The sequence below is a fragment of the Corticium candelabrum genome, chromosome 4 (genome assembly GCF_963422355.1).
Source record: "Corticium candelabrum chromosome 4, ooCorCand1.1, whole genome shotgun sequence".
Lineage (NCBI taxonomy): Eukaryota > Metazoa > Porifera > Homoscleromorpha > Homosclerophorida > Plakinidae > Corticium > Corticium candelabrum.
This window is the reverse complement of record NC_085088.1, coordinates 6,659,155-6,803,333: the sequence shown is the minus strand read 5'-3', so window position 1 is coordinate 6,803,333 and position 144,179 is coordinate 6,659,155. Positions and strand designations below refer to the sequence as shown.

Below are 144,179 nucleotides of genomic sequence, written 5' to 3'. Positions count from 1 at the left end.
CGTGGAAGTCGAAGAAGAGACGTCTTCTTCTGGAGGACAGTGATGCCGATGACACTTCTTCCTCGCCTGCGGATGCACAACCGACAAGGAGATCGGCTCGTACCAGACATCCTGCGAGTCGATTATGTGTTGACGACTATCAACTAGATGATGATGACGATGATTGATGTCAATGCATCCTGAGTCTGGGGAGAGCAGCCGGTCGCGATACCACTGCTGCCTGGAGAATGCTGTACATTGAGCTCATGACTTGCTCATGGGGAGGTCTGCAGCACTATCCACTCTCTTTACAGACTTTTCGTAGATTGTGCTAACTCCTTTGTATTTTCTTGAAGAAACGATGATTGTTAGATGAAAATATTATTGTTAGATGATGATTATTGTTCAGTATATTTGAAATGAAGTGATAAACGTGTCAGAAACATGTACAATGTATGAAGTATGTTTTGTTGTGTCGCAACGGTTGCCCAGAAACATGTGCGCAGCGACATGTTCTTGCAGATTTCTCAACAACGCGCTCGCAAACAGCCACGAAACTAAGCACGGAACTACATCTCTATAAAAGTAACAAAGTTTAGGGCTCATTTTCACGTCTCAGACCGTTCCCTTCGAACAATCACCGCGTAAGTGTAGTCAGAGTCATTTAGATTTGTCTAAAAAATTCATTTTGCGTCCGTTTGGCAATCGGAGGCGTAAAAATGTCTTCAAATACAACGTGCTCGTCTTCAAATACAACCCACGAGTAGAAAGGGGATACGTAGACATGTTCACAGCCGAGTTTCAGCTCGAAAAGAGCGCGCAGTTCAAAAAAACATTCCGGTAATGGGAGGTGTGAGATGCGAAGGTGGGCCAGAGCGGCACCTTCAACCACGATCGTCATATGGCTTCCAATCGATGGCCGGAGTATAACGATTATAATGAGTAATAATTTATATCAACTGAAATTCACAACTCGATATTAAGACCAGTTCAAACCGGTCACAAGGGTGGTCCTAGCAGGGAGGTTCCACATACACTTGTCTTCCTGGATTACGATACAAACATACGCTAAAATGAGAGAACAAAGCTGTATATTGCTGATGTGCTGTCTAGGGCGTCATCAGTACATCACCAGGCTCTCATGGTTCAAGGAAACTCTCACAAACTTCAAAGAGTATAAAAAGATTGTTTAGAGCATTTCTCAGACAAGGCGTTTAAGATTTTGCTAAAAGCAGAGATGATGTTTCGCAGTCTTTCTGAAAGTAGCTTATTGTCAGCAAAGAATGTTAGGGAAGTATTGACGCATAAGGCTGAAGATATTACACCTGAAAAAGTCTTGCTCCTTTGTCACTCTGTGAAAAGAAAGCTACTAGCCAAGTACTTTAGTGTCCAACTTACAAATATTCTGCAAGAATTTGAAACTCAACAGAAAGCAAAAGATCTCGAGAAGGGAAAAATTGATGTCAACTGGGAAGTGGAAGTATGGCAACGCAAAAACTTGTACAGAAATAGGAATACATTTGCTGTAGTGGTGACAGTCACGTTGCAGTTCTCAGTTTGTGAATATATAATTCTAGGTTCTTGATTCGCTATGAAGAATTGATTTGCTATGAAGTATAGATTTCAATTAAACAATTTACATAGTTAAGAGATGATGGCTGGTGCATGCAAGTTCAAGTTGAGCTGTTACATTTTATTCCATTGTTGTTGTTGTTGTTTGTTGTTTCATCCCAGGAATACGCGTTCTGATGGATTGCTTCAAAAAGTCGGAGGAAACGTTATTCTGGGATATGCTCGTGAGGATCTCGTGAGACTTCATGAATATCATGAGACTTCATGAGATACTCATGAGTTTCACGAGATCGCTATAAACTTCTGAAGTGCTGCATTATGTTATAACTGCATGTAATCCTAGACGTTTGCTGTTGCTGCTAATTGTGGTAAGTTCTAGGCATTGTGTCTGCATGTTAGATGTTGCAGAGTACTATACTGTGGTTATACTAAAACAATGCAGTCGAAGAACAGTCTTTTCTGAGTACATAAATCGATCAGTTCACTTCGACTACTTCACCAAACTACACTCAAAGACATCTGCATGTATGCATGCACACTCTGATCGAGTCAATAATAGAAGTACGTTCTGTTTGCAGTCTATTCGCAAAGTTAAGCTAGCTTTCTTGTACGTATAGCGTTGTATAGCCGCGTATACATATCCACTTGCATGTAGTACGCTCGAGTATTCGGTATACATACGGTACGCAGAGCGAATGCTATACGTACCCTGATACGTTCCCAATACAGCAACACTAGAGTGCTGAAGCACAAACAATCCGTTAGTAGTTACCCACATGCCTTTCGATCGTTGATAAAGTACGCGTGCATCATGTACGTAAAGATAGACACCGTCCCACGGCGCACATTCTATTATTCGCGATCTTCGCATGTATACGTATGACACGTTCTTACGTATGCTCTGTTTCGCGCGGGGAAAATGACACGACAAGCCAGGCGCCTAGATATCAGCTCTTTGCTGTAGCCTGCTACGTGCACAGAATGGAGAAACAATATAAGAACTGTAAGTTGTAAGAAAGTCACCTCTGACACGAAGCCGTACCTGAGGATGTGTTTTCACAACAAAGCCCGCGTAATCACACTACACTTACGTCCAAACTTGTTTTGCAGCCTACCTGGATTTCTTCTAGACGTATTTTCCGTCAAGTGGAAAGATAGGAAGTCGTCAAAAGCATTGGAAAACTTAGCCCGGTAGGAGAGGACGTTGGTATGCTGTCATGGAAGTTGTTGCCAAGTACCGCGGGACTGCATGGCTATCAGGCTATCATAGAGAGCATGGAAAAGCAGATGATTCTTGAGTGCATGTGCATGTACATACAGTTGTGCTCGAAAGTTTGTGAACCCGGGTCAATCTTAATTAATACATTGTTATCTGCCTTACATCAACAATATCGTACTTGTAGCACCTGCATTTTTAACAAGAACTTCTAAGGAGCCTGATTTTAGTAAATAAAATAAGATAACTTCTTTCGCAATGGAGAATTTAATAAAATCCTTCAGTAAGCCTTGAGCAAAAGTAAACCTTTGCATGAACTCGTTCTTGTCTCAAAAAGAAATCAAATTTAACTGGCAAACTGTTCTTTGCGTTTCATTTTGGCAACTGACCACAATTTTAAGCAGGAAGTAGGAGGATAAACAACGCAGATTGCTGAGCAAAATTCCATACATTGTACGTTTTACTGTGTGCAATGCCGCGCGGAGAAGAGCTTTCACGACGCTGAGACAACAAACAGTGCAGCTGCACATGGACGGCGACGGCTACAAGAAGATTTAGGAACACCTTGGCGTTCACATCTCAACCGTTCGACAGGTTATTCACAAGTGGCGGTCTCTGAAAACAACGGCGACCCTACCAAGGTCTGGTCGACCTTCAAAGTTGTCACGTCGTACTCTCCGTCATGTGCTTCGGGAAGTTACCAACACACCTTGGATGTCATCAAAAGATGTTCGGCATTCTTTGAAAGCAGCTGAAGTCAATGTTCAGAGAAGCACGATCCGAAGAGCCTTAAACAAAGAAGGCGTCAACGGTCGCGTGGCAAGAAGGAAGCCACTGTTGTCTCAAAGCATCGCAAAATGCGATTACAGTTTGCTACGACAAACTTGGATCAATCAGAAAACTTGTGGAAGAACGACCTCTGGACTGACGAAACGAAAATCGAACTGTATGGTCACACTAGTAAACGTTACGTTTGGCGTCGAAAGAACGAAGCTTTTACTGACAAAACATCATCCCAACAGGAAAGCATGGCGGCGGTAGCATCATGCTTTGGGGCTGCTTTGCAGCGTCTGGCGCGGGACGACTTGATTTTGTTGAAGAAAGAATGAATTCAGAACAATACCAGCAGATTTTAACAAAAAAAAATGTTAGTACCTCTGTCCAGAAGCGTGGGCTTAACCGGAGTGATGACCATCTATGTAGTTCACACGCGCATCTCCTTTGCGGTCAGTACGTACACCGTTTGCGCGCAGACTCTATTCTATAGCAAAAAGCGCGCAATGACAAGGGAACGGGTTGATCTTGACAGGAAACTACGGTCTACCCTTCGAGAAGTCTTCAAGTATGAAAACTTCCGGGAGGGTCAACTTGAAGCTTCCAGGGCTATTCTTTCGCGGAAAGATGTACTTGTTAGAATGAGGACTTCTGGTGGAAAGTCACTGTGTTATCTGCTACCTGCTATGGTCCTGTCTGGTTCATGCATTGTTGTTAGCCCTTTGATATCACTGATGGATGATCAGGTACCTAGTATTTAGATTGTATTGAACTTTTGTGGCTTGACACAGGCCAAATGTCTGTATCCTCCTCTCTCTCAAGGTTAGTAAACTGGAAAAAAAATCAGTTTCTGTTACTCGCATACCTTCTCTATCAGATAATGAGCTGCTGGAGGATATATGTCTAGGAAAGTTCAAACTGAGTGCAATCGTCACATCATCAATAACATCACCTGCTGTGACGACACTGTCTACTCCAATCGCCACAACATCATCAATAACATCTCCTGTTGTGACGACACCTTCCATCAATATTATATCGACAACAACAACAATGACAACAACAGAAGCAGCAAAAATCAACAATCCAATCAGATCAGCTGAGGATCGGAGTGCTCCCCCTGGGGCTAACCCCCATCTCATAACACCTCTAACACTGACCGATGACGTAAAGTCTGAGACAGACGACGAGGACGACGACAACGACTACATAGTCGTCGGCAATCGTATATACGACGCGTACACTACTGATACATCTCTGTCTGTGTCCGAACTGTCTAGGTCGACGAAGCTCAAGACGAGCCGAACGAGCGCACGACGCAGAAAGCGAAGAATAAACCGAAGAACAATGCTACGACGCACCGACCGAGAGTCGCACACGATATTTACGATAACGTTGATTGCACTAATAGCACTACCGTTTAACGGTGAAGACGATAATGATAATAACTTAATAGAGCCCGTTTATCGAGACCATAGATTAACAGAGCATACGAATGATATCGGAGTCTCACTTGCAAAACGCCACCGTCTCACTTGCAGCAGCAGCTTCGACGGCGACAACGTCAACACGGAAGAGGGCACACACATATCGGGCAGGAACCTACTGGCCTGCCTAAGAGTCGAACCGACCGACGACGACGACCTGTTGGCCGAGGGAGAGCCGGACGTGCCCCTCGAACGCCTCCTCGACAGGAATCGCTATCACACGGAGAAACTGCGAGCATTCGCCACCATACGGCCTACATAGACGAGACGAGAACGGCCGACCTGACACCGGGTTGACTGCGAATCGACACGGACATTCGACCGCCGATGAGCTTTCGCACTGACTTCGACCGCAAGTTCGAAAAACTGACCAAGGGCTACCACAGTCAGACCCTGGAGCTCGTGAAACACCACTACCCGCAGGTACAAGACCAACTCGGGTCGGAACTAGAAACGACCGTAACGCACATCGCCACGGTGATCGACGGCGAAACGAACGCACAGACGAAGGCCGAACGGGCGACCATGGTGCGCGACCACGCCACACGGACGAAGCGCCTAGAGGCCGAAAAACGCCGCAACGGCAAACGCTGTAGAGAGGCAAAGATGAACGACCGCAAAAGACCGCGCTCTGTGTCGAAGCCCTTCTCTGCCTCCTCGGCGGCGTCTTCGAAGAGTAAGAGAAATCAGAAGAACAGACGACACTCGTACCAACCGATGACGACACTCGTACTAACCGTCGGAAAAGGAAAGAAAAACACTACCGCCAGCCGCAGATGCACTTTTAGACTTGGAGGTACCGGTGATGACCAACACAGATCCTGAGGCAACAGGAAATACCGCACTATCGGATAATCAAGATCAGGGAGCTGAACCCAGTACGTACCCGGGAACCGGTGGTTCGCCTCGATCTGTAGTAGAACGGACAACATCAATAATTTAGGGTAAAACATAGTATGAGGGGGGAGTAGTGTAGTAGATTAGATATCTAAATTGCGCATGCGTGGATGTAGTAGCCTGACATTGTACACGTTGAATTTCAAGTTCTGTATTACCGTTAGCGGCTAGCGGAATAAACTAGCTACCTCTACCTGTTTCCGTCCTGGTATACTACAATCATGTCTGAATATATTTCCAATTATCTTATCTAATCGCCACACCTTCAATTACGTGCTAATAACCATTTGGCACGCGCACTCTAGACTAGCAAAAATGCACTTGAGAAATGTTCTTCTCAAAGCACTTGCATTGTAATTGTGGTTGTTCTGACAGGCCCAACAGGGTATCTTGTCTTTCTTATTTCAGTCTACATGTCACCCGAGGCAATTACTGGAAAGTTTTGCAGGAAGGCAATGTCTGAGAGATTGAAGGAAGTTATTTCCTTCATTGCCATAGATGAAGCTCATTTAATTGAAGACTGGGGTAAATTTCGCCCTGCTTATAAAGAGCTTAACTATATCCGTTCCTGTCTACCGTTTGTCCCACTCATGGCTCTTTCAGCAACAGCTCCACATCAACTTATTGTTTCAGTCACTCAACAGCTAAATATGCCTGATTATGTCCTAGTGTCTGGATCCTTGAATCGGCCCAACCTCTTCTTTTCTTTGGATTCATCCAAGTGTATGTTGTCTGTCTTTCACTCACTTTCTTCAATGTTGTCATCAGTGAAGTCTCCAAAAGTAATTCCTAAGACATTGATATTTTGTAGGGCTAAGGACACCCTGTACAGTGTTTATGTCCATCTCGTCCGTAGCTGTAGTGCTGCCACCAAGGGCTGTGTAGGTCAGTATCACGCGACGATGTCTCTAGAGGGTCGGTCACAACACTATGAGAATTTTAAGAGTGGAAGGCAGAGAGCAATGGTAGCCACAAGTGCATTTGGTCTTGGTATAGACATTGATGATATCACTGAAGTGATCTTGTTTGGTGTGCCAGACAAGGCATCAGAATTGGTGCAGTTAGCTGGTCGTGGAGGAAGAGACTCAAGGCGATTGTGTATGGTTAGATTTGTGGCACATGCCCGTGATCTTAAAGACACTGGGCCTGACGTCTTAAAACTTTGTTCAAATACATCTTGTTTGCGGAAAGTACTAATTCGTGACATTTTGCAGTCTGAGGAGCTTTTACCAGCCTCTGATTTATGTTGCTCTTTCTGCTCTTCTAGTGAACGTCCACGTGTGTTTGTCACCGAAATACCATGTACAGATGATGGCACTCCAATTCCTTGTAGATCTGGAGCTTTGAGATCACGTCGAGTTCTTGCAGGGCAGAGAGTTGCATTAAAACAATCGTTGCTAAAGTTTAGGGAAACTGCAGGAGGCACACGATTTAGGCGGAGAGGTCTAGATGGAGTACTTTCCATGGCAGTGATTGACAAAATTGTAAAGAGATGTAATAAGATTTGTTCAGAAGACGATGTGGTACCACTAGGCGTGGTAAAAGAGTTCAGTGCAACTGTATTTCAATTAATCGAGGGTCACAACCTCAGTGGCAAATAACAATCACCTAACATGTGCGCTATATCACCTACGCCTAGGCACGCATTGTCACCAACATCATGGCATGATGAGTGTTTCCAATGACCAGTCTTAATCCAAAAATCAAAATTTCATTCAGTCTACAACAAAAGCATGTCGACTCGCAACGCGAAACGACCATTGTCACCAAGCTCACAACGAGTCGTGACAATCAACACTTTAGAGCTATATCAAAAAAGGTGAATTTTTGCTACCAAACAGTGAAGTATTGTATAAAGCTATGTAGAAAGGTGTGATCGATAGATCTCAGCTAGAGTGCAAATGATTTAGTTTAGTACTACCTCTTGTTACAGAACCACCATCTCGTCGGAACGATTTTTGCCAGATTTATAAAGGTAGGCTTTTGGATACAACATGGCGACCATATTAGATCCGGGTTGTCACAACTCTCTCTAGATAGGGCTCTGCTGTATATACTGACACTCCACAATTTCTTATCTCTAAAGAAACAAAGTTTAACTTCTATCCAATAAATTAAAACAGCTAGACGTTTTTACACCTAGTTTGAACGTACGACTAGACCGTAATTAGTCTAGATAGACGCATGCGAGTTTCAACGCGACTCGCTACTTGCACTCAAAACAAAAGTTTCGAAATTACAAAACCACGGGTGTTCATAGAAAACGGTTGGACATCCAGAGATGCTGGATTGCTTACACTGAGAACACATTGCGGCGAAACAAATGATTTCGTACCCAGAGGGCCCACCACTTAACACCCCAAACTAAAAGTACACCGCCCCAGTTAGTCCCTTCGATCAATGACAACACTGTCAATGCTGAAAAAGAAGTCCAGACAATGTCCAGCCTGGTAAACAGCATAAACGCGCATCGTGCCATGGACATCGCCATTTTTAACAGTTTCGTAACCCGGATTAAAGGTAACGTCCCGGATGTATATGCAAGAGAAGCTCTAGATACAAAATTGAAATGCAAGTAAATACAGTAATGTACGGTAATCTAGCAACATGTACAACATAGCGACGTTCCTTTTTAACACATGCTTCTGTCAAATTTGCTTGATACTATTACAATTGAGTGATTGCTTTGTCACTGCTTTTGGTAGCGCCAGGTAATATTAAGTGGTGTCTAGATTAATTTCACTATTTCGGAGTAACAAGATAATAAAATGTAATCTAGAAGCAATGGCATACAAATATATAAAGCAATATTTTAGTCAGACATCGTGTTATACCAAAGGTTGACCTGACATCTAAATTTTAGGCATTCAGTCACAGTTGATTTCACAATCCTTTCTTGTAATTATCGACTTCAACATTTTTTCAATTAATTTATTTGTGGCATCATATATTTACTACTACTGTATATATTAATTGATTAGGACAAAAATTTATAAACCATGTTACACAACACACTAATCAGCAGCAGCCTAAATGCTAATTAAACTTAACGTCTAGACTTATAGGTATATGTGTGCTGCTGTTTTAACTCTACTGGAAAGAAACAGTGTCGAATCGATATATAGCTATAGACACACTGTTCAGGCACACGAATGCGTGACTTAGGGTGTGCCATTGTTTGTGGTGTTTCATTGTTATTCCGATAAAGTAGAGATTTCATCTCTTCCAGTGGACATTGTTGTAATGAAAGAGGCTATCTATGTTCTATCATTTACCAAGTCTGTCACGTAGAATTGCTTACTCTAACTAGTCAAACTAGACTTACACATTTGCTTATAATAGACAGCAGTTTAAGAGCGCTAAAATCTTGCAGCATTTGACATTTACAGAGTATGCCATTTGAGCAGTGCAAGAATTTATGTTTATTGCATTGGTCTGTATAGCAACTACTACTACAGTTTGAGAGTTTGCTACTCCAAAATGTTGTACACACTTAGCACAATTGGCCTACGGTTGATGCAGAATGTAATTTGCGTTGTATGGCACCAGTCGGTTTGATTGAAGTTGAGGCTCTAGATCCGACTTTGGTTTGACCACTAGCACGAGTACGTCTCGTTTGTTAAGTTAAGCTTGCACTAAATAAAAGGCTACAATTGCCGCTGCGAACATGAGTTCGAAACCGTGATTAGGATTTAATATTAATGACTCTAATAAAGACTGTTGAAGTCAATGGCGTTTTAATAATTAGAAAGTCAAAATTCTCTATAGTAATTGGACTTCCAAGGTGATTCTGTGGCCTTCCTCCGGCGAAGCAGTACATTCTATCACAGCAGAATGTCGTAGTAGTCGTGGCTTAAAACAGGTATTGGGTGCTATCGATGGATCTCACATTCCAATTAAAGCCCCTGGACTGAACCAAGACCCCTACATCAACAGGAAGAATTTTCATTCTGTCGTGCTGCAGGTAACTTGTGATCACCGAATGATGTTCACAGACTGTTTTGCAGGCTTTCCCGGCAGTACACATGATGCACGTGTTCTGAGAAATTCGGATCTCTTTGATCGGATTAGTGACTCTACGAATCTTATGTTTCCTGAAGGAAGCTACTTATTGGGGGATTCTGCCTATCCATTGGCACCATGGCTACTAACACCCTATAGAGATAATGGCCATTTGACTTCTAAACAGAGAAACTACAACTTTTTACATTCATCTACTAGAATGGCCATAGAAAGGGCGTTTGCTCTTCTAAAGGGAAGATTTCGAAGACTTGAGTACATGGACATTGATAGAGTTGAAGATTTCCAAGGATCATCCTCGCGTGTTGCACACTACATAATACCTGCCTTACAGCAAAAGAAGACATTGATGACCTAATGGATGATGTTGATGTTGGTATTGAACGAGACGATAGATGTGATCCACACAGTGGTGCAGCTACTGCTATTAATTCTGGCATGAGAAATGGAGCAAAGTTGAAGAGGGACCTAATAGCTGAACAGCTTTGGGAACAATGTAGAGTTCTTCCTGATTGTTAAGGAGGTGTTATGTGTGTTGTTGTGTTCAGAGACCTACAGTTATGTCTCTGCAAGTCTGTTGCTCTCATGTTATGTGAATGAAACGAACTGTTGGCACAAACTCGAATTAGACTCTGATATCTACTGCTTGCAAGTAGTTAAGTCAGTAGTGGCATCTACCAGAACCTTCATTACCTGAATTTTTCAGCATGCACTAGCTTGAGGAAGTCAAGTTTCCCTTTTTCTTCTCACAGCATCCTCTGTTCTTGAACTTTTTGCCTTCGTTGAACTTGCTGCCTTAAATTTTTGATTTTTTAGCACTTGGTTGGTACTTGTCACCACCATCATCATCACGAATTTATGTCTTGCCTCGGTATCATCCAGATGATATCAGGCATTTGCTCTGTAGAATGGTCACTTTAAAATACTGAAGTATGATGATATCAACAGACTGGAAGACCTTGGCAGCTTGCACTTTACACAATATATGCATCATGTCTGAGAGAGATATAGAACACTTCTCGGACAATGATGATGACAACCAACAAGACAATGGCATGGATGGTCGCGATGAGGATGGTGATTGTAGTCTTGAGGAAACTAATACTGCTGGTCATCCTGGTGAATCAAGGAAAAATATCGTTAAACGTAAATGTGACCTAATTGCAGAGCAGTTATGGGAACACTGTATAGTTGTAACGTAACATGAACTTAGCTGCAATCTCAGAACACAACTTCTAAAACATACTAGTTGTTGCAACTTAAATGATCAGGCACTAATTAATGTTTGTCTGCAATACTTTGAGAGTGTCTAAAAGATTTTCATTAAAGTAATTTTCTCTCTCTGCATGTCTTTGAGAAGCTCCATTTTCTGCTTCTCATGCTCATGCCTATTTTGCTCCATACGTTCGATGACGTCCATTATGTCCCTCTTGCTTGCACTAGCCTTTCTGGTAGGGATAGAAACACACTTTCCTTTGTCCCTCTTTGGCCTTTTGGCTGGAGGTGGGCCACCTGTGCCTTCAGTGACTGTCTCTATTTCGTCTAACACGGAATGATCATTGATTGATTCAAGTTCTTCATCATCATCCTGATAGCAGGCATCATAACTGCTGCTGGTGTTGCCAGATTCATCAGTAGTACAGCTGTAGCTGCTGGCTACACTCACGGATTCTATCTCAGGCCTATCTCCAAGGATATCTGTCAGTTCTTGGAAAAAGTCACACGTACGTCTGTCCCTTCCTATGAAATAAAGACAACATTTATGAAGAAAATAAATGATAACAATAAAAATTTGTTGTTTCATAGTAGGTACCTGTCTTCTTGTTGTGATCGATCGTACGACAGAACAGTGACTTCAGCGTTTTCCACCTGTTTTCACACTGCAAACAAGAAACATGTACTCCTTCCATTGTTAGCTCTTCTGCAATCTTCTTCCACACACTCCGTTTCTTTGTCTTCTTGTCTGTCAGTTCTTCTTTATAGACCACGTACAGATTTAGAAGAAGCAGGGTTTCTCGTCTGCCCCACTGATAGACACTAGACCCAGTAGCTGAAGCACTGAGACTAGCAGAACCTACAGGTACTGGTGTGCATGATCGGCTCCTGTCAGCGGACGAACAAGATGCCTGACTACGTCCCTCCTCAGCTTCTATAAGTCTGTCACAGGAGTTGCCTGAAGCAGCAGAAACGTCGCAACTCCATACCATGACGACATCCGTTGGAACGGAGGCCTGCAGAGTCGGTAGGCCACTCGGTGCCCAAAGGAAAGGAGTGGAAGTGTCTCCGCCCAGTGTTCTCACTAGATTACCGTCTGCAAGAGACTCTACATTGAACGTCCGTCTTCTTTCCGCCATTCTATGTAGCAGTGAGCATGCGCAGTGATCTACCTCCACCGGACCTCCACCAGCTCAACCAGCGAAAGGCTGGTTGATCTGGTGGAGCTAAAAGAAACGCACAGGAACTCCACCACCTAATCCGGATTAGACGGTGGATGCTAAGAAACGCGCCCCAGAAGTTACCTGGGAAGGTTTTGAACAATTTTTGCATGATCAGTTTGGTCCTAAGAATCCTATTCGGTATTATACGCACAAATTGATGTCTATTCAGCGGGGATCTCATGAAACTGTGTCTGCCTATTGTTCGCGATTTTCGACGCACATTATTACAGTTGAAAAGCTGTCAAGATTGTGCTCTGCCCGATTTAACTATTGTCCCTTGGTTTCAGGAAGATCTTCGCCCAGAGTTTCAAATGAAATTAGAGCGTGATCAGCCGGCAAAGTTCGTAGATGCAGTGCATAGCGCCGAGAAAGCCGAACGCATTTCTCAACGAAACCGCAGTCCTGTTAATGATGACCATTGTTTTGTTGTTCATCAATCACACCTGCAACCGCGATCTCGCCCACAACACGTTTCTGACAAAGCCGCCTACTACTTCATCGTTCCATAACAACGCGGACGGCGCTGAATCAACTGATCGTGAGGTGTTCCAACAGCTGATCTTGCAGCAGTCACAGATACTGGCACAACAAGGTGAATTTTTGAAACTTTTACAATCTCAGTCTTCCTCTTCTCGTAACTCTGCAGCTTCTTTGCCTTCTTCCAGATTTCGTGGTAATTGTCTCTATTGTCACAAATACGGTCACCGCATTTCTGAATGCCGGAAACGTCTAGCAAAAGAAGCCAACTCACGCCCACCACCTCAAACCACTTCGTCTGCTTATAATCAACGCCAATTTAGAACTACGCCTTCTCAAGTCAATCGTGGTTTGTCTACCGAACAATCGCCTACTGCCAATCAACAGAAAGCTCCTATCTACACACTTCGGACGACACCTGCTACCTGTCAACCGCCTACGATACCTATGCGTAAGCTTACTATTGAAGATGCAGAGCCTATCACTTGCGTAACTGACTCTGGAGCCGTCGTGTCACTTGTTTCCAGCAATTTTGTCGATACTCTCGGCCATACCGCCGACCAAACGTTAGAATCTGATAGTCATCTTATCGCCGCCGAAGGTAATCCTCTCGATCTTGCGGGCAAGATTCATCTAGATTTGTCTTTCGGTGATGCTATCATTCGACATCCCTTTCAAATTGCAAATGACTTCCCATTTCCGGTTCTTTTGGGTTGTGATTTCTTGAGTCGCGTTCGCGCTGTGATTAGTTATGCAAACGGCACGGTTACCTTTACAGAGCATGGCTCCGCTGTTCCTATTACTTTATCGATTTTAGAATACGCCAGCTTTCGGATGTCCGATATGAGATTTCTCATATCGACACTGGCAAAGTTACCAAGGCATATGTTAACGTCTCCAGCCTGCCTGTCTATCAATGGACAACTCTTCAGAACTCCAACTTCCTACTTGTCTCTCGTCTTATCCGGTACCGATTGTTTCTACTGATTCTGATCGAGAGACAGATGTTTCTCATACTCCAGCTGTGGATAGACCTCGTCCTATTCGTACTACAGCGGGTACTCGTCCAGCTCGGTATCAAGATTTCGATTAGAACTCTTACGTTATTTAGATTTGCCTAGCTGATGTGTTTCTCTTATGTTTTACCTAGTCCACTACACTTGTGTTTCGTTTTAGTTTTAGCGGTACATGAGGACATGTAACCCTCAGAAGGGGACGTCTGTAGAGAAATTAACACCTCCCACTTACGGTAGTACATCTACTATAAAGTCTGTTGTAATGCAAATACAAGTGTGTGTGTTCGTTTGGCCTTCGATCCTCGTGTCTCGACAGCTTCGCACCCTACAATACCCCGTTCATCGGACAAACGCATTGTTCACCGGACAGTAGCGTATATATTGCACACACGCATCCTTCAGCCTAGCTACTTAGATATCGCTAAGCAACAACTCTTTACCTACAAATAGTTTTGTTACCCTGCATGTCAGCCAAGATCTGTATGAGTTACAGTCAGTCAACGCCTGTGGTAACGGTCTCAATCGTCGGACGCCCATTTTCTTGCCTTCCTACCTTCTCAGCAACAGCTCTAGGTTTCAAATGACTGCAGTTGATTAAATTCAGCTATCTGAAACGACGCAGAACGCGGAACGCTTGCCTAGAGTGCTTGATGGCAATTCTGAGTCATTTCTCCTGCAACCACGCCCCCACTAGGACATGTAATAGCTATCGCTTGAACGAACTAGCCGTTCAACAAAGAAAACAACAGAAACGGATGAGAGGGCAGGATTGAAGTGCTAAAACGTTCTTTTATCCCATTGCAAAGCAAGTCGATCGCCGCGGAGCTCGCGTTGACAAGGACTTGACGTTATCTAATTCAACCTTACCTAGGAGAAACAAGGGTGAAGGTTCCAGCCGCTCTAATAATAAACAAAGTTCATACATTCGGTACAGCTGGTTGTACCAACGATGACGTGCTGCACTTCGTGACGGTGCACGGTCAGGCAATGGTAGATATCAAACTGAGATAGAAACACCTGCACACCTCTTAGTCAGAGCCAAGTAACAATTTAGGGGCCTTGAAAGGAAAGCACGAGCTGTTCCTGTGCGAGTTGGGAGAATGTGCTCGCCGCAAAGCTCGAACATGGATGACGTAAATCGTCTGCTACATCCGGTGCGTCAAGCCTGTGCAGTTGTGCTGCAAGACACTCAGGAGTTCAAATTCTTACGCTGCTAAGACTAGACAGTACCAAAGGGCCAACAGAATGAGCTTGTCAGCAGAGAACATTCAGCAGTTTCCGCTAATATCCGTTGCTGAGTCAAATAAAGGTCAAACGAATTGGGGGCCTTAAGATATTTCCTTCCAACTCTCTCTTAAGACATTATTACCTGCAGGCTGCTGCTGCAAAGGAAAAACGATTGTCCGACGAAGAGGGCGTTACCTCGACTCAATGAGCATGCGCAATCTCTCCTGGAGAGTAGCAACGGAGACAGTGAGTGTTGTTGTGTTAGCTAGTCACCTACAAACCTATCTCAGGTGCGACGTTGTAGAATTGCCTTTGCGTTTTCATGGGGAGGTCGTCTCCGATGAATGATGGTAGTGTCTGATGAACGGGGTCGCAGAGAAGGATCACGTTTACCGTCCTAGCATAAACCGTTTCAAGCCTTTGGAAGTACCGTGTCTGGAATCAGAGTCTTTACTAATCCTTCTTACTGTGGGCTCTAACAAAGCTCAGTCTTACTTCGTTTACTTCTAGCACGGCTGTCAGATGATTGATGGTGTCCGATAACAGGGGCGTCGCTCTACTCCTCCTAGCGTACATAATGTTCGGACTTTGCAGGCGCTCATAGCTGTAGAAGCGACGGTGTAAACACAGCTTCAATTACTAGTTCAACTATGAGCCTATAAAAAGAAAAGGGACTTTGTAAAAGTAACGAGACTTGGCGAGTAGCGTACTCTAAACGTATAGAGGGCTGAACAGACTTCCGGTCTGGGGACTGTGGCTGGCTGTCTGTCTGGCTGGCTGGCTGGCTATGTCTGTCACGCTGCAGGAATGTGTCACGCCTCCTTTGTGTGGCCCAATCACGAAACATTAATTCCTTTATGTCCTACGTAGCAACCAAAGACAATGACCGAACAGGCAATCCTACGCGCGAAACTTTCTTGAGAGAGTTTTATTACCAAAACAGTGTAATTCATGTTTGCGATTGTTCGGACTTGTCAGAAATAAACAACAGAACTCACCTGTATACAACTGCTGACCCAAAATCGATCGCTTTCTTGGTTTGAAGATATTTATACGAGAATCTAATATTACGTAACCATGAGAGATTTTATGTCCTGTATACGATGACTCTGTACATACTATTTACGGACTTTGCGGTCATGCGAAACGGCATTCGGCATGTACGGTTTTAGATACATTTTACAGGTAACACGTTTAGAAAGAAAATAGCGTGTATATTCGACAATTAACCCTACGTACCGTACGTGGTGTTGAACCGTGTCGGGACGTCGACTTTGAAGGCTCATAGCTGTGGAAGCGACGGTGTAAACACAGCTTCAATTACTAGTTAATATTAACTGAAGGTGTGTCACGGTCGGACATGCGCATTGCATCGCTTGAAAAGGGTGCACTTGCTCAGTAACGTGCGCGCGAAGAGAGGACTGAGTACCTACGAGTCTACTAAGAGAACGACGACGATACCGCATGCAATGAGCAGCAGCGAACTGGACGAGAGTTCTAAAGTCTGGCATCGAAATTGTGGCCCAACCGGCAGATGGACGATTGCGCTGTTTCTATCGTTAGTTGTGGGTAATTTTGTGTTAGCTGTTCTCTGTTGTGGAAGCTTAGTGTTCAGAGAAAAGATTTGAAAAAACCGTAGAGAAGTTGCAGTTGGACTTGCAGGAACTTCAACTAGAAAAAAGAGGAAATGAAGCAGGTTTATGAGACGTTGTCTGCTCAATTGTGTCAGCATGGTCTAACTGCCTTTCTCAACTCAACTTGTCGCACAAACTAGAGACACAATACCGGTATGTTAACAGTGACAAGAGGTCGAACATCCTCATTCATGACCCAGATTCAGGTGCAGACATTGAATTAGATGTGTCGTTGGCTCATCCATGGTGTTTGGACTCAGTGAAGGCAGCCTCCACAGAAGAAGGAATAGCAGCAATGAAACGAGAGGAGAAGAAAGAGGCAAAGTATAATTCTGAGCAGCTGACAGAAGGGTCTTGCCCATTGGTCAATCCTCTTGTTTTCCAACATTTTGGCTGATGGGGAAACAAGCTGGCAGAGTGCAAGAGATGATGAAAAAAAACGAAATGAGACCAACTTCAAGAAATAGTGGTGATCAATCATTTCAGTGACTCTACAACGTTGCAATGCGAAAGTCGTCTCGGACAAACTCATTAGCATAGCTGAGATTAGAACGTCGAAATGTATTGTGCTCAGTGTAGTTTGTATGCTTCAGGACAGTAATGATCTTGTTGTGTTAGTGTTAGTTTGCTCATGATGTAAACGGTTGATTTATAATATATATATAATATATATAATATATATATATAAAGCTCAAATTGCCTGTCTGTCTGTCTGTCTGTCTGCCTGTCTGTCTGTCTGTGTGTGTTCGCGTTTGGCGGCCACGTCTTTTGTCCGTTCGCAACCGAAAACGGCACGCACACTCGGCACGCACAGGGAAAGGTTTGCGTAAAAACTTTAAAAAATTATGCACCGGGTCCCCTCTCGAGGGGTCGACCCACGCGTAAAATTTCTCGATGACACAAACGCTACACAATCCAGTTCATTCGAACACACGCCCACACCAGTCCTGTGTAGGCTGTATGCATCGTTGTCCTTCGCAAAGCTTCGAGCAATCGAATATCTCTTGCCGACGAAACTTACTCTTCTAGCGCTTTCGTTTCTCTCCAAATTCTGATTGCATTTGCACCGAATCCAACCTACACGTTTTCTGCAGCAAGCGCTACACGGAGAGTGGGTCGATTTCTATCGAAACAGGCGCAAAGAGCAAAATTCGAATTCAGTCATCACATCCGGGTCCTCGCAACTAAGATTGCATGAGACGTGTCCACAGACATATCTTTACACTACAGTATCTTTGCCCGTACGAAGGACGGCCATGTATACTAGTGTATATATATATATATATATATATATATATATATATATATATATATATATATACTTGAGACAGAAAGATGGACATACATATATGCATACACACAGCCAGACGAACATACATACATGATCATGATGATGGTTGTCCACTGATTTCAGCGATGACAACCGGTCAATGAGAGTGATAGAAGATAGGGAGTAAAGTACAAGGAGAGATGGAAAAAGCAGAACCTGCCATAGAATGGTTTATAGTGAGTAAGACTTGCACAATATCAGAACAACTCTCTCTCTCGTCCTAGATTACCAAGTACATACCGGGGCAGGAGCTGCAACAAGCATGCAAGCAATTAGAATACAGTGGTTTGCCAGGCAAATGACTGATGAGCCTTCATTCCTGCCATAAAGTACACCACAGTACTATCCTGCTGTAACCCACGACCAAAAAGCACGACAACAAGCATGTTGTCTTTGTCATCGCTTCACAACAGAGCATAATCCAAGACCATAGATCGAGATACATGGATCAGCGCCGAGGCGTATGACCTCAAGTTAGCGCAGGCTTATTTGATGGCTTCCTGAACTCGCCATGTCACGGTACTGTCAACGAGCTTTGTGGGTTTCCTTTGGGAACAGTAGCGCCACCTACTGTCCCACACACGCTGGTGGTACTGCCGAACTGTAGGTCCGTGACTGCTTATCCGTCAGGAAAAAATTCATTAATTAGAATGGTTTCTGCTTATGCTGTATCGCAGCTGATCCTCATATCTGAGGGTTGTTGCACTATCCACCACCTGTGGACGCACACAGTATCATGCGGCTTTGCCCTGAGACATACAGATACATAGATATACATACACACATACGGACAGACAGACTGACAGACTGACTGACAGACAGACAGGTGGTTTATGTTCACAATTTCAAAGTGACATCATCAAGTGTAAAAAGCAAAGCTTGCTTTAAAATAGCTATTAGCCAGTTCTTAGAAGACTAAGAGTCATAACAAGATTGGACATACACAGACAGACAGACAGACAGACAGACAGACAGACGTGATTGCGGTGTCTCCCTTGATGGATCTGGCTATCATTTCTTGACATGTAAATGGGGTGGTGGGCCTGTCTGGTCCCACGAGTCCATAGCTGCAGTGTGGGCAGATTGTTTGAGAGATCTCCATATACACCACCGACGGGAACCTAGAAACAGGTACTCAAACTCAAATGACCGCCCGGATATCTCTGTTTTTGACTGTGGCTCTGGGTCTAATGTGGACCTGGACATCTCACTGGCGCACCCATGGAGCTCTGAAATCGTTAGCAGTGCAGCACACACAGATGGAGCTGCAGCACTAAAGAGAGAAGAGAAGAAGCTGACCAAATATTACAAACAACTCCTTCCTGGGGGAGAATCGTTCACCATTGTCCCTTTAGTCCTGGAGCATTTTGGAAGATGGGGCAAGGAATCAGAATGTTATCTACAACAATTGTCCCTCAGATCTACAGACGACTTGGGAAGACTGAACAGGGCGGAGTTTTTGCTGCAGTGGAGACAACGCATTTCAGTTCAGTTGCAAAAATGCAATGCGAAAGTTATCTATCGCAAGGTAGAGGGTGTGCTGAGAAGTGGCAAATAAGAAGTGTTATCTGTAATAATAGAGAAGAAACGTGGACCAATACGGTCCATATATCATATATGTTTTTTCAAGTGTAGTTTATGCAGAGAACAAAACTTTCAAATATTTTACTTTAGACGTGGCTGTACTAGCTCCTCTAGCCTGTAATAGTTTCGATGTTTGAAATTATACTACCATTGACAGACAGACAGACAGACAGACAGACAGACAGTCCCGGATGTTCATGGTGAACTGCAGCGGAGTCTGACGTTCCTCTTGCTGACGATGTCACAGGATCTCTCTTGTCCGTTTTCATCATGTGCGGTGTCTGGGCCGCGTAAACGGTTGTTAGATCACATTCGTGTCTCCCATTCCGATGAGGAGTTACCGGCGGAGTTTGTCATCAGCCAAAGTCTTCTACAATGTGCCTATTGCAAGAAATGGTTCCAGAAACTGGGCCAACACTCATCACAATGCAAGAAACGATCAGACGGACCTGGTTCTGTGCGCTTATCAGAGATGCTGGCCGTCGCTGATGAGACGCGTGCACGTGCACGTGGCGAGGATTCTCTCTCAACGTTCACGACCACGTCTACAAAGATTCCCAACGAAAAAGCGATAACTAGTGTGCCTCCTGCTAGTGATTGTGACGGACCTGATGACACAACAGACACTGAATCGTCGGCATGGCAGTTTATACGGGACATTTCAGCGGAGGCCATTTTGTCATCCGTACCTCCGCGAACTGTTCAATCAGTCAAACCTGCTGTTCGAGGTCTTTTTCAGGAATGTTGTGCTGTCGTATTCCGAAAGTTAGATGAAGACCCAAAGGATGAAGCTGCTTGGAAACTTCTTTTTCTTCTCCCAAGGATGTTGCTGTCACCTACGAGCCTACACAGAGGAGGCAAGTCGGGCATAAGTCATCTAAAAACCATTTTCCGCAAATTTCTTGCCTTTAAATGGGATCAACTGGTGCAGCTCGATAGGCTTCTAGCCGGTAAAAGTCATTCAAACCAAGCACAAACGGATCAAATCAAACAAGCTGCTTTACGGTTAGTGAAATGTGGTGAACTCTCACGAGCAGCTAGGGTTCTAACAAGCTCAGGGCTAGCTCCTGCATCTGAAGACACTATATCACGTTTGGCTAACAAACACCCTTCTCGAGTCAAAGATATCCAGGATTGTTTCCAGGGCAATTCTGAACGAGCTGGCATTCAAATTACAACTCATCAACTGTCAGCAGCAATCATGTCAGCTCCTAGGGGCTCCAGTCCTGGCCCTTCTGGATGGAGATATGAACATTGCCGAGTTTTGCTGCAGAATTCTACAACTCTCCGTGGCCTTAATCATATTTGTTCTTTGATTGCCAAGGGCACACTTCCTGTTTGTGCAATCAGAATCCTGACTGCAGCTCGCCTTATTGCCTTACCTAAACCAAATGGTGATGTTCGCCCAATAGCCATTGGTGAGTGTTTTAGGAGACTTGCTGCACGGGCTATATGTGGTCAAAAGAAGAAGGAATTTTCTGATTTCTTTTCTCCCCTGCAGTATGGAGTAGCCACTGAAGGAGGTTCTGAGCTTCTGGTGCACCAAATTCAGCTTCTTCTTGAGTCTAACAAGGACTGGGCACTACTGAAAACGGACCTAAAAATGCATTTAACTCTGTCATCAGGAATGACATGATTTGCCAAGTTTATGAATCATTCCCTGATATTGGAAATCATGTTTCAAAGATGTATTCGGGTTTCAATGATCTCATCATCTGTCAAGGCAATTCAACTGTCAACTTGTCATCGCAAGAAGGTGTCCATCAAGGCGACCCTTTGGGGCCTGTATTGTTTTCTACTGCCATACATCCTGTTCTTCTTAAAGTTCAATCTAATCATGATGATGTCACAGTGCTAGCTTACCTGGACGATATTTTCATAATGGGACTACCAGATAGGATAATGTCAGCATTTGAAGATCTCAAGCCTTCTCTCTCTGTTCTTGGTCTACAGATATCAAACAGCAAATGTGAGCTTTACTGTCCACCATCAGCAGATAGTGTGGCTTGCGAACAATTTCAGTCAATTCCTGTTTCATCTCACGGTTGCAAGATTCTGGGAGTTCCCTTTGGGAACCTCTCATTTATTCAAAGTGTGTGTGCAGACTTTGTTGATTCTGGAAGCCTTCTTTGCAACCAAATTCTTCATCTTGACGATCCACAAAGTGCGATGCTTTTGCTTCGACATTGCCATGTACCTAGAATGACTCATCTTGCAAGATCTATTGCCCCACTCAAACTCTACACTGCTGCCACTGCTCATGATCTTCAGACAAGACAAACATACACAGGGCTGCTGAACTTCGCAGAAATCTCTGATGAGAAGTGGATGCAGGCAACCTTACCGATTAAACATGGAGGCTTTGGTGTGACCTCTGTGAGAGAAATTTCTCAGTTTGCATTCATTTCTAGCTGGTCACACACATTATCAGTTCTGCCCACACGCTTTCCGATCATGGAGAAGATAGTAAACGATCTAATTTTTCAAAATGACACTAACACTTCAATTGCACTGGAGATACATCAGGCCCTACCATCAGACAAGAGTCTTAGCGAGCTACTTCAAAAGCCCAAGCAACTACAAAGAAGGCTCACTCAACAACACATGACTTCTATTTCCAGTTATATGATTGAACATTTTTGTTCACCTAGAGATGCAGCCCGCCTTCACTCCCTAAAGGGTAAAGGTGCTGGTGCCTGGATTGCTGCTATCCCAGAATCGGCAAATTTCGCACTTCAACCTTACGAATTTCGTCTGGCGTGTTTGTTGAGACTGGGTCTGGAGATACCGGCTGTGAGCTGCATCGAGAAATGTGAATGTGATGCTAATCTGGATAACACAGGGTATCACTTACTCACCTGTAAGAAAGGCGGTGGTCCTGTGTGGTCACATGACTCCATTGTGTCCGAATGGTCTGATTGTTTGAGGCACCTGCAGATCCACCACAAACGCGAACCTCGAGATCGGTACACTGACAACAACAATCGTCCAGACATTGCTGTCTTTGATGCGGGCTCAGGCACCAATGTAGAGCTTGATGTAGCCTTGGCTCATCCTTGGGCAAAAGACACATTGTTCCAAGCTTCTAAAAGGGAAGCAGCAGCAGCTGCAAACAGGGAGAATAGGAAGTTAACCAAATATAGTCAAGTCACTCTCCCCGGTGCGTCTTCCTTGACACTTGTTCCACTTGTATTTGAGCATTTTGGCCATTGGGGAGAACGAGCCACCAGATACCTACAGGAACTATCAACCAGGTCGACGGATGATGATGGCAATAAGAATGCTAATGAATTCATGTGTTACTGGAGAAAACGATTCTCAACAGCGCTACAACGTTGCAATGCTAGAACTATTGCAAAGAAACTATCACACCTTTTATCTATGAGCTCCAGTAATGTAAAGAACTATCATACTCAGTTTTGCGTACATTAGTTTGTGATGTGTATTGACCCTATTGGGTCTCTTGAACATTCTAAATAGTTTTAGTTGTAATAGCATTCATTTATGAAAATATATGAAAAGACAGACAGACAGACAGACAGACAGACAGACAGGATCAAGTTTATTGTCAACAATCTTCACTACTACAAACAGTTATTGTTAAAATGAAATGTTCTACTTGTAGTCCGAGACTATTGCTAATGAGTAAAACACTGAATGTCTCTATCTACTCCCAAAACACTGTCATCTCCTAATGAGCGCACAGAAAGCCTTGACAGCTTCCGCAAAATCACTCTGCTGTTGCATTTTTGAAGAGTAATAGACAGTCTTTTCCTCCAGAAGGTTTTAAACTCTACCGCAATTCTTCTTCCATCAAAGCCTCTCGCCTTCTTCCCCAGTTCATTCATCAGCTCGTCAGCCTTTAAGCCCCATCTGACAGACAGGCAGCAGGCAGGCAGGCAGGCAGGTAGACAGACAGATATGGACTCACGAGACATTGTCTAGTGTTTGGAGCGACTGTCTACAGCATTTGAAGATGTCCCATCAGCGGGAACCAAGGAATCTTTACGTTAATAGCGACGACCGCCCCGACATCGTTGTCTTTGACGCTCAACAGGGTTGTGACATTGAGCTGGACATCTCGGTGGCCCACCCATGGCACTACATGTGATCTCTCGAGCAGCTCAGGAAGACGGCGCGGCCGCAGCTACCCGTGAGGTCAAGAAATCAGAAAAATACGTTAAAGAAAGGACGTCTGGGGCCTCCCCTCCAAATGCATCCCATTAGTGTTCGAACACTTCGGACGTTGGGGCTCAGAGGCAGCTCAATTCCTACACCGCCTGTCACTCCAGTCTATAGACGAAGACGGAAGAAAGAACAGTCATGAATTTAAGTTATTGTGGCGTAAATGCATGTCGGTAGCTTTGCAAAGGTGTAATGCTAGCGTAATTAGCAGAAAGTTGGCAAGACTGGGACATTCTTCATTCGCACGTAGTTAAATTATGGCGTCGGCCGTTTGGGCCAGATTAGAATGTAGTAGTATTGTTCTTTGAAAATATATGTATTGACAGACAGACAGACAGACAGACAGACAGACAGATGTGGATGAGACCCCGGATGTTGATGGCGGGTCAACGTATTTGAATCTCTTGTTCGTTATTCCTAGTTTCTCGCTTCGACTTGCTTTTCTTGCTCAATCCTTTTCGAACGTCGCTTCTCTTAGCTGTTAAGTGTTGCTTCTTTTGGGATTCTAGTCGCATGCGGTTTTTTCTTACTGATTTGGCTATGTCTCAATCATCTCAAGAAGAAGAACAATGCCCTATCTCTGATTGCGACTTCACTGGAGCTCTGAGACTTGTTTTAGATCACTTACGTCAACATCATGACTTTACCGCCATATCGTCATCGTTCATCACGAATCACGACCTCATCCAGTGTCCCAAATGCTGCTGTTGCTTCAAACGCCTTCAACAACATTATTCTAAATGTAGCAATGCCTATGGAACCTCTTCTCATCAGACCAATGCTGATTCTCAGCCACTTCCGCAAAGGAATTGCATCACCTCCAGAAGTGATGGCGAGCCTCCGGCGTCTTGCCGTACTGCTCTGTCGACGAATAGCTTCTCAAAAAAAAAACGGAAGATATCTAAAGAAGCTGAAGCTTGGGATTTGATTTCTGGTCTGTCGATTGACACCATTCTACGTGCAAAACCACCCAGAACAGTCCAAAAATATCAGCTAATCTAAGATCTACATTTCAAGCTTGCTGTGCAATCCCGCTACGTCGAATAGTCAATTGCCCTGATGATGAATGCGCTTGAAAGTTACTATTATTACTACCGAGAATGATTCTACAACCTCTAAGGAGAGGTGGAAAATCAAAGAAACGTGAAATTTTATCAATCTATGAAAAATTCTTAGACAACAAATGGGAAGAATTGCCACAGTTCAACACTCCAGACAACAAGGTTTTACATCAAAATCAAAGATCTTCACGGAAGAATGCAGCTACTCGACTAATAAGATGTGGTGAAATATCAAGAGCAGCAAAGATCCTTACGAGTCCTGGTTTAGCTCCAACATCACTTGATACCAGAGACAAGCTTGCAGCTAAGCATCCGTGTCGGTCTGGAGATCTGAATGACAACATCAGTTCGAATGAAACTTTATTTCAGTTGTCGAAAAAAGATTTGTTCAGCTCAATTCGCGGGTCTCCGCGAGGATCTGGATGCGGTCCATCAGGTTGGAGATATGAACACATTCGCCTCTTACTGGGGGCATGCCCTGTCAGGGATCATCTTTACAAAGCTTGCGCAGTCATTGCTAGGGGTCATTTACCTCATTCAATATCATCTCTTCTCTCAGCTTCCAGACTCATAGCAATACCCAAGAAAAATGGAGATGTACGGCCAATTGCTGTTGGTGAAGTTTTTCGTCGGATAACAGCTAAAGTCATATGCAATCAGCTAAAGAGCAATTTGCTGATCATTTGTCACCACTTCAGCATGGTGTGGCAGTAGAGGGAGGATCAGAAATGTTGGTTCATCACATCCAATTAGCCCTTGAATCTAATCCCAGTTGAGCATTACTCAAAACTGATATGTCAAACGCATTCAATTCCGTTAATAGATCAAACCTACTACAGCAAGTAGAGTCTTCTTTTCCTGAAATATTAAACCATGTCAAACAGATGTATGCAAATGTTGGTCATCTTGTTTACCAAATGGAAGAAGAAACAGTCCTCATCAATTCAGAAGAAGTCCACCAAGGAGACCCGTTAGGTCCAGTTCTTTTTTCCCTCACAATACATCCTGTCTTGAAGCAGTTACAACTAAAGCACAACAAAGTTCAAGTATTAGCATATCTAGATGACATTTTTCTACTTGGTGAATCCGATGCAACCGTCAATGCAGCCTTACATCTGAAGTCATCTCTTACTCCTCTTGGCTTATCAATATGTGATCAAAAATGTGAGCTGTTCACTCCTGACCCATTTAATACCAAACATTGCCCATTCCAAGTGACGAATGATGGGACTATGGTCTTAGGCATTCGAAGACATAGCTCACTCTGGTCAATCACTTTGCTCTGCTTTGTCTCAATTAGAATATCCTCAGTCAGAATGCCTTCTACTACGTCATTGCCATGTTCCCAAGTTAAACTACTTGGCTAGGTCAGTATCACCTTCTTTATTTCAGTCTACAGCTGAAATACATGACAACATGACTCGAAGAACCTTTTGTAAAATATTGGGAGTGCCATCAATAGTCGATGAACGGTGGAAACAGGCAGCACTTCCTATCAAATTAGGAGGATTTGGAATGACATCGGTCGATGCTATTGCTTCATCTGCGTTTTTAGGAGGATGGATGCATACTCTGTCAAACTTGCCTACTACGTTCCCTCACTTGACTAACGATGTATCACTCTTGCTTTCAACCGATAATGTCTCGAAGATCTTGGCCGATATTCATCAAGCTGTCGAGTCTACTGGTTGTGATGATTCCCAACATTTAAGTGAGTTTGTCAAACAACCCAAGAAATTACAACAAAATCTATCTAGTCAACTACACGAGACAAACGCAAATTCCTGCCTGGAAACTTCAATTTCACAATCAGATAGAGCTGCAGCTAAATTTAGATCAATAAGAGGTAAGGGAGCTGGGTCATGGCTGGAAGTTATTCCTACTGAAGAGATTCTTGCACTTAAACCCCACGAATTTCGTTTGGCAGCATCTCTGAGGTTGGACATGCCTGCACCTTTTGTCAACTGGAACATCCAGTGTGAATGTGGCAAGTTGGCAAATGAATATCATCTTCTTACATGCAAACATGGAGGTGGGCCTGCGTGGCAACACGATGAAATTGTAAATGCATGGAGCACTTGTCTACATGAATTAAAGATTCATTACGAGAAAGAACCTCGACATCGTTACTCTGGAAATGAGAATAGACCAGACATAGTTGTGTATGACTCTGGGTGTAGCTATGACCTTGATGTGGCTATGGCTCATCCTTTCAGCCAAGACGCTTTAAAGCAGGCAGCTTTAGAGGAAGGTTTTGCTGCAGCAAGAAGGGAGGAAAGGAAGATGATCAAATACGAAAAACAACAACTTGCTGGCAATACATCAAGCCTCAATTTCACTCCTCTGGTATTTGAACATTTTGGGACATGGGGATCAGAAGCTACCAACTATCTAAACAAACTAGCCAGAAGATCAAGGGACATTGAAGGCTATACACATGAAGCTGACTTTAGAGGTTTTTGGAGAGAAAAAATTCTCAATAACATTACAACGATGCAACGCTAGAGTCATCCTCCACAAGCTGACACGTGTCTTCCCTGGAGAAGAAGATGAGAACATACACAATAGAGACTACCAAAGTAGTTTGCATTAAACTAAAGCTGAATTCAGTAGATTTCTTGTATTTAGTGTTAGAAATGTAACGTAGAGTTTGTGTTTCAATAAATGAAATTGACAGACAGACAGACAGACAGAGGTACCGTGATTGCGAGGATCGACCTGACATAGCGATCATGGATCCAGTAACCGGAACAGACGTCGAGCTAGATGTGTCTTTGGCCCACTCATGGTGTGCCGATATCTTGTCAAGAGCAGCCCGAGAAGACGGGGCAGCAGCGGTAAGAAGGGAAGAGAGGAAAGTCGAGAAATACCAGTCGAAGGTCCTGCCGGGTGGATTATGCCTCAACTTCGTGCCTCTAGTTATGGAATACTTCGGTCGTTGGGGGAGACAAGCACTATCATTCCTGTCTCAATTATCATTCCTGTCTCAATTATCTCAACTAAGTAAAAACATCGACCTTGGTAACAGTAACCAAGATTTCAAGTGCTGCTGGAAAAGAAGATTAGCTGTAGCTCTCCAAAAGTGCAACGCAAAGGTTCTCATCCAGAAGATGAACCGCTCACGAAGCAAAGAAAATAACATTAGTAACATATATAGTGTCCAATTGCATGCAACCTAAGTTGATAATTTTTTAGAGACCCGTGTGGGTCCAATTGATATATAACGGACTTTCGCCTCAATAGCTTGTAATAGTTCATATGTATGAAATATAAAGATTTGACAGACAGACAGACAGACAGACAGACAGACAGACCCCGGATATTGATGGTGGCGGCTGAACTTTCCTGACTGTCAGCCCAACGCTTTCCCTCTTTCTATCTTTTGATATGTCTCAGCTAGAGAGCTGTCCCTATGAGTCTTGTCATGTTTCTGGCACTCTTCAGAGAGTTCTCGGTCATACTCGTCACGCTCATGACCCAAATCTTCTACCAGGCGACTTCATCTCTTGTCATAGCTTACAGCGTTGCCCCCACTGCTCCAAATGGTTTCTAAAGCTTGGGCAACACATGTCTCAATGTAGGAAGCGGCAGAGTTTTCCCGTAAGTGGCCAACGGTCATCCGCACCAGCAGACACAAGTGCGCCATCACCACCGTCACCTTCGTTGAGGAATGCATCCTCCACAGTCGTGCCAACTATGGTATCTGAGCCTCAAGATCTTTCTCAACCTACGAGTAGTATCAGCGCACTCAACCCGGAATCAACCGCTTGGCGTTTCATTCGGGACCTCCCAGTGCAGTCAATCTTAGAAGCCACGCCCCCTCGCGTTGTCCAAACGATCAATTCCTCCGTCAAGGCTCGTTTCCAGGACTGTTGTGCTATTGCCCTAAAGAAAATTCAAGATAACCCAGATGACGTTTCGGCATGGAAGCTTCTCTTTCTCATCCCTCGCATGCTTCTCCGACCTATGGTGAGAGGTGGCAAGAACGGCCTTCGAGATGTAAAGTTAGCGTATGAGAAATTTTTGAGCTGGCAATGGGAGGACCTTGTCAAACTGCAAGGCTTGCCGACCAAACGAGCTTCGTATGGAAGTGAGGAAGCCAGGATAGCAGCGGCACTAAGATTAGTGAGATGTGGTGAGTTGTCACGTGCGTCTAAGGTCCTCACTAGCACCGGATTGGCTGAATCGTCAGCGGAGACAACCGCAAAATTGGCACTAAAACATCCAAGGAGGTCAACAACAATAATAAGGGAGGCTACACCTCACCACGAGTCCATCAATTTAACTAGATCTATTCTCTTTGATGTTATCAGACGATCACCGCGTGGATCTGGAACAGGCCCGTCAGGTTGGCGCTTTGAGCATTTGAAAGTGCTAATTGAAAATGATTTCACTGCTGATTGCCTCTTCTCTGCCTGCACTGCCATCGCTCATGGGATACTTCCTGAAATAGCTACCAAGCTGTTGTCTTCTTCCCGGTTAATTGCTATCCCTAAGCCAAATGGCGATGTGAGACCCATTGCTATCGGAGAATGCATTCGCCGAGTAACCTCGAGAGCCATCTGTGTGCAAATGAAAAACAGTTTTGCCAGCTTCTTCTGCCCTATCCAGCATGGAGTTTCCACAGAGAATGGTTCAGAGTTAATTATTCACCATATTGAGCTGATGCTGGAACACAACCCTGATTGGATTGTACTGAAGTCCGATGTAAAGAATGCATTCAACTCTATCAATAGACATCACCTGCTCAACGAGCTACGCCAGTCCTTCCCTGAGCTATACAATTACGCATCACAGATGTATGGTGGATTCAACTCACTAGTCTTCATGGAGGGTGGTACAGCAGTCGCTATATCATCGGAAGAAGGCATCCACCAAGGCGACCCTCTTGGTCCAGCCTTGTTTGCCACAGCAATTCATCCAATTCTGAGGGATCTCCAGGAAAGATTTCAAGAAATTCATGTCCTAGCTTACCTTGACGACGTGTTTCTATTGGGTCATCCGGACAAAACCTTGGAAGCTTTCCAGAATCTAAAGGATATGTTCCTTTCTGGCAGTTTATCCGTCTCAGACTCCAAATGCGAGATCTTCAGTCCTTCAGGTACCATCAATACCGCTAATACTTACGTTCAAGTAACATCTGAGGGCTCAATGTTCCTCGGAACTCCCATCGGTTCTACTGCTTTTGTTGAGTCTTCTTGCTCTCAGATCGTTCAGTCAGGGTCTTCTTTGTGTGACTATCTTCCAAAATTAAATGACCCTCAAAGTGCTCTCCTGCTCCTTCGTCATTGTCACGTGCCGAAGCTAGACCATCTGGCCCGGACTGTACATCCGAATAATATTAGGAAAGCTGCTTCTATCCACGACTCTATGACGCGCGCAACATTTTCACAAGTACTAGGCTTCCCCGAGTTGGTTCTTCCATGGGAGCAAATATCACTGCCAGTACGTCTGGGTGGATTTGGTATGTCATCCCTGTCGTCCACCTTCAAACTCGGTTACGTGGCTTCATGGATACACTCACTTGCTGAGCTCCCACTTCGTTTTCCTGCTGTAATACCCATGGTTGACAACGTGGTTGACCATCAATTTGGTTCAGTTGGTGATGCTCTTGCCAAGTCCATACCTCCTGACAAGCTTTTGTCTGACTATCTGGCAAATCCTAAGAAACTTCAAAGCAGACTTTCAAATCAGTTCTTTGCAGACCAACTACAACTTTCATTAAATAACTCTGCTACGGCTAGAGATGCCTCTAGGTTATATTCCCTACAGGGAAAAGGAGCTGGAGCATGGCTAAATGCAATCCCTGCAACACAAGGTTTCGCATTCAAACCCTGCGATTTTCGCTTGGCGTCGCTTGTGAGGCTTGGATTGCCCATCTCTCTGTCACATTGGTCAGAGGCATGCAACTGCAGTGCACCACTGGATGACAGCGGATACCACCTACTCACATGCAAGACCGGTGGAGGCCCTATTTGGTCTCACGAATCAATTGCTGGGGTGTGGTCTGAGTGCCTCAGGAGCCTCCAAATCCACCATCGACGGGAGCCAAGGAACAGATATGTCACTTCAGATTGCAGGCCTGACATCGTCATGTTCGATTCTGAATCAGCTTCCAACCTCGACCTGGACATCTCTCTAGCCCACCCTTGGAGTGCGGATGCATTTCCAAGCTCTGCTGATAGAACAGGCGTCGCTGCTAAACAACGAGAGAATAGGAAGGCGGCAAAATACAGCCAACAAAAGCTCCCTGGGACTTCAGTTCTCAAAGCCATCCCCTTGGTATTCGAACATTTCGGTGCATGGGGAGAAGAGGCCAGGAACTTCTTGCGAAAGCTAGCAGCTTTCTCATCAGACGAAGTTGGTCAGCCAAACGCACCGGAATTTGTGGACTTCTGGCGTAAACGATTTTCAGTGCAGCTGCAAAAGTGCAACGCACGGGTCATTCAGAAGAAATTGAATGTGTTGTGTGGTGGGTGTCAGATTCCCGAGTCACTCAGCTCTCAATTCTTTTATCATTAGTGTACTTTTAGTTGTCTCTTTTGCCTCAGAAAATATGTATACACTTACCTATGAACACCATAAAGCATTTAGCTTTAGTCGAGTAGTTTCTGCTGTGATGTATGATAGTGTGATTGTAAGAAATAAATGATTCTTGACAGACAGACAGACAGACAGGCAGGCAGGCAGGCAGGCAGGCAGGCAGGCAGGCAGGCAGGCAGGCAGGCAGGCAGGCAGGCAGGCAGGCAGGCAGGCAGACAGACAAACAGACGGACATACTATTTACAGACAGACAGATGGATAAACAGACAAGCTGTTTATATTTTTCCAATCTGCAAGAACAACAGTATGGTGCAAAACCTACTGCAACCACCAGACACTAATTATCAAAAAATTAAAAATATTTATAGATGGTATATAAGTGCACATCTAACAGTGTGTAAACAAAAGACAGAAAGAAAGAAAAAAAAGGAAGTCATAGTTACAGTTAGTAAACTTGACTCAAACAGTGGAATGGTTGTTGCACCAGATTGCGAAAAACATGAGAGATTGTCTTGCATATCTAATGTAGGAGGATCTTAACTTGGATACAATTTTTCTATACAGTCCAAACTAAGGCTGTTTAACAGACCACAAAAGCCAATCTCTAGTGTATAGAGTCTAGATATGTTTTTCCACCATCCACGTGTTGATCATCAGGCATATGTTCAAACAGATGGACAAACAATTTACAGACACACAAACGAGCTCGACAGCCGGAGCAATCGCCGGCCGTTTCAACGCCGATCCGCTCACAAAATCCACTTGCGTTCTCTTCGCCTTCTCTTTCTCTTTCTTGTCGTACTACTCCTGCAAACGTCCTAGAGCATCAAAATAACAGCCCGAACCCCAATTTGTCTCGTCCAACGTGCGATGCTCAAAATTTGAGCCTAACTCGTCGAGTCCAAGGAAAGTGACGAGTTTTTCATAAATGCTTGGATTGCGGAAGTCTTTCCGTTTCTGTACGCTCTCGTTCAGTCGTACCGGTATATTTTTCTGTCTTTGCTTTTTCAATAAATTAGTTATCTTGGATTGTAACTCGGGTTTGCATTGTCTCGAAGGAGCCAGTGGTAGGTTGACAAGAGGTGGACGGTGGGATTTTGTCGGGTTGTCGGTGGTTGGTGCCCTGGTGAGCGGAGAGTCGCTACTGAATAGGGATGTACCTTCGATGTCATCTTGACTTGTGGAATGGTCGTTGGACTACAGAAAAACATGTTGGTGTAATACAAGGTGAAATGCAGAGTTTGAGAAGGTTTGACTTGTATGTCTCGTTGTCTGTCTGTGGCATTGATTTGTCAGCTTCCTGTCTGTCTGTCCTGCCATCATTTGTAGTGTTCAAGTGTATTATCTAGTCTGGCTATCACTAATAATTTAACTTAATAAATTAGTATAAATAAAAATAAAATTAATATAAAATTAGCAACTAGACTAATAACTAATATATTAATTTATTTATTGCGGAGCGCAGTTTTTTAATAACATTATAATTAAATATTTAATTGCCGAGCATAGCGAGGCTTCTAATCTGGGTCGCACAACAGAAGGGGCGTGGTCCTATATGGCTCTACATCGAACTCTTGTTCAGTTATGAGCCTAGAAGAAAAGGCACTTTGTAAAAGTCAGGAGACTTGGCGAGTAGCGTACTCTAAACAAATAGGACTGAACCGACTTCCGGTCTGGGGACTCTATGGCTGGCTGGCTGAAGGCACTCAAACAACTTCTAGGATGTGTTGTGTGTGTGTGTGTGTTTGTCATTTGTCATAGTCCACAGTTGGAATGCCTGTGGAAACTAACATTTCAGTTATCATTTATGGGTCTGCTTTTCCTTTTTTATTTGCACATATTAATCAAAGCTTCATTATCGTCGTATGCTATTTCATTGCTTGCATGGTCAGTCGGTTTTCTGATTATTGAAGAACATATACACCTCATACACATACACGCATACGGTAATTAACGCACTACTGGAAGTTTGATCTACACAGACGAAGTCTCCTCTATAGTGACTATAGGATAGAGTGCAAGGTACACGTGCGCGTATAGATAGTGGAATAAAACCATGTGTGCAGAGAGCAATTCATATCTACTGATAATTAATTACGCGACAATTTCCTACTGAAGTGCTTGACTGATCTGCGTAGACAATAGCGCAAGCAACTGGACACTCATTGTCAAGCGACTTCAGAAAATGACATTACCCTATCTCTAAGAGAAGGGCAGTTGCATTCTCGTGGACTACATGATTCTTGAGTCTCAAATAGTGAGTCAGGGGATCGCGCCGCAGTGTCTAGTGCGAGGACAGTTCTGATTGGACAGCGAAGCTTCCGTTCAGGCGCGTAATAACAGTTCGATCCGATCAACTTCAGAAGAATTCCAAAAATTGAATAGATGAAGGTTGTGATGCCAATCATGGCAGCAGTTCGGTCTACATCTCTAACAAATAAACATAATGTTAGGGTTCCTTCTCGAAAACTTGCAATTAGCTATTAATATTGAAAAATAGTTGACCCACGGCGCTCAGTCACGAATTCGATTTCACTGAAATTGAAATGCGGCCGTCAGGTACAAATTTACCCGACATCTATTCTTTCATCACTTTCAGCTGAACGATGATGTCAGACAGTGGTGCGGTAGACAGCTCACTAGATAACTTTTGCTTGTTGTCATCATCATCATCATCATCATCATCATCATCATCATCATCCTTTAATACAAGTTACTGTCATTCTAGAAACTAATGATAGCATTCTCGATATGGGCGAGAGCGATCTCGACGTGATCGAGGGCGGTGTCGTCGACCAGGCTAAAGAAACGTGCACCGGTGTCGTCGACAGCGGTGTCGAGGCTAGAGGCAGAGGCAGAGGCAGAGGAAGAGGCAGAGGAAGAGGCAGAGGAAGAGGCAGAGGCAGAGGCAGAGGCAGAGGCAGAGGCGGCAGAGGCAGAGGCGGCAGAGGCAGAGGCGGCAGAGGCAGAGGAGCAGTGAGAGGCAGCGACAGAGGATTCTACCCGTACGCACCACCGTATGTTCAGTATAGCTCTATGTACGCATGAACATCTACGATATGATACTAACAAGTATTTCGTGATTGATGTAGATTTAATCAAGCAAATTTGAATTACTGCGACCTGTCCTACCACACACATTATCATAACCATTCACAAGATAATTTTACAACAGTTCAATTACAACATCAAGTGAAACAACTAACTGATCTAGTAGTAGCCATGGAAAAAAATTAATTAGTATATCTATCTCTCTATATAACAGGGGCGTCAGAACTGATCGGTTTGGTCCGTCCCGGGACGGACCAATATTCAGAAAGTCAACTTTTGCAAGCTGCATAGTGGCACAAACTTCCGGTTCAAGGCATAGGTGGTTAAATAAATGTGGCAATAAATCATTTATCACTTTTTATTCATTAGTCCCTTTCTTGACAAGAAGGACATGAAAAATTAAACAATAAATGACAAGCAATCTTGCCTCGATGTACAGACAATCTAGACCCACGTGATAGTCACACCTATCGCTCGTCATGGCAGTCTGCAGTTCCCGTGAATCCGGTGTACTTCCGGCCAAGTTTCATCCTCCGAAGTCATTCAAGTGTCCTAATCGCACTTTTGGGTCGACGGGAAAGACACGATCCTTCAGACGAGAGTGGTGTGAAGAGTATGATTGGCTACACTACAACGTTCACATGAATGCTGCCTTCTGCCACATCTGCATGACAGCTGAGCATGAATAAAGGCTTTTGGCAAGCACCAAGAGAGACGCTGCATTCATTAGTAAAGGATTCTTACTGGAGGGATGGGACGGCGGCTTTCAAGAAACATGTGACCAGCACCTGCCATAGGGAGGCCATGTGCGGCATGATTTCCCAGGACTATGGTCTTGATGTTGGAGAGTTACTCAGCACTCAGCACAAGAACGAAAAAAGCGGTGAACAGGGCCAAGTTCAGAAGGGTTCTACAAATCTGCGTTTCCTTGCTCACCAAGGTTTGGCTTTTAGAGGACAAGGACCGGTACAGAAAGTAACTTAACTCAGCTTATGTGTTTGCGAGCATTCGACTGCCCTGAAGTCGTAGAGTGGATAAATAAAAAGACAAATAAGTATATGTCTGCTGAAATTCAGAATGAGTGCCTCCAGTTGATGGCCTTGAACATCCCTCGCGAAAGTTGCAGCAGCATTTCGAAGAATGGCTTCTACACCATCATGGCTGACGAATGCACAGACGAGTCTAATAAAGAGCAGTTTACAATCTGAATTAGATGGATGAATGAAAAGCTGGTTGACCATGAGAATATGATTGGTCTGTACAATGTGGATGCCATCGATGCTAATTGTCTGGTTGCAGCTATTCGAGATGTGCTTTTACGTACATGCTTGAAGTTATCACACTGCCGGGGGCAATTTTACGATGGTGCTTCAAACATGACAGGAAGAAGATCGGGTGTTGTAACTCAACTCCAGGCTGAGGAAAGTCGAGCTGTGCTCACCCATTGCTATGGGCATTCACTAAATCTGGCAATAGGAGACACAGTAAAGCAATTGAAGGTGTGCAGAGATGCTTTGGATGTTGCATTCGAAATCAGTAAGCTGATTCGATTTTCAACTAAGAGGAATTCGGCACTTGACAGCATAAGGGTGGAAAACCCAACAGATAACGAAGGACCGAATGTGGGAATCAGAGCGTTTTGTCCTACTAGGTGGACTGTTCGTGGAGAGGCCATTCAGAGCATTATAGACAACTATAGTATTCTCAATCAGCTTTGGGATAAGACTTTAGAAACAAAGCTTGATCCAGATGTCAAGGGCAGGATCATTGGTGTTCAAACTCAAATGTCACAATTCAATCTTTTCTTCGGGCTGCATCTCTGCAAGAAAATATTGAAGATCACAGATAACCTCAGTCAAACGCTTCAGAGCCAATCAATGTCTGCAGCAGAAGGCCAAGATATAGCTCAACTGTCCGTACAAATTTTAGAGAGCATGTGGACAGATGAAAGCTTTGCTTGTTCTTTGAGCTTTCAGAGAGTCTTGTGAGAGCTCCAGCGTTAGTGAGCCCGTTCTTCCACGTAAAAGAAAAGTTCCTGGTCGATTTCAAGTTGGAATGGGCGAAGCAGTCTACAGTGCCACGGTTGAAGAATACTATCGACTTCAGTACTATGAATGCCTTGATCTGGCAATTTCTGGCATTAGGGATCGCTTTAGGCAGCCGGGTTATGCCACATACAGTAACCTCGAAAGTCTTCTTATCAATGCTGCCAACAAGAGCGATTATGGTGCTTATTTTCAGCAAGTAACCTCATTTTATAAGGATGATATCAATCCTGTACAACTTGATGCACAGTTCCAGAATCTTGGCACGTGGTTTTCAACAGATAAGCCACGTCGGGTTTCATTGCAAGGTTGCCTCCAGTACCTGAGAAGCCTTTCGGATGCCCAAAGATCATTTTAGTGAAGTGTGCTCCCTAGCTTGCCTTATTCTAGTAAAGCCTTCAACCAATGCCACCAGTGAGCGTAGCTTTTCTGCTATGAGACGGCTCGGAGCACCATGAAGTAGCCTAGGCTAAATCATGTTATGCTGTTGCATATGCACAAAGAGAGACTTGATCGTTTAGACTTAGATATCATTGACAACGAGTTTGTGAGTGGCAGCGAACACCGCCTCCGCATCTTTAGTAATTTTAAGACTAAGAGGTTATGCGGGTGAAAGTAAGTTATACATGTGGCGATTTTGCTTTTAGTTGGCAATGGAATTAGTGTATTACAAGTATGGCCACGCCTATCTAGCGCGCGTTAAGACGGACAAATGTGATTTTGCTTCCGACGCCCGACCTTTTTGGCGAGCAGCTCCAAAAAAAGCGAAAGCGAAAGCCCTGCTGATGTTCGAACAGGCTACAAGTTACTAAAGTAGAAACGCCACTCTACCTCTATTGCACTTACCGGAAGTATGAGCCTTTGCGCATGCTTAATTAACTTGCTGACAGTTCTAAGCGTTCGTTTGCTAGCAAGAGTTCCAAAAGTTATGGCAGCTCCAGTTCTAGAACTAAAACTAGTATTCGAAATTACTAAACCAAGGCTGTTCATAGAAACGATTGGACATCTAGAGATGCTGGATTGCTTACACTGATCCGCTGACGCGGGACAAATGTTTTCAAACCTAGTGGGCCCACCAATATAGGGTAAAGTCGCCTAACCGTGGACACCGCCTATAGGTGGACAGTTCAAGTTTCACCTCTTACCACCGAACGAATTGGCCATCAACCACGATGCGGTTTGTTGTAGTACCAAGCACTGCATCTTACCTTCTCGGGATAGGACGCTCTCCCAGTTGACGCCACGTTTTCTCACTCCTTCCCGTATGTTTATGCAGTAGCCTCGACTATCCTGGCAATGCAAAATTGTAAGAATCGTGCAGCGTCACATACTCAACGAAAGCAATCGCTGTTGTACGTTGGTCGCACAGCCTATGCCTTACTCTATCTTGAGAGTAAGTGTACCATGCAGATTTCTTTATTCACCTCTATGAGCAGCTAAAGTACAATCAGGGTAGGTCAAAAAGTGGGCGGGCCTGGGCAGTGGCGTAGCCAGGCATCTATTTTACCGGGCATATGCCCGGGCAACTTTTTGCTTTGCCCGCGTATTTTAGGTGACATAAATTCAAGTTCAACGCATTTCTATAAACAGTCGGGAACACCGTGATAGAGGAGTCCCGCCCACGGAACTGTCCCGGATGCCGACTAATATCAATTCTCAGCGTCTGATTCGTTGAATTCGCTCAATGCAGGAGAAGATGGATGCGTCAGAGTCTAACGCTAAGCGTAGAAAGCGAAAGCGACATACTGTGACTCTGAATGACTTTTGGGGACCCAAAAGGTATCATTTCTCGTAGATACCAGTGTAATGATTTGGTGTACTTGTAGAAAATGTTTGTGGTTAATTAGAATTGAAAACGGTGACAAAACGGGCGATTCAGACGATATGCCTAACAAAATTCAGCAAGCCATACCTGAAAGCGCTGAGTCTGCCTACGAAGCCCCGGATGATTCTGGTTCTGGAGAAGACATGGCAAATACCGAGCCTGGTAATGCTAGGAGTACTGTGTGTTCAACATCTTTGGAGATCATATCAAGTACATATGTACATATTCTTTCCAGGCATTCATGATTGATTTATGTTGTGTTCTCTACAGAGTTGGACATTTCCACGAGGTTTCAGAGCGGCCCTTCCCAACCGGTCTGTCAGTTTCCTTCTAAAAATTTTGGAAAGGGAAAACACTCATGTAGAAGATCGTTTGTTGCCACCTGGTACACAACATATCCATGGTTGGAATACTCGATAAAATTTGACCGAGCCTACTGCTTTGCCTGTCGTCATTACTGCCTTGGCAGTGCAAGCGGCCGTGCCGACACAGCGTTTACCAGTATAGGTTTCGGCGACTGGAAGCATGGTACTGGTAATAAAGGAGCATTTCTGATCCATGCCAGTTCGGCACATCACAGGAATGCTATGGCAGAATGGCATGAGCGGCGACTGGATGACTGTAACAGCCAGCGTCGACGAGTTGAAGACCTCTTTGCAGAAGAAGATGAACGCGTTGTTCTTTCTAACAGACACTATTTAAAATGTCTGGCGGAGGTTATCCTCTTGTGTGCTAAACAGAATCTTGCACTTCGTGGGCACGATGAATCGGAGGAGTCATCGAATCCAGGCAATTTTTTGGCTGTATTTGAGCTTCTTGCAAGGCATGATCACGAATTGTTCAAACGAATTGAAACGCTCCCCGGTAACGTAAGTTATAAGTCTCCAGAGATTCAAAACGCTTTGATCCAGTTGATGGCTGATATGGTACGAGAGAAAATATGCAGTGAAGTACAAAGGAGTGGCTATTTTTGTCTTATTTGCGACGAAAGTAAAGATGTAGCAAAGAATGAACAGCTTGCAGTTGTTCTGCGCTATGTTCTAGACGGGACTGTTCATGAGCGGTTTATATCTTTCACACCTCTTGGCAACCTTGCAGCAGACGGGATAGCAGAGGAGATCTGTCAAGTGTTGACAAGGAACAAACTTACCTTGCAGAACTGCATTGCTCAAACCTACGATGGTGCTAGTGTCATGAGCGGAAAGCACACCGGCGTTCAGAAGAGAATCAGAGACATTGCTCCGAAAGCCGTCTACACGCATTGCTACGCACATAGGCTGAACCTTGTTGTCGTTGATTCTGTAAAGTCCGTCTCCTCGGCGAGTGTGTTCTTTGACGTCCTTCAGAGGCTGTACGTCTTTGTTTCATCTTCTGCTGTTCACCCAATTTTCTTAGAAGCTCAAAAACGTCACTATCCGCAACGTTGTGAGAGCGTCACGCTGAAGAGACTTTCAGACACACGATGGACCTGTCGAATAGACTCTATACGAGCAATGCTTAAATCCTTTACAGCAGTAGTCGATGCCTTATCCTCTTTGACAAATGCTAGCAACAGCGAAAGAGCCATTTTAGCTGCAGGTCTATTGTCACGAGTGAAATCGTTAGAGTTTACCTCAAACTTGGTTATTTTCGAAAAGCTGCTGACTATTACAAAAAATCTGTCCGATCAGTTGCAAGCTGAAGATTTAGATCTGTCTGGAGCCGTTGATTTGTTAGAGACTGTGATAGAGCAATTGGTGGAGACCAGGGAATCCGGGTGGGACGATACATGGCAGCAAATTCTTCACTTGGCACAAACCTGCAGCGTTAATATGGATGTTTCTGATGGATCACGCAGTCGTGGTGATCCTGGACTTGTTACCGGTCGTCGCACTCGGAAACAAAAGGAAATTACTGATTGCGTTTTAACAGAGACTACTGGGCAGCGATTAACTGATTATTTCACCAACGATCAAGATCCCCTGGATGACGTGGCAAGAACGAAAATTCATTTACGACGAAAGCTTTTCTTACCGGTGATAGACCAAATGCTGCAGGAACTGGAATCAAGATTCAGCAACGATGGACGATCCCTTATGAAGTCAATTCAGGCTTGTAGTCCACAGTCCCGAAACTTCCTTCAAGCAGACGCCATTAATGCCTTAGTGGTACATTACGACATAAACCGTGAGGAAATTGGTTATGAAACTCATCAGGCAAGAAAATTTCTTAATGCATCTATGTGTGAAATGAAGTCTATCGCCGACGTCATTAGAGTTCTTACGCCGGTCAAAGCAGCTTTTCCGCATCTTATATCTGCCTTGCAGATAGCGTTGACTGTTGGGGTGACATCTGCCTCATGTGAGAGAACTTTCTCTAGTTTGAAGAGGCTGAAGACTTACACGAGACAATCGATGCTGCAAAGCCGAATGAACAGTCTAGCGATTTTGACCATAGAGAAAGATGTAGTTGAAACGTTAGATTTAGAGAGGGTAGTTACGAAATTTGCAAGTTTAGAATTTGGAAGATGCCGAAGATTAAGTCTAGTTAGCAAAAGCACAAAATTTTAGTGCTCTATAGAACAGCTTGTATTCTAACTGAGCTAATTATGAGTACATGATTAGGTTTTGTTCGATTGGTTTGTGAAATTGATGGATATGGGCAATGCCCGGTCAGTCCCTAAGGGCATGGCTACGCCACTGGCCTGGGAAGTTGCACAGTAGCACCTTCTAAACGTTCCTCCAGCAAGTTTTCAAATCTACCGTACACTTACTGCCGTTGTAGCTGCAGTTGATGAGACAGTACGGATTCAAGAGAAGAGCGAATAACTGCAGCCCTAGCTGCTGTAGACGTTAGCTGCAGAGAAGCTGCAAACAGGTTTGGTCTGTCCAAAAGTACAGTGCATAAACATCGCACAGGGCATTACCAAACAGCGCGTCCGGGCCGGCCAACAGTGTTCAGCAGTAGTGAAGAGAAAGAAATAGTGAGGTGCTGCCAAGTCCTTGCTGAGACAGGATATGGCATAACAAGAGCTACTGTCAACGAGGTACTGTACAAATTAAATAAGAGTCTAGAATTGGATTCCCTTGCACTAACACCAGGTATATCACTGGGTCATCAGATCTTTTCTTGAAACACACAGCAGGTCCAATCCATTTCGAAGTGGCTGCCTTGGGCAAGGCTGGTGGACAGGCTTCATGAAGAGATGGCCAGAACTGAAACCTAGAAAGCCTGAACACATAGCAAAAGCTAGAGCCAAAGCAGCAAGCAGACAGACAATTGAACAATTTCGTGAAGGACTGCTAAAATGCCTGAGAAGAAATGGCTTGGAACATCGGGTAAACTTGGCATGCCGTCTGTGGAATTGTGATGAGTCCAGATTTGCAACCTCGGTCACTGCAACCAAGGTACTTGTAAAAAAGGTGCTCGAGTTGTATATGATGTGCAAGGAGGCTCGGGCAAAGAAATAATTACTGTTCTGGCCGGTGGATCGGCTGCAGGTACTCAGAGCAAAGTAGTCATCTTGAATATTTGTCCCCGTGTTTTGTATGTAGGCACAATTCTACCACCCCTCATCAATTACAAAGACAAAAACTTTTGCCAAAAGTAGATGCAAAATGCACCTCCAAATGTAGCCTTTTCAGTGTCATCATCTGGCTGGATGGAGCGGGCAAACTTTGCTGAATGGTTCAATACAATTTTCGTCCCAAGTGTTCAAGATCTACTTGTAACAGGTCCAGTTGTGCTGCTGCTTGATAGGCACAATTCCCACTACAGTCTTGCAATTAGCCTCGTCCCCAGACTCACGTGAGTCTGGCAGTGTCCAGTTCCCGTATGACACTTCAGCCTCCCGTGAGTCTGGACTCACCGCGCCTACTTTCACACACTTACTTCACTAAGTGTCACCCCACGTCATAAAGTTGGCATCCCACGTGACTACATACTAACATGTCACAAACTCAATGAGCTATATCTGATTGCAAGACATTACTGCGGCTTGACACAATCTAATGTGTCACCCACCATTGTGTGTCCAGTTTCCAAATAGCGCATGCCTCATGGTGATTAGTCCACGTGGTGTGTGAACCAAGTTCACGCTCTCCTAATTCTCTCAAGACGGCTTCAGCATGTGGAAAGGTGAGTGTATCCTACGTTATTGTCTTACTCGTATAGACTGGCGAACCTGCCAAGTCTAGTTACTTCGTGTGAAGTTCATTCGTTGTTTCGTCGCACATCTGCTTTCTGCACGGTCCTTGCTAGTGCGCAGACTCTAGTGTAAAAGCCAGTAGGGCGCGCAATGGCAACGAGAGACATTGACGTAGAATTACAGTCCGGTCTTCGTATTTTCAATTATGATGACTTCCGGGAGGGTCAACTTGAAGCCTCTAGGGCGATCCTAAGGGGAAAAGAAGTCTTTGTCCGCATGAAAACTTCTGGCGGGAAATCTCTCTACTACCTTTTACCAGCGCTAGTCATGCCAGGATCTTGTATAGTTGTGAGCCCATTGATATCTTTGATGGACGACCAGGTATTACACACCGAAATAGTTGTTACTATAGCTATGTCTAACTCTTCCTGCTCAAGGTGAGCAAGCTAGAAGAAAAGTCCATCTCTGTCACTCGAGTGGCTTCTTTGGCAGATGATGCACTTCTACAGGATATGTGTTTGGAGAAGTTCAAACTGAGTGAGCACCTATTTTTTGTCTGTCTGACAAGCAGTTATCTGCATCTGCTACTTTTAGTTTACATGTCACCTGAAGCTATCACAGCAAAGTTTTGGAGAAACGCTATTAGTCACAAATTGAAGGATGTTCTGTCTTTATTGCAATAGACGAAGTTCACTTAATTGAAGATTGGGGTGCCACCTTTCGTCCTTCTTACAAGGAGCTCAATTTTATCCGGTCCTGCCAGCCGTCTATCCCGCTCATGGCCCTCTCTGCAACAGCCCAAACCCATCTTATTTTTTCCATTACTCGAGAGCTGAACATGTCTGACTATGTGCTAGTGTCCGCTCCCTTAGAACCGTCCGAATTTGTTCTTTTCTCTGGATTCGTCACATAGTATGTTCTCTGTTTTCTCCTCCTTGTCTTTCATGTTATCGTCAACGAATTCTCCGGAAAGTATTCCCAAGACTGTGATATTCTGTAGGTCTAAAGATACATTGTACAATGTGTATGTCTACCTTAATAGAAGCTGTAACAACGCTACGAAGGGTTATGTTGGCCAATACCACGTAACCATGACTTTGCAAGGACGGTCACAGCATTACCGTGATTTTAAGAGTGGGAGGCAAAGAGTGATGGTTGCAACCAGTGCCTTTGGCTTGGGAATCGATATCAATGACATTACTGAAGTGATATTGTTTAGTGCTCCAAACAAAGGTTCAGGGTTAGTACAGCTGGCAGGTCGTGGAGGCAGACCCTCGGCGTTTGTGCCTGGTTCGTTTTGTGGTCCGGCCTCAAGATCTTAGAGAAAGTGATAGTGCAGTTGTCAAACTAGCATCAAACACAGCTTGTTTGCGAAAAGTTATTCTTCGTAGATTTTGCAATTTGAAGAGCACATACACGCTAGTGACTTTTGCTGCTCTTTCTGCTCCTCTGTCGAGCGCCCATCTGCATTTTCATTGGAGCTGCCATCTGCAAGCACTGTTTCTTGTAGTTCTCATAGATCTGGAACACTGAGATCACGTCGAATTCTGGCTGTGCAAAGAGCTGCTTTAAAAAAAATTTAGTTGAATTTAGGGGAATGGCTGGTGGCACACGATTTAAACGAAGGGGTTTAGATGGAGTGTTGTCCATGGCAGTAATTGATAACGTGCTGAAGAAGTGTAACAGAATCATTTCTGAAGATGATGTACAATCAACAGGCGTGATGCCAGACTTTACAGCACCTGTATATCAAATGATCGAGCGTCACATTCCCACAACCATACCCCAAAGTGTTCCAACGGTTACACGTGCTAGCAGAAGCATAGCTTCCTGTAGAGAATCTTTACTGGACGACATTACTAATTGTCTGTAATGTTGATGTAATTAATGTAATTAAAATTTGCAAGGGTACTGTCTGTTCAATAGTATACATTGTAAACACTGTATTTTGCTCACTATTGTGCCACATTACATTAAAATGTCTTCCACGGCATCAGTTTCCTCGTGGTCCTCGTCTGTTGCGTGCTCTTCGTCAAGTCGCAGTTCCTCTTTTTCTAGAAACTTTGTAACCCATTTTTTGGATAGTGCAATTTGATAACCTTACGCTCGGGTGCAGTAAAATAAATTTTTGACGGCAACTTTCTTTCAGGAATACAACACGTTACTTGGAATTCCAACAAGCTAGCTGTCATCATCTCAATATCTTTCTGTGCTTTGTGCTGAGATGCTGTGATCCTTTGTGACCAGCAAGGACCTCTTCGTCACATAAAACTGCTGCATCGTGGACCATCTGTGACGCTAAGCTCATCATCTTCAACTGATGGAGAGCAATATTGCCACCAGATGATCGAATGGCTGTTTATATGACTAGGTTATGATGTTCCACGGCCATGTCGATGGCCTTGCCATGACCTGGTCGCCCTGAGGAATTGACTGTCCTGTTGTAGACCACTACATAAGCCAGCCATTTCGAAAAGTCAACCTTCAAATTAGCTAAGAGATTGGCAGCTTCATTACTGTAATTGGTTCTTTTTGATGCCAGAAAGTACAATAACCAAATTCGCCAGTGCTGGATAATTCTTGGACCATCTTCGTGCTTGATAGCATCCCTCAAGTCTTCATAAAGCAATGCCATTTGCATGAAAGACTTATGAAAGTTGTACATGTGGTCAGCATTTGCATCATCTTCATCTGTTGGCACTACTAGAACTTCATTGGCAAATCTCTCAGCTGTTTGATGCAGCCATTGGTCAGTTGGTGCAGTTTCATCGAGTACAACTTGACTTAATGTGTTGGACACTTTCAAGAATTTTAATAAAGCTGCAGTAAGATGGGCCTCAAGTGCATGTTTGATGAATTCATCTGCTTGCTGGAAATGTTTTGCAGCTATGGTGACATTGCTTCTGTTATTAGGTTACTGAGATGGGCCAATGACCCAGGATGTTGTGGTGACTCCCAAAAAGTAAGATAAATTACTTTTAGACATTCCCATGTAAAATGAAAATCACCTGGATTTTCTTTGGCCCATAGCAGTCGTGCATTTGGGACATCAGCTACTCGTCTTCGTCGTGCCCCACGGATTGCTCGACAGGTTGCCTGGTCACCCACAACAGATTGCTGTACAGAATCGTCTATTGCCAACATCTTTTGAAATTCGTCAAGTTTTGCCACATTGTTGTCTGTGAAGCTTTCATCAACGTCAATGATGGCAACTGGATGGATGACAGACTTTATACCTTGTTGGCCTGTGCTAGAGTAGAGAGGTGACACGGCAAGGTGACTGCAGCATTTGAATCTTTGTACAAGCATTCTCTCTACCCTTTTTGTGCAGATTCATGGAAGGTTTTGTCATCATCATCATTGGGTAGAATGTCCTCTACAGATAGATTTCTTCGTTTCCCTTGCGGTATGCCAGTCGTACTATTGTATTCTGCTGGTGGTAATCTAGCCACTTTGAGCGCTAAACGGCTAGTGAAGTTCCATGCTTCCGTGTGCCTTGCACACCTTTCATGCCTTACCCTTTTCTGGATGTTGATGTTGTCATATGCAAGAATCCAGTGACCCTGACGGAGCTGACTGCTGGTTTGTATTGCTCTGGCTGCGTTTTCTATGTACCTGAGAGTCTGACTATATGATAGACAAATACTTGTGTGGTTGAGTGTCGTTATGACCGCCTTGCTTGTTGCTCTAGCAACCAACATCAGACTCAACAGAAGTTGGAATCCCTAGACTTGGTCACTATTTTTCTTGGCAAGAACAGAGATAGTTGCCAGACTGTGTATGTCCTTTGGTGTTTGACTGTCTGTGTGACATCTGTACTAGAACCTATTGCTGATAGCAGGGATGTGATGTTAGGTGCATGCTTCAACAACTTCTCGTAAAGTTGAAAGAAACTGAATTCGGTCAGAGTGGCTGGATCATCTTCTTTAATCGGACCAATGGACAGAACTCCTCCTGATCTTCGTATGCTTTCTAGTTCAGCATCTAATTCTGTTCTTACTCTGTCCCATGGGATGCGCTGAATTTGATTCTCCAGGTCATGTCTGACCTTCCTTTCATGCTCCAGTTGAAGCTCCAACTCTTGTCTACTCTGCCTTTCATACTGCAACTGAAGACTCAAATCTTGCCTAAGCTGCCGTTCAAGCCTCAGTTCATCATCTACGTCAGACATCTGTTGAGCTGTTGATGACAGACGGGGACGTTTGGATGCATCTTCCACCTTCCTCCTGATGCCGTTATACATGTATGTCTTACCACCATGTACACGGACATGTTTCTTATCAAAATTACTGCTTGAGCCAAACTCATGTAATAGCTTTCCTATCTTACTAGGAGATAATGTAGCTTCTCCAGCAGGCTCTAAAGCAGAATTCAAACAATCCACAACATCCTTCGTCATCACTTTGTCTGACTCGTCTCCCAGCTCAAACTTCTCGTGAAGTCTACCATAACATCATCATTGTGGCAAAGATTAGAGATTGTGTAATACAAGGTAGGTGCCCTTACAACTTTGCGTAACGTGAATCCATAGATATTGTCAGAATTTAACGGTGTTTCTCTTTCTTAGCCGTGGCAAAAGTAAGAGGTACACTGAGCAGTGAGAACTATACTCACAAATGAAACTCGCATGAGATCATCTTTCCTTTTGTAGGACATGGGCAGATCACTAATTAGTACAGAGGGCGTATTCGTGTTGGTCACTGTGTGATGACATGGGACACAATTACGTAGTTTGCACTACAGGTGAAAGTCCTATGACATAATCGTTTAGTTTGCACTACAGCTGAAAGTCCTATGACATAATCGTTTCTTTGTGTTGGAATGGTTAGGTCACTTCTATTACTTCCGAAGTTCAGAGGGCGTATCTTTGTTGATTAGAGACTAGCGCTGAACGTTTACAGGAAGCCACTCATGTCCTAGCCAAAACTTAGCTTTATTACGTGTCTTGTAGAACAGATGAATCCTCTGAGATAGTCGTTTCTTCCGTTTTTGGCATAGTAATACATCGCTAGTATTTACACCTGCCCTAGCTAAGATTACAGCAGCTAGATATCAGAGAGCGCATGATTTGTTTACAGCTCGGCGCCCAACACTTGGCTTTACGTGATCATAACTACCTCAATTGGTATCAGAAACTCCATGCACGAAGACACTCAATTGAGCTGAGCGTGCGCAAATTTAGAATTCAATGTCCCAAACGACGTTTTATTACCACTGAATGTTGGCACTGTCTTGCAATGCCAGTTGTACATACACATACTGGAATCATGCATGTCGCTCTCCCCTGTGTAATATCTTTCCACGTGATCGGCAGCACGGGAAATGAAACCGATATGCATGGAGTCATGTTTGTAATCATGTCGAATGAAACCGATATGTATTTGCAATCAGATATAGCTAATTGAGTTTGTAACATGGTAGTATATAGTCACGTGGGGTGCCAACTCTATGACGTGGGGTGACACTTAGTGAAGTAAGTGTGTGAAAGTAGGCGCGGTGAGTCCAGACTCACGGGAGACTGAAAGTGTCATACGGGAACCGGACACTGCCAGGCTCACGTGAGTCTGGGGACGAGGCTACTTGCAATGATAGAGAAAGCAAGACACATCGGTGTCATTATCTACTGTCTCCCAGCACACACAACGCATGTGTTACAACCATTCGATGTGGGCATGTTCGGTCCCTTAAAATTTCATTGGAAGTCAATTCTTCAACAATAAAGCGATGCACAAAAGCTGCCAAAGTAGACAAGTCTACATTCCCAAGTCTTATTGTCAAGCTCTGAGTGCACATACTTCCAGAATATCTTGTAAGTGGGTTCCGAGAAGCAGGAATCCATCCTCTATCCTCAACTATACCTGTAATCAAAGCTACAACCATCAGTCTTTGACCAGCGTCAGTTCCAGCCGCAAACAGAGGCAACATCTGCTTTTCCTCAACAGACACCCATGCAGAGACAGATACGCTACTTCTTTGCAGATCTCTTCGCAGCACATGACTCAGATCCAACAGGAGGACAGAACACAAGAGACAGACTTCTTCCATCTCATGCAGGTGAAATCCTTACTGCAGCTCGATTCATAGAAAAGCTTAAGGTTAAGGACGTAGAGAAAATGGCAAAGAAAGGAAAGCGACAACGTCAGGAAACTCGCCTCCCAGCAAGGAAGTCCAAGAGAACGCGTGCAATTGGTGTGGCCGACAGAAGTGAAGAGGATGACTCTTTTGTAGCGGTTGCGGTCAGTCATACTACCAAGACTCAGAGAAAGATAAAGAGGGATGGATAAGCTACGACAATCCCAGCTGTTGTCGATGGTTCCACTTCTGGTGCGCCATGCTCGATGAGATGCCAGAACCTAGCAATTTCTGGAGCTGTCCAAACTGCATAGACGCCTAAGAGACACAAAAAGCTTATTGCAAGCGTAGCTTCCAGTTCCTGTCTTATTTACCGTAATAGATCGTTGCGTAGTGAGAAAACATCGCTGTCCACCATTAGAGATAGTGGCGTTAATATCAACTTATGTAGTTGAATAATAATATCTCAACGAATAGCTACAGACTGGGGAGTGAGCCTGCGTGAACATCAAGGGCCAAAGGTAAATTGCGTCTCTAAATAAGGATGTCGTAAGGCCCCTGATCGGAGCTACTCTAATTACTTTGAAAGGTGTCCACGGTTTGCCGACTTTACCCTACACCCCAAACTAAAAGTACACCGCCACAGTTAGCCCCTTCGATTAATGACAACGCTAGCGATGCTGAAAAAGGAGTTCACACAATGTCTAGCCTGGTACAACAGCCTAGAGGCGCGACACACCATCGTGACATGGACATCGCCATTTTTAACACTTTTCGTAAACCCGGATTAACCTGTAACGTCCCGGATGTTGATACAAGAGACTAGATACAAAAATTGAAATGCAAGTAAATACAGTAATTTACGGTAATCTAGCAACATTTACAACATAACAACGTTCATTTTTAACACATTTTTCTGTCACATTTGCTTGATATTATCGAGTGGTTGCTTTGTCAATGCTTTTGGTAGGGCCCACCGCCGGCTAATATTAAGTGGTGTCTACATTAATTTTCGGAGTAACAAGATAATAAACATAATCTAGAACCAATGGTATATAAATCTGAAAAGCAATGTTTTAGTCAGACATCGTGCTATATCAAAGAGGTTGACCTGACATATAAATGTTAGGCATTCAATCACAGTTGGTTTCACAATCCTTTCTTGTAATTATCGACATCAAAATTTTCCAATTAATTTATTTGTTGCATCATATATTTACTACTGTATTTATTAATTAATTAAGACAAAAATTATACACCATGTTGCAGAACACACTAATCAGCAGCCCAAATGCTATGGGTATATTGTTGCTGTTTTAGCTTTACTAGAAAGAAACAGTGTCGAATCAATATATAGACACGCTGCTCTTAGGGTGTGACATTGCTTGTAGTGTTTCATTGTTGTTCCGATATAGTAGATGTTTCATGTCTTCCAGTTGACAGTGTTGTAGTGCAAGAGGCTATATAAGTTCTATCATTTACCAAGTCTGACATGTGAACTGCTTACCTTAGCTAACTAGACAAACTAGACTTACACATTTGCTTACGACAGACAACAGTTTGAGAGCGCTAAGATCTTGTAGCAATTGACATTTACAGAGTATGCCATTTCTGCAGTGCAAGAATTTATGTTTATTGCATTGGTCTGTGTAGGAAGCAAAAAGTGACTTGTCCGGCCTAACGTGCGCTAATGGGTAGGGCAACGTTGCTCGCGCTAGTAGATGGGTAGGGCAACACTATATCATAGTTCACATCTCTCGGGAACGTTGATAGTCTCGATTCCATGTCACATCTAGAGATGTGTTTTACAAGCAGTCTCGACACACACACACACACACACACACACACACACACACACACACACACACACACACACACACACACACACACACACACACACACACACACACACACACACACACACACACACACACACACACACACACACACACACACACACACACACACACACACACACACACACACACACACACACACCACACAGGCACCAATTAGTGATTACATATCCTTCTCAGAGAAGGTGCCAAGAACCCTCTTTCTGAGCTCATTACTACTGGCAAACGTGTTTGCGAGCCTGGCAGTTCAGTACTTCAAAGTATGGAAAGTAATGGTCTAGCTGCACGAGGTAATCCCATAATCACCAATATATTACTTATTTGATCGGCTAGGCCGTGTTTCCACTAGCTACACCTCAAACTAGCTTAGCTTAAATGCGTTTAAAACTAAACCAGTTCAAGAAAGCGACTGTTTCCAATAGGAACTTGCACATCCGGGATGTGCTAAACAAACCGTCTAGGAACGCATTAATTTGAAGTATTGAGCTGGTCTGTTACCAAGTCAGGGCAACTGTTGGTCGTTACTGATTCAGCATCTGCTAGTAGGAATTTGCATGAGGATGACCAAAGACACCGTCTTCTCTCTCTCCGTAGTAGCCTCGTACCAGACCCTCTCGCGCCGTCATGCCCGGTTCCCGTATAACACACAAACGCTGGAGAGGGTCTGAGATCATACCGCCTACTTTCTTCACCTAGTGTCACCCCACGTCATCTAAGTGTCACCCCACGTCACCAACGTCAATACTTTCATGCTATTAGTTCATTATGCTGTAACAATACACCTTTCTATCAAAGCAAATTAGGCATTACGCTATCTTTGATATCCCAGAATTGCATACATTCATTGTTTGTTTTTCGTTCGTCTATGTGACATGGAAACCGATTCATTCACAGAGCGATCTCCTGAGTTCGATTCACGTTATCTGAAGCTGTAAGGTCCAATGTGATTTGATCACCAGTAGCCTGGAGTCTATGCATGCACTAAGCGCTGCTCTATGACTGTGCTAGGCTACAAGAACAATATGAGTCGGGAAGCTCATCAGATAGAGTTCCAACGAAAGTGGTAGTGAACAGCGTCAACTGTAGCTTGTTGGCCGCCGGAAAGGCAACGCTGTCTTCTGTGGATGTTGGCAAGCTAGTGCGCCTTGCCTTTGGATCAACTGTAGAGAGGAAAAGCGCCAGAGTTCACGGCTGCCGCTCATACGTTTACTGCGGTATCCGGAGAAAGAGTGATCATGGGGAAAGTCCAGCCAAACGTTCTTGCATACAAGAGTCATCAAAGGATATTACATCACCGACATCTGACCATCTACTACGAATTACACAATTAGAAGCTGAGCTCAAACGTGAAAAGAAGCGCGTACAAGACTTGGAGGCTGAACTGCAACAATCAATTATTCAGAGTCAATCTATCCAGTGGCATCAAGTAGGTACAGATATTAATGCAGAGCTGAATGCGCTACAGAGAGCTGGAGGAATCATGTCAACAGGTCCAGTTGATGCAGCAGATGCATCTTCACTGACTGCAGACTTTAGTTTACATAATCTACACAGCCAATTACTTACACACACTCCCAAAATTATATCACTGCTTTCCTCGATAGGCCAAACTGACACCACTACAGGACCAAAAGATATCTACAGCTTGGCAGCAGTCTGCTTACTAGCGAAGAAGGCAAGTGACAAGGTCAAAGGTTTTCAGCTTCTAGTTAGTTTGATGTTGGTTGCCAGGGCAACTAGTAAACAAGTCATTACTACTCTTAACCATATGGGTGTCTGCTTGTCATATAGTCAAACTTTTAGGTATGTGGAAAACGCTGCAAAGGCAATAGAGCAGAACAGAGAGCTTCAACATGGAGACTGGATCGTTGCCTATGACAACATAAATATTGAGAAACGTGTCACCCATGAGAGACATGCCAGACATACAGAGGCATGGAACTTCACGAGCCGTTTGGCTGTCAAAGTAGCCAGACTTCCCCCACCTGATTACAACACAACAGAATTACCACAATGCACTCGAGGAGATTTAGCTGTGGAAGACATTCTACCGAATGATGATGACGACAAAACATTTCACGAATCTGCTCAGACAAGAGTTCAGAAGGTACTCGTACACAGGTTCAAATGCTGCAATCACCTTAAAGCAAGACATCAATATGACAACCATGACCACTCGACAACAAAATCTATTATCCACCCTATTGCAGTGATAGACATAGATGAAAGTTACACTGACAATAATGTTACTATTCTTGAAGAATTTCAAAAAATGCTGGCGATAGATGACACTGTTCAACAATGTGTTGTCGGTGACCAAGCGACTTGCACGGCAATTCGTGCAGCTCGGCGTAGAAGGGTAGCAGATATTCCTTCAGCACGCCTCCTATGGGCGAAAGAGAATCCTGGTGATTTCCACTTGGCATGGAAGTGCCTAAAAGTCATCTTCCTCATATTTTGGGAGTCACATGATTTTCCTGGCTCATTGGCTCATCTCAGCAAACTGATCAACCGAAGTGGAGTCACCGCTGCTGCAAAAAAAAATTTCAACAATCCGATGAGTTTCTCAAACATGCATTAGAAGCACATCTGACTGCATCCCTCATCACCTTTCTCAACATATCTGCTACCTCAGATTTGATTGTACAAGATGCAACCATTATAAAGAACTCATGGCTAAACGAACTCATGGCTAAACGAAACAGCAGAGAGATTCGCCAATGACGTGCTAGTTATAGGAACAGATGAAGATGATCATGATGCAGACAACCTGTATAATTTCCATCGTTCTTTTCTGCGCATGGCCCTCCTTTATGAAGATTTGAGGGAAGCCATCAAGTACGAAGATGGCCCAAGAGTTATCCAACATTGGCGAATGTGGTTACTGTACTTTCTCGCAACAAAGAGAAGCAACTACAGCAATGAAGCAGCAAATCTCTTAGGCAATCTGAAGGCTAACTTTTCCAAGAGGCTTGCTTCCATAGTAAGTCACAACAGAGCTGTTAATTCTCTGGGCATACCTGGTCATGAGAAAGCAATAGACATGGCAGTAGACCACCACAATCTTGTCATCAAAACAGCTTTACGATCTTCTGGTGGCAGTATCACCCTCCATCATTTAAGAGTAATAAGCTTAGCATCTCAGCTATTACATGATGCAGCACTGTTATGCGATCAGGAAGTTCATGCTCCTCATGTAGGTACAAGGCATACAAGTACAAGTGCTGAAAAAAACATCCAAATGATGACATCCAATCTATTGGCCAGTCAAGTCACTTGTCGGATTCCCAAAAGAAAGTTGCCATCTAACAGACATTTCACAACACCAGAGAAAAAAGGATATGAAGTTGCCTTATCCAAGCAATGGATTGCACAGTTCCTAAGTAAGACAGACCTGAGAATTGAGGACAATCAGTTCACTGAAGACCATGAAGAAATTGATTTTCTTGATGACATACAGCTATGACAGAAATAGACACATGTACATAATATCGTAACTACTTGTATTGAGAAACATAGCCTAAAGTGAGTTACTAGTGATTTGTAATCTCTCCTAAAACATGTCTACAAGCTGAAGTGCTCCTTGTACCATCACTACTAATATTGGCTATAGTGCAAGGAATGTGAAACTCAATTAACTTAAAAACTGCTAAACTGAAGTCCCTTACAACTCCTAGTGACCTAACATCATTTTCTGATCGAATCTTATTACATTTTTTACTAGTTTATCAATCACTAACATGGATAAGACCCCATCTAATCCTCTCATTCTGTATCTTGTGCCACCTGCCGTCCTTCTAAGTTCAAGTAGTGCTTTCCTCAAAGCAGCTCTCTGACCAGCAACAACACGAAGTGATCTCAACGGTGCAGATCCGCATGGAATAGGAGGAAGTGGTAAGGTGCAATCCACCTCTGGCTGAAAAATATGAGGTCGCTCATCAGATGCATTGCAGAACGAACAGTACAAATCACTATCAGGTAATGGCTCATCTGACTGCAAAATCTTGTAAACAAGAACTCTTCTCAAACAGACCTTAGTTGAGGCAAAAGTCACAATTTCGTTGTTGCACGCTGACAGCCTACGGTCCTGAGAGTGTGCCACAAACCGAACAAGGCACAACCTTCGTGGATCTCTCCCTCCACGTCCAGCAAGTTGCACAAGCTCAGATCCACTGTCTGGCAAGCCGAATAGAATAACTTCACTGATGTCATCTATGTCCACACCAAGGCCAAACGCACTAGTAGCTACCATGACTCGCTGCTTGCCACACTTGAATTCTCCATAGTGTTGAGATCGCCCCTCAAGTGTCATTGTGGCATGGTATCGTCCTACTGTACCCTTGGTTACACTACTGCAGCTGTACACAAGATGAATATACATTTTATACAAAACATCCTTTGATCTGCAAAATATAAGAGTTTTTGGAATATCTTTAGGATACTTTACAGAGGACAACATAGAAGCTAACAAGTGGAAGACTGACGAAATAGAGATGAATGAATCCAAAGGAAAATATAAGTTTGGACGATTTAGAGATCCAGATACCAGAACATAGTCAGGCATATTCAGATGTTGGGTTACAGAAGTAATAAGGAAAAGTGGAGCTGTTGCTGAGAGAGCCATAATTGGGACAGTAGGCAGGCAAGAACGAATAAAACTGAGTTCCTGGTAAGATGGTCTAAATGTAGACCCCCACTCTTCGATCAGATGTACTTCATCAATAGCAATGAAGGAGATTGCTGTCTTCAATTGCCTAGACAATGCGTTTCGCCAAAAACTTGATGTGATCGCTTCTGGAGACGTATAAACTAGGCAAACCACTGTTACCCACCATTGCCTGACCAAAAGATTGTCCAATACTACTCACTTAGTTTGTAGTTGTTGGTAGAAATGTCTTTCAACAGTTTCTCGTCTGACAAGGACTCAATTCGTGTGACAAACACTCCCTTTTTTACCAGTTTGGCTACCTTGAATCATCAGGAGGCTAATAACTAAAGCAAACTGGCTGCTTCAAGCAACTACACCTACCTGATCATGCATCAATGATATCAGCGGGCTAATGATCACACACACTCTGTTCAAGAGAAGGGCAGGCAGTAGGTAGCACAAAGATTTGCCGCCCAAAGTCTTCAGTCGAACAAACACATCCTTGTTCGAAAGAATAGCCTTGGAGGCCTCAAGCTGACCTTCACGAAAACTATGGTGTCCAAATACGTCGGAAAGAACAGATTTCAGACCGAGTTCAAAATTCGCGCTTTCAGAAGCCATTCCGCGCTTTGTGAAGAGTCTGCGCACAGCTGTGCGGATCAAGTACCCTATGCTATGTCTGAGATCTACCACTCTGGTACTAATAAAAAGATTCTATCATTCCGTAACGGTCTACCCAAAGGGTTCCCACCTCCCGGCTTACCGTGTCTTCTACGCCTTCTGAAAACATCCTGCAGGTTGTTCAACGTAAGAGATATATTGGCGATCGCAGGAGAAACGCGTCCACGTCCAAGAGACTTTCTGTGTGACACATGAGAATAGCACTTACACTAATCGTGTTAGTAGCCCGAGGCTTTGTGACATACGAGCTAAGATGATCATCTAATAGCATAAACGGTAGGCGGTATGATCCCAGACTCTCTCTGGCGTTTTCGTGTTATACGGGAACCGGGCACGACGGCGCGAGAGGGTCTGGTACGAGGCTACTCCGTAGCTGCTGATTTCTTTCCCCTAACTAAGGACCCTTACATCTCCTAGGGCAATCCTATCCCGACAAAATAATCAATATCATCAAAACAGCGTTTTCAGAAGCCATCTAAACATACATACATACATACATACATACATACATACATACATACATACATACATACATACATACACATACATGCATGCATGCATATGTATCTGTATATTTGTATATATATTTTAATAGTATGTATGTTATATAATATACTGTATAATATACTGCATAACATACTGCATAATATGCTGTATATATATACTGTATAATATACTGTATAATATACTGTATAATATGCTGTGTAATATACTGTATAATATACTGTATATATGCTGTATAATATACAGTATAATATACTGCATAAAATACTGTATAATATACTGTGTGTGTATGTATATATATATATATATATATATATATATATATATATATATATATAATGATTATATTTATTATGAATGACATTACCTGCCGTCCAATTTACTTGAATTCGATCTGTAGAGAAAGCAGCTGTAGTTAGACGACGTTCAAAACTGTGAGCCCTCTTGAAAAACTTTCAATTCGCTACACCGTAGTGTTGATAATGTCTGTGGTCGTCACTAATCTTTGTCGAGGCTCATTTTAGTAAATTTACAGCGATCACCGTCGTGTGGTCCCGATATGGGATCCCGTCTCAATGCAGCCATCACTCGGTGCCGAATTGTGTGTGTATCTGTAAGAAACTGTTGTAACTGTAAGCGATGCTTTCTAAACGTCGTCTTGGTGGGTTTAGTTGTCGCGCGAAACGCCTACCTGCCCACACCCACGCTCACCCTAACTCAGCCCAAAAACATCGCCTGGAGCGCGTCTTACGCCTATGCAGTTTGAGAGTTTGCCACATCAAAGTGTTGTACACACGTCGCACAACTGGCTAATGGTTGATGCAGAATGTAATTTGCGTTGTGTGGCACCAGTCGGTTTGATTGGAGTTGAGGCGCCAGATTCGGCTTGGTTTGACTGCTAGCACGAGTATATCTCGTTTTGTAGGTTAAGCTTGCACTAAATAAAGGCTACAATTGGCGCTGCGAACATGAGTTTGAAACCGTGATTAGAATTTAATATTAGAGACTCTATTAAAGACTGTTGAAGTCAATGGCGTTTTAAATAATTAGAAAGTCAAGATTCTCTATAGTATCGACGTTTTAATAGTTGGCTAGTAAATTACTTCGAGCTCTTTCGGAGTTCGCTACAGAAAACTACGCCATTAGCAAAGGAGCAGACAGGAGCTTGTTTGTCCAGAGTCTGGATGAAGTAATACGCATGCGCTTAGAAAATCTGGTTCTTCCTTAAAACGTCGAAGACTTGTCAGTTAATTTAAACAGGTGGTTGGAAACATTCAAAGTTTTTTGCGGAAGCACAATGCAATGCTAGAACATCCAAATACTCAAGAAAGATTTTAGTGCTGCACTGCATGGACCTTGTCGGCAAAAGAAGACTAGGAAACGCTAAACGCCTCTGCCTGTTCTCGCAGAGTATGATATGGTTTGTCGATCATGCGATGCTAGTGAAGGAGTCTGTTTGTTTTAAATGACTGTGAACAAGGAAAACAATATCCGATTGCTTAGGCTTCTATCAGAACGAAATTTCGCCTCAGGTCGAACGCGAAGCGTTAGAGCAATTGTTTCAACGGGGTAAGCGAGGGGGCTGGGGGGCTAAAGTCCCCTCGTGCAGTGTAGGAATTGTGCCAGTGAATTTTGCACATCTGTTTACGGTCTGGCAAGCGAGGTAGTTTTTACTTACTCATGATGACATCCACAGTACATCCCCGCTCGTGAACAACTTCCTACGCCACTGTGTTTCCGAGACACAAAAATTTCGATATCATCTGTTGGGTAGAAATTTGTTCTAGGAACTGATCATCGTGCACTAGCTAATTACCATCTTTGATTTTACTAAAATAGGAATTCCCACATGGACAGTGGCTCGTTGGGGTACTTCAACTATCACAATTTGATTATAACATTCAGTATAGAAGCAGTATTTTTCCTACAATTTACGCGTTCCTAATCTGATCGCAAGTCAGGAGTTTTGGTAGCTAGTAGAATACGGAAGTGACTTTATTCAGACCTTTTAATTACTATAGACAGTTTAAATGCGTTTATTACGGCGAGACAGAGACTATGTTGTTCTAGAGATGAGACTGTTAGCTCTACTTTGATTTGAATGGGACTGCCATTTCCAGTTGACTAGGGGTGGCCAACTCGCGCTATGGTGCCATATGTGGCACCAGAGGCTGGTCTTAGGCACCGACAAAGCAAAGATTTGGCACCAAGGCTTGAAGTTAAACAAGCAGATGCTAACGTTCTAACATTCTGAACCCAAATTTATAGTCACTAGACTGCATCAAATACTCCCATTTTAACAAAACTACTCTCTCAAAAAGCTTAGAGACAACCGATGCAACAGTGATATCTCGGTAATTATCCGGATCAGCAATGTTTTTGTTCTTCTCTTTGATAATAGGAGCCACAATGAACTCACTGTCAATAAATGTCAATTTAGTCGTTATCGTCCTGAAACGTAGGTAATTTAGGGAACTTGCCTATACGCTTTCCGCTTCCGGGCTCCGGCTCAACCGCTCGTGCGACGGCGACATCTCTATCCTTTTTATCTCTAAAACTCATGCTTGTGTCTCGCTTCTTCGTTTTCTAACTGTAACATTCTCAATTCTGTCTTTATGTCTCTCTCCTCGTTCAATCGACTACTGCTCAACGACGAATGACTTTAGCTTCTTAGCGCTGCAGCCTCATTTTCTCACCGAGTTCCACCAATCGCTCCATCTTCTATACCTTTCTATTACGTCTCCTCTTCCACTGGTTCTTGGATATTCCTAAGCTTCCTTTCCTTTCCTTTCCCGTCTGAGCCCCCAATGTCACGGGTCGTTTAGAGACGATGAGTATCTAGGTGTACGTGCACAATTTGTAAGAAACGAAATGTAGAAGAAGAAACAGCGGATGACTCGCACAACCATACTTTAATAAGTTATTATAACGCAACTAACTGTAATGTACGTATATTCGATTATCTAAGGCGCGTTCGTTTATTCTATTCCTACCATTACAAGGGAATAATCGTTCGAAAACTATTCCAGAACGGCCGGTTGACTATTCCAATAAAACCACTCCGTCACTCGGTTTAGTTTGCGGTTTGGTTTAGTAGCTACAGGTGTGAGAATGAAGGAATACCTTGTTTGTTTTGACCAAACCGTACATGCGCAATACTATACACTGTCAAATATCGCGACTCTTTTAATGGCGAGACAGTCGGCCTAACTTGTATTCTACGACTGATTATCCACCTGGCTATTATTTCGACCTCCTAACTCAATTCATGAAGAAAGTTGACTTAATTAATGTCTATTGTTTCGTTCCCGCTGCTTCTTTCACTACTTTCGCTGTCACTTCATGCCTCTAGCAAGTTTAGAATCACAGCAACGACGGTAACAGTACCAGAGGAAGAAATAGTTCGCTCAGCGTCCATCTTGCACAAATACACCGTAATCTAGCATGCTCCGGGAGATAACTCGCCACAATCCAAAAAGGATGAATACTTTGTTGTGTTCGAGTTAGAATGGGTTGGAATGACTTCAACTACGTATTCCGGAATAGTGGGACTAGAATAAATAAACGCACCATAGGGGCGCGACCATTAGGGCTTAAACATGTTTAACCTGTTTAAGTCTGAACATGCTAAGAATAATCGCGTCTCCACTTTTCGCGTTAAACCTGTTTAACTGTAAACCTAAACAGCATTTGCTAAACATGTTTCAGAGGTAGTTTAAAACGAAAGTGGTTTAGGTTTATCGGTCACGTGATAGTAATGTGCGTTCCACGACGATGGATGTTAAGCCTGGTTCACAATATGACGCCGACGCTGAGTTGAGCGTCAAACTTCAAAGAAACCGCCTCGACGTCGGCGACATCCCTTGATGTTGACGCCGACGTCGACGCTGAAATAGGATTCATTTCTATTGTCGACGTCGACGTCGACGTCGGCGTCAATATTGTGAACCAGGCTTTAGTTAGTTCTTTCGCGCTGTTCTTTCTCTTTCTTTGGAGACCATTGGAAGAAGACAGAAGTAGGCAATGTCAAAGACGGTGCAGAGTGTTCGGAGAGAGTGATTTCGGGAAAGACAGAGACTTGTGTCTCTGATTGTTCTCGAGACGACCAGAAGACGATCTCCGACTGTCTGGTGCACAAGAAACGAATTCGCGTGGTACAAAAAAGGTCCCGAATAGACATTATAATAGCTCTCATAAATGGCTAGTGGAGACGCTGTCTAGCTAAACATGTTTAGAGTTTAATTAAACATGTTTAAAGAGCAGCAAAGTGGACCCCTTAGTTCCTGGTAACCAGCATGCCGTCATTTCACTTGAGTCATTGTTCGGTCCTCCCATTTCTACAAATAAGGCAAAATATTAATAATCCAAACTACATTGCTTGATGTCGTGAAAATAGATAACAGTACACTATGAGCACTGTCGTCTACCAAATGGTATCAGTTTGAAGTGATAAAACTTACAGTATATTTATCCAACTAAGGTATTGCCTACAATGTTCCCAGTCTATACCACTAAGTATGTGGTGCAATAATTAATTAATACTAACAGCAGTCACCACACCCACCTTTAGTGCCAGCCTCAGTGCACAAGCACACACACACACACACACACACACAAACACACACACGCGCACACAAACTTAGTTACTACCAGAACCTCTCTGTGCATGCAAATGTTAAGGCTTAACTACACCTAACAAAACATTCTCACTTAAAGTTTGCTTTATCTACATGGGACTGACATCACATTGACCGACAGCGTGTGTACATCAGCAGGCTGCTGAATTATGGATTCTATATGTCTATACAAACACTATGATGTAATAAAACTAACTGATCCAGATGTAAAAACACACTCTGTGACTATCCATTGCTGTTGTTGATTAATTAAGATGTGGAGCCAGAAAATGTAGGCTCTCTTCACCACAGAAGTAGAATGTTTCCAGTTCCTCATCTAGAAGAGAAGGAGAGTGAGAAGGGAAACAGAGATTTGAATCAGCTTCTTTCAAGTTTGGACAGTTTGTGCACTGATTCCGATGTAAAGTAGAGCTCCACTTCGAACAGGAACTACTAAACTATCAGGACGAAAGCCATCTAGTCCAACCTCAAATGTGAAGCAGCGATCGTAATCAAATGGTTGATCCACAAATATTTGGATGGATATTGGAATATATGAATATGAAGGCAAAAGAAATGGGCGACGATGACGTTTACTAACACAACGTTAAACCACGGATACCAAAGAAGCTAAGTGTACCGGTAAATCAACCTCTAGAAAAACTCACTATATACGCATGCTCACCATCTGTTAGTATATCCATGTAACATCGTAACTGTCAATAATAGTACATGTCAATCAGTCCGCACTACATCTCTGGAAGCTGTTCAGTATGTCTCAGAAGCGCAGATGTGGAAGACGGTGTTGAGGTAGACCTCGATGATGGTGATCTGTCATCTTCATCAATTTTATGATTATCTGTCTGAGAGAGAGGCTGCTGTCTAGCTACGCCGACTTAGGGACTTTGCACAAGTCACGTGAGTAGTCTGTCACACGTACACCTCTACTAGGACCACGTTTAGTGGGCTTTTGGGGTAGTCGCAAATGGGAGGGACCACTGTAGCGGCTATGTCTTGCAGATGGCATGTGTCACTAAACGAGCTAGCGTAGCTCTTTAGTTTAAGTGCCATATGGTCAAACATCTGTTAGTATCTGCAAGGAATCATTTGTTGACAGAGTAACAAACTCATCGAGTCTACTATGACATAGGTATCTCACTCGCTTCCAAATACTAACCAGGTGTCTGACCGGGCACCACCTCAAACTATTAAATGCTCGTCTAATGACACAAATGGCGTTTGCAAGACGTATAAAGCTGCTAATTAGTGTACAGACCGCCAACTCAAAACGTGTCCACATATATCTGTAACATGTATCTTCAATGCTCGCAAAGAGTTACTGTCTAGCGTCTAGGTAGAGTAAATTAATTAATTGTCTATCCTGACCTTAAACGAGTGATCGCGACCTTAAACGAGTAATCTGATATGGAGAAGAATGCTAGGAAGAAGATTTCTAGGAAGAAAAATGCTGGCCCTAGGATAGACAATTAGTAGTAGGAACTGTGAACATCAACTGCAGTGCAGTCTACGTGTACGGTATGTCAACCAACTGAATGCAATAAAATGGCGAGCTTCCGGTTTTGATCCTCAGAAGGAATGCCGTTGTGAAAAATTGCTCTAACCTTTCTTGATCGTCCCCTCCCCATTCTTCTGTGGCGCTTCAAACTTGCTGATTGGAAACTGGACGCCCGGCAACGTCTACGCCAGAAGACTTGCTTAAGACGCTGTCGGATCATGTTGTTGCCCCGAAGCTGTCGTCAATGTGATTTAGTTAGTCTTCTTTACTGTGTTACACGCCAAGTTGGTACTGTACTGTACTCCAGTACACGTGTTCTTAGCTACGAACAACGCTACCCGGTAAAACTATCCCCCCGGACATATCATCCCCAGGATAGTATAGACCATCCCCCGGATACTATAGACTATCCCCCGGATAGTATAGACTATCTCCCAGATAGTTTGTACTAATCATGTCACAGTGCAGATTATCCTCCTGAACAGAGCATCCTCCGGATAGTATATACTATCCCAGATAGTTTAGACTATCCCCCAATTGTCTAAACCTTACTAGAGTGTCCCAAAAATTCGGCTCGGAATAGCTATGTAGACTATCCGTGACAAATCTGGGGTTTAGAATTGTGGTAGCGGTTTTTGAATTTCGCGCCGTTTCAAGGGTGTTCGACAGCAAGCTATCATCATGAGCAAGGCTACTGACCTTTCAGAGGCTCGTTGCCAGACTTTACTGAATTACTTGCAAGGTTGTAAACGCGGACAACCCAAATATCCACAAGGCTTCAGCATCAACGACAGAAGAGGGCTTCGTCAGCAGACAACAGCAGGCAACGTCTTTCCAAAATGAGGAGGGTGTACTCTACCACAAGAAGGATGATGTCAAGGCAGGTGTGTTGAACCTCCAGAGAGTAGTCGTGTCCAGAGAAGAGCAAGTGAGAATTATGCGAGGCGGTCATGATGGTGTGGACGGATGTCACTTTGGTTGTGACAAGACATTCAGCAAGGTGAAATACTTAACTTTTTGACACTTATATCTAGGTCACTGTCTGTCCATTGCATATACAGTACACGTACATCTAGAGAACCAGCCATATCCTGCACTTTGATAGCAAAAGTATGTTGCAGTACACTCTATCTTCACAAATGAAAACAGGTACACAGCTCTAGTCCATAGTATACAAGTTGTCAGTAAACAAATATAGCTCAGACGTCAGCATTCATGCATATTTCCTCTGAAAGACCTACAACACTTTCTTCAGAACAGTAACATTGTACTGGAATTCGAGTCACTCCTATTGACTAAAGCTTTATGTTGTAGCTCGCACCAGTTGCATCTACCAGAGAGTGCTTTGTTCCCTTGGCATCTGATAGATACACACGACTTTGACCTTAAATAGAAACACTTATCTATTTTCAAGACAATACAGATATTCAAACGGTAGGTAGCGAACACAACAGTAACTTTTGAATAGAACTACAACATGTGACAAATGACAAGCAACTTTTCAGCTGTGGATTACGTCAGAAAAACTATTCTTGCACAACTGTCAACAATAGTACACCACATATGTTGCCCACACACTTTACTCTGAATACTGAAGGCTATATCAAATGAACAAGTCATAGAGCAAACAGCAATACCATACCTAGCTCATTTCAGCAATTACAACTTGAGACGTCTCAACCACCATAGTTCAAACAGGCTATCTGCTCGATGTCAACAAAACTATGAAATTCATCCAACCCTGGAAGATCAAACCAAAGTAATGAGTAATGTCAAAAATTGTGTAATTATTGCCTGAGATCAACCAAAGCAATCTTACACATCTACAACCATTTTAGAGGAACATCACCAGGCGTCCTTAATGAATTAATATCACTACGCTGTCACATGTACTGGAATGATAACATCGCTCTATTCCATACAAGGCTGGATGCCATGCAATGCACTGTAACTGTCCTTGTAAAACAGCACTCCACTAGGACAGGTTACATGAATTAAACTTTTTGTTCATTGTTCACGTAGATAACTCAGGATTACTATTGGAAAGGCATGGCAAATGATGTCCAAGTCTACTGTAACTCGTGTGACACTTGCCAGCGTGTGAATCCTAGATTGCCCAAGCAAAGACAAGAATTACACCCCATTCCAGTTACTGATGTCTGGAACCAGATTGGCATAGACATTGTTGGGCCACTTCCAGAAACTGTTCGTGGCAACAAATACATCATAACAGTCACTGACTATTTCTCTACGTGGCCAGAAGCTGGTCCACTACTAGACAAAGTGCAGTTGGAGTGGCTAACTTTATGTTTTCCCTGTTTTGTCGTCCTGGCTGTCTGAGCAGAGTAGAGAGTTTGTGAACGCAGTCTCTCGCTATCTTTTTGAAAAGACAGGAGTGGATCATCGAATCAGTAGTGCATACCATCCTCAGACAAATGGGCTAGATGAACGAACAAATCAGACATTAGTCGAGTCCCTCATCAAACTCAGCTCCTCCACTACAGACTGGGACCTCAACATTGAGGTGGCACTTTATGCTTACAGAATATCTAAGCAAGATTCCTCTGGCTACAGTCCATTCTTCCTCCTCTACAATCGCCATCCTACGAAGTCAATTGACCATGAGCTAAGCAGCAGAGCACCTGAGAATGAGTCTGAAATTGATACCATGCCATCACCACAAGACCAAGAGGACATCATCAACACAATCTCCGATCTGCGGCAACACTACCAAGACAGGGCTAGAACAAACATTTAAAAAGCACAAGAGAGACAGAAGAAGTACTATGATGCCAAGTATAACAGCCATCATGTAAGTTGCAACATTAACAGTGCATCAGTAAATAAGCATTATGACAACAACACACACTGGCTCATAGTACCAATATGTTAGGAGTATGCTTGTTGCGTGTGCATGAGCAAGGAAGCATGTTATCACACAGAACACCTTGTTGGCCAAGTAGTTGGTACTTATATACATACATACATACATACATACATAAATACATACATATATACATACATTTTTTGTCACAAGAGCCGCTAAGGCCCAGGTTACTGCAGTCACTAAGCACTTGCTACGATACTTTACAATCTCAGTCACTATATGTCACTATGTACTTCAACTTGCTGCTTGGACAGAAACTAACACTCCGGAGAGAGAGACAATGGCATGTTAGTTCCTTGCCCAAGGGAACTTATGTATGTGGCCCTCCTCACTTGAACTCTGACCCAAAGGTCCCGGATGTTGCCAATCTCCAACTGCACACTCTAACCAATTGAGATACATACATACATATACACACACATACATACACATACATCTCGAAAGACATCAACAGGTTGTTCTTATGCATGCATGTACGTATGTGTATCTCTGCTCTTAACTCTACTTCCATAACCATGCTCCTATCACAGTCACATTACATGTGATGATATTTGGCTTCTTGTTGAAGGAACTCAAAGTAGGATCTCTTGTCCTCAATAAAGTTATGAAACACTATCATCGCATGGGGGCAAACTAGAAGAGCGGTGGAAAGGGCCCTTTGAGGTAGTGAAGATCATGCCGAAGGGAAGATATCAATTGAAATCCCAGTCTGGAACAGTACCAGTGCTCAAAATTAGTTTTCAAAGTTAGTGGCCGTATGGCCGGTAATGCCAGAAGTTAGCCGGTGATTCAAATTTTTTACCAGTCGTCTAATTTAATTAGTAATCAAAAGCAGTTAGTAATCAAAAATTAGTAATCTCTAATTTAATTAGCAATCAAAAACCAAGAAATAAGAGTCGGTTGAATACATATATTACTAAGGAAGAAGGCATTAGTTTACAACATGAAAGCACCTAAAATTGCAGTAACTAACAAAACATAGCAAACCGTGAACTGCTTTCCTTTATAATGTCACAGTTTTACATCAAATTAAGCAATTTACTCTAACACCACACTATAAGCATATTTGTTCGAACATAACTAGTTACTACAGATCTGAGATGCTATTCTGACATCATGCAAGTTGTGCTAGTGCATGTGACGATGCAAGTTGTGGTACTGTGACCATATTTCACTCATCATTCAAGAACCAAGAGTCCCAATCATCCAGAGATACCGACTGCTCTGCCTCACATATTGTTTCAGTTGCCTCATTGATCGCTGAAGTGTCTTGTTGTTGATGGATGGTCTCGCTGCTGCTGCTGCTGCAGCTGCATTCATTTTTTCTTTTGGGAGGATGACTTTCATGACGAGTTCTTGAACAGTCTGACCACCATAACTGTACAGCAGCGCTTGTAAATAAAATATATCTCGAGCTCAATTGACATGATAAGAGAGAGGCTCGCTTCGCTCGCCAATAAATATATAAATATATAAATAAAATATATCTCGAGCTCAATTGACATGACAAGAGAGAGGCTCGCTTCGCTCGCCAACAATCCCGGATATCCGAACACGTTCCAAAACACCTCCCCTCTCCTCCCCCTCTCCTTCCCTCTCTCCTCCCCTTCCTCCCCTTCCTCTTTATCTCTCTATCTGTCTACCTGTGTATAGCTTTTTCAGCTGAAGTAAGGGAACGACAAGCATAGGCTACTGCTCTTTCCGTGCCATCCAGTAAACAATGAGTTAAACTGCTCTTATACCATATGCAGAAGCGTCACAAGGTAGCTTAAGTGGAAGACTAGACTGGGGTCATAAGAACTTGAGCAGAAGATAACCGTTTCAAATGTGCAGATGCGGATTGCTACCTTCATCTTCTCAGCAACGAATTTAAAGGACTTGCCATTGATGCCAAATTCCGAATAAACTGTTTCCACAGTAATTTACCAAGCCGAGAAAGAATGAAATTCTCAAACATTGCTTCGTACCTGTGCTCTAGCTATGGTTTCCACATTTTCTCAATTGTGGTACTATGTGTACACTTTGAGTATTTACAACAGCCATGCTGAGTCAATCGAGTGAACACAGCTTCCATATTTTGACGGTGTTCTTCCTTACATTTGCCAGTTAACAAGACGTCGTCTAAATATATAACGATGCCTTGTAATCTCTGTAGGACCTTTTCCATTGTTTGTTGGAAATTGTTGGAGCACTTGATATACCGAACGGTAGTCGTTAGTATTGCTACAGTCGTCGGTGAGCGCTGACTGTTTAACTAGCAGATCTTCTGGCTTAGGGATATTGATCCGTCTTCAGAGCTGTGTTGACAGTGACTTTAGAGTCACCACCCAATCGTATGGATCAATCCTTTCCTCAGAATTGGAACTAATGGCGCTTTTTTGTTGCCCACTTGCTATGCCTTACTCTCTCCATTATATCTTGGGTTTCTAGGCGATCCAATTCTTGCTGTATTGACTCACGTATAGCATATGATACTGTCCTATCTCGAAAGAAACGTGGTTGTGCTTCCTCGGCCATTTCCAGTGTACCCTTTCAATGTACCCAGTTCTTGGTGTAAAAGTTTATGATATTTCATCAACATACTCTCCAGAGTATAAGGTCGGTTACCCATTTTACTTCTTGCAGTTTAACTGAACAGCCTCTAACCTGTCTCACCAAAGAGTGCTGGTCTAGACCCTTTCACAACTCTCGCAACTAACTGACAACTCTGTCCCTTGTTAAGCCACGAGCGTAAAAGAAGGACACCACAATAAGTGGTAGGCTGCTTCACGAGAAGCTCACTCTAAGCGGGCTGAATTGACTTCCGATCTGTCTGTCGGTATGTCGCTATGTTTGTACCTACCTATCTACCTATGTTTGTTTGTAAGCTTGTGTCACGCTCGGGGAGTTTGTCGAGCCAACCAGCAATCGTTTTGGGACGCGAAACGTAAGTGACATAACGTTAGCTTGTCAGCGTGAATCACTCTCGGGAATTTGTTGAGCCAATCAGCAGTCCTTTGGAAGACCATCAATGGGTGACGTAACAATCCCTCGCATTATGACAGAAAAGCCTAGATGTTGTAAACCTCCATTTTACGGACAAACTTTCGTCAAACCGAGAAGCGCAGAGTAAAGTTCAGGTAATAGTAGTTGTATGCGTTCGTTACTTTTTACGCAAAACAAACAAATTTATTGTTCTTCAAGAAGCCAAGTTAGAGTCCTATGGGGCCATGCATCTAGCTTAAAGCACCGTTGCATGCGCACCCCCCCCCCCCCTTCATCCACAGAGCAATATGTTGTAGTGATGATGAACGATCGCTGTCGTCTTGCAAGAAAGATTCGTAGAAAACGTTGACGCTGCTTTCTTCTGGATCCTGTCGCTAGATGTACATGACGTCGGTTCACAGTATTTTTCATGCCGCTACGAGACGTACACCGATCTCTAGCTACAACAAAATAGCGGAACGAAAGATGGCGACGATTCAATAAAAGTATGATAATGATGTCCATCTCAATAGTTAATTAATTTATTAACTTCAAGTGATGCAAGATCGCTATACATGCAGAATTGAGACATAACGTGGATAACACGCCCGCTTCGTGCAAGAGTTGCGTAGCTGTGTGAATTCGAAGTAGTGTGGGACATTGATGGTATTTAGCTAATTATCTTTAATCACATTGGTAAACCCATGTGTTTGCAAACAATTGCCGTTTTCATTCTAGCAACAATTAGGCTAATGATTAATTAACAATAATAACAATAAATAAACAAAATTTAAAAATATACATTGATATTTACAATAAATACATACTCACACGGACAGACAGACACACACAAACAAAACACACACGCGCGCGCGCGCACACACACACACACACACACACACCACACACACACACACACACACACACCACACACTAACCACACACACACACACACCACACACTAACCACACACACGTGCGCGCTCGTAGCTCTGAAGCGACGGTGTAAGCACAGATTCATTTACTAGTAATATAAAAGAATAAGATTTAGTGTTTAATTAAAATGAAAGCGTCTATCCTTGAATAAATCATATTCAGTATGCAGGCGCCTAAACTAAACTTTTGAAAAACAGGCTTAAAACTTTTGAGTAATCGCGAGCATTACTACTTTTAGAAAATTCGTTCCGGTTGCGACAAATGTGCTAGCAAAGTGGAACTTATTTCTTAGTACCGGTATGGTCAACTCGACAGTTTTCCAAATCTTTCATGACTTGAAGGTGTACAATATCGTGCCAATTTATCTCTGCATGTTTCTCGTTGTATAGTTGCTCATTGTGGAGTGCACGGAGTAGGGTAGGTGTACCTAATTGTGGACACTCCCCGGTAATTTGAGTTACAATTGCTGTTTTCTCTGGTAGCCTGCACGAAGAGACAGTGAAACATGTCCGATATACGCAGCGATGTCTAGGCTTCGTAACGGTACCTGTACGACTACAATCGCACAACGTCAGCTAGCGCACTAGCATAATGTACGGGATAACGTCTGTAAACAGCCTGGACGCGGGGTGTATCCTAATTGTGGACACTTTTTTCTCCGTTACAAAAAGCGACTGAGTCTGAGTAACAGCTGGACCAGATACCTGAATGGTTGCCTCACAAGCTGGTATTTTGGGTCGCAATCAAAACCATGTTCCGTGGTGTATCACCTCTGTGTAAAATGGCGTCGTGCCTTTCAAATTTTGCAGAAACTAAGTGTTCTGTCTACGATACAATGTAGGAGACAATCAATCATGTTTAGATGAACGTCTGAACTGTATACTGTGGTTTTAGCATCTTTTTGTGTTGCTGGTGGAGCTGATTATTGATATCAGACAAGGTAGTTTTGACCTTCCACCTATCCTAAGTGAGTTTGTAGGTTTTCAATTTGTATATTATTGTTGCCAGATCTAGTAGCAGTGAAGACAGTCTAATTGTGACTGGATTACGAATGTCGCTGATATTGACATTCCACCTACTTTGTTCGTTCTCATTTCATACCCTATTGTGGCCAGATGTAGTAGCAGTGAAAACAGGTACATTGTAAATAGATTAATGATGTCTAGATCTAGCATGAGTGAAGATATTAAGGTGTTTACTGGACTGGAATTACACGTTCTCTCCATGCACACAATGCACTTCTCTAGCACGTTACAAGTCAACGTAACTAGGCTCAAAACTTTACCAAGGTACTCGATAATTGGTTAACTAACATCAGGGCATTTTCATGATCCAACAAAAGATCAATTCGTGTACCTCGAATTTGTGGACGTGATGGGAGGAACCTTGTACGTGCTAACAGTTTCGTAGGTGAATCGCTGTGATACACCACAGACCATGGTTTTGATTGCGGCCCAAAATACCAGCTTGTGCGGCAACCATTCAGGTATCTATTCCAGCTGTTACTCAGACCCAGTCGCTTTCCGTGGCGGAGAAAAACATGTCCACAATTAGGATACACCCCCGTTGGGCTGTTCACAGACGTTATCCCGTATATTGTGCTAGTGCGCTGGCAGACGTTGTGCGATTCTAGTCGTACAGGTATTGTTCCAAAGCTTAGACATTGGTGCTTACATCGGACATGTTTCCCTCTCTCTCCGTTGCAGGTTACCAGAGAAAAAGCGTTCGTAACTCAAATTACCGGGGAGTGTCCACAATTAGGATCACCTACCCTAACCATGCACCAACTTGTGTTTTAGTTTCTGATTGCAGTTATCCATATTTGCCTTTTTAGATTACATCAACGAATTATGGGTATCCGTGGATTGACGTCATATGTGAGAGGCATTCCTGCTGTTTGGACATCAGTGCACTTGTCCAATACTAAGCTAATAATTGATGGGAACAACATGTATGTACATCTTTGCGGGTCTTCACAGCTAGGCATGCAATATGATGGTCAGTACCTGGAATATTACCAACTGGTCAGAGATTTTTTCTCAATCTTGAAGAAAAATGAAATAGAAGCAATTGTAGTCTTGGATGGAGTTGATGAAGATGACATGAAGCTTCCTACTCTAAGACAACGACTTCTTCGCAACATATGGGCAGTTCAACGGCAAGATGACATGACTCCTTTCTTCGCATTAGACGTGTTTCGTCACGCAGCAACCGACTCTGGCGTTGAGCTAAAAATGTGTGACTATGAAGGAGATGGAGTAGCTGCTCAACTGGCAAACAGTTTGCGCTGTCCGGTGATTTCTAGCGACAGTGACTTCTATGTATTAGCCGATGTTGTGATTCCTTTGGAAACTTTTAAATGGGAGAAGAATGAAGGGCTAATAAGTTGCAACATTTACCGTCGAGATAAATTTCTTCGTCACATAAATTTGTCAGATGAATTTCTTCCTCTTTTGGCTGTTCTGTTAGGCAATGATCTCACTAATGAGGAGCAGCTGAAACCATTGCATAAGATCATTACACAGAATGTTACTCTTACTTCAACTCAGTCAAACAGAAGACATGGACTTATCTCCGCTGTCATTAAATGGCTTACAAAATACCCAAATTACGAAATCGCTGAAGTAGATTTGTTAGCTACTTTGAGGACAGGCCATGAAAAATTTGCCTTAATCCTGGAAAAGTCAAGATCTAGCCCTCGTTCGTTTGCAGACTGTGGTTTGAAGATGGTTGATGGCAGTGTTGTTCCAGACTGGGTGATCAAGTCATTTCAGATGCTGAAGTTCTCTATGGTTGCTCTCCAAGCTGCCAGCTGTGGCAGAATAAGGCTGCGCGTACAAATGGAGGACATGTCGAGCCCTAGCTCACACACATGCTCACGTCCCATAAGACAAGTCATGTATGCAATTCTTTTTAGAGCAACTACATATAGTCAATCCAAAGTGATTGAAACTGGCAGAGCGGATGGCTGCGTTGCACTGAAAGATTACCATGTTGAAATTCCAATGTCAGATAATATTTGCGAACTTGCAGAAATTCAGTCACTGAGTTGCCAAAAAAGGCTTGGCATTTTGCTTTCAGCGTTAGGTTGTGATACTGATGAATTTCAAAAAGTAGATGAAGACTGGAGACTGCCTGCAGCAGCTCTCTGCTATTGGTCTCATCTGAAAACAACATCACACAAGGCTGTATATGCTGTCATTTTTTCTTTCGTTAGCTGCTACCTAGCATTCAATCAACAGACAAGATATTCTTCGGATTCACTTTTAATACAAAAATACGACTTGGCACTTAGTCATGAATTTTCTCAATTTCAAAGCGTATTGCATTACACTATAATGCTAGACTCCGTGTTAAATTTTCCATTGCCCGATTTCAATGTCGCTCGACTCTTCGATGGACGCTTGTCACATTATGCTGCATCAAAGTATGATACATACAAAAAATTCGTTGAAGCGTCAGGAGATTCAAAGATGTTTACAGATATTTGTCAACTTTTGGGCAGACAGCCAGGTGGTAGTCATTTCAAACATGACACTAGAAAGAAAGAAAAGCGAAAGAAAACGATACATGTGAATCCAACAACGACCGGACATGCCTCTGGTAGCAGATTTACATCTCTTGAGCTTGAGCATAGTAATGACTCTGATGTTGAGGTTGCTGTTGATCTTACTGCAAGCGCGAGCCCAAAAAATGTAGAAAAACAAAGAGAAGAAGATGAAGCACAAACCCAACATGAAAATGATGACGACAAAGCCAACGAGTGGACAACCGTTACAGTAAAGAAACAGGCAGGCAAGAAACAGCAAGATTGGTAGTCAATCCGCTGAGGAGCTAAAACATGCAGGAACCGTATGTGCTGACTGTCAGAAGCTGTTACTGAGATCTTTTCAAACTGAATCTGTGACCGTTCTTTTGTGTTAGCATGCGATATAGAAATACTAGCTCACTGGCCCGTTCTTCGCACGGGCATGCAGATTAGATTATTAGTTTCTGAAGTATCTAGTATCTGATTCTTCAATTCAGTTATCATCCGCGTTTCTGTTCCAGTTACTAAAAATCTTTACAACCCATTTGTTTATTAAGTTAATGCATATACGAAATCCAGTCTTTGACGAAGCGAAGAAAATGGTGAAATGACCGACGTTGCTACTAACTTGTTCGAAGGCGGCAAGAAAAGCATCGTGTTCGCGAACGAATTTCCAAGCCCGCCTGAGACACCGTGAAAAACGACAGCGGCCGCGTCTGAGCGAAAATACAACCTACCGCTTAGAATCAACAGTTAGGAACGATTAGCCAATGTTTTGCTTCACAAATGACTGTGCATCTTCGTATGCCTCTAAAAATCGTTTGTTCGCAGATATACGTATAGAATAGTGCTGTCTTTTCAGCTGAGTGTCGTTCGCTCAAGTTCGCTCTAGGACTTAACCAATTGCTATAGTTTGAAAAGCATCCATGCGTTGATGTATAGATGCAAGTATGAGTGCAATTTAATGTAACATTGTTTTGTGTGGCAAATACATGTATATATACGTACATATATATATTTGTTATCGTCTCGCCATTGAAAACTTTTTGCTTTCATAAATATATAAATCTAAATACAAAAAGACTAGCTATGATTTATCGTATTAAAAGCAACGCCTTTTGAACACAATCAGTTATTTACTCTACGAGCATATATACTGTCTATTCAACGTAATGCGAACTCGGAGGTGAGTAATGAATGAAGTAGAAGTCACACCATGCAGGTGTGCTCATTAGAGCACTAAGTGCTCCTCCAGTTGGACCACGTTACACCAATTATCTTAAATGGCTACAGATGCTGCTGCATTAGTTTTGCAAGATAATTGGATAATAACCATCGCTCCACCCGTTATATTCTGATATGTCTTATGCAAACGCATTATCCTTTGGTTTCCTTTGTAGAAAGGGCTTAGATAATTGATAAACAGAAATGCCAGACCCAACGGTTTCTAGCGATACTGAGATCATCACGAAAGTCCAAATAGCAGCGGAGATATTAAAGACTTTCAAAGTTTACACTTATAGTGATCTTTTCTGCAGTAGTTGCGTGCTTCACCTCGACCACGGTGACTCTATAGCTAAGTATAGATTGCTATACTATCAGCAGTTTTTTGGTTCAATTCTACTAATGTGGTTTATAATTGATATCAACGAGCTGCTAAGCTACCAAGCTTGCCCATTCAACAATTGTTTAGCAAAGGACTGGACTCTGCTGTAGCCAACTAAAACAATTGCCTGGATGCAGTGCCTCATAGTCGCATGCACATCATGTATACGATATGTGATTACGCGTTTGCAAACATTATAATTTAATTAAAACCAAAAGTTCTCAGTGCTTAAAAGTCGTGCAGAAAGACGCACTGCAAATAGTTGTAGTTTACTTTAACTCTAATATTTATAACAATCATGTCTCTAAACGCTCGCAGGGCATCTATAGGTTACTAAGAGCATAACTATTAATTGATTGTTTCCTGTCGCACGACGTATAACACTGCAACACACTATAAAGTTAGTAAGTGAGCGGCATAAATAACTAATTTTGGCGTTTTCTGAGCCAACCTGCTAAAGATATATGTCCATACCTGAAATACATGCAATTGACGAAAAAACTCTCAGTGGTGAGCGAGAAGAAACAGCCGGAAACTAAACTTTTTAGGCTACACAACTAGGTATGTGTTCATAATTTGTACGCATAGCTTGGACTTTCAGTATGTCTATTTGTATGTTTGTACGTTTGTTTCTGTTTGTTGCTCCCAGTGGAAGATACTTCATGTACATGATGTGAAAAATGGAGTAATAATACAGTGCTTTTGGATTCAGTCGAATTCTACGTAAAGTCATGCTTCTGTCTAGACAGCCATAATGTTCTAAGCACTCTGAAGCAAGGTGTGCCTTTGGTGCTTAAAAGAGACCTTACGAATCAGACTGATCTGCATGGTTGAGCACGACATAACACTATACTAATAGGCCAATTGGGAGGGGCTCATCAAGCATTCGTTTGTTAGATAAGCTCCAACTATTCCGGCATTAATTGAGGATTCCTCGGTCAGAGACATATTAGGTCACCATAAATCGGGTGAAAATGGAACTGCAGTCTAAGATCGAGCGGGCTAGGAGAGAAGAATCGTAAGAGATTTTGCCAGAATGTTTCAACGGGATGCTGGACGGAAATTGGGTAAGCAGACTATCCAGATCACTTTGCCACCACCCGAGTTTGAGATTGAGCAGGGTGATATCCTAGAAACTGAAGTGTGTCGTAATGAGTCTGCATTCTGGCTGAGGCGTCAAACTGATGGTGAGACATACCGGACAGCTGAGCACTGTCGCACCCATCTCAGGTGATGAGAGCACATTGTGTCTCAAGAGGATATGGAAGTCTCCTGGACCAGATCAGGTTTACGGTTTCTGGGTCAAGCGCATCACGTGTTTTCACGGTGAATTGACTTGTAAGTACAATCTCCTGTTTCAGGACCCGGACTCAGTGCCCGATAGGCTACCTCAGGGAACAACCACCCTTATAACTAAGAATGACAAGACTGATCAAGCCAAAAATTACTGAACTTATCACGAGTCTATCTGTCTACAAGACTCTTGCCTCGGTCGTCAGACAAAGGATTGCAGTGCATTTTTTAGGATAATCTCATTGCATCGGAGCAGAAGGCCGAGTTGTCAGCAGGGTTTCTTTGGTGCAAAGGCTTAGTTGTTGATTAACAAACTGCTTACCGAGGACTGTAAGACCAGACACAGCAGCATGGCTTGGGTGGGGACTACCAGAAAGCCTATATATATATATATATATATATATATATATATATATATATATATATATATATATATATATATATATATATATATATATATGACAGCGTGCCTCACAGCTGGTTATTCCGATGTCTGCAGCTGCATAGGTTATCACTTAAGGTTCTTGATGTCATTCATTGGAGGACCACAGACATGCAGCTGCTTGATTGACCGACAAGGAAACTTCTTTCTATGCACGGTGTCTACCATCCTGCTTCAAACGGTGACTAGCTGTACGCTCCGTGCACGGAGGGCAGTCGAGGATTACAACAGATTGAGTCGACATATCAGTCTTGTATTGTAGGGCTGGACTGTTACCATCGTAGCAGCTCTGATCTCTTTATGCAAATGTGCAGGAGTGTGGCGCTAGGACTTCTGATTCTATCCGACGCATGACCCGTCAGTTTACTGCACAGCTGCAGGGGAGTCTCTCTAACTTAGTAAGGACAACAAGTCACCGAGCCTGGGATTACCGTGTATGAGGGTGTCTTCGAGCAAGCGCCTCAGACAAATACGAGACATTTCTGCACGTGCAGCGGTTCTCTTCGTGTACAGCCTTAGGCAGAAAACCTATGAACGGTCAGTATCGCCATCTCACTGAGAAACCACCTGTAGACATGAAAGAGATCTACAGATCGTTGAAGTCATCGAATCTTCCTGCTGCAACTGAGGGACTGGTTGTTGCTGCATGCTCAAGACCACTTAAGCTGTTCGTATTCGGTATTATGAGCGCAACATTCTCTATCGAGATGTCAGTCCCACTTGCCGCTTGTGCAGTGTATAGGCCTGGACACCTTCGACTACACTGTGGAAGGCTGTAGTGCTCGGGGAACCGATGAACTACACTGATTGACACAATCAGGCGGCCTCCATTATCCACTGGAACATTTGTCGTCATTTTGGGGTTCTAGTGGAGCGCAGATGATGCCGGCATTATCCTGATAGGCTGGTGGAGACGGACGACATTATTGTGATGTGGGATACAGCCATCCCTACTGCTAAGAAGATCGGTGCCAATAGTCATAACATCTATTTTAGAAATAAGAAGACAAACACTTGTCCTCTTATTGATATCGGCTGCTGATGGCAACATCGCCAGAAAACATGCTAAGAAGTTGACAAAATACAGTGACTTGTGGGCGGAGGTAAGTCGCATGTGGCCGTGTCGCACACTTGTTGTCCCAATGGTGTTGGGAGCGTTGGGCACAGTGCACGCAGGTATTGCACAGTGGCTGGACATTATTCCAAGTCATCACAACCTGCAGTACTTACAGAAACAGTGCTTCTTGGATTCATTCGGATCCTCCTGTTTAGACGACCGTGATGTCTAGAGGCAGGATTTGCGTCCTGTGCATATAAGAAACCGTACGAACCAGACTGATCTGTTTGAGCACGTTGGTATTAATTAACTAAAGCAATGTATACTCTACAACGTATAGTGCGTTCGTCACATCTAGAGACGACTCTGAAAGAGTGGACAGCCTCGCATCCTAGTCCTCTAAGAGCAAACACACTAAAAACTTTCCGTGTGTGTGTGTGTGTGTGTGTGTGTGTGTGTGTGTGTGTGTGTGTGTGTGTTTGTTTGTGTGTGTGTGTGTGTGTGTGTGTGTGTGTGTGTGTGTGTGTGTGTGTATGTGTGTGTGTGTGTGTGTGTGTGTGTGTGTGTGTGTGTGTGTGTGTGTGTGTGTGTGTGTGTGTGTGTGTGTGTGTGTGTGTGTGTGTGTAGTTTCCACTTGCAGTCAAGAACTTTCATACATATAGAGCATCTAATATATAAAGCTCAAATTGTCTGTCTGTGTGTGTATGTGTGTTCGCGTTTGGCGGTCACGTCTTTTGTCCGCTCGCAATCGAAATCGGTACGCACACTCGGCACGCACAGGGAAAGGTTTGCGTAAATTTTTTTATAAAATTATGCACCGGGTTCTCTCTCGAGGAGTCGACCCCCGCGTAAAATTTCTCGATGACACAAACGCTACACATCCCAGTTCATTCGAAAACACACCCACACCAGTCCTGTGTAGACTGTATGCGTCGTCGTCCTTCACAAAGCTTCGAGCAATCGAATATCTCTTGCCGACGAAACTTACTCATCTGGCGCTTTCGTTTCTCTCCAAATTCTGATTGCATTTGCACCAAATCCAACCTACACGTCTCCTGCAGCAAGCGCTACACGGGGAGTGTGTCGATTTCTATCGAAACAAGCGCGAAGAGCAAAATTCGAATTCATCCAGCACATCCGGGACCTCGCAACATAGATTGCACGTGACGTGTCCACAGACCTATCTACAGTATATTGCCCGTACGAAAGACGGGCCATGTATACTAGTTGGAAATAAAAACGAATAACAATCCTAAAAGATTCTACTCATCTAAACAGTCTGTCCAAACTATACTAAGTACACACAATGTACACCACAATGACAAACACCAGATGAGCAAGCCATATACTTCAAAAATCAAAAAGCCCTTTTTCCAAATCGCTTGCGACATCCTTTCTGTCAACTTCAGGTCTACTGCAAGCCGCAATTAGAGCTTCTTTGTTAGCACGGTCGCCTTGAGAGCGCGACCACTTTAGCAATCCCTGATGCGCCTGCTCTTGAGCGTCAAGAGGATCGTTTGCTTTTATAGTCTCGATCTCATTGTCCTCAAGTCCCAGTTCTCGGCAGAGAGGTATCCAGCTCTTACCCACCTTCCAAGCAACTCGCTGCATCGTTTTACTCAAAATCCTACTGGTCGGTGTAAGAGGAGACAATGGACTTTGCAAAAGCTGCTCGTCTTGTGAAGTATCGTTTGAACCATTTGAATTCGATTTCTTCAAAACAACCGAAAGTTTGGAATTTTTCTTTGTAGACTCAGTTGTTTCGTCAACGCCCCCCTCGGCGCTGTAATGATCGTCTAATGATGAGTGTTCAATGTTCGCCTGTAATTCAGATGGCATTTCACAACTTGACGCTAAAAACAGCACAATTCAAATTAGTCATACTATTTGGTGTGTCTGTGCACATGTACGTGTGTGTACGTGTGCACGTGTGTGTGTGTGTGTGTGTGTGTGTGTGTGTGTGTGTGTGTGTGCACGTGTGTGTGTGTGTGTGTGTGTGTGTGTGTGTGCACGTGTGTGTGTGTGTGTGTGTGTGTGTGTGTGTGTGTGTGTGTGTGTGTGTGTGTGTGTGTGTGTGTGTGTGTGTGTGTGTGTGTGTGTGTGTGGTGTGTGTGTGTGTCTTCAATTATAGTCATGCATAACATGAATGCTTCTTGTAGTTTTTGTCTGGCAATACTTGTAGCCGTCACTTTGGGCTTTGCGATTGCTCTTCTGACAACTTCATATACGTTGACAGCTGGCTCTGACTTATTCATCTGCAAAGTTAGCTGTGTACCATGGCAGCCTCGGTCATGGAACTTCTTTATAATAGCCTGCAAAGCCCGACGAACACTAAGTAACACGTTACTCTCTACATTCATATGTGCATGACAGTAACGTGAGTTATGCAAGTTTTAAAAAAATTGAACATCAATTGGATTTGCCATCGCAATTGAGAAATGCTAGCAAAATTCACTTAATCAATAACTACCGCCTTCCACAAAGCAAATAATGGCTAGAGAGCCCAACCTATTATTGCTAGACATCTCATTTGTTTCAAAGTTATCACGATTGATAATTAGAAAACACCTTATACACATGCAGTTATATAGTGTCTATAGAAACAAATAGAAAAACTTCAAAAAGACTACACTTTTGATCAGTTGTAACGTTACATACACTACAGTACATCCACCATCTGCCACTCTGCTGTTGTATTAATATCTAGATTACATATTTCATTTATGAATTTAAGACACCATTGGTCCAAACAAGCATTAATTGGTCAAATGGGCAAACGGGCTTTAGTCTTTTGCTGTACCTTCCAGTTGCTGTCGTTTCTTTCAAGAAACTGGCTGTTACCGATCACGATAAGAGACGAACGTTGACGTGATATAGAAACGACGACACGGTTCTTTTCCTTGAGAAAGCCTAATTTGTTGGCTTTGTTTGATCGTACTAGAGAAAGAATGATGATGTCATTCTCGTAACCCTTGAAATAAAGCAAGTATGTCATCTGACATATACAGTATGCGTAGGATTATGCGTTGTGTACCTGGTATTCGTCGACCGTACACACTTTCACATCCTTCGCTTTAGTAATGACATCTTCATCAGAACACAGGTCTCTGCAATTCTGCAACCGCTCAATGATAGCATGTACCTTATAAAATAAATAAAGATACATTGCCTATACTCCTAACATGTATGTGCTGCAAGGTAAGTTTTTAATGAATCACGACACAAACACATGCAACATGGTGCCCCTGAGCCTCTAAAATTGGGGCACCCGCTATTAGCCTAAGGTTTGACTGTCAAATTAACAATCTGTCTAAAGGCCACACTTACAATTATTAGAGGCCTATGCATGGCTCATGCACCAAGAGCACGGTATATTGAGCGACTCCTATGAGTATAAACACGCACTAGAGCACGCACACTTTAATTAGTAAGCATATAGTCTACCTGAGCTCGGTAAGGAGAAAGTGCTGTGATGCTTTCTGACAGTTCACCACAAATTAGCAAAGCCAGCACTAACGTGACGACCATTAGAACTTCTTTCTCGTTCACTATTATCGTCCCGGACACTCGTTTCTTCTCATACTCTTTTTCGTACGACCAAAAGAACATATGATAAGAACCAAAACATTTAGGAATTCTTATTTCTTTAACCTGTTGAAAAAATAAATTTGCATGTAGACAATAAACCCTGCGTGAATATTAAAATAATTAGTATTACTTGAGAATGAGATTGAAGATAACTATAATAGGGCTTCAGTAATTCCGTAAATTCTTCTCTCATGCGCCTTTGATTTTGCAACGTTTTGTGAGGAAACTGATTGGACACGAGACGTTCAAACATAGAACGATCGAAGTGATGATGCTGTGACAGCCAATGACAAGCCACCTATCAAAAACAGTCACTCATTAAAAAGTTAACATATTAATTAATTAATCATTAAAGCATCAAACAGATTACCTTTGGTCTGAGTTGTGCGTGGTCTCCAATCATAATGAGATGCTTAACGGATGAAGTTAGAGTGGCCAGTAGTTGGGCTTCAAGAACCTCACACGCTTCTTCTACGATCACCACAGCCGGTTCTACGGCTGTTAAAAGCTGCTGGTGTATTGCCGCACCAGTCGTCGTCATACCAACGATGTCAACAGATTTTAAAATTTCAAACTTAATGAGCCTATTGCGATCCTGTCAACGGCAATTCACAATAGTTACAGCCTTTCATAAATTGTACGCTAATTAACTAAATGACGTATACAATTTACCTGGATATGTTCGCAGATATCATCGTACTCCTTTGCAGCAGATGTGAATTGGTCGGCGGCCGCTTTGCATTGCCGTCCCAGCCATGACTGAGCGAGAAGACGGCGCTCGTCAGGATCAAGAATCCAAACATCCGTGCAATTCGCTAGTCGAGGCTGCACATTCTCTGCTGCAAAAGCATACAAATTATACAAACGTATGTAGTTAGCTATACTACAATAATAGAGACAACGCCTACAGAGTAATAGAAAAAGGCAGATTTTTAACAAGCACATTAGGTAGTTATTAGTAGAGTCAAAGATAAATATGATATCAACATGAATGCTGCTTTTTATTATCCGAGGCGAGGATATCCGGGATAAGGGTACAGTACTCGTCCAACGTGCGACCGTATTGACATTCGGTTAGCGCAGATGCAAATGATGCTCTTCCGACCAATAGACGAGAAGTGGTGTCATGACCAATAGACGAACGTGATGTCATCATGAGGCTTTACCTCTCTTTGCTTGGCAGCTGCTAACGAGAATTCGGTCATCGGGCGTCCGTCCTGTACATGGTGTTTAGTCTTTTGTTTTACATAAAAGTTTAGCACATAAAAACAAAACAACGCCTAGTCTACATTTGCACGTGCATGTTTTCCAACAACAGCCAGGCGGCGATTCAGGCGCGATGCTGCTGGCTTGTAACATTTTGCCTGTTCCACAGTGTTTCTGCATAACGGTGCAGTTTGACAGCTTGAATTTTCGGTGTGCGTGGCTAAGTGACCGCGGTGTTGTTGCAAAAATCACTAGTGCTCCACGGGAATTTGCGAAGAGGAACGTGCATTGTCCATAACAGCGTCTGTTTGTTGGACGAAGCAACTGACCTGTAGTGCGTCTCTATTCATTTTTGTTACAGTATCCCAAGTCAGAGCGAACAGATACGCCTAATCTACATTTCCACGCAAATTTTTCACTCATTAATGTTTTGTTTTGGCTCTGGCGTCACCTCAACCTAAATAATTGCCGTTAGACGAATAGCTGTGTAAATACGGTAGGCGTAACCACCACGTGAGGGAATTTTCAATGGTGTCAAATTCATGAGCGTTCGAGGATCTTGATCCTAAGAAACCTTATATACATATCTTAGCGCCATGTGGCGTGCATGTACACAAGCCGAGGATTAGCACTGTATAGTGTCTCTATTCATTAATTACTTAACACAATTCTGTACGTGAATGTAATCACGACTTACGCGATCTCTGCTTGGAAATGTTGATTTTCCATTCTTGTGATGATTCGTAGTTAAAAGAGATCGATTGTGGGCCTTCGTCTACCTTCTTCTCGCCGTAAACGTTTGGTTCTTCGTCGTCAATGGACCATAAGCGTTCCTGCTCTAGAGTCTTGCCTTGAAACAGCTCGCTTGACAGATCAGAGTCTTTATCTTCAGACTGCCTCGTGGCTGACTTAGAACCTTGCGCTCGAAACAGAGATGGCATTCGCGCCTTCTTCTCTTCTTTTGACTCTTCCGGAGACTGCTGCAGTGCTTTGCCTATCCATCTATCAGCTGATCGCGTTACGAGCTGCTTGAAATCTTTGTTTCGTTTTAGTTCTTTCAAATCCTGCAATCAAACAGACCGGTTACATGTTTCATGAAACTTCAGTACGTGACACATGCCATCTGCTTGCTAGATTATCACGAATAATAGAAAATAAGTATGTTGCATGGTATACATGCATGCAAGCGCATATTTGGTCATGAGAAAAATTAAATACATTAAACTGCAACAATGGTCTATAACATACAGCATTATCTTTAAATCTTAGTTTGCTCAATATTTCAGAGTCTTCTTCAGTGATGTCTTCGTCGCCATAGAGAAGAGATTGCAGCTGTTCGGTAGTCGCTCGAGACATAATCATGTCAACGTTCAGACAATCAGACAGTTCCAGTTGTCGACCTGCGCGATGTAACCTAGTAATAACAATGCAAAGAAATGTACACACACACACACACACACACACACACACACACACACACACACACACACACACACACACACACACACAATAAAATATATATATATATATATTTAATAATTCTTATTTTTACACACATACACGTTTGTGAAACATCAATATGCACTAAGTGAGCATATATATATATATATATATATATATATATATATATATATATATATATATATACACACACTCAAGCTCTCACTCGTGTTTTAGCGTTTTCAAACGACTGATGCTGTCATAATGAATTCGTCTGGCATAACGACGATGTTTCAACTTTTCGCGGTGTAGAACAGCAGTCAGACCGCGAGATTCAAGTTTTCGACTTCCAACTTTTCCTACTCGCACAATCTTCCCGAGAGGACAGAACTGTAAACAGTCCTCAAGAAATTGATCGAGCACACGATTCTTGTATGTAAGAATGAGAATCGGTTTCTTTGCAATTGACAACGCGCCAATTGTTCTGAACAACTGAACTAACTTTACCCCAATGTATGATTTTCCTGTGCCAGGAGGACCCTATATACATACAATGCAAATGTATTGGCAAGGTACAGTCTCAAGACAGTGACACATACGACCAACCTGGATTATTGTAAGGGGCTGGCTGCAAGCAAGTTTTAAAGCATCCAGCTGACTGTCATCTAGTAAGCACTCAAAGTTGTGATCTTTAGTAACAGCGTCGAGTTCACCAACCGTGGTGTACGGCATTTCCTCACTAGAATTTTTGGGTTTGAAAATAACTTTCCAATCAAGTTTACTGTTCGGGTCGATAAGGCCAACAGCTGAGCTCTGGAATCTGAGTAACTCATCCCTAAATTCAACAGTGGACATGATGGCAAAGGTCATGCAGTATTGCTCATCATTTGCTCACTGGAATGGCGTCTCTTCTATCTTTCTCTGTTGCAGAGATTTCAGTACAGGATAATAAGCTCGAAAGAATGTAGGACTCTCGACCATAACGGCATGCTTAGAATCTCGCAAAAGAAGAATGACCTCAGCATCGCTCCTCTCGTTAGCTTCTGTGCAAAATTGAACGAAGAGCTCACCCTAGAACCAATAAAATTCGTTTTGATTCGAAATCATAAATCATACATGTCTAGCCGTCTTCAACACCCAGTTTCACATTCCAACTATTATTATTAACTTACAGATTTAGCATTAATTTTTATCTTTATTGTGTTTTTTAATTCTATAAAGAAGTTAGAAATATAAGTTTTTGACAACTACATAGACGTTGTGTGTACTGACTCTAGGTCTGCAACGTATGTCCAAAATGTTGCAACGTAAAGGCTCTGCTACAAACTTAGCTCTTATATATGTATCCATCCATCTGCATGCATGCATAAAAATGACATACTTTCATCTTCAATGTGATAGTACCAACAAAGAGATAGCAATCATATACAGTGAGTATCTACGTATCAATGTACCATTGACGTGTGTATGTCTGCACAACTATCTGTCCATGTCTCTCTTTCAACCCACATTTTTTACCTTTTGCAAGTTAGCTATCCTGGAGCCATTTTGGGTTGCTATGGTTGCCCATATCATTTTCTCATCTTCGAATTTCCCGTCAATACTTAGGCAGACTAAATTTTCACTCTTCAGGACATCCGACGTTGTCCAATCAATATCTGAACTTGGCTCAATCTTCACACCATATGCCATTCCTCTGCCGTTCCTCAGAAAATGCAATCCAGTAAACCCACTCACGTGGTACACTACGTCAGTATCTTCATTCAGTTGACCAAGTTTAGCTGCACCAATCAGTCTGCAAGCCTCACCAAAGCAATCTTCACGAAGCAGTCGAAAATACGTATTATAGTAAGCGTTCAGACTCTCATATGGCCCTTTAGTTTGAACCACAGGCAGATGTGCGTGCTTTCCACCTCCAGCTTGAGTCAAGACGCTCAGCTCTTGTGGAGTGACAATCAGTGGCGTCTGGTCCCAACGCAGAGAGGAAATTGATGTCGTTCTAGGAGGAACACAAGTAGTTGTCACCACCTCCATCAGGAACTTGCAAGAAGTTTCCATCTGGCCACTTTGATTTAAAAGCTCAGTTAGACGACTAATGAGTCGAACTACTGCAAATGCTGATGTTGGCAAGTATTTGACAAAGCTTGACAAAAATTCACAAACATCAGCAAGATCGACTTCTTTGCCAACTTGATCATACAAATTATCAAGAAATTTTGCCCCTATGTAGCTACGCATTAAAGTCTCCATTCGAGACTGTTGCAACTGGCTTGTTCTGGATTTCACTATACAATTATGAAGTACAACAACTTTTCGTGAGACATTCTCAGGTAGTTGACGAGCATTCATAATATATTTCCACATAGGAAGAAAGTTAGTGACTTTTAAAAGAGGATCAGTAAAATCTGATTCAGTAGACTTGGAACACTTTTCTAGATCGTCAATGTATGATGTTATTTCCTTGTCATTCAGACTATAGTAGTCAGTGACAACAATATCAAAAACGTCTATTTCATTTTGCTGCTTGCATGTGTTCAACTTAAATTGAATTTGATCTCCTGGATGAACAGGAAATGCCAGAGATGCATCTGCAACGGTATAGGCTGTATCAAGATTGCAAACTAAGGTACTCCTTTTAGAAAGTTTTCTTGAAATTCTCCTGCTGTAGATGAAGCCCTTGTGGTTCCCATCTTCTGTAGCTTGAATAGCCAATAGAGTTCCATGATAAGAGCGTGCTTCACTCTGAGACAGATGAGCAGCAATAGAGTCTGCACTATCATCATCAAGCACAGTTGGAACTACAAAATTGTTCAACATTTTAGAAACAGATTTTGAAAGCAGTTTAGTCTGCTCTTCTCCACTCTTGAGAGATTTGAGGGACGGACAAGGCTGATCTTGAAGCGCTCTCTTGACCGCATCAATCCTACATGTCACAAGACTATCTCCCGGCAATAGACGAACCTCGTCTAGAGATGATAACCAGTGGCACCTCGTCTCACCTTCAAATCCAAGAGTCGCTTCTAGAAGCATCTTCTCCAGTTTCTTTGCGACATTCTTCCTGGCAAGTGTATCTTTTGACGAAGAGTCTAGTTGTTGTTCGAGCAATTGTTCAAGAAGCTTGAGACACGACATGTCACCTGTTAGGTCTAAACATACGCAAAAAACCGGAAAATTCAAATCAATATACGGGAACTTCGTGTTTGGGGACCTTTCTCCTGTATCGATAGCAGATTTTCAGTCTCTTGTAAACAATCTACTTACCAACAATTTCATCAGCTGGCACAGCCTTCACGTCTCGATCTGTGATGCTCGTGTATCAATGGGTCAATCGTTTGAAATGACTGATACGCTGCTAATCTACACGATGCCTGTAGGGATTGTTGGCTTGAGTATCAAAATCTGCTAATTCTAGTGGACAGATAGAAAATATACGGGTGACCCTTATCCAAGTGCCCGGATATGCTCGCTGTCGCTATCGCAGTTTACGTGTACAGTACTGTACAGTGTACACACGGGTACGTGTGTACAAGTGCTGTATGACTCTTCCATGTGTATTAGAGGTTCTGCGAAAGGTACGATAGTGGTGAACAGGCACTTATAGACAACACTACAAGGACACCGACGATCTCAGATGCAGAGCCGAAAAATGGTCCGGCAATCTAGACATTAGATACATTGGTTAATACTAATGCAAGCAGCTAATTGATAATAATATCATTAACAATTTTCAAAATTATATTTTTTAGTAATTAATACCTATTTTTGAGTCTGGATCTGCCAATAATTCTACGGTATCATTCAATTAGGGGTGAGTGTGTCCATAAAAGTGGACGTGCCATGTGGCATCGTCAATTCTGACTAGCTAGATCTTAACTTATAATTTTAGTCATTCTCTCGTCTCTCATAGTGCTACATACATAAATCAATGTATTTATTGAATGCATGCTAAATTGATAGATGCGAATAAACTATTTTTTCGACGGAATTGTTATTGTAACTAGATAGTCTAATCGACCTTTTCCGGGCAGGCGAGCGAGCGGCGCCACACACACACACACACACACACACACACACACACACACACACACACACACACACACACACACACACACACGCACGCACACACACACACACACACACACACACACACACACACACACACACACACACACACACACAAGCATACAGCTACAACGTTAACATAGCATTAACTTAATTACCTTATTAAATAATTAAATTAATAAAACCCTGATTATACATTGCATTCCCGCGAAGTGCGCTTGCGCATAGTTGTGAGTGCTGTATTCGTCGTCAGGGTGACCATGTTCTCTCGCCGTACGCTTGGCTGCGTGTTGCAGTCACGAGTGACTTGTACACGTATTACCCTTCCTCTTTGGCAGAAGATTTTACGCAATTCGTCATCTTCATCTTTCGAGGTTGCTCAAAGTAGACTGGCGAGTTTGCGAGAGGAACCAGACAATGACACGAAACTCAAGCTCTACGGGTTGTTTAAACAGGTAAGCAGCAACAGCCATGACACTGTCATTTCAGACATTTATATGATAATCTAAATATAGCTCCACATGTATATGTGTTTCTGATGTTTTGTTTGGTGTGACTCTAATTTCCGCATGTAAACATGTAAGGCCTGTGGTCTATTTGGTGTATATTATTTTCGTTATATATAGATCTTCATTGGAAAGTAGCTGGCCACTAATTTTTACCATATTTAGCAAATATGTAATTAAATTGATTTGGTCAAACAAATATTTAAATTACAAAAACGCGTTGCTAGAAAAACACTATCTAGGTGTTTACTCGTATGCAGTATAAACTTAACTCTGCTGCTTAATTACTATATACATGTGTGTGTGTGTGTGTGTGTGTGTGTGTGTGTGTGTGTGTGTGTGTGTGTGTGTGTGTGTGTGTGTGTGTGTGTGTGTGTGTGTGTGTGTGTGTATTGATCTATATGCCTAGATGACTAGCTGACTAGCTAGGGCATAGTGATCTACACAGGTAGCAACATGAAACAATGATTGCAAAATCAAATACGCAAGAACAGTATATGAAGGTAGTTGGTGACAGTAAGTTGAGGATGAAGATAGAAGACAGCAATACAGAAGGCACACGGCAACCACCAATCCTCCAATTGACAGAAAAGACCCCAAAGACCGGCATAGCACGAACCACGTAGGGGTAATTGCACGAGTCCAAGAAGACTTTGCTGACGATCTGAAGCCTAGACAAGCAGAAGTGAGGAACAAATGAAGATAGAAGAAAGCAAATACAAGATATACATAACAAAAACCACATCCTCCAGTTGACAAAAAAGACTCCAAAGACTGGCATAGCACGAAGCATGTAAGGATAATTGCATGAATCGATGAAGGCTTCACTAACGAACTAAGGCAGAGACAAGCAGAGGGAAGGCGAAGAAGATACAATACATTAAAGCAGAAGTTACATGAGAAACACCACATCTCCCAGTTGACAGAAAGGACTCCAAAGACTGGCATAGCACGAAGCACGTAGTGGTAATTGCACGAATCCATGAAGACTTCACTGAAGAACTGAAGCATAGACAAGCAGAAGTAAGTTGAAGATGAAAGTAGACGGCAAATACAGAAGGTACATGAAAACCACCACATCCTGCAGTTGTCAGAAAGGACTCCAAAGACCAGCATAGCACGAAGCACGTAGGGGTAATTGAATGAATCCATGAAGGCTTCACTGACAAACTGAAGCATAGAAAAGCAGAGGGAAGGTGAAGAAGAAGATACGATACATACACAGCAAAAACAGAAGTTTCATGACAAACACCACATTCTCAGTTGACAAGAAAGGACTCCAAAGACCGGCATAGCACGAAGCACATAAGGGAAATTGCACAAATCCATGAAATTCTCATCGACGAACAAGAAAAAGAAGAGGAGACAAAAAAGCAACAAGAAGATTTGAACACCAGCCATCTCATCAAAACCAACTTTAATCAGAAGGTGGGAAACTGCAAACAACTCCACCTCTTCCAGTAGAGACAAACAAATGCCAAAAACAAAGCAAAAACAATGTTTGTTCCCAAAAGACCCACCACAACCAATGGGACTGACGTACAAGACGAAGGCTGCGACAGCAGCCAATGTCGACTTGGGACTCGTCATTCTCCTGTTCTTCTTGCCTTGCACAGTCAAACAGCAACAAAATGACAAGACATTCACCATACAACATCGGGGATGTGGTGTGTGTGTGTGTGTGTGTGTGTGTGTGTGTGTGTGTGTGTGTGTGTGTGTGTGTGTGTGTGTGTGTGTGTGTGTGTGTGTGTGTGTTATGTTGCTCCTATGAGGGAACTACACCAGATTTGGTATGATAAAAATAAATAATATATATATATATATATATATATGCATGTATGTATATATGTATGTATATATGTATGTATTCTCTGCACACATCAAGGATGAAACTATAAGACCATAATCCTAAACTATTGCAATTAAATCTTGTACATATTATTGGACAGTAGTCCAACATGAATTGTTGAATAATAGCATAATGTCAAGTTGTATGCTGAAATAATGCTTGGATATATAGAAAGAAGCATACAATACATGGTGGCCTCATATTGTTTGTGCAGTTCAGCTTACTCGAGAGTTTTAGGCCACTATTTGTTGATTCATAGCTTCTCATTAGAAGTTCATCTCAAAATGATGCAGGTGGGCGGACCATTACCATTATGCCGTTAATTTTTCACGTCCTTGTATGTACTTTACAGAATCGGCTGCGAGTGTCCTAGACATTGAGTACTAATTAATAACAATAATAACTTGCTCAAGACCATAACTATAAATCAAATGTTGCAAACTTCCTCTTCTGAAGTTTTTTTTGTTGTCAAACAATACCCACAGAAGTTGATCAACTCAGGCATGTTGCTCGTGAAACAATTGTATTTTGCATGCATAATTGAGATGAATGGCGAATTTGCACTGGGCACATTTTTCCATGCGGACACTGACGAGAAACTGTTAATCTACAAATAGTGGCCTTACATGCATGATACAAACTCTTGTGGTGGGCTAGGCATTAGAGGAAGCAACTGCTTCTTAAACAACTTGTCTGGAAGGCAGAGCTCCTTGGAAGTTGAACATACTGTAGTACTTTAAAACGGCAGGCACTAGCGTAGTTTGATATAACGTGGCTGTTGGCCATTAGCACATATTATCAATACTGAGTAGTACCGTGTGTAATAGTATTTATGGTGTTGATATCAAGGTAAGTCTACATCTAACAACTCCTGGAGGGTGTAACCAGTGTTTTGAGAAAGGGATTTCGTATTTATCCAAAGTACGATTCTTAGTGCCTCAATGTCCAGGTATAGGAATGGACGATATTCAGAGCATGTACTGAATATCGTCCAGTACATCCAGCAACTCAGAACAACATAAATAGTTTATTTAAAAATTCTCGACACACAGTTTGATCTTTTCACTTTTACCTTTTAATATCGAAAATGTATTTTTCATAATAGGGAAGGGGCAACGCCCAAGAAAAAGGGGTTTCTTGGCAATGCAGAAATATGGCTGACTACGACTGTCTTGGTTGTGTTAAATTTATAAACTCCTGCACTTGTTTGGACACCTAGTGGTTGTTATGTCTGCTACATTTGACTGAACTTGTTGAAGTTTGAGTACATACTTACATGAAAAATGACAACATACAATTGCTTCTTACTTCATATCCATAAAAACATCACAAATAAACTGGACTTGCAAGACATAGCTGGAGATTTTTGAAGCAAGGAATGACTGTTGGAGATATTTTGTCTTGCCTTGTAGCTTCTGTTTAATAACTAAAAGTAGTGATGCTAATTCAATAAACTTGATCACGTCATGATCTTGTTAGTTTTTGACAGGAGCCTCTGCCACATTTAGGCTGTGTATTAATTTTTGTTATTGTTAGTATTATTATTGTATGCAAGGACATTGAGAGACTTTGTAGTGCTTTACACTCCTTATTGACTTCAACTTGTTTGATAAATTAGCTAGATTCTTGTTTTATGCATGTATCTTTGAGTTTTACGAACTCATGGTGTTTGTGCACATGATGCCTTGGTATTAGTTCGGTAATTCTTGTGAAATTGTTTTGTGTCCTGTAAATTTATGTGTTAAAATGAAGACTACAGTCATGGCAAAAGTTTACCTTGAACAGCAGCTGGAAGAGGGAAAGTAGAATGTGTTAGAAAATTCCAGGATATGTGTGTTTATGTTTCAACCAACTCAAACTTTATTGATGATGAATGATGTCATTGTCTGTATGCGGCGCACTTTATGAGAAGTGTCTGTGTGTGTGTGTGTGTGTGTGTGTGTGTGTGTGTGTGTGTGTGTGTGTGTGTGTTTGTGCGTGCACGCGTGTGTGGTCACACATGTATGCAGACACATGTATGCTTCTTACATTCTGATATACTGATCATGTTTAAAACATTTACATCTTTTCTCAACTAATAAGGCAACAGTGGGCGATTGCACTGCTCTTAAACCAGGAATGCTCGATTTTGTTGCAAAAGCGAAGTGGGAAGCTTGGAATCAATTGAAGAACACAACAAAGGTAATCAGAAATGAGTGACTTTATCAGTAATTTTGCAATGGTTTTTCCATGTTGCAGAGTGATGCAGAGTCAGGTTATGTCCAACTAGTTGACACACTCTTAAGTCATGAAGATAAAGAAAGTGAAACCTTGAATCTGTTGACGTCATCAGAGTCTGGTGTATTTACAATAACAATGAACAGACCTTCAAAGAAAAATGCTCTTACTACTGAGGTGTACTATCAGTATTTTGTTAGATATTGGTTGGGCATGCAGTGAGAGATTGTAGCATTATGATACATAGATATAGCATGATTAGCAGTTGTATAATGTAAATTACAACTGAAACAGATTGATTATATGCTGTCTTAGTGTAACTACTAATAACAAAATGTAGGGTTTTCTTTGTTGTAGATGTACAGAGGCATTATTTCTGGTCTTGATGAAGCAGCAGCTGATGAGTCTGTCAGGATAGCAGTTTTAACGGGAGAAGGTGACTTTTACAGCAGCGGCAATGATTTGAAGAATGTGGCTATGCTGGCTAAACCTGGCGGGTTAGAAATGGCATATAAAGGGGCGGAGTTGTTAAGGTTTGTGGCAGTTGATTTTAATTAGGCTTAGAGAATGTGGCAAGCTAATTTGTGTTTTTAACTGAAACTTTGCAGGGAGTTTGTTGATCGATTTATCTCTTTTCCTAAACCTTTAGTTGCTGTTGTGAATGGGCCGGCAGTTGGCTTAGCTGTAACAACACTTGGACTTTGTGACTTAGTGTATGCATCAGACAAGGTGAGTGGATTCTTGTGTGTTTAGTGCACGTAACTTCAGTCATAATTTAATGATTTCTGAGGTTTGTAGGATGCTAGTTTGTAGTATGCTAGTTTGTAGTGTACGCATAGTTCTATATGGAATGATTTGTATTTATAGTTAATGGGCATTGTGCATAGTTTTCTATGTTTGCTGATTAATAACAATAAATTAATGTTGATGTTGGCAGTGGTGGTGGCGGTGGCAGTGGTGATAGTGATGGTTATGATTTCAGCTATGAGCTATTAGAAACCGTACTTTGTATAAGTCACGTGACTTAGCAAGTAACGTACTCAAAAATGACTTCTGGTTTGTGACTATGTGGCTGACTATGTCTGTCACACTAAGGACTGTGCTACACTCTTAGTGCATTGCAATCATGAAGTGGTATTTGCGATTATGGCAACCAGATACAATGGATGAACATGCCACCAATCAGATCTGCATATTGTAAGAGCTTTTTCAAAACATTATAGTTCATGTTTGTAATTGCCGGGTTTGTGGGAAACAAACAACACAATTTACCTGTCTGCAAACTGCTAACTTGAAATTAATTGCTTTCATGGCTTACAATATTTATTAGTATGGGAACCTAATATTGTGTAACCACAAGCGATATTTATGTCGCATATGTAATAAGTTTGTTACTGTACTTAGACAAGTACAGACTATTTGTAGACATTGTGGTCGCATGAAATAACAATTTCTTGTACCATTTCAGATAGTGTGCTTGATTAAAAATAGCATCTAAATGTGTAATTCTTTGTGGCGATCCTATTATGGTTTTAGACGGCTCATAGCTGTGGAAGTGAGGGTGTAAACACAGCTTCAATTATTATTATTAGTAGTAGTAGTACTAATAATAATAATAGTAATAATAATTCTTTCTAGACAGCCGTGATGGTTTAAGTACTTCTGAAGCAGGGTTTGCTTCCGGTACTTGTAATAGACTTTACAAACCAGACTGATCTGGTTGAGCATGCCACATAATAATAATAGGAAAATCTTCACACTCGATTAAGCGCATGACTTGCCGCTTTACTGCACAGCTGCAGAGGAGTCTTGCTTTGGACGACAAGTTACAGAACTTACACAGGAATGCATTCATTTTTGTTGAAGGTGGCTTCAAGCAAGCGCCTGAAACAGATGTGAGACATTACCGTACGTGTTGCAGTTCTCTTCGTGTTTGGTCCTGGAGCGGGAAGCCTATGCACGGGCAGTATCGCCGTCTCACTGAGCAACCGCCTGTGGACATGAAAGAGACCTACGGATGGCTAAAGGCAGCGAATCTTCCTGCTGCAACTGAGGGACTGCTTGTTGCTACTCAAGACCAAGTTCTTCAGACTCGGTACTATGAGCGCAAGATTCTACATCGTGATGTCAGTCCTACTTGCCGCATGTGCAGTGTAGGCCTGGAAACAGTCGACCACATTGTGGCAGGCTGTAGTGCTTTGGCACCGATGGACTACACTGATCGACACAATGAGGTGGCCTCCATCATTCACTGGGATGTTTGTCGCCATTTTGGGGTTCCAGTGGAGAGCAGATGGTACCAGCATCATCCTGATAGGCTTGTGGAGACAGATGGCATTACTATGATGTGGGATACCACCATCCCCACTGCCATGAAGATCAAAGCCAATCGTCCAGACATCTGTCTCAGAAATAGGAAGACAAACAGTTGTCTTCTTATTGATATCAGCTGTCCTGCTGATGGCAACATTGACAAGAAACATGCTGAGAAGTTGTCGAAGTACAGCAACTTGCGAGTGGAGATAAGCCGCATGTGGCATTGTCGAACACTGGTTGTTCTGGTGGTCTTGGGAGCTTTGGGTACAGTACACGCAGGTATTGCATGGTGGCTGGACATTATTCCAGGTCATCACAACCTGCAGCACTTACAGAAAACAGTGCTTCTGTGATCTACTCGGATCCTTCGTAAAGTCATGTCTTCTTTCTAGACAGTCGTGATGGTCTAAGTACTTCTGAAGCAGGGTTTGCTTCTGGTACTTGTAATAGACTTTACAAACCAGACTGATCTATACTGATCTGGTTGAGCATGACCTAATCTGCAATGGTGCATTGTCTTCAACACTTACTGTCATTCCCCATTCTGTCACTATGTCTACCAACTCAATAGCTGAATACTGAAAGATTTCCCAAGAAGTTGTGTAAGTAGCTGTGTCATCCAAAAATTGTGATTCTGTTATCTTCACTACACTTAGGTGTTTCCTGCTGGTCAATCTTGTACTAACTTCCTCCCATGCTTAGTTAAATCTCACATTCACTGCAGCAGACGGGCATCGCTGCCTCTGGTTGTCAATTACAGTACTGTAGTTGATGTTCAAGAGTGTTGCAGCCAGAGTGCACCCCTCTGAGGCCATTCTTTACTTCAGAACAATCTGTGTATGATGACCCAACTCTGACTACTGTATTTATACCATCATGTAATGATCTGTGATTACACACACACACACACACACACACACACACACACACACACACACACACACACACACACACACACACACACACACACACACACACACACACACACACACACACACACACACACACACACACACACACACACACACATTTAGTTTGATAATTTACTGCCTTGTACACATTTGGCTGCTATGAACAGAACAATTTAGCATGCAGTAACTCATAATAAATCATTAATAGTAGACTGCCACTATTTGGCGCATGAATTGACCATGCTTGTTTAGGCTACTTTTCATACACCATTCTCTTCACTTGGCATTACAGCCGAAGGATGCTCCAGTCTTCTGTTTCCACGCATAATGGGACCAGCCAGGGTAAGCCAAGCAGTTTCTTCTATTAGCTTCAATCTATGTTCTATTACGTCCTCAATAATGCTTTATACTCACTGTGTATGTATCATAGGCAAACGAATTATTGATATATGGTCGCAAGCTGTCTGCCACTGATGCCTATGATTGGGGTCTGGTTAGTGATGTTATACCATATATGCACTTCAAAGATGAAGTCAGTAGTAGACTCAGGCATTTAGCTGGCCTTCCTCCACAGGTTTGGTCCATAGCTGTTTATAACAGTAGAGATAGGATACTTTGATTTCCACATGGTTTGTCAGGCCGTTCAGTTGACAAAGAAACTGTCACATGAATGTACGTCTGACTTACTACATCATGCCAACAAGAGGGAGGTTGAAATTCTGCGAGGGAGATTTACATCTGAGGAGGCATTACAAGCAGCAACAAGGTTCTTTCTCAAAAACAAGACCTAAGGTATGTGAAGGAGGTTGCTGAGTGTACATGGCTTGTTTGCTGACTCAAGACTAGGCATGCAACACTAAGTTACAATAGAATGTTGAAGTTGTTGCCACAATGCCTTGCAGATATTGCCTGATTATGTATGATTTGCCAATCTGAAAGTATGATACTGTAAATGTGTGAATAAGCACCAGGGGCGCTTACTTTTACAAACTGCTCAAGCAGGGGAGCTTCTTACCTTATATGAAGAACATCGGCAGTAATTGCCTCTATGCACAACCATTGCTGCTCCTAAAAGAAAACACACCTTGTGTCCACTGTTTGCCATGTTAATGCCCACCAAATTGAGCCATGCTATATACCTGTTTCATGGTTTTGTTCCATTCAGTGCACACCATGGGGAGCTAGATGCCCAAACATGCACAGATCTCTACTAGCCGTCCAATATGAAGTCTGCACTACATTGCATCGGGGGGGGGAGGGGGGACAAGAGCCAAGGCACTTAGTCGGGTATAAGCTTAAATATGCTATTCTGTTTGTCAAGTTGTTTTGTGTTTGATTTACCCTGAGGGCACAACAGACAGACAGGCACCGTATTTGGACATTTATGGTACTTTCATTGCTTATTACTAAGTATATATTTTTTGTAGCTTGTTCCTCTTTGATGTTATGTGACTGCTTATTAAATTGCCTTTGAAGAATTTATAAGCTTAACTTGGCAATTCTGCAGCTTTGATTTTAGCTAATTAGATATTCTTCCTTGGCAGTAATGATCCATATTGACCTACCAATGGCAATTCAGTTCATCATGCCTGTTGTGTACTCTACATTACTGATAATGTGTAGTACACCAAACCTGTCAACAATTTATAGCTCTATTTGAATACAATTAAAGGTGATGTGTAACAATGTCAATGTGACTTAATTAAGTTTGAAGTCAGGAAAACAAAGAATCACAATGCCACTCCACAGGAGAAGTAAAATCCTTTGCTATCAAAAATGCTTTTTCCTTGGAACTGCTGCAGAGTCAGACATTATTCTACAATTTGCAAGGAATGCACACTGTTGAATTAAATTATTGATCAGCTTTGAAATAAAATGAGTATATTGTGCCTATATTCTTGTCACTTCTTGTTGTTTTGTGATATTCACAAAGTTTGACTGACAGTGGTGCAAGCACCTACTAGTAGCAAATAAGAAGCTGCAAATGAGGAATTGTTCATAGACACGTGATCATCTTAGTTACGCCAGTCAGACACTGATATTCATATTGTATTATACTCTTTCATTGGGACAGTGAAGTTCCACAGTTATGTGGACTGTAAGTGAGCAAGAATTGTCACAGGAAATGAAAAAGCAACCTGAAGAGCTGTTTGACAATGATGATCCCACACTTAGTTTACCTTGAACAAAAATGGTTCACTCTATAATATTATTTCAAATACAATTCATGTGCAATGTAGGAACATCTACAAGCCCACAAGGTCCCCCATAAAACCCACCTTCTGCTACTAATTATAATGGCTAGTATAACAACTCTTTGCAGACTTGCAAGAAGTCGCATGTAGCTTCACTTGCTAGTTTACTTTGTGTTACACGGCTAAAGTGGTGGCAGCTAAAGAAGATCATAATGTTCCAAATGCCAACGTAGAATGATATTCCTGCAGTCATTGAATACTCGATTGATATTCGCAGTGTCAACTGCTGTTGTATAGTGCAGGAAGCATTCCCTGTTAACTTCCTGTCCCTTTGGTCTTTTGCGTCCAACTGATGTCTCTGTCATTTTCAAAAAAGTCTCTGCAAGGAAAATCTTCGCTTTTCGAACTTCAGAAGTCTCTGTTCCATCATTTGCAACTAAAAATGAGAAACCAAAGTCACTGCACATGCTACATCATGACAGTTTATAGCACAACTACTCCGCCACATTATATTTGTAAACTATTTACAGTATTTTTGAAGGGTGCTCAGTCAGTCACAGCGTGAGGTATAACTAATACTTAACATGGTCTACAGTACCATTGGAATAGCATCCATTTTGCTATGACCCATAACACACAGCATTAATGTACAGACGATTTAGACTGGCTGACGGTAATGTGACTTTTCACATTCCAATGAGTGATCTGGCATATCACTCCCGTTGGAATGGCTGAATTGGAATTGCTGAATCACTGGTAACATGAGTGAAATAGACTTAAATGTATCAATCCTTTTGTCTGTGTGTCCTCTGCCTACACATAGAAGCACAACTCAAATTCAGAAACTGACTGCATAAACGTTCCCTACTAGTACATATTCACACCCTACTGCTAAATATAGTATGCCACAGATTAAGACTATTACACAAGCCATTTACTGCAGTTGAGTAGTTACTTAGTAATTAAATTGCTGTCACATCAGTCAAGTCAAACGTAAAGCAACGGATTCATTACAAACTTTTAACATTGTAAACCAATCACAATTCTGAAGTTGAAAACAATGTGCACACAACACATTACTCACGATTCCTTATGTGTAAGGCAACTAATAACATATTGGCATTTGAACGCTTACTATCTTCACAACTGCAACAGAGTTCCAGCTACAGTAAAAAATTGCAGCAAACTGGGTTTACTGTTGATTTAAAATTAGGGTTCAAAAATAGGTCTTGACGAGACAATCCGATGATTTTGTTACTTACACGTCCAAATTTGTCTCCGTTGTTGAATTAAACATGATTGCTTTTCATGGACCTTGACGTCACTGATTTCAAAGTCAACAATAAGGAATGTGTTTCACATATAGCAATGGGAATGCATTTACTGGTAAGATGTAACCTCTCCACCTCAGCGAGAGACCAGATTTCTAGGCACAAGAAACAGCTAGCGCACAGTGACTGAAAGGCTGCTGATTCTGCATGCATCGTCATGATTCATGCACGGGGATCTTTTCTAGATGGCAGGATCTACATTGTGTGTTTTACGTACTCACTACACAAACATATACCAACTCTCTGATGTCGTTTCAACGACGGCATGGCGGGAGTTGTGAGCGCATGCTTAGGAGTAGCTGTACGTGTGCGGCTCACGTTAGTCTCACGCAACTGTCAGAAAACCAAACGTGGACTACACTATACAATGTTTTGAAACCCTGTCTATACTAACACTTGTCTGAGAACCAGTATCAGGGGTATCCAAATTAGCAACTTGGGCAGGGCACAGGAGGCCTTTCGGAATTCAGGCAGTGTGCAAGCAATGTCGGGCAGGGCACAGTGCCCCGCTCAAATAGTCTAGCTGGAACACTGAACTACACTCTTGGCTCTTTAATCATTTGGTAAGTAACTTCCCAAGCCTGGGGCCTATACTTGATGGATAAACCAAACCTATCACATATCCATGTAAGTAACTGCCCACTAATGAAACCCATATGGGAAGACTATTACGCACTGTGGTTGCTTTTTTAAACAGAATTTGTTAAACCTGACTTTGTCTCAGTTTTTATCGCCTAAAATTACCGAACACGTCATAACATAACAATACTGTTCTCTCAATGCCACCTAGAGGGACTGATATAGTAAGCTCCCATGGACCTGTCACCATGCCAGATCTTGTTGTGTCTAATCATACTTCCCATTCTTTCTATAATCTTGTTACGAATTGTGGGCAATTTCCATAATAACACTCCAGGAAATTTGATCACCACAAGGTTTTCTCTCTAACTTGTGCTATGCAAGTGTCAAGTAGCAGTTACCTAAACTTAGCCAAACTTCACAGATGGCAATTGAAGCAAGAACAAAGGAGTCAAAAAGTGCACTTTGTTGTTTCAATATCTGAACACAACTACACTTTTATTTCTAGTCAGCCTGTCACAGGTGATGACATGAGACAACTGTGTATCAGTTAACGGTTGTGACAAAGTAGACTCAGAAGACTGATCGACTACTTCTTGAATTATATCTTCTAAGGCCACATAAAAACTTGATTATTTGATTCTCATTCCCACACACACCAGACTTTTAGCACCTGCATCAACACAAATTTTAAAGGAGAACTCTCACCAAAATCAACTACCTCTCAGATAAATGCTGTCACTTCATGACACAACCCTTTGCAACCGTTTACTGCAGAAGTTTACCGTAACGAAGAAATAAAGCATTGAAATTACCTGCGTAGGCATGTTTAGTACCCGTATGTGGCGTATGTGTACCTCTGATTGTTGATTAGCAAGGAAGACCGATATCTGTGCATATTTCAAGGTAAGGATTGTGAGACATATGGTGGGAAGTTGTGATTTATTAACTAAAGCAAACTGGGACCCCAAAGTTATCACGCAAGTATCGACTGTGGCAATACAACCTCAGGAGACCTTTCTTGGATTAGCTCATAGATCATGTCTCGCTGAATTTTGGGTGCGCTAGGAGCACTTGGTATGGGTAAACCTAAAGTAGTTGCTTCGAGAGAGTAAGACTTTGTGTACATACGGGGAATTGTCTGAACAACTCGTTGCTGATTCTCTGCTTCTGTGGCTGTCTGGACCGTAGGTTTCCTGCAGGAAGATACCAGGCCTTGTATCTTTCTTTCAACAAGTTTTAGTATTTGGTGAGAGTTCTCCTTTAATGTTACTTGGTCTGGGCTCCTTACGCTTGAAAGGTTTCGAATTCTGAGACCAGCATGTGTTCATCACGTGTGATGTGGCCAAGCAAAGACAACGTTTGCTCCTGAACAACTGAGTCTCATTGACTTGTACAGCCACTATGCCTCGGGCAGCTAGATACACCTATCACTTGATAAATAATAAATAGATAATAAATCTAAATTTACCACCCACCCAACAGACAACAGGACGTCAGAAGGATGAAAACCTAATACCCTATTTCTTTGATTAAATACCGTCCTCGTTTACTTAATGCCGCAGTGGAGAGTACAGATAAAATATAAATGCCACCCTTATATAAACGACATATTTCAATGTAATTCCAATGTATCTTATGCAAGATCTCTTACTTGAAGATTAAAGGAAAGTCGTACGACTTATACTGTTTTCACTACATAACATCTCAAAGAGTAAAATGTGTAGTACCAGTATTGTACATTGTTCTCTTGAACGGGTATTAAACCTACAAGGTGTACACATACACACTCCTAAACTACAGACAGAGAGTCTTTAACAAATAAATGCCGTCCTCGATTAAATGCCGCAGTTGGAACTCTAGCTAAAAAATAAATGCTGCGGCATTTAATTAAAGAAATAGGGTAATGAACTTTATGTGGCCTGAAATGGTTACCACTAACACCTAAAGGCATGCTGTTATTCTCTTGCCAACATGGCAGTTTGATACTTTTATGTGATAATGGGGAATGTTCCATATACAGCAGTATAGGGCAGTCTTCACTAGTTGGACTTCCTCATACATCAAACTCCACGTTCTGTTCTATAGGTTACTGCCAATTACAGAGTTCACTTACGTCGTCCCTTGTACACGCTCTCTTCTGGTTTGAAGTTAGCATAGTCACGATAGTACTTGTCAAGCGGAAACCGTTTAGAGTTGACTTTCTCTTGCAATACATCCTCTTTGTTGAGAAACAAAATGACAGAAGACTCTTGAAGCCACTCATTGTTCCAAATACTAGCAAACAGTTCCAAAGCTTCGACGAGACGATACTGTAATATAGAACATCAAAATTAATGTACACAATACTTATAAAAATGCTAACATTTAACACCTTAGAAGTGTCTTCTCGTAATGTCAAGTTGTAGCTGCTACAAGCTGCTATAAATATGATAGCTGTCACACCTGAGAAACATTGAATCCACTTTGACCTCTCTTCTCGCTGTCCACCCACATCAAACATGCTATATACACAAAACAATTCTACTGCTTCTTTTTGTCATTGCATAGACACGTGTCTCACTGAAAACGAACACGATTCACGACAAACTTCGTTTCAAATACTCCTCGTGTCTGAACACGACAACGCAAGATGTCATCATCAGTAGGACTATAATTTTCTTTTCTCACTACGTCCATTTTGTTCAAAAAGCTAAACACAACACAATTATGCATAAAAATAATATGTAACAAAGCTGACACGTACCTAACAAGCTATAACAATGCACTTTACTCACACTACATTGTATTGTTGACTCAACACATGACATCATATAGAAATTACCACAAAAGATCGAATAAGAAGTACAAAATAAGCAAATAAAAAAGTATTAAAATACACACAACTGCAGCGAGTTTGCTTGTCCTTGAACTAGAAAATCAGGATGTTTGACCACCACTCAGTACTACACAACATTGCTTACGCATTCAAAGCTGCATCAGCTGTCATATTTGCACAGCTCTGCCAGCTTCAGTAATGGTGTTTACGCATTTACTACTATGCACTATAGATTTCAATTCAATTTGACATTCGAAAAAATTTATCAGCAAAGTTCCTACTACCAATTCAAAGTTCAAACTAAACTACGACATGGTAGCTAAACCTGCAAACATTTCAATGGCAGCAGCACCAAACTTGTTGCAAAATACATGCTCTGAAACATATGTCCACCTTCATGCAGTTACAACAGTGTTCACAAAGTTCAGTTTGTTGTGTCTCATGGTACAATTCAGTCCAAAACAACAAAATAAACAAAAGAGTCTAACTCCAACAACAACTCGGTCAGTACACGGAACCCAGTTTTAAGTGTTTCACTATCACCTGCAAAGATGGTCCTCATAGTGGCAGCAACAACAAGTGTACATGTGATCAGAGAAGGGTCCAACAAAAATCACCCTATCTTGTACATGTGAATCTCACTGCTATATGTCAAAAGCGTAAGTTACAGCCTTGTCTTACATTTCTATTCATAAAGAGCAGACTACTTGTTTGACATGATTGATTCACAGGTGTGCAGCTCTGCCTACTAACCTTAAACCATTGCACTTACAAAAAACTGCTACATGAGTATACTAACAAGACAGGTTGCCGAGAACCTCATGCTAAAAACAAGTTGTCTCTTCTCACTAATAAAGAGAAGAAATTGTGTATAAAACATAAACTAGTGCAATTATTGTCTCATAAATCTACACATAAAAGTTTAGTTGACTTGTTTGACTTGCTCTTAGTTAATAAGCACTCCAGACAAGAATATGTGATATCAAACAAGTAGGATTTACAAACAATACCAATTGCAAGCTAGCTTATACAGCAAAGTCTTTAAAATCTGACCAGTACTGACAAGGACTACACCTAAACGACTGGAAGTTTGCCCTACCATATCTTGCTTGGATGGGTCAAGATAACATGACAACACAAGCGAGTTGTTAAAGAAAATCAACAAGCTGCCCTTGTAATATTTGGTCTCTCATTAATACAACAACTTGAACTCGCATATCTACCATCACATCCTTGAAACAATCCTCCAGCAGCTACTGTACCTGCAACTAGAACAACTCTTCTTTTAGGAAATTGTCAAGAAATAATTCAATACGACTCCATTAATGACATGGCCAAATTCAAAGCTAATACATGAACATCAACAACCATAACATTGGCACAATTGCTCAATCCCAAGACATTGGACAATGGTCTCTTTCCAATAACAAATGACTTAATTGCAATCAATATAAACAATAATAGTTGCACCTGGTGGCATACATCCTGCCACAAGTCATGATTATTGCAAGATCAAGCAGGTGTGTGCAATTTCTGTATTCACTTAATTAAACTGTAATCTCTTCAGTGTAACACTGTGTCCAGGGTGGTATGGACACAAAGTGTAACAACTGCACAACAATAAATATATAATCAATAGCAGCCCAGCCTCATCTGTTCCAATCATTTAAGCATTGAAACAATTTTATGTATTAAACTATAGTTAAAACTATATCTTAAAGCTAAAGCCCTACATTGACTTAATTACATAACCACCAGACAATAAAGCAATGTGTGTACCTGCCTAACAGTTTGTTATAAACTTCTCTTGCTACTTAATGTGCACCATACCAACAGTGACACTACAAAAAAGACAACATTGACTATACAGTACACTAATATCAGTCTCGTATCAACTGAGTCTCAATACTAGTTATAGACATTCTGGCTTGATCACGTCAAACAAACAAACACTGGTACACCGCTCATTAGTTCTGCACATCTGTGCCAAGTGACACACAAAAGTAAGTGTAGTTTCATCTATACAATCACCAGCAACCTATAACCTCTGCGGGTTTTACACTGCATTCAATAGCTTACTGAAAGCTGTAGACTAAGAGCACATTCTTACTTCCACTAGCTTAACCAAGAGCCAGTGGAGGCACTCTGGTTGAGCGTAGGTAATCCTGGTGGAAAAATGAAAGAAAAGATTTAGTGAAAGCAAGCGTGCACAGAGTGTGGCTGACATACAATGGATCTTCACTGTGAAGAAATTGAGAGTTTTAACCAGTATTCTGTGAGACATAACCTAGTGCTATTTGTGTGCCGAAATCTGTCATTCTGTCACTGTCAGCATACAAAACGTTTGCATCTGCCCAAACTCACCAGCTCCACCATGTCAGTCAGTGTAAGGTCATCCATTTTTTGCCTTTTCATGAGCGTACAAAGCGTATACCATACCCCCTTCGTAAAACCATACAATAAAATGTTGCTAGCCTGCAATAGTACACAATTTCACATTAAACAGCATTGTGAAAGAGCCTCTATCAGCAACCCAACATATTCATAGTTGCTCCTTTTGAACAGTGTGGAAAGTACACTGTCAGAGTGCTTTTCTTGGTCCTTTCCAACTTATCAACAGCACGTTCAAACTTATTTCTTTTCCTCCATGCTGCAAGATTTCCAGAGTGTTTCTGCTTTCCTAACAGTGTCTTAATGGCCATGACGTTCAGAGAAGGCAAACACAAACGTGCTCACGAAGTGTTATACATGTTACTTGGCTTTTTGTGCACTGTAGTGGCCATTTAGCTCAACTGAGTGAGCTAAACATTTTCTACTTCAAGCTCCACGTCAGGCACACCAACAAACCCGGATGTGGTAACTAAAAACCAGGGTATTCAAGAAGGCCCGCTAGGAGTTGAAATAAGGTGCGTACAGCATTTACTGTTAAAAATGTTTAATATCAATTTATGAAAAACCAGCAGTTTCGTTCACCTTTAGTCCATAAAATTTCTCATAAATACGCCAGAACAAGCCCTGTGTATATGCATCTACAAACATTTGCAAAGCGTACGGCAAGTGCCATCTCTCTCCCCCTAGCTTTGTACACTTGTGAAAATGCAAAAAAAGACGACCCCTAAACATAAATAAAACATGTTTGCAGAAGACCTCTCCTGGCCCCACCAGCTGAGTCGGTGGAGATTAAAGAAGACTCCCTAACCTTTTTGTCTTGTCTTAGTCTCCACCTGGCAAAGACAGTTACCAGTTTCAAACCTTCCTAACTGCTTCCTAACTGATTCCTAACTAAATTGAAGATCTACCAGCAAACCTAATAATACTAATCATTATGAGCATCTGACTTCAGAATCTTGAGTAATGCCACTATAACTGAAACTCACTGCCGTCTTACTAAAAAAGCATGCATACACAAATGAACAGAATGTGTGTGGATACACTGACTCATTCTTAAACTACCTATGCAACACATACCGTATAATACACTTTCAATCTAGTGTTAAGTGTTCTGTACCAAGCAGTTCAGACCGGTCTTGAACATTAGGTTAGGTCGAGTTTAATGTTAGAAACTTGAAAAAGGTATAATCATCTCATCATGCAGTTCACCTATATGTAATATGAAGATGTCTGCACACATGCGCGCGCGCACACACACACACACACACACACACACACACACACACACACACACATGCACACACGCACATACACACACACACACACACACACACACACACACACACACACACACACACACACACACACACACACACACAATTGCACTTACTATCCAGCAGAATCAATCAACTGATATTCATGAGATCTTTCAAATGCAGCCTTCACACCTGCATCATTCCAGAGGACACCAGCACGTTCAAAAAACTCTGATGAATAATCAAAATCTGGTGTCTTGTAAACGCTAATCATATAGTCAACGAGTGCCTCATTGTCCACATTCTCTAGTGCAATGCCGAGCTTCCTCATGGCTAACACCACGACCTGCAGAAACATGCCCCAATATACCACACAAATACGCTACTACGCAAAAACTGCACCCTCCATAACTACTCAAGCCAAAGGCAGTTATAATAGTGTGTGTGTGTGTGTGTGTGTGTGTGTGTGTGTGTGTGTGTGTGTGTGTGTGTGTGTGTGTGTGTGTGTGTGTGTGTGTGTGCATGTGTGTGCGTGTATGTGCATGTGTGACTGGGCAACTACATTCATAAATGGCACATAAAAATCAAATTTAGACAAATTTGTTACTATTGTACTCATATGTCCAATCACAAGGAAGGGTTTTCATAATCATTCAACTTTTCCTATCAGTCATCTAGTTACCCATAAATTTTTAAGCATCTCCCATATTTACTAATTAACTATACTATTTCTAGCATAAATTCATTCATTTTCACTGTCAATGCCACATCAAACAATCCACTTCAACATTAGCAGAAGTACTCTTTGTAGCCACACATCATGCAAATCCAACTTGTGATGTGGCTCCTTCGTACATGTATCTTTCATTTGTGATAAGTCCTCAGGGTATTGTCTAGGTGTAAGTCAGTCATACTATATATGGCTAACTATACTTGGCAGGACATCAATCTTTCTACAATGTATTCCTCTGCAGTGGAATTTGACTTTACAGAAATATTGGGCACAATTCTTCCACTCAGTCTGCTTGCTGAATGCTGCAGCAGCATGGCCACAATCAGATGTAATAACCTAATACTAACTGATGAAAATGCCCGTGCAACCAAGCAGAGAAACACATGAGCACCATGCCATGTTATGCCATGAGCACAGTTTCAAGGTGCCATCCGAATTGAAAGAGGCACACTCATGGTCGCACAAGCATACTTGAGCCGATCTCAAGTGGGGTAGCTCTTGTGCCATAGCTATGGGAAGTGACATAGTGTTTTCAAGCCTGGCAAGATAATCAATTTCAATTGCCAGTAAGCCCTTTCTAGTGCTGTTGTTACGCATGCAAGGCTGTCTCTTGTCAATTGACGGGGACACTGTAAGCTTTCAACAATGCAAATTTTGGTGCTCACTGTGAACTGAGTGAGCTTGCTTACTCATGGGAAGCCTAGAGTAAGAGCTACCTATGAGAATGAGACGTGTGCTTTCCGAGTCATGTGCCAAATTTTACCAAAAGTGTAGCAACCTAGATTTTGTAGAATTAAGATTTTAGATGGAAAAATTTTGAGAACTACATCTATAAGACATATCTACTAAACACAGTCGAACACAACCTCTTACTGCAAAGTCTTAATCTCTCAAATTCAGGCTACAAAAAGTCTTCAGTCAGCTTTGCCTTCAGCATGAATTAGTGCCAAAGCATGCACAGTTACTAAGCGTTTGAATGTGACAAAAAGCAAATGCGCCAGTGTGAGCATGCCCCCTTAATTCATGCAGACCACTAAAATCAATTCAAGAAGCACAGCAGCACTATTGTAGCTACTAGTGACTCGAACAATGTATGGACTATATATCTAACTTCACTGGAGCAAATCAAGTTTGACCAGTTCGATCTGACTGGTGAATGACCAATGACTTACTGTTACTGAGCAAAAGGTAACATTAGAAATACAGCCAACACATGTTTACAAACTACAAAAAGTACTGCATCCATGAGACACAAATAATTACTATATAATCCAATACTCCCAAGTGTAGCATGTCAGCTGATGCATTTTCCTCACAACAGCTACAATCTCTTTAGATAAGCACTCCTTTGTCATCTGACAAAGCACTAGTGACAAAAATAGACTATGCCTGCTGTTTTGACAATTTCTTCTTCTGCATGTATGAGTATAAGATCAGAAACTTTAGTGGTCTAATGTTAACCTGCAATAATAGTTCCCAAGAAAGTAATTGTTTTGCATACCTGCCAACACTAAACATGAATAAACAATCAATAGTGGTTGTCCCCACAGAATGTGTAACTTCAAGGAGCAGAAGGTTTATAAAACATGGTCAGAATCAGATGTCAACAAAAACAAACAAGTGTTGTATTATCTACAGCAATCTTAATAGCAGTTCATTCTGTAAGTCTGGTTCCTTACTAGCTATCTTGAATAATAAACCAGACAATAGCATATGCTGACATATTCTATACTAGTTTTAATTAAAGGAGCACTTCACCCATTGACGCACGCGCAGTAAACGTTAACATACGTTAAGGCTTTGGGCTGCAGACCGAACACTTGCTGTATTGCGTGGCGCATTGTTTTGGTCTTGCTTTCCGAGGCCAACTACGAGAGCACACAAGAGACGGGTCTAGACGCTTCAGGCGACTCTACCAGTGAAAGAGTACAAGTTACAGTTCATAAGCTACTCAGTCGTTCGTACGTTGTAGACTCCACATGATCGTCTTGAGCGACTTGCAATCGCTCGATCTTTCGCACTTTCCTCCGTGTTTCTTTCTACGAATGGGCATCATACTACAGTACAAAAGGGCTTGCGTGATGCGAAAAACACACGGAAACGTGCGACACCACACATAATCACGTGACACAAAGTGCCTTCATTCTACAGCCAAACCATCGCCGTATGTGTGCTTTTCGCCATTGATTGAAGGTGAGTTAGTGATGCGAAGGCACGTTTTACTTCCATCTAAGCAAATATCAAAGTGTACGTGAAGTGGTAAAATGAAACTCACACCTAGTGGACGTTATTTGAAAAACCGACACGTACGTTTTTTTGTTTTTTGGCCTTATTAGAATGCTCAGCTATCAAGTTTGCTCTGAGATAGTGCCAAACTTCCCAACTTGATGTGAGACCAGAAACGATTAGCGGCCGAGGGCAGAGTCAGAGTTGCATGGACCAGTGAAGTGCTCCTTTAAACCACAGTCCATGTCAAAACTACTGACACATTTCCGGTTTACTTGTAATATTTTGGAAAGTTTTCTTGTTTTGCTATTTACTAGGAAACTGTGCCAAACTTTTCTTAAACAGCTGAAAAGCAGTCGCAAAAGCTATTCCATAGTTTGTGTATCCGCGTAGAGAACTGTGCCATCATCAAACGAGTCATGAAAGACAATGCCGTGATATTCTGTTACTACACCCCTCCAGTACCAAGAAGCAATCTAAGATCTGCCAACTTTCACGTGTTTCTTGCTCTACTGTTTACCGAACTCTCAAAAGACTGGATACTGGAGAATGAATTCAATGCAGAGCTTCCCTTGGAAGACCAAGAAACTAGCTGAAAACCTTCGAACAGCTTCAATTAGTGAACATGATGCAACAAGGAACTACAAATCAGCAAACAGACTTGCTGGCAGCACAGGAAGTTGTGACTTCTTCCACCAGCAGAAGAAACTGCATGATGCAAGTATCGCTACACTATGCCTAAGAAAATTCCGCTGCTAGCTAGTGAAGCTAAAAACAAGACTCTGGGCGTCACGGTTTCTCGATCGGCCCGCTAGCTCACCAGATCTAGCACCGATAGAAAACTTCTGAGTGGTCACAAAGGGGGGTGTTGAACTTCGTAAGCCTCAAAACGTTCATGAACTTGAAGACGCAATCCAGGCGGAATGGCACTTGCTCACGCCTTGTGATCTGTTGCCGCATACATCCGAACGAATGTCTAGTGCCATTGTCTAGAGCTATGCTAGCTACGGAAATGCTATCAAAAAATGAAAGGAGGACACTAGCTATCAATGCACACTTGTGAGTTTCCAAAGTCTAGCAAACCTACGAGCATACATAATAGTTCTCTCTATGTAGAAAACGTATGTGACCTGAAAACGGATGCGTTTCTGCTCAAGCTATCCATGGCCTTTTGAGTAAACTGTAGACCTGTCCATTCTAGATACCACCTATGGACCATTCAAACTCCCTGACATTAACAACACGCCTTGGTCCAGCCTATTACCTGTATTTCTAAATAAGCCATATGTTGTTCAGAGGTGTGGTATATCTCGTGCTTGACAATTCTGGTGCTGGTATCACAATTCCAATTCTCTTGCAAATGTCATAGGGGCACCAGGCAAGACTAGCGAGAGAGAGTCTGGGGACGAGACTATACTTATATCCAATGTAGACAGAGTGTCACCAACAGTTTCAGACACTTCTTGTACAGCATACAGACCTTAGAATTCCAACATCTACTAAAATTTCTTTCAGTGAAGTCCTGCATGTTGTTTGCTTTGTTCAAATATTCATTTACATTGATTCTTGGTCTGGTATCCATAGCGTTCTCATCAACAGATGAAAAACGATAACTAGCACGTGCCGGACACTCCGTCACCTCTGCCTGCAGACTACCTACAACATTTTTTAGCCCCAAACGTCCTGCTTTCTATTTGAAGGTATGTTGTACTACATTACAATGAAGTGCTTACGGCAACACAACACCATAACTTCCACGCCCTTCTAACTGCAAACAAATCCGCCAACAAACGACACATACACATATGCTTTCTCTGACGTTACTCCGGATATCCAGCACTTTAGCTTTGCGTTCTCTACACAAAACATTGAATGTCAAATTCACTGCGACCTCTGCATTCACGTTCTTTCGCGCTCACTCGTCACTAAAGCCGTCAACGTGAAGCAATTTCATCTGCTTTACTATTGTGCTCTTGCCTGATTCTCCAGCGCCTGCAGAATGAATAAGTGACGAGTGTCAACGTCGAGTTTACAACTCTTCAAGTCATTACGACTGAATGACTCAAAATACCAAGCTGCACAAAGACATACGACATACCCAACAAAAGAAGGCGATGAGTAGCCTTGAAGCGGCGGCGATCCTGTTTTATCTGGTCGTTTATCTTCTTGTTTGCCTCCCGCTGCTGTTTGAGGGCATCCTGCTCTTCTCTAGGGACCGGATTGCCGAAACAGCTACCCATTCTGCCGTTTTTCACAGCTAGCTTTCCCCCCGCTTGTCCTTCGCGGGCAACTGCGCCAACGTGCCCGCTCTAACCAGATCGCACAGTTCCGGACTACAGAAAGAATATCCGGGATAACACGGTTGATAACTATCGTCGTACACTATTGCACTCACATGACAGAACACCTACGACGAGACAATGTACTCAGCTGGACTGCTTTCCGTGTGCAGCAGTGTAGCAACATGGTTTCACAGTATCTTAAGCCTAGTGACCTATCACCTTTTTCTGACCGCGCCTTGTTTAGTAATTACTACGGAAGTCACAATCCTACGCGAGTTCATCCAGTGCTATTCTTACATCTTACATCAGCTGCTGCTGTACTTTATAATTAGCACAAGGTGAACTTCTCCAGACGTTATTGTAAGAAACACGGTCATACCTATAGATATTGGACAATTCTGTCAGCTAGGAGAATTCTGGATCATAACAGCGATATAAATTTAGATGCGTATGGATGTAATGTAAGTATTAATGCCAGAGAAATCGTGAGAAAAAGAATGATATGATTTCCATCGCACCTAAATATATCTATAGCCCATACACTAGCTGTGTGTGTACAGTTGATACCGTCCTCTTGCCATGGGCAGACACAAAACACCTACATATATACAAACACAAGACAATTATATATATATTATATATTTTATATTTCTTAATAACTAAATGTCCCATATGGGACAAACAAAAAACATACATGAAAGACAAGTATTATATATATATATATATATATATATATATATATATATATATATATATATATATATATATATATTATATTATATTATAGGTCCCATAGGGGACTAGCAGTACCATCTAAACTACATCTAGCTAGTATCATTTTAGCGTTGCTACACCACAGTCTAGTAGAGAGTTGCTGATGAAAATGACAAACAGACTGGCTAATTGAAACATTATGTTTAAACGAAGCTCTACGTGCTATGATCTTGAGCACTTGAAGGCTAGCAGCTGTCCAGAGACCCAGAGTCTCTACTACTAGCGGATGAAAAAGGCTGCCTGTGCTGGACACATTCAGGTGATGTCGTTCGTCCTTTTCCATCTCTCCTGCATCAGATGCTGCACCTGGATGACTTGCTGCTTGAGTGAGAAAAGACGGTTGTAAGGAACTTCGTACCGATAAGTCAAAGTAGGCAGGCAAACCGCGCTCGAAATCTGGATGATAAACATCTCCTGGTCTTGTTTGGTTGCTACTGCTACATCTTGCCTCCCGACGACAACGAGAATCATCTGTAAGCAGTGCGTTGTACACCACTTCGCATAGAGCATCATGACGTTTCGTTGTCAAACTCTGTCCTTGATTACATCCCAATAGATGGTCACCAAACTTATCAATAATGTTACCACAAGGGCAGCGTTTGGAGTTTGGGGAAGGGAAAATGGGGATACCCAACCATATCCGTAGTGCCACACTAAACATATATATATATATATATATATATATATATATATATATATATATATATATATATATATACATATATATGTATGTATGTATGTATGTATGTATGTATGTATGTCAAAACAAACACACACTACAACATTTGATCCTACAAAATTCATGATCAGCCACTGATAGGTTTTAATTAGCTTTTGCTCTAATGTGATCTATGTATATAGACTCACCCCGTGATATATATTTGTTGTGTGTATGATTGGGCATTAGGGGCCGGTCTTTACTAAGTGTCCGGAGGGGCTGGCAAATTTGCTGGGGAAACAAGTTTGAAATTCAGTGATTTGCAGGGGTCACTAAGCGTTTGGGTCACCTTCTGTTGGGGGTCATAATTTTCAGGGAATTTTAACTGAATACTATAGAATTGTGTGCAAGAACAGTATATTTCTAAGCGCTTTGCACACTTGCATTGCTGAAAGCGGCAATTCCTGCCTTACTTGTTTTGTCAGCGGTTTGACTAGAAAGGACCAACTTTAGAAATCATACCTAGGCCTGAAACAGATTTCTACTCTAATTTCATAAATGTTCGGCGATCTAAATTTTCGGCTAGATTAGGTTACCGCTATTACGGCGTACATTAATTTTCGGCGTAAGGTGGTTGGCACCTTCACATACTAAACACAGTACTAGACGCATATCATATCATTCGGGGCGTTCTAGACTACTACTACGTGAGTAGTCTCGCGTAGCCAACCCCTCCCCATTTTGATATAAGCGCGACATGTAGCCTCGAACTTCCAGACCAGAGTGCGCAAGAAGCTTCGAGGCTACATGCGGCATGCATGCGGTACCGCGGTGTGGAAGTGAATTCTTGGTATTAGGTGTCAAAGTCCCATGATACTTATGTTGCTGCCTCACAAAGGCGTCTCAATTCTCGACAACTAGGCGACAGACTCGAATACCACTGCTGCTGTTTTCATTGCAAAAGGGAGATCAGTGGCAGTGGTTGTCACCGAGAACGCAACAGTTGTGATCTTTGACAGTCACCCGCACAACCAGAAAGGTGCTCTCATTGCAGTTTCTACTGGGATTGCACCTGCAATTCGCTTTCTGTGCAATCGTCTCTATGGAGGCATAGATAATAGCGAGAAGCTGATGTTTGCTTTCTAGAGAAAGTGCAAGAGGTTGCAATGTAGTAGTAATTTCACAATTTCATTTGTTTGGTCAAAGTGCTGACAGTTGCCCAGATTTTTGGCAAACATATGAATGTGCGTACAGTACATATACTAATAGTACTAGTAACGTCTGTTTTGAATGTTTCAGAAGAAACTGATCCAACATTTGAATGGGAATTAAATTTGGGTGGACATTTAATTTGGGCATGGCAGACCCTTCGCCGAAATTGCCGAAATTAAATGTACGCAGAACATTTACGAAATTAGAGTATTATTGTACGTACCTATATGAGTATATGCTGCATGTAAATATGCATATGGGGTCAGAAGTTTTTAGGGGGCATATTTTGCAGGGGTCACATATCAAACTATGTGGATCTCGGCAAATTTTTCCATCCCCTCGCAATCCCCCCCAAACAACTAATAAGGACCGGCCCCTTAGTGGGACATATATGATGCCATACACTTAGTAACTGCCAGCCTAGCAACACACATGCAACTGCAAACTGGTCATTGAAATTGTCAACCAAACTTTAGAATTCTTCAAATTACCGTTGAACAACTAGTAATTTCAAAAATGCGTTAGAAAAACAGGAAAATTTAGTGATATTGTTGGTCACTGCAAGTTTCCAACGCTATCTTAATTAATAGCGTTTGCTGTGACTAACAGTAATATAACCAACTGGACTGGACCTACTGTCTAGAGTAGGTAACATTACTCAAGGAACGATGAACGCAGACTACTCAGACTAAACACAGACTAACTAAAGATGTATTTTCTCACAAAATAGACGTACCTAATCTAATTAGTATACTATACCACACAGCAGTCCAAGTAATCATACTTATACTGTACAACAAATGACTTAAGAGTAGGGCTGGTTTGGTGTTATCATTCTGCCACAAAGTCACACCTGATTCTTCCTGTTATGGTCATCTGACCTTGCCACTTGGTAGAAGTATGTGTTTTCTGTTTAAATGCAATTGCCAATTCCTCCATAAGCAATAAAAACCAGCCATCCATGTAGCTTCATTGATTGTTTTTGTCCGCACTAAAAATGGGCACTTTATCTCACGCGCACCATCTGGGTCATCTATCTTGGTCATCTATCGATAGTTGGATCACGTTAGAACTTTACTGTAGCCCAAAATTCTCTTTACAAAAGGATCTGGCCATGTCATGGGCTTCCCTCTTCACGACATCTGCAAACGTAGAGGCAGTTAGTTACTCTGTTTCTTCTAGATCCCAACCATTTTGGATTGGACGCCTGGCCCCTTGTTTCAAGTTCAATTGCACACTGCTGTGCATCGGAAACATGCAAGGATGCTTTAAAAGTAGCACACATGGCACTCAAATCATCTAGGTCAGTATTAACTATCTCTCTGACAGGATCAGTACTGTCTGCTGTTGTTGCTAATAACAGGTTGTCATCTGACAAAGACATATGTTGTCCTCAGATCTTGCACAGGAAGAGGAGGAGGAAGGGGAGGTTGGGGAATAAATACACTGACAAGCAACGGCTTGTATCTTCTTTGTACCTGTTGATCAGGTCAGTAGTAAAAGCTTTCATCACGACCACTCCTTTTCCTCTCAAAGCAGGAGGTTCAAGATCAAAATCTGATGCTTTATTAAGGTAGTCATAGAAGAAAGCTTGAAAATCTTGTGCTTGTTAAGGATGACACTAGTGATAGGTACAGTTGGCTTGTCCTTGCTTCTTGGGCATATCCAAGCAGGGCTTAGATGTAGGAACAAGTTTGCTTCCAAACGATTCCATTGACCACAGAGCAGCAGACACGCAGACACATGAATGCAAGAATGTGCTACGCCAGCAGGACAAGTGCAGTGTGTAAATTTGATGTTTTGGCTTAGTTTTTCAAAGGTGGTGCACACTATCCTGATTTCTTGTTTCATTGTTCAACTTCTGAGTTGCATTCAGGATCATCTCAATAACATGACCTGACTTCCACACCGTAAGGCTTTCTGTGAGACTTCTGAATGCAGCTGCCTGAATTGATGACATGCCTTTGGCTGGTCGGGAGTGGTGTAATATGTTAGCTACTGTCACTACCAGACACACCATGTGTATTTTTCTTCCATCTGATTCTGCCAACCATCAGAAGGACTATCATCCATTCCAAAAACAGACTCCAGACTCTAGTTTTGCATCTTCACTAGAATGTTCTAGCAAGTACATTCTTTGTCTGATGGCATCTGACTCTATACACACAATTAACTTAGTGGAGTACTAGTGGCAAACAAGCACACGCATTGTCAGTTATCTTACCGTTCAATAAGAATAGGCTTTGTTCCAGTTGTTGACAGAGCAAAGTCACTGGCAATAGTACAATGTCGTTGCAAGAAACATACAAAAATATCTTAAAATATCTAGGTACACATCTCAGGACTCTTGCCAAACACTCAGTGACCGAATCTAATAGAAAGACAAAACAGAGTACAGACACACTGAGCGATTGGTTATTTTATACCGCAGCCACTAGGTGGGTGGATAAAATCATGCATTACAACTGTACCTGTAACTACCACCAGACATGTCTAAAGACTGCATCTTCATGTCAGTCGCTTCCTAATGACTAGAAAAGACGCACTTTCTAGGAAGTATTCAGGAGGCACACACCAAACCATTTGGTAAGTGCGTACCACACAGAATACCTATCATACTATGCATGCAATTTGTTGCATGCAAATTTATTGCTGCAGTTCACGTCTGTAAGGTCTAAATGTTACATCATCACTCAAAATGATGAGGCAGCATCACCACAAAGTACAGAAAGAAGTCGTTCATCACTGCAAAACAGGAAAAACACATGAACCGGTCCTAAAGAGGCCTTATCTGATTCAATACATCACTATACGTGCTAGTAAAGGTTTGAAAAGAAAACTTGTTGCTTTCGGCTTCGCTATAGACTCATGTGGTCAACAAATGCCAAGAAATCAAAGTAGCATCCAAATGTTCCCATTAGACGCAATGTTGTCATAATGCCATGCCCACAGAAAAGATTAATTGTGGGAGGCAACGGCATCAGAAGACCAAGCCTAACAAAAGCTGCCAATCAAAACAAATCTGGAGAAAGTGCAAGCTCCTATGAACTAGGAATGCAGCCCAGCCAGGATCCTGAGTCTTTTCCATGGAGAGACATTAACGAGCAGCATCCTGCATTCTCAATCATATGCAACACTTGTGCCCTGACCAGTTTTTCTGACAGACGATGTTGTAACTTTTTGGTATCAGTTAGTAGGTCTGGCGCCGCACTCCTGAATTCAATAACTTTTGCAAATTTGTAGCTGATAGTGTCTGGGCACGAACTTGGTAACGTGTGCAAAGATTGAACCCAACCGACAACAAATGCAATTGGTGACAAGTTTTGACTAGAAGTCAGGCTGAAACCACCATGCCTGATGGAAAGCATGGCTTGCGCCCATGAGCTAGTGGTGATATTATCCAGGTTTAGCAGTTTTATGAAGGTCAAGTGTGTCTGTAGGTCGTGGATTTCTGCTGCAGCTTGGAATTCATCTGGAGGAACAGTCTCGCTATATAGCCTAATTGATGTGTGTGGCTGTATCGTCATTGTCTGTCTGTTTCTTTGTCTGTGAGTCTATCTGTCTGTTTGTGCATAGCTACGCAATCAAGATAGACGGTTGGTCTGAACTACAAGCAAAGCTGGATATGAGAGCACTAGATATTAGCAGCAAATAGTCTGAAAACAGAGCGCAGACAATGGACACGTGAGAAACATTCCGTCAATGCTTGCTAACACTAGGAGCCTCACTACCATCAAAATGCTAGAAGACACACTCGCGAGACGTTGAGAAAATGTGCCTGTGGGTTATGAAACAGGCATGGATGCGCATGCAAGGCTGAAGGGAACAACTGCACCGCATTTGTGCACTTGCACTTATCATGTGACCTAATTATTGCTTACCATGTAATCATCGTATGTGCTGTTTTCACGCTGATATGTACCACTCGCATGTTCAAACCCGGTTTTGTGTAAAACGTAACCTATTCGGTGCCTTCGACCTGAGGAAAGATGACAAGTTGGTTTGCGTGCGACCAAAACTCTGCTTCAACAACAAGATTGTAAAATCGCTCCCATGCGTTTCCTTATTTGTAACAGCGACTACACTCTGATATCCAGCTTTGCCTGTAGTTCAGCCCAACCTTCCAACTTGATTGCATAGACCATACAATCAAGTTTGTAGGAGAGTAACACTAAATGACGGAGTGTACCTTTAATTAATCCAACTATTAATTTGTACAAGCTATTTATTATCCATGACAATTCACATTTACTCACATCTCTCAAAATCAACTAACAATACTTACTTCAACCCTAATGTTTAGTACCTCAACTAGACTTTCAAGTGCATGCTTCAGAGTTGCAGGTTCGGAGACACTAGCACAACGGTCTTTGAGTGAAGATCACCATCCACACAAATGGTATTGCTAAGTTACAGACAACCTGTTAATTAAATCATGGCTATAATAAGACTATAATTACCTGGTCCAACTGACAGATATTATTTTTCAGTCGATTGCTTGCTAGTCACAGTGATCTTCTCATCCAACTTTTATTCTCCTTGATTATTTCCTTTGGCCATTGGTTGAAATACCTACAATAAAGATTGTACTTCAACAAGTACTGTAGAGATTACTCAAGTCCCATCTTGTTGTCTACCTCTGCTGCCAAAAGTCCGGTACCTGTTTCGATGTCTAACATGTAGTGGTCAACACGTGATTGCATGATCGAGTCGTATGTTACATGACATAGACATGCGTACATGTAAAGTCTGCTTTCTGAACCCACACTGCTATGGCATGCGCATTGAGATTTTAATGAATGATGTTTGTACTGTTGCGGCTTCAGAGAAAAGCAGAAGGAGAAAGCCAAGCAATGTCACTATGCCGTAACGCGGCTTCATCGATATCAGGTTACGTTTTGTACCAATCCATCGACTACCAGAGCCACTTCAGCTCAAAGCGCCTCTTGTTGACTTTGTGATGGAAGTCAATCTTCCTCAAACGGAGCGATAGAGAGCACGGAAGTCAGTATTGCTGTCTGCAAATCGTGTGCCTTCATACTTCCGGGACTTTTGCAGAAAAGAGGCGTGTCAATTCCGTCAGTTGTGTGACGTTGTACACTGTGTACAGTAGCTAGACTCGACCCAGTCTCTCTCCGCCGTCGTCATTCCCCGGATTCTAACAGTAGCAGTTCCCAGCTCGATCGAACTGTCGGAATCAGTTCGAACAGTTTCAGAACTACATACGTTGTAGCTACAAGTCCCGACCCTCTGGTCATCGACTATATGACCCTAGTTATTAGCACCAGCCGAACTAAAAATTGCAAGTGTTGGTGACGTTCAGTACACACGGCGACATGTGACTGGGAATTAGCAGAGAGCTATAGGTAAGTACAGTGAGTTCCCATTCTCACAAGAATCTGTGGCAAAAGCAAGAGGCATTCTCAAATCACACATTTTCCAAAAAATTAGATCAAAAGCTTGAGTGGTGAAGGACTGCAGACTATTGTTGATGGTTACATTAAAATCAACACAATCTGTACCAGCTGGTCATTATCAAGTCAAAGAAGGATCTGCATGAACACTACCTCTTATTTATGAACTGGAAACACGGTTACAGCAGTCGTTCGTTCATGTAGGTCTTTGGAGTTTATCTAATGAGCAAACTGCAGAACGAGTCTGGATGATGCCATGAACAACATGGGATTACAGTATCAAAAACCAAAGTAGGCGGAATTGCAAAAAGCTGATGTCATACAGTACAAGCTCAAAATGATCTTTGGTTTACAGAGATAAACGTTGAAGAAATCACAGAAGAATGGATTGCAACATGTACAGCCATTGGCAAACTCGAGTTTTAGAATCTAATCATGATTGACTTGATAACATTATATGCAACCCAGTAACACATCCTTATTTCTCCCCGTCCCCAACAAGTTACAGTTACGCTTCATTATGACTTGTTGTCCCTCAAAGTCAAGTAAATGTTTACATTAAATCTAGTGATTTCATTAGTTGTTTTATGGCATGAAAACATTGTGCAATGTTTGAGATCCGCAGCCCTCCTCCTTGCATGTGCATCGATCTCGTAATTCTGTGACTTACATCAACCATAGCAACTCTGCTTCGCTCTTGCTGTAGAGTGAGCTTTCTTTCCAAGTCGTGATGCATCTCAATAATCTTTTTTCGGTTTCGTTCCAAAATCATCTCTGTCTTGGACTCGGGTATTCTACTAAGCAGTACTAATAAGTTGCAGAGGGTTGGGCAAATGGCGCTGTGCAGTCGACGCGTGTCTAGAAATCGGATTATATTTCTCACACAGTCGTGTTGTCGAGCCACGGCTATTGAAGAAACCTATGAGTGATGTGAAACTGACAGATCATATCCAGACATTATATTATCATCATCAGTGTACACGTACCTTAGCAACATTGAGGACAATGTTACAGGCTTTCGAAAATATGTCTTGATTAGGTACGCTTCGATTACATCTTGACATGACCCCAAACATAATATGAATACCACCTTCCCGGATGAGTTTTGCACAACATTCGGGCGATTGACTCGTAGCCACCTCTGATATATAAAACAGAGAGTAAGTTTGCATATTCTAACACATTCACATATTTGTCCTCACGAAGATCTGTTATGGCGTCGTGAATTTTTGACATGCTTCTTGTTGTTAAGAGCCACTCAAGAGCAAGATTTGTTTGAGCTGCAAGTGTAGCTTCAGAAGCAGCCTTCAATCGGCAAATGCACAATCAGGCTCACAGCAATGTACTAGGACAAACTACAAAAAGGACATATACTCACCTGTGTAGTGGTTGTTGCTGTATGCAGGTGTGACTTCCGTGCCTTCCATGTCTTGAAGCAACGCTGAATTGTAAGAGCACAATGTTGCTGCAGCAAGTTCAGTTTTCGTTGTTTTCTCCCAGCCTGGACGGTTCGAACAATGCTCTGCAATTGTATTGTAGCTCTCTTCATAGTCTGATATTGATGTCTTGCCGAATATGATCTCCACACAGTTTGGATTGTTGTGGCTGCTTTATGTTGAGACCTCAAATGCCATCTTACTGCATTTCCTCTTGCTCTACTTTGCACCATTATTGTGCCTTTACGCAAGTGATTGAACCGTGTCCTTTGCAGTCGACAGAGTTGATTTACTCTCACTTGAACTTGCATAGAAACAACAGCTTTTCTCATGGCAATATATGATTTCCTTCTTTTATGGCATTTCCACGAGGCTTGAATGACTGTGGCTGCTTTGTGTTGAGCTTGTAGTTGTTGCCTTGCTTTCCAGCCCTTAAACACACATTGAATCCGAACAGCAGCATGTTTTTGCATCAAGAAGTGCTGGCGTTGTTTGTGGCCAACCTGAATTGCTCTGATACGACTCTGTAGAAATAAAGCAACTTCTTTAGTTAACTGATAATGACATCTCACAGCAAAACCTCTCCACAACGTCTGAATCATTATTGCTGCTCTCTCTTTCTTTTGAAGTTCCTTTCTAACTTTTGCTCCTCTAAAGGCACTCTGTATAGTAACTGTAGCCTTACAACGCTGAACAAACAAGTGACGTTGATGACGGCATTGCTGATTGGCTTTGATAATATTCTGAAGTGAAGTAGTAATTCGTTTCAAGTTAACAAACTTCTGCCGATCTCTATGAGCTCTCCAAGCAGTTTGTACTAAAACAGCTGCTCTGTGCTTCTTCTTCAATTCTTGTCTGACCAAGAAACCTCGAAATGCACTCTGAATGGTACTGGCTGCTTGTTTGAGTTGTGTGTACTGACGCTGCTGTTCACAACATAACCAGTTAGCTCGAATACTTCTCTGTAATGTTACTGCTGTTGCCTTCAAGCGGAGAAAAGATTTTCGAACCGAATATGTCTTCCAAGCTCTTTGAATCATCACGGCAGCTGCCTGTTGAGTCTGCATCTGCTTCCTCACCCTCCAGCCTCTGTATGTGCTCTGGATGGTAATGACTGACTGCTTGATATTTGTAAAATGTTTGTAAACTTGGCAACACAATTGATTAGCTCTAAACCTTCTCTGCATTGTGAGAACAGCAACCTTCAACAGCATGAATGACTGTTTCGCTGTATGTGCCCTCCATGCAGTTTGAATTGTTGTAGCTGCGATTTGTTGACATCTCATATGTCTTCTAACTGCGTTTCCTCTCACTCTACTCTGCATTGCAATAACAACAGCACGAAGACGATTAAATTGAGTTTTCTGTGAGTGACGAAGACAATTTGCCCTCACTAAAACTTGCATTGCACTCACAGCTTGTTTCAGTGTCACAAATGAACGTCTTGTTGTATAGCATCTCCACCTTGCTTGAATGATTGCTGCAGAATTGTGCAGCAAATGAAGTAGTTGTCTTGCCTTCCAGCCTCTGAATGCACTTTGAACTGTAACAGCAGCCTGTTGTTTTAGTAAGAAGATTTGACGTTGCTTGTTTCCAGCCTGAATAGCTCGAATACGTCTCTGCAATGCAACAGTTGTTGCCTTCAAGCGAACAAATGATGTTCGAACTGCAACTGCTTTCCAAGCTCTTTGAATCACCACGGCAGCTGCCTGTTGAGTCTGCATCTGTTTCCTCACCCACCAGCCTCTGTATGCACTTTGGATTGTAATGGCCGACTGCTTGATATTTGCAAACTGATTGTGCACTTTTTGACACAACTGATTAGCTCTAAACCTTCTTTGCATTGTGAGAATGGCAACCTTCAAGAGCATAAATGACTGTTTTGCTGTATGTGCCCTCCATGCAGTTTGAATTGTTGTAGCTGCGATTTGCTGACATCTCATATGTCTTCTAACTGCATTTCCTCTCACTCTACTCTGCATTCCAATAACGACATCACGAAGATGGTTAAATTGAAGTTTCTGTGAGCGACAAAGACAATTTGCCCTCACTCGAACTTGCATTGCGGTCACAGATCGTTTCAATGCCACAAATAAATGTCTTGTTGTATAGCATCTCCACCTTGCTTGAACAATCGTTGCAGATTGGTGCAGCAAATGAATCAGTTGTCTTGCCTTCCAGCCTCTAAATGCACTTTGAACTGTAACAGCAGCCTGTCGTTGCACCAGGAAGAGTTGACGTTGCTTGTTTCCAGTCTGAACAGCTCGAACTCGTCTTTGTACTGTCACTGTTGCTGCCTTCAAGCAAAGAAAAGATGTTTGAACCGAGTGTGTCTTCCAAGCTCTTTGTATCACCACAGCAGCTGCCTGTTGATTCTGCATCTGTTTCCTCACCCGCCAGCCTCTGTATGCACTTTGGATTGTAATGACCGACTGCTTGATATTTGCAAACTGATTGCAAACTTGTTGACACAATTGATTAGCTCTAAACCTTCTTTGCATTGTAAGAACAGCAACCTTCAAGAGTACGAGTGACTGTCTTGCTGCATGTGCCCTCCATGCAGTTTGAATTGTCGTAACCGCAACTTGTTGACATCTCATGTGTCTTCTAACTGCGTTTCCTCTCACTCTACTCTGCATTGCAATAACGACATCACGAAGACGATTAAATTGAATTTTTTGTGAGCGACAAAGACAATTTGCCCTCACTCGAACTTGTATTGCGGTCACAGCTCGTTTCAATGCCACAAATGAACGTCTTGTTGTATAGCATCTCCACCTTGCTTGAACAATCGTTGCAGATTGGTGCAGAAAATGAATCAGTCGTCTTGCCTTCCAGCCTCTAAATGCACTTTGAACTGTAACAGCAGCCTGTCGTTGCACCAGGAAGAGTTGACGTTGCTTGTTTCCAGTCTGAACAGCTCGAATTCGTCTCTGTACTGTCACTGTTGTTGCCTTCAAGCGAAGAAAAGATGTTTGAACCGAGTGTGTCTTCCAAGCTCTTTGTATCACCACAGCAGTTGCCTGTTGATTCTGCATCTGTTTCCTCACCCGCCAGCCTCTGTATGCACTTTGGATTGTAATGACCGACTGCTTGATATTTGCAAACTGATTGCAAGCTTGTTGACACAATTGATTAGCTCTAAACCTTCTCTGCATTGTAAGAATAGCAACCTTCAATCGCATAAATGACTGTGTTGCTGCATGAGCCCTCCATGCAGTTTGAATTGTTGTAGCCGCAATTTGTTGACATCTCATATGTCTTCTAACTGCGTTTCCTCTCACTCTACTCTGCATTCCAATAACGACATCACGAAGACGATTAAATTGAATTTTTTGTGAGCGACAAAGACAATTTGCCCTCACTCGAACTTGTATTGCGGTCACAGCTCGTTTCAATGCCACAAATGAACATCTTGCTGTATAGCATCTCCACCTTGCTTGAACAATCGTTGCAGATTGGTGCAGAAAATGAATCAGTCGTCTTGCCTTCCAGCCTCTAAATGCACTTTGAACTGTAACAGCAGCCTGTCGTTGCACCAGGAAGAGTTGACGTTGCTTGTTTCCAGTCTGAACAGCTCGAATTCGTCTCTGTACTGTCACTGTTGTTGCCTTCAAGCGAAGAAAAGATGTTTGAACCAAGTGTGTCTTCCAAGCTCTTTGTATCACCACAGCAGTTGCCTGTTGATTCTGCATCTGTTTCCTCACCCGCCAGCCTCTGTATGCACTTTGGATTGTAATGACCGACTGCTTGATATTTGCAAACTGATTGCAAGCTTGTTGACACAATTGATTAGCTCTAAACCTTCTCTGCATTGTAAGAATAGCAACCTTCAAGCGCATAAATGACTCTGTTGCTGCATGTGCCCTCCATGCAGTTTGAATTGTTGTAGCCGCAATTTGTTGACATCTCATATGTCTTCTAACTGCATTTCCTCTCACTCTACTCTGCATTCCAATAACGACATCACGAAGACAATTAAATTGAGTTTTCTGTGAGCGACAAAGACAATTTGCCCTCACTCGAACTTGTATTGCGGTCACAGCTCGTTTCAATGCCACAAATGAATGTCTTGTTGTATAGCATCTCCACCTTGCTTGAATGATTACTGCAGAATTGTGCAGCAAATGAAGCAGTCGTCTTGCCTTCCAGCCTCTGAATGCACTTTGAACTGTAACAGCAGCCTGTCGATGCACCAGGAAGATTTGATGTTGCTTGTTTCCAGCCTGAACAGCTCGAACACGTCTCTGCAGTTTTACTATAAAGTTCCTAACTGCCCAATATCGACATCTGGCTGAATAAGCTCTCCATAAGGTCTGAATTGTTGTCGCTGCTCTCTCTCTCTTTCTAACTTGTGCTCCTCTGAATGCATTCTGTATAACAACTGCAGCTCTACGAAGTGAGACAAACAATCTATGTTGACGACGACATTCCTGATTGGATCGAACATTCCTCTGAAGTGCAACAGCAGCCTCTTTCAAAGCAACAAATTGTCGCCGATTGACATGAGCTCTCCAGACTGTTTGAATCACCGTAGCCGCGCTGTGCCATTCGTCAACCTCCTTCCTAACATGCCACCTTCTAAAAACACTTTGGACAACGATAGCAGCACGCTTCTGTAACAGGTAGTTCAAACGATCGTCACGACAAAGTCGATTAGCGTGCACTCGTCTCTGCATCCACAATGCTGCTCTCTGAATGGCCAAGTATGTGTTCCGCTTGCATCTTGCTCTCCACACTTTTTGAACAACAGTCGCTTGCTGGTGCTTCTTGACAAACAGTTTTCTCACTAACCATCCTCGTGTGAAAGCCTGGATGCACACAGCAGCTGAACGAATGGCTCGATACTCAATGACTGTCTGTCTCATCAAACAAGTTAGTCGATAACGATGCTGCATAACCACAACTGCCAACCGCAAATCATTGTACTTTTTCTTCATTTGATAAGCTCTGAATGCTGTCTGAATGGTTACAGCAGCATTTTTCTGAGCATTAAATGCTCGAAATGCAAGCCAACATCGCACATTCGTTTGCAAACAAATGACAGCTTTGTAACGCAGTCGTTCACCCTTTGCATTTTGCGACAAACGGAAAGCCCGTTGAAGGGTAACAACAGCTTGCGTCACCTTTTTGCACGCTTTTCTTGCTAAGAATCCCTTCCAGCAACGTTGAATACAGATAGCAGCATTTACCTAATAAATAACAATAAACAATAACAGACAAGACGACAACACCACTCAAAAATAAATTAAATTGCTCTAATGAGGCCAGACCAACCGAACTGAACGCGGAAAGTCACTGAACCACATGTTCACACTCTCGAAGTCATCAATACATAATTGTAGGATGTACGTATATCTACCAAGATATTTTACAGCAAGTATATCATTGCACATGCACACATCAACTTTTATTTTTATTTAGGACCAGTGAATCCGAGCATCAAGAAATTTAATTGGTCAAATAGCCTGACTACAATTTTTAAAATTACAAACAGAATAAATATACAGATAAATATTATATACACAACGAAACAAGCACTCAATGAGCAAAATTAATTCCCCCGCCACAATCAAATTGTTTAAAATTTGTGAGTTTGTCTATTAGAGGTCCCAAATAAGAATTAAACGTTCTGGATAAGAACTGCACATCCCACGTAAACCAATCTGGCATTGTAATGATTTTGAAAGAAAATATGGCAGCTTGTAGGCAATTGATTATCAAGAAAAGGTAGTGTGCTCGTTTCTATTGTGACTGTACGTAGCTAGCATGTATACCAAGAAATGCACTACACCCAATGAGCTGTCTCGCTTATCTAAAAACTCCATGTGAATGAAGAATGGGTTGATTATCTAGCACTGGCTGGCTCAAATTGGCTTGGTTTAGAACCGAGCTAAATATGCATGAGTTGTTCATTTGGGGTGTTTTGGGGGACCGTTTGGAAGATTATTAGCTTTCAATGTGCATTAATATATACACTAGATGAGATCTCGTTCTTCGCCTCGACTGATTAGACTGTTGTTTAGTGTCCCCTTTCAACGAAGTGAGTATCATGTATCCTGGCAGCAGAGACTGGGAATCACGTGTTATTTCGTACTCACCCGTCTAGAATGCAATTCAGGTCTCATCTTGCAGCTATTTCAACAGTCCTGTTGAATGTAACCGAGTGTCCCGTTCCGAGAAATCCCTTTAGAGATACATATCCAGGCAACAGAAACTTGGTAGTTATGTGCAGTTACCTACTCAACCATATAATTGGTTCCCTATATATGTACTAAGTCACTTGTTTGCAACCATTTTGACAGTACCATTGGACGTCATCACATCAAAGATGCTGCTGCCACTGCAGGGAACAGGTGTATTAAACGTGGCAGCTATTCAACATGCATACACAGGCAGATTTCGTCTCGCAGGCATTTTGAGTCCCGTTTGGAGGTCATCACAACAAAGACTCTGTTCCAGTTGCAGGAAACAGGCGTATCAAATGTGGTAGCTATTCAACTCACGTACATGGGAAAATAAAAGGTAGGTGTATTTTTAATAAAACGGATATATTCAAAAATATCTGCCTTTCGACTTCGCAAGCAACAAACGTCACACTTCGTGCGCACCATCCAAGGTCTCTAATAGGCATTTAAAATTTGGTGGAGATCCGATGTGTTATTCCAGAGATATTTGCGTGCAAGTGAAGGCAAGCTCGATCAGCAGGAAATCACGTCGTCTCAAGAAGTCCGTAAGACAACAACAGCTTCACATTCGAAGTCAGTCGTTTCACTGTGCACGAGCCAAATTTAATGGAGATCAGACTCGTCTTTCTTGGAGATCCTTTCTTACATACATACAAACACACACACACACACACACACACACACACACACACACACACACACACACGGGTGTCTAAGCTGTCGCCATGTAACCAAAATTGGGGACAGACTTTTCACTTTGGTGACAAAGACGTGAATTTTAGGCAACTGACGTATTCATTTTTAGGAATGTAACAAACAAGTCCCTGCCCAATGCTTCGTCTCACCAATTTCTGTTTTTCTTTATTCTTGAGTCTCCATGCCCGTTGTATGATGGATGCTGCTCTGACTTCTTGTTTTAACTCGATTAGACGATTGTACAAATATGCCACAGACGTTATCATAATGCGTTCATCTGGCTTGTCATGTGGCTCGTCGTAAGATGGGCTCATCACTGGAATGGCACCCAAGTCGGTCATCTAAGAAAATAAATCAAATGTCAAGTTGCTCGTTGTTATGCTTGTGATGTTTGCTAACAGCTCTAGCAGCCAAGGCAAAGTTTGCCCTTGCAATCGACATCTTCCTGGTATGAAAGGGATTAGCTTTGCCCATGGCTAAAAAGATACACACTTAATACATTAATGAGCTAATTCATTACAATTTCTATTTATTGACAATGTTTGTCTTAATTTCTATTACAAATCAGAGCATTTCCTTGTATAGCATACCCACTTGTTTGTTCCTCTGTCCATCGATTGTCCATTTGTATGTCAGCTAAAATTAACGTTTGTTTGTTTGTTAGCATATTTCTCACTCGGTCTACTTGGTCTGTCTAGTCATTTGTCTGTTAGTCAATGCATACATTTCATATATCATATCTAAGACAAACAGCAACACCGACTACAACTAATGCCCAACAGTCCTAACCTTGCAAGCCAGGTTCTTCCGTGCAGTCGCTGAACTAACGCATGTGAATTACGCAAGGAGGAGAAGCTTTTGCCGGGATTGCTCAGAGTTTGGCTTGCGAGGCTACAACAGTCCTAGCAAAGCTGCCAACAAGCACTAAAGTAAAACTAATGGCAAATCATTTGCTTATCATATATTAAAGTCAAAATCTAATTGTCTACAATGGTAAAGTCTACAGAGATTTCTTGAGGTCAGTCTTGCATTGTATCTCTGTAGAGCAACAGAAAAGCATCGCTGTCTTCTCCAAAAGATCTTAAATTCTGGCTGGCCTTTCTCCATCTTCATCTATGTATACACATAACTCTAACATTTTGGAAAAACCCGGTTTGCTCTAGCCTCATCCCCAAACTCACATGAGCTTGGCAGTGTCCAGTTCCCGTATGACACTTTCAATCTCCCGTGTGTCTGTATTTACTGAGCCTACTTTCAGACACTTACTTCACTAAGTGTCACCCCATCATAGCCTTGGCACCCCGCGTGACTAAATACTACTTATGTCACAAACTCAATTAGCTTATATACATCTAATGTGTCACACAGAAATTGTGTATCATGCCAAGCCTCCAAACAGCACATGGTAATTCTCCATGGTGAGTAATTCACCAAGTTCACGCTCTCCACGCACTATTGTCCTACTCATAAACTGGCGAAGCTTGCCAAGTCTAGTTACGGCAATCCAGACTTTGTGTGTAGTTCACTAGTTGTTTATGCGGACAAGATGTCTTTCCCCTAAGGATGGCACTGGAGGCTTCAAGTTGACCCTCCTGAAAGTCATTATAATTGAAAACATGAAGAGCAGACTGCAATTCCACGTCAATGTCTCTCGTTGCAATTGTGTGCCCTACTGGCCTTTACAATAGAGTCTGCGCACTAGCAAGAGCTGTGCAGATAGCGGATGTGCGACGAAACGAGTGAACTACATGTGAGTCCAGATCGCTTTAAGTAGACTTGGCAGGCTCACCAGTCTATACGAGTATAACGTAAGAATACACTCACCTTTCCACATGCTGAAGTTGTCTTGAGATTTGGAGAGCGTTAACTTGGCATGATAGACAATCTACTAGATAGATATAAGTTAATTGAGTTTGTGACATAGGTATGGTATTTAGTTACGTGGGGTGCCAAGGCTATGATGCGGGGTGACACTTGAAGTGTGTGAAAGTAGGCGCGGTGAATCCTAGGCTCAAGTGTCCAGCCGGTCATCTCTCCCTGTGGCGGAGAAAGACCGGCTGGAGACATTCACCACTCAAACAAACCGCCGACTCTCTATCCTCCAATCAGAGTGCCATTCAATGTTTGTGCATCCTTGATAGGGATGCACGTCGCTATTGGCTCTTTGCTAATTAATTTTGCTCTGACGCAAGTGCGTGTAGTCTCGACACGTGCCATCCAAGTCTACGAACAACAGTTCGACTCTTTCCAGCTCTTCTTGTTGTCTGTCTCTCGTTCTAAGAGTGCTAAATTCAAAGTTTACCACACAGGCCAACCAAAGGTCGACCGCAATGTACGCAAATCATAGCTCTGCACGTCGCCCTGCATTGAGAGCAAATACAACGCTTTGTAGATGGTTTACTCGTCAATTACAGTAGAATCTCACTAATCCGAACAGCTCTGTACCACTGTCAGCACAAACGAGTTCGGATCAGTGAATTGTTTGGATTAATGAACAACGTCGTTTCTAGGTGTTCGAAAGAACAAGACTTCATAGTTTTTGATCGTTTTGCACCCAATTCAGTGATCTTTTTCTTAAACAGGCGTAGCTCGGGCTCTTTTTTCTTCAAATCAGAAATAGTGCTACATCCGATGCCATAGCTCTCGCACAGAACAGAATAGGAACAAGTCGGCAGGTGGTCCAGTAGAGAAATCTTATCTTCTATTGTCAATGTTTTGTGACGACGCTTGGGTTTCTTGGTGTTGTGTTGACTAGTTGACATTGATTCTCCCTATTACGTGCCGGCAATGACCCGGATCTGCTTGCCTCGGAATTCCGAACCTGATCTGGACCCGCGAGGCAGGGCGCCAAGACCATTCGGATTAGTGAGGGTTTGGATTAGCAAGGTTCTACTGTACTGCAAAATATGTTACGTAGACATGCTCTCAAATACCTGTAAGCTAGTATCTGTTTGTCTGCCTCTTGATTTTTGCCTGTTTTCTAGCTTGTCTGCTTGTTTTTCTCCTTTGTTTGTCTGTATGTTTATTTGTCTGCCTGTCTGTCTGATTTAATTAATTTAGAATTGATATCACACCTGTACAGTTTAATTCAAAATAAAAAGAAAGTCTGCCAGTCTGCCTGTCGGTCTGTCAGTTAAACTTAGTGTCAGTTGACATCTTGTCTCTTAATCTATTTGTTCATCCATCCATCTGTCTGTCTGTACACGTGTCAATTCTATATCCATCTTTTCATGCATGTTCTTACTTGGACTGAACGTATATGACCATGCCTTATCACACACATCCGGAAATGCTTCACTTTCTACATCCTCGGATGTGCTTGTCATTGTTTCTTCAGAAGATATGTCATCCAGGGATATCATCGATGGAAAATAATGATGAATGATATAGCAAAACGGACGACCATCGGAGAATGAAGAAGTAAAGTTACTCACCTAATACAAACACATACAAACAACTCAACGACAGAAAATCACAATGTAACCGTTAAATCTTAATTTAGAAAACTCTCGATTACACTGTCTGCCTATGTGTCGCTATTGCTCGAGGTTGTGTGACTGGTTTCTCTATAGCTAGCCATGCACCTTTCTCTGTAGTGTCCCAAAGTATATACACATATTAGTAGGGTAAACTCGTTATGATATTGAAACAAACAAGCAAAGGCAACAAAAATGTGGATGCAGGGTGGTTAAACCATTAATATAAATAAACTATAATTAATTAATAACAAAATAAATTCCTACTTTTAGTCCATATTGCTGACAGATAACCTGACACCACTTCAATAGAAGCTCAAGTCTAGATGATTGGAAATAGACTGTCAAATCGCAATCATCTGATAAACGTGTGGTACGGTGAACTTCATATTGCTTTCTAATGTATTGTATCTCATCCTTTAGCTTCTCCTCATTCACCAAAATAGAAACCTGAAAAAAGTAACATTCTAAAAGACGAACAAACACGCAGACAAATACACAGACAAATACAAATACAACAACACACAAACAAATAAATAGACACACAAACAAACAGACAGACAAATAAAAGGACAAACAAACTGACAGACAAATAAGCAAACAGTCAACAGAAAAACAGACCAACAATAAAAGACAAATAAATAAGTAAGCAGACAGAGAAACAAACACATGAAACTGCTCACTTCACAAATTATTTGTACCTTGCAATGCAAAATAATTCTCCACAGTAGCTCAATGGTTCTTTCCCTGTAGCCATCTGCTATGTTCTCTGCGCTGACTCGACCAATTTCAACTTTGTGGTTTCTAAGGCACTTCAGAGCAACTTCCACATTGTGTACTTTCTAATATAATAAATAAGATGGCTACCGTCACAACAATATTTTAATAGACTTTGTTGTGATGTACTGAAACTTGATATACTATATCTAGGTCACTTGCACAGTAAAAAAACACAGACAGCTAGAAACAACAAATAAAAAGCATACACAGGTGAGCAAATAATGGACAGATAAATACAGAAAAACAAAGTATAAACACAACCAAAATGTAAACAATAATAAATAAACATAAATAAACTTACACACACATACTGATACACACCAGCAACAAATGAACATAACAGGCAAGCAAACAAAGAAACTACACACAGATGATTGATAATCTGACTACAATTTATAATCACGGCAAACAACATAACTGCGTACAAACACCAATCATCTCTTGACAGCAAGATCATCATCACTAGGAAATCTTAAATAGCCTAGCTATTCCCTTATTTTAATAATTAGAATTTTGTGTTGGTATGAAGAGAACAGAAAGCAAGAATTTATAAAAATAGGTCAAACAAACAAACAAATAAACAAACCCATAAATAAATAGAGACAAACACCAAGCATCAACCTACTTGTTGCCTATTGACGACTGGCAATTTGACTTGTTTTGAAAGAGACCAGTCGTTAGTCACGATTTCTACCAAACGACTAACCCACAAACAGTCTAAACAACAGAGCGCCACAACACAGACAACTCTAAGCACATACACAAGCACGATGCCATTTCGAAGGTCCGTGGCAAGATTAGAAACCAAGAAATCATACTCATCAACAACACTCTAGACACAAAGCATCAGGTTAATTAATAAAGCATTAAAAAAATTTCGTGACAATGCAAGAAGACCTGGTGATATGGCACTGTGTACTTCCTGCGATTGAGATCAACCGTGATGTCGCCCTCACCAACCAAAATGTGGCAGGTAAACTTAATCAGTACGTCTCGGCTTGACTGTAAATAAAGTCAACTGTTTGTTATATGATTAATTAATGAATATTTTGTTAATACGTCTTGACCTTGATGCGTGACTCTTTTCTGAATAGACACGGATTGTGGTCGATCAGTCGAGTAAGCTTTGATTTGTCAAGGAATAGAACCAAAGATAGGAATTTCAGTAGAATGTACTGATTCATAGCATCATCGTAACCTTAACAATCATACAATGTGGTATATTATAAATGGAAACATACATCTTCTAGTGCATTGTATTCACAAGAGCACAGAGAGCTGAAACAAGTCAGTAACAGTTGGAGAATGAAGCCAGCACACTTTTAAATGAGTTAGTATGTTTTTCTTGCACAGTAGCAATCATTGTGTGTTGTACATGCAACTACACTGTTTGTAGACTATTGTATTGAAGGCATGCATCTTTCAATACATTAGCAAACTGTATTGCATTGAAGAAATCCATCTCTAACACAGTAACCACATCGTATCACATTCAGTTGCAAGCAAATTTCTATTTGTACACGTATGTGTAAGTCAAGGTCTTTACCTGGCAAGAACGAATAGACATTAGAAGGACTCGTGTACAATGCTGCAATGTCGTGGTTGTAGAACAAGTGATCATTTATGAACCCAACCAACACAGAATCTGCATTTCTGTCTGGAACAACCATCATCTCTCGAAACACAATCTACACAAGAAGTCAACAGCTAGAGTAAAAACGCTGCCATATCATTACAACAAAAGCAACCTCAAGCCCAAGTTGTAGCCACAAAGGGTCGTAACACATTAGCAGCTGTAAAACTTCGTTCCTGATTCCTATGTATAAACACATGTAACAAGACCTCCATCAGCATCAATTTGTCTACTGAGTTTAAATATCTATACGTAGCAATTACATGACATGTGTATGCAGGACCAACAAATAGAGTTTAAAGTGGCACACCAGTTTGCCTGTCTGGTCTAGCTGTCTAACTGTTTATCTGTCGTCTTCTGACTGTCAATATACTAACATCTGTTGCGTATGTCATACCCAAATCTGCATGTAGCTGCACATCTTTTTTCACTTGTAAGTGGCCAAAATCAATTTGTTTCTTGACACTTGTTAAACCTTCTTGAACAGGCACTGATCGATATAAGACAGCGGCACTTTGCCGTAAACGTAAAAGGCTAGTGCTCTTCAGATAATGCCTTGTGATCATTGACTTCTTTGATGATAAATCAGAAAAATCAATCTCTCCAAAATCTACACATCAATGTATATGAAATAATGCCAAAATTGAGTGTGTGTGTTTGTGTGTGTGTGTGTGTGTGTGTGTGTGTGTGTGTGCGTTATGGGACAGAAAGAGAAACACCTCCATCAAATTGTCTACCTGCAGAGAATCTCAACTATGCTGATCCAGAAGCGTCTTTTGCTAATGGGTCACATCCTGTGCATGGATGAGTGTCGTCTACCAAACAAGCTTTTAGTGTGAGTGCCATCCTAAGGAAGTTGCTCAGTTGGAGGTCAGAGAATGCAATGGAACAATCTAGTGCTGAGAGATTTGAGGGATTGCAAACTTGAGAAGGTTTGGAGGATACAAGCATGAGATCAAAATTTAATTGTAGAGGAATAAAATCTGGACTGCTACACAAGAAATGAATTTCAAGAAAGAAGAGAAAGAGAAATACCACAAGGATAAGCAGAAACGATGACGTTTGATATTCATTAAAGTTTTGATGGCTGTGGCTTCACTGCTGTAATCACGTATGTCGGTCTTGAAAACCATCAAATGCAGAAACATGCATGGTCAGTTCATAACTGGCCAATGCCATTATTGCCACCAAACTTTTCTTCAACAAAGGCTCCACAACCATAAGCATTTTTGCTGACAGAGAATGCAGGGTTAACACGCCTATAAATAAATTTGTAGCCTACAAATTTTTAAGGCAGAAAATGGCCAACAAAAATACAGGCAGGCCTACGAATAAATAGATTGTCGAATTATCACTCAAATATGTCACGGCTATCTCACAAGCAGTGTCTCCAAGCTTTGTGTAGAAAGTGTTAGTCTTCTTCCTTATGCCCAGTTTACTTCTTGTAGAACGGTTTCGGAATCTCTGAGACCATAGTTTTGTGATCATGCAAGCATCCCGTTCACAAAGTTCCGGTGGTCATTTGTGTGCTTACCGACCCTACGAGGCTAACACCAAACCTTGATGCATTCACAAACCCTGATGAGTGAAGAATAAATACTTTAATAGCTAAAACTCTAGTAGCTTCTCTTCGTGGAAAATCGTAAGGTGCTGAGCAATGGAGATCCAGCACTTCCACTCGGAAATGAAAGATCCCGAGCTTGTAGCAAGTACATGCGTAAATTGTAGCAAGCATGGTAAAAGTGATTTGTGTTATAAAGATTACTAGAGAAACAGTACTGTACTGAATGCTCCTAAAACAACAATAACTACATAGCTTGCTAGAGCTGATTTGTCTACTAACAGTAGTGGGCGTGGTTCCAACAAGTACAGGTGGGGTAGTCTCACGTAGCCAGACCCTTCCCACCTCGTCATACTTCCAGGTAAATGTAAAGGTGGGCGCGTAGTCTCAAACTTCCAGACCAGAGAGCACGCAAAGCGAGCAAACTCTAGTCTGGAATCTTGCAGTGAGAGAACATGCACAGCAGCTTTGCTAGACCATCACCTTTGACAACTGGTCAAGCGATAGTCTCGCTGGTAAAGCCGTGAGACTAGCTAGCATTCTGTCGCAGAATAAAAGTGGTCGTTTCATGCCGTCCACCAAGATATCACCACAAATACGGCAGACGTCTCTTCTTTGTTCGTGAGATCCCATGGCATTTATGTTTGTGTAATGCAAAGCACAGTATCTTTCCATATCATTATTGAACTAGGTAAAACGATCATACACTGTTAGACTACCATTTAACTTCGCTTCGAAATCATTTTAGTACCGTTTTGGTCCCCACTATAGTTTGCACACTTTCTGGTCTGGAAGTTCAAGGTTAGTGGGCGTGTTGCCTACAAATTTTTCGGCGGAAAGAGTGTGGTAACCCTGGAATTTCTACCTCCCAACATAGTCTGTGGTGATCTTGGCCTGTACCATCCTTACTGGAATGAATGCAGTGAAAGGATAAGGTGGTGTGTGTGTGTGTGTGTGTGTGTGTGTGTGTGTGTGTGTGTGTGTGTGTGTGTGTGTCGTGTGCAGTACCTGTTGTTATTGATTGTAATATGTTGGGTGCTGCCAGCATAAAAGTAATCCACTCTGTAAATCCTGCACATGTTGAGTTATAGTTAGACAATATCAGAACCCCAGAGTTGGCTTCTTAGTTGGTTTACCTTTTTCTTGCCTGTCCATCCGTGTCTGATAAGCTGGAGAGGAATGGCGTAATGAATGGCGTAATGAATGGCTTGAAGATTCTGCCAACATGGTTGAAACATAGAGAATTATTCAATAACTGCAAACTGACAAAAGACACACACACACACACACACACACACACACACACACACACACACACACACACACACACACACACACACACACACTAAACATTAGAAGCTGCCAGATATTGGTCACAACCCAGCTAACAGCTGAGCTCCTGCACACTACTCAGGAGAACTCTGGGCCTGTGCTAGCAACCTCCTGGAGCCGTCCCAGGTACTCAAGCACAGGAGCACCAGCTTGTGAAACCAACTGTTGTATGAGCACCCATGTCTCACCTGGACCCCAGTGGTTGATGTCACATCACAGCTGATGGCTGCTTAGTCCCCAGTCAATCACCACGTACCCATCTTTACTTTTGAGTCGAGAGAGGCAATTGAATATGAGTTTCTTACCCAAGGAAGTATAATGCCACAGCTGTGATTTGAACTTGCAACCCTCCACTCTAAAGATGACTCTACTACCCTGTTTACACGAGCACTTATAAGCAGGAAAGCTCATGCTAGCTCAGGTCAAGAACATCGTGTAAACGCATAGTGTGCTGGAATACAAGCCGTGCATGTTCATTTGGTACAAAATGGCATGGAGCGAGATGGAAAATGTGTCTTATCCGATTGTGGAGTGACCAAGATGTGCAAAACAAATCTCTTGAACTCCGTTACTGCAACAGTCACCTGACGATAGACCTACGTCTCATATGAATAGTACAATGTCTCGTATATGTCCAATGCATTCCTCGATATAAATGTTGTACATCCATAGAGAAAACACCCAAGAATCTTCGCTTCTGTCCATTGCAAGCGTGAGCTAATAAATGCAAGCTGTGTCAATCTAAAGTAACTAAAGCACGTTAATGACACGCCCATTAAAAGCATTGGTTTGCTCCTACAGTGTGTGTCATGTAAATGTGGACTGGCACAGCTCTATGTGCTCGTGTAAACACGGTATTACCAACTGAGCTATCGCACCACACACACACACACACAGACACACACACACACACACACACACACAGACACACACACACACACACACACACACACACACACACACACACACACACACACACACACACACACTTACACCAGGGTTCTAGCCAGGATTTTTAAAAGGTGTATAGCGTTATGGGCTTGGCACATAAGGTTGGTATGTGGGCGTGGCATATAAGGTCTGCGCAAATTTCTGAAATAAAATAACCCGCTGGTTTGAGTGAGGGGACAACTATACCACGCTATAAGAACCTAGTCTCGTGTAGCCAGACCGTCTCCGCCTACAACCTTCCGGCGAGAAATAGTCTGCGGAAACGCTAATAAAATTCTTGTTTTGCACTCCCACGAATCATGGGGATAAAGACCTCTTTATAGATAGCAGGAGGTCTATAAGTAGGTGTCACGCAATCGCATTCCGCTGTGTTGATTATGGTCATGCCAGTGAACATACACTGATTAGATATTCTTTCTTCGACCTGTAGACCTTGAACTACTGTCTTGTTGCAGGAGGGACGTACATTTTGTGGCCAAATTGTCGGTGAGGTTGTGCTTCTTCACTGATCAACGTCTGACTTGACGCTAATTTCTATATTTATTGTTGTGATCTTGTAAGTCTTAACGTAAGCATGGGGTGTGCTTTTGTTTAGTCATGACGCTCTTTTGCCATCCACTACTCTTATTCAGTTGCTACTTGTTTTAGCATGTTGTTTGAATGCAGAGTGCCGCTATAAGGCCTTGTGTTCATACATGTATTTGTCTGATGCGTCGAGGGACTAAAAACGCCTCTCAATCAAGCATGATGATCATCATGGATGTGGGAATTCAAACTTTTTTCTGGCTCGTTGTTGCGCTACCGTGTTCAACGTGCTATTCAAAGTCCACAAGATCGATGAACAAATGTCTGCTCTTTGATTAGTAAGACGTCCGTTCACAGGCATACATCTTTGTTAATTAATTACAATTGTAAAATCAGTAATTAACACACACAAGACGAGCAGAATGCGATTGAGTAATACCTACTTAGACCTCCTGCTATCTATAAAGAGGTCTTTATCCCTACGATTCTTGGGGAGCGCAGAACAAGAATGGATTAGGCATTTCCCCAGACTATATTTCTCGCCGGAAGGATGTAGGCAGAGATGGTCTGGCTACGCGAGACTAATAAGAATGTATCTCGTTACAATTACTAAGCAACAAATCCAATGACAATACTATACGTTCCAATTAGAGACTCGTCATTGACAAATCTCTCCACCTTCTCCCACATTATCATTCTATAAACGTTTCAAGTAGCCTCCCTTTGTCACAACTTCTGGAGAGTGAGTGCACGTGTGCATGTGGCATACAGTTCATGTATAGCCAGTATGTTAAGGCGTAGCAGGTATGTTGAAGGGGTAGTGGGCCACTACGCCTTTTAGCATGCCTGGCTAGAACCCTGCTTACACACACACACACACACACACACACACACACACACACACACACACACACACACACACACACACACACACACACACACCAGAGCAAGCAAACAAAATACAAATCAAAGAAACAATGAGACCGACCAACCAACATGTACAAAACAGACAAATAAAACCAAAGAAGAAGACACATGTTGCCCAAGTCACCACAAGCAAAGGCAAACCTTTTCGTTGCTGTTTATGTGTCAGCCTCAGCCTGGACTGAGCCACACCAGGCATCAGTCTTGACCTCCTTTCTGACTTGCTACCTAAAATGCAAACACTAACTAAAATTTAATTGAATTTATATTGATCTATTAAAATTTGACCAGCAGATCGTTTGACACTTATGGACTTAACGGATCGAGACTTCTGACTGGTAGAGACAGACAAAGCATCAACATTCTCCAACTCTTCGCCGCGGCGTTGCTCTCTCTTGTAGTTACTGCCCGTCTTCATCAGCTGATCTTTCCATTTTGATCGTTTCTGTTTGTCATTGTTTTGTTCCTTTAGAACATTTGGGGTTGTTGTTGATTCTGCACTTGCCACAGAGTAAGTCAACCGACGCTCGAAATAGGGCTAATAATATATATACAGAAAATTGTGGTTAATTCTAATGTTACATTTTCATGTTTTGTTTGTTTACTGTTAAATTTACTTTAAATGCATGATTTATTTAGAGTTTTTATATTACTTAATTAATTGTTATCATTTTAGCTCTCACGTTAGGGACTAACATACGGGTAAGCTCTCTCCATGGAAACGTCGCGCGCACGTGACTTTACAGTGCGGGCGGTCCAGCACACTGCACACTCAAAGCCATTCAGCAACCTCCTACAGGTCACGTGTAGACACTTCACGAGCCAAGGACTGATGGATGGTAGGCCTCGACAATGTCAAAACATCTAGGCCATATTTCTAGTGTGCAATGAGCACGATATCGATGCATTTGCTATCCAGACTCCAGTCTGCAGCCGTTATAGTGTAGCAATGCCTGACAAGCTCAACCGTCTTTGGTCGAAAGACTTCAACTCTGTAGCTGATGCACTGACTCTAACTTTCACTCTCTGTACATGTAGTCCATTGAGTAAACAGCGCAGCTGCACAGCTATCCCAACTAACGGCCGAGCGAGAAAGTTTAGTAAAACGTAAAAGTAAGAAACGTGCAACACAACAGCAAGCTAGAAATAGCTAAACGTAGCAACAATTGCTAGACATTGTTTGATTGCCTTACCGTTTTGCTTTCTTCGGTATCTGTCATTCGAACGATAGTCGGACAAGGTCGGAGAGCAACTGAAATGAGTCAAATCGACCAGTCAATTTGAACTATTTACGAATGTGTACAGCTAACCAATCACGTTTCAGTACGATGCACGCATGCGTGCCATAACCTAATTGTTTATCCGGTAACGCGAGTGGGTACCATGTATGTGAGTGTATCAAATGGCGTTAGACCGTCAAATTCGCGTCTAGCAATCGTGAGAATATTACTTGCTAGATCTCCATTTGTGTGATAAATTAATCTTCAAGAGGCCCCTTTGGGGCACTTGCTGGACCGGTAATATGTCTGTAACGCGCCGATCGACTCGACGCCACTCTCGGATTGTCGCGAAATTCAGCGGTCCGGTCGAGTTCGGCCGTCCGAGACGAACGGTCGAGTCCGATTTCGCCTAAACGCCAGAAACGAGACGGAGTTTGTTTGTTCAATTAATTAACCGAGTATGCGGCCCGCTCAAGATTTTTAGAACGCGTTTTATTGTATGTCTAACGCGCGCTACAAGTAGAACATTGAAAACTTGCCAAATAAGTGTAAACGCGCAAAGATAGATTGCTAACGCCCCTAGGGCGAGGCAGTACTAGTATCATATAATGGCTGGTGACAGCAGAGCCGTATAAAGACGGCTCTGGGCGACTGGCCATCCTTTGAATCCCACAATTCCTGCGCGCATAGGTTGATCATAATACCAGATGATATCCAATGTCTAGCTACAGAAGTCGTTCCCATCTAATAGATCAAGACGTACTATACGTATGGTATATAATGTACATAAAATCAGGTACATATAGTATATTTATGGTATATATAGTATACTACAGCATATTAATTACATTACATTACAAGAAGTGCCAACTACAACTTCAATGTCTCAAATTTGTGCTAAACACCAGGTGCAATTTTATTCAACAAGTCCTTACGATTGAAAACTATAACATAGTTTATTAGATGCTCACATTTATGGAATAGCACGTATCTGTAAAGCTGTCAGTCAGTCTGTCTGTCTGTCTGTCTGTCTGTCTGTCTGGTGGTCAAGAGTTTCAGAAACAAAGAATGCCATGGACAAGCTTTTTGACTTTAATATACAGATCCAAGTCCACTAATGTTTAAAGTATTTCGCTGTGAAGGACTGGTTCATCATAGAAGTTTAGGATGTGTACAAGTAGAGGATCTGTAACAATAAAATAATCTGTCTGTCTGTCTGTCTGTCTGTCTTGTCTGTTGTCTGCTGTTTGTCCGTCAATGGTAGTAAAACATGATCACTAGTCTGTCTGTCCTGTCTGCTGTCTGTTGTCTGTCCGTCAATGGTAGTAAAACATGATCACCATTACAGGCTAGATAAAGTAGCTAATAGCAAACTTTAAAAGTCAGTTCAACAAGCCCTATAAGGCCATATATACGTAGCAATCTAATGTACATAAAACTCAGCTACAAAGTCATCTGTGTCCTCATGATTACTGGAAGTTAGAATTATAAAATAATCTGTGTGATTGTGTTAGCGTTGCACCACTGCAATCTCGTTGAGAAGTGTTTCGGTCAAAGCGCATAAATTCTTTGCAGTTGTTCTTGCCTGAATCGTCTGATGCCCTCTGTGACAGTTCCTGCAAGTATTTGTTGGCTTCTTCACCCCAACGACCAAAGTGTTCCATGACAAGGGGAACAAACCTCAATGATGGTGCTCCAGGAAGTTGGAGATAACTGTATTTTATTGTTTTCCTGTCTCCTCTTCTGGCAGCAGCTGCCCCATCTTTCTCTGCAGCTTGATTCAAAGTATCTGATGCCCAGGGATGTGAAAGAGCCACATCTACTTCCACATTAGCGCCTGACAAGACATCAAACACAGCGATATCTGGTTGGTTATTACTGTTGCAGTACCTATCTCTAGGTTCTCGTTTGTGATGTATCTGAGCTGTCTTAATTAAGTTAAACAATCATCCATTTACATACTACTGAATCATGCAACCAAACCGGGTCACCACCCTTCTTACAAGTAAGTACTGAATTTCCACGAAAGTGCCCCATGGTGAGCCTATACGAAATAATAATGCCCCATGCTTGATTAGTGCCCCACTGGGGTAGTACTCAAACCCAGTTATGTATGCATGTGCGGCTATCAATGTGTGAGTTTGAAATGAAATGAACACCCAGATAGAACCACTGAGTGATGACAAAGATTCAACATATGCAGCAGACCAGGAATACAACTCAAGTGAATACGAAAGTAGCCAGAGGAACTGTAAGATTAGATTTGGTAGTTTGTTTGCTTAGTGTAATAGTAGGAAAACGAACACTGCAACAGTCTCTGTGTTAGCGAAATAATAAGGTCCCATGCTCAAATAATGCCCCATGTTGCAGAACTATGAAAAAATAGTACCCGGTTCATGGGACACTATTCGCGGAAATACGGTAAGTGATAACTCAACTCATCCAATGTAGCTCCACAATCACACCACTCAATTCAGTTGACAGCTACCTAATGTCAACAAACTTGCCAACAATATTCGTATGGTTTTAAGTGCAAATTCAGTGGATTCCAGCATAGACCTTTTCTGCAGGCATGGCACTAACAACGTCGTCGCGTCTCACGGGACACTGGGGTGCTATACTTTGATGTCTCGCGTTTTGTTAAGGGCGTGAGAGAGTTTCGAGCAAAAGCAACAAGTTTTCTTTTCAAACTTTAAATAGCGCCAGCCAAGCACCCTTTCCGCCAAGTGAGCAAAGGCGAGCTGCGTCTCTGAGCAAAAGAGTGTGTTCCACCATGTAGGCAGCATGCGGAAGACATATGTTGACGTGTTACCTTTTGTTGTTGTCTCTTAGTATTCTTGAGTAGATTTTAAGATTCTTGCCTGGAGGGGTTGCGTGATGTAACTCAGATCTAAGAGAACTGTCTGCTCCATTCTCAAAACTGATATCGTTGATTTGGGTTTCCATTCTTGGAAATCAAATTGGTAATACTGACAAGTTGAACAACACATAAGCCCAGCTATATAAAGCCAACTGACATACTGTATCTCATTGATTGATGCCATACCGAAACCTCCATGCCTAATTGGCAGAGTAGCTTGTAACCACCAATCATCTTAGATCGGTCCACAATTAAGTATTTTGAAAAATGGCTGTCTTGTCAAATGGTCATAAACTGTAGCCGCGTCACTGAGATGCCACGGGGCTATAGACCTAGATCAGTGTGTCATCCTTGGTACATGACAATACCTACAAGTAGAAGCATTGCACTCTGCATGAATATCTTCAAAGGTCGACCAGCTGGTTGCCCAAAAGGTCTCCAGAGGCAGCAAACAATGAGCACTGCATTTGAGCAAATTATGGGCAGCCAATGGAAATTCTAAGAATTGTAGTTCCTGACAACGTAACTAGATGGAGCTGTCTGTCTGTCTGTCTGTCTGTCCATCTGTCAGTTTGTCAGTTAGTCCACCTGCTAGTTATTCTATTGGTCAATCTGCAAGTTTTCAAATCTATTTATCTCCATCTGTGCAAAAACAATATCATTCTTGTCATTTCATTTGTCACCGTCAATGCCACCAACTTACGTACCTTATAAATGGCATTGCAACAGAGCTTGCCAAATTCTCATCAGAAACAACTCTTGTGAAATCAAATTCCAAGATGTCTGCAGTACCAATAAAGGAATTCCTGAATATTCCCACAGAGCATGAAAGTCGGGTTCATGCAAACATGTGAAGAGGTTGACACAAAGATGCAGCAGTCTTGTCACATGGTGTGCCAGCAGATGAGCATGCCTACATCCAACAAATCAAGGGCAGAACAAAAGGCCAGTAGCATAGCTACGAGGGTTCAGTAGCGTTTCAGTAAACCCAACTCTTTAGGGCGTGGTCATTTTTAGAATTGCATTGGTCGCATATGTCGCTGCTGTACACTTAGTGATCAGCGATCTGGACCATCGATTCTATTTGAACTGAACAATCTTCTCTAATTGGACTCCAACCTACTTTTAAATTAATGTTAAAATATATCATTAATATCAAGTTAAGTCCCCAATTTAGGCCCGGCTACACCACTGGAATAGCAGTTATTCCACTGTCCACATACTGTACCTCAGTGTATTCATAAAGCAGTGAGAGATCAAATCCTTCAATGCAACCGACTGGACTTCTCGACTTCCAGATATCCCAAAATTGAACTATCATAAACAACAGGATAACAAATAGAGCAATGAGTTAATTGAGTTAATGGATCAACTAATGTGCTTATTAGTAGACAAAACATTGACAGACGTGCTACATAGCACACCCTGCATGTGAGCCATATAACACCACACTCAGTGACACACACACACACACACACACACACACACACACACACACACACACACACACACACACACACACACACAAACAAACAAACAA

General features: G+C 42.2%; 8 protein-coding genes and 1 long non-coding RNA gene across 11 annotated transcripts; 3 read left to right on the top strand and 6 right to left on the bottom strand.

Annotated features, from left to right (window-relative positions):
• Positions 1–11,145: 11,145 nt before the first annotated feature.
• Positions 11,146–12,314, bottom strand: LOC134179059 (uncharacterized). The gene is made up of 2 exons (XM_062645961.1): positions 11,759–12,314; positions 11,146–11,685 (listed from the first exon to the last, which is right to left on the bottom strand). The coding sequence occupies exons 1-2, from the start codon at positions 12,297–12,299 to the stop codon at positions 11,255–11,257; spliced, it is 972 nt and encodes a 323-aa protein (XP_062501945.1). The 5' UTR covers positions 12,300–12,314; the 3' UTR covers positions 11,146–11,254.
• A 25,708-nt stretch (positions 12,315–38,022) lies between these two features.
• Positions 38,023–40,975, top strand: LOC134179045 (zinc finger MYM-type protein 1-like). The gene is made up of 3 exons (XM_062645947.1): positions 38,023–38,315; positions 38,384–38,571; positions 38,632–40,975. Exons 1-3 carry the CDS (start codon positions 38,221–38,223, stop codon positions 40,908–40,910), a joined length of 2,562 nt encoding a protein of 853 aa, XP_062501931.1. The 5' UTR covers positions 38,023–38,220; the 3' UTR covers positions 40,911–40,975.
• An 11,041-nt stretch (positions 40,976–52,016) lies between these two features.
• On the bottom strand, positions 52,017–56,013 carry LOC134179073 (uncharacterized). 2 transcript variants are annotated; one of them, XM_062645976.1, is made up of 5 exons: positions 55,827–56,013; positions 52,467–52,555; positions 52,345–52,400; positions 52,213–52,287; positions 52,017–52,151 (listed from the first exon to the last, which is right to left on the bottom strand). In XM_062645976.1, exons 1-5 carry the CDS (start codon positions 55,851–55,853, stop codon positions 52,114–52,116), a joined length of 285 nt encoding a protein of 94 aa, XP_062501960.1. In that variant the 5' UTR covers positions 55,854–56,013; the 3' UTR covers positions 52,017–52,113. The 2 variants fall into 2 exon arrangements, with proteins under 2 accessions (XP_062501960.1, XP_062501959.1); XM_062645975.1 differs by having other exon boundaries at positions 52,213–52,400.
• A 15,138-nt stretch (positions 56,014–71,151) lies between these two features.
• LOC134178522 (protein asteroid homolog 1-like) lies at positions 71,152–73,096 on the top strand. Its single transcript, XM_062645396.1, has one exon. The coding sequence runs from the start codon at positions 71,152–71,154 to the stop codon at positions 72,982–72,984; it is 1,833 nt and encodes a 610-aa protein (XP_062501380.1). The 3' UTR covers positions 72,985–73,096.
• Positions 73,097–78,268: 5,172 nt separating this feature from the next.
• Positions 78,269–86,771, bottom strand: LOC134178765 (NFX1-type zinc finger-containing protein 1-like). 2 transcript variants are annotated; one of them, XM_062645655.1, is made up of 15 exons: positions 86,589–86,771; positions 84,846–86,473; positions 84,223–84,398; positions 83,934–84,162; positions 83,554–83,867; positions 83,136–83,301; positions 82,585–82,951; positions 81,354–81,520; positions 81,052–81,276; positions 80,812–80,979; positions 80,538–80,744; positions 80,128–80,235; positions 79,894–80,064; positions 79,270–79,405; positions 78,269–78,946 (listed from the first exon to the last, which is right to left on the bottom strand). In XM_062645655.1, exons 2-15 carry the CDS (start codon positions 86,457–86,459, stop codon positions 78,444–78,446), a joined length of 4,551 nt encoding a protein of 1,516 aa, XP_062501639.1. In that variant the 5' UTR covers positions 86,460–86,473; positions 86,589–86,771; the 3' UTR covers positions 78,269–78,443. The 2 variants fall into 2 exon arrangements, with proteins under 2 accessions (XP_062501639.1, XP_062501640.1); XM_062645656.1 differs by lacking the exons at positions 78,269–78,946; positions 79,270–79,405; positions 79,894–80,064 and adding an exon at positions 80,421–80,478 and having other exon boundaries at positions 80,143–80,235; positions 84,846–86,771.
• Positions 86,772–87,624: 853 nt separating this feature from the next.
• LOC134178167 (enoyl-CoA delta isomerase 2-like) lies at positions 87,625–96,142 on the top strand. Its single transcript, XM_062644976.1, has 8 exons — positions 87,625–87,844; positions 91,827–91,925; positions 91,983–92,138; positions 92,319–92,494; positions 92,570–92,690; positions 95,441–95,530; positions 95,619–95,762; positions 95,827–96,142. The coding sequence occupies exons 1-8, from the start codon at positions 87,650–87,652 to the stop codon at positions 95,977–95,979; spliced, it is 1,134 nt and encodes a 377-aa protein (XP_062500960.1). The 5' UTR covers positions 87,625–87,649; the 3' UTR covers positions 95,980–96,142.
• Positions 96,143–97,363: 1,221 nt separating this feature from the next.
• On the bottom strand, positions 97,364–111,050 carry LOC134178326 (guanine nucleotide-binding protein G(olf) subunit alpha-like). Its single transcript, XM_062645189.1, has 8 exons — positions 110,816–111,050; positions 110,637–110,709; positions 110,519–110,573; positions 105,893–106,104; positions 101,857–101,985; positions 101,668–101,797; positions 101,410–101,605; positions 97,364–97,819 (listed from the first exon to the last, which is right to left on the bottom strand). The coding sequence occupies exons 1-8, from the start codon at positions 110,955–110,957 to the stop codon at positions 97,581–97,583; spliced, it is 1,176 nt and encodes a 391-aa protein (XP_062501173.1). The 5' UTR covers positions 110,958–111,050; the 3' UTR covers positions 97,364–97,580.
• Positions 111,051–114,342: 3,292 nt separating this feature from the next.
• On the bottom strand, positions 114,343–118,028 carry LOC134178832 (uncharacterized). Its single transcript, XR_009969704.1, has 3 exons — positions 117,950–118,028; positions 115,868–116,014; positions 114,343–115,800 (listed from the first exon to the last, which is right to left on the bottom strand). It is a non-coding gene; the product is annotated as an uncharacterized LOC134178832 (long non-coding RNA).
• Positions 118,029–119,387: 1,359 nt separating this feature from the next.
• On the bottom strand, positions 119,388–139,844 carry LOC134178521 (abnormal spindle-like microcephaly-associated protein homolog). The gene is made up of 21 exons (XM_062645395.1): positions 139,753–139,844; positions 138,848–139,097; positions 138,704–138,787; positions 135,964–136,044; positions 135,836–135,898; positions 133,664–133,876; positions 133,382–133,449; positions 133,180–133,321; positions 132,701–132,831; positions 132,531–132,635; positions 132,395–132,465; positions 132,259–132,334; positions 131,555–131,695; positions 131,121–131,303; positions 130,622–130,811; positions 127,777–127,853; positions 127,527–127,718; positions 120,436–125,685; positions 120,260–120,362; positions 120,044–120,198; positions 119,388–119,976 (listed from the first exon to the last, which is right to left on the bottom strand). Exons 1-21 carry the CDS (start codon positions 139,777–139,779, stop codon positions 119,611–119,613), a joined length of 7,968 nt encoding a protein of 2,655 aa, XP_062501379.1. The 5' UTR covers positions 139,780–139,844; the 3' UTR covers positions 119,388–119,610.
• Positions 139,845–144,179: the final 4,335 nt, after the last annotated feature.

Bases quoted from the DNA above. Each gene is read 5' to 3' on its own strand.
- LOC134178522 (XM_062645396.1), top strand. From the start codon at position 71,152: ATGCAATATGATGGTCAGTACCTGGAATATTACCAACTGGTCAGAGAT.
- LOC134179045 (XM_062645947.1), top strand. From the start codon at position 38,221: ATGCAGGAGAAGATGGATGCGTCAGAGTCTAACGCTAAGCGTAGAAAG. The intron at 38,316-38,383 runs GTATCATTTCTC...GTGGTTAATTAG, and splicing joins GACTTTTGGGGACCCAAAAG to AATTGAAAACGGTGACAAAA. The intron at 38,572-38,631 runs GTACATATGTAC...TGTTCTCTACAG, and splicing joins ATCTTTGGAGATCATATCAA to AGTTGGACATTTCCACGAGG.
- LOC134178765 (XM_062645655.1), bottom strand. From the start codon at position 86,459: ATGTCGTGTCTCAAGCTTCTTGAACAATTGCTCGAACAACAACTAGAC. The intron at 82,952-83,135 runs GTATGTTATAGA...GTTTGATTGCAG, and splicing joins TAAGATTTAAAGATAATGCT to GATTTGAAAGAACTAAAACG. The intron at 80,745-80,811 runs GTAATACTAATT...TTTTTTCAACAG, and splicing joins ATCTTCAATCTCATTCTCAA to GTTAAAGAAATAAGAATTCC.
- LOC134178326 (XM_062645189.1), bottom strand. From the start codon at position 110,957: ATGGGTAGCTGTTTCGGCAATCCGGTCCCTAGAGAAGAGCAGGATGCC. The intron at 101,986-105,892 runs GTAAGTGCAATT...TGTTGTGTTTAG, and splicing joins TTGATTGATTCTGCTGGATA to CTTTTTGAACAAAATGGACG. The intron at 97,820-101,409 runs GTAAGTGAACTC...TCTCATTTTTAG, and splicing joins GAGCGTGTACAAGGGACGAC to TTGCAAATGATGGAACAGAG.
- LOC134179059 (XM_062645961.1), bottom strand. From the start codon at position 12,299: ATGGCGGAAAGAAGACGGACGTTCAATGTAGAGTCTCTTGCAGACGGT. The intron at 11,686-11,758 runs GTACCTACTATG...TTTATTTCATAG, and splicing joins CGATCACAACAAGAAGACAG to GAAGGGACAGACGTACGTGT.
- LOC134179073 (XM_062645975.1), bottom strand. From the start codon at position 55,853: ATGTTTTCAGAAGGCGTAGAAGACACG. The intron at 52,556-55,826 runs GTAAGCCGGGAG...TCTTGCTTTAAG, and splicing joins CAGAAGGCGTAGAAGACACG to GTGATTGCAGCATTTGAACC. The intron at 52,152-52,212 runs GTTTGACTATAT...CTTGTTTACTAG, and splicing joins CGTTTTCCACATACCTAAAA to TTGCCCTGGCAACCAACATC.
- LOC134178167 (XM_062644976.1), top strand. From the start codon at position 87,650: ATGTTCTCTCGCCGTACGCTTGGCTGCGTGTTGCAGTCACGAGTGACT. The intron at 87,845-91,826 runs GTAAGCAGCAAC...TCAACTAATAAG, and splicing joins TCTACGGGTTGTTTAAACAG to GCAACAGTGGGCGATTGCAC. The intron at 92,691-95,440 runs GTGAGTGGATTC...ATGCTTGTTTAG, and splicing joins TAGTGTATGCATCAGACAAG to GCTACTTTTCATACACCATT.
- LOC134178521 (XM_062645395.1), bottom strand. From the start codon at position 139,779: ATGACAGATACCGAAGAAAGCAAAACG. The intron at 127,854-130,621 runs GTAAGAACATGC...GTATCTTTTTAG, and splicing joins GTCATATACGTTCAGTCCAA to CCATGGGCAAAGCTAATCCC. The intron at 127,719-127,776 runs GTTAGCAAACAT...TTATTTTCTTAG, and splicing joins TTGCCTTGGCTGCTAGAGCT to ATGACCGACTTGGGTGCCAT.